At 43.1% G+C, this 121,896-nt stretch overlaps 2 protein-coding genes and 1 long non-coding RNA gene across 9 annotated transcripts; 1 reads left to right on the forward strand and 2 right to left on the reverse strand.

Annotated features, from left to right (window-relative positions):
* Positions 1-16,187: 16,187 nt before the first annotated feature.
* PRR5L (proline rich 5 like) lies at positions 16,188-85,340 on the reverse strand. 7 transcript variants are annotated; one of them, XM_081165988.1, is made up of 9 exons: positions 85,043-85,340; positions 62,779-63,050; positions 55,722-55,802; positions 52,658-52,706; positions 43,494-43,551; positions 40,114-40,205; positions 33,965-34,105; positions 31,993-32,119; positions 16,188-16,970 (listed from the first exon to the last, which is right to left on the reverse strand). In XM_081165988.1, the coding sequence occupies exons 2-9, from the start codon at positions 62,946-62,948 to the stop codon at positions 16,588-16,590; spliced, it is 1,101 nt and encodes a 366-aa protein (XP_081022114.1). In that variant the 5' UTR covers positions 62,949-63,050; positions 85,043-85,340; the 3' UTR covers positions 16,188-16,587. The 7 variants fall into 7 exon arrangements, with proteins under 7 accessions (XP_081022114.1, XP_081022113.1, XP_081022116.1 ...); XM_081165987.1 differs by having other exon boundaries at positions 84,932-85,340; XM_081165990.1 differs by lacking the exon at positions 85,043-85,340 and adding an exon at positions 84,609-84,859.
* A 13,086-nt stretch (positions 85,341-98,426) lies between these two features.
* LOC308571645 lies at positions 98,427-109,356 on the reverse strand. Its single transcript, XR_014001563.1, has 5 exons — positions 109,281-109,356; positions 108,473-108,596; positions 102,848-103,112; positions 99,382-99,484; positions 98,427-98,561 (listed from the first exon to the last, which is right to left on the reverse strand). It is a non-coding gene; the product is annotated as an uncharacterized lncRNA (long non-coding RNA).
* A 79-nt stretch (positions 109,357-109,435) lies between these two features.
* COMMD9 (COMM domain containing 9) lies at positions 109,436-120,633 on the forward strand. The gene is made up of 6 exons (XM_081166739.1): positions 109,436-109,540; positions 111,129-111,254; positions 111,750-111,889; positions 112,636-112,670; positions 117,955-118,058; positions 119,695-120,633. The coding sequence occupies exons 1-6, from the start codon at positions 109,475-109,477 to the stop codon at positions 119,833-119,835; spliced, it is 612 nt and encodes a 203-aa protein (XP_081022865.1). The 5' UTR covers positions 109,436-109,474; the 3' UTR covers positions 119,836-120,633.
* The last annotated feature ends 1,263 nt before the right edge of the window (positions 120,634-121,896 follow it).

Consider the following 121,896-nt stretch of genomic DNA (forward strand, 5'->3'; position numbering starts at 1 on the left):
AGCTGTCAGCATACGACAGCAGCCACACCCCAGCAACAGCTTTGACTGACCAGCTAAACCAGGTGAGGATAGCCAATGGGTCTCAAACCCTTAGTGAGATAGGAACTTTCCCTGCATGCATAAGCAGGCTCCAATGAATTGAGCAAACAAAATCAAAAAAGGCTAAGGAATAAACCCTATATAAATCCTGAGTGGAGCCCTTAAGATGGTTGGAAGGCACCTTGTATGCTTCCTTCCACAACTGCTGCAGCCAAGCTGCTGCCAAGCATATTGGAACAGGTGGTTGCAGACCAGATCCAGGCGCTCTTGGAGGAAAGTGATTTTCTAGATCTATTTCAATTGGGGTTTAATTGTTGTTGTTGTTGTTGTTGTTGTTGTTGTTGTTGTTGTTGTTGTTGTTGTTATTTATTTGTACCCCGCCCATCTGGCTGGGTTTCCCCAGCCACTCTAGGTGGCTTCCAACAAAGATTAAAAATACATTAATATGTCACACATTAAAAACTTTCCTAAACAGGGCTGCCTTCAGATGTCTTCTAAAAGTCTGGTAGTTGTTCTTCTCTTTGACATCTGGTGGGAGGGCATTCCACAGGGTGGGCGCCACTACCGAGAAGGCCCTCTGCCTAGTTCCCTGTAGCTTTGCTTCTCACAGTGAGGAAACTGCCAGAAGACCCTTGGCGCTCCTTCAGGTATACTGGGCCGAGGCCTTTCAGGGTTTTAAAGGTCAACACCAACACTTTGAATTGTGCTCGGAAACGTACTGGGAGCCAATGTAGGTCTTTCAAGACCAGTGTTATGTGGTCTTGGCGACCGCCCCCAGTCACCAGTCTAGCTGCCGCATTCTGGATTAGTTGTAGTTTTTGGGTCACCTTCAAAGGTAGCCCCACGTAGAGCGCATTGCAGTAGTCCAAGTGGGAGATTGTTAGAGCATGCACTACTCTGGCGAGACTGTCCACAGGCAGGTAGGGTCTCAGCCTGCGTACCATTTGGAGCTGGTAGGCAGAATTGACCTGCGCCTCCATGGACAGCTGTGAGTCCAAAATGACTCCCAGGCTGCGCACCTGGTCCTTCAGGGGCACAATTACCCCATTCAGGAACAGGGAGTCCTCAACACCTGCCCACCCCCTGTCCCCCAAGAACAGTATTTCTGTCTTGTCATGATTCAACCTCAATCCATTAGCTGCCATCCATCCTCCAACCGCCTCCAGGCACTCGCATAGGACCTTCACCGCCTTCAATGGTTCTGATTTGAAAGAGAGGTAGAGCTGGGTATCATCTGCATATTGATGGACACCCAGTCCAAACCCCCTGATTATCTCTCCCAGCGGCTTCATGTAGATGTTAAAAAGTTTAAGCCCAGTTTTGGCACTGAAACTGCTTTGGTTACCCTGTATAATGACCTTTGTTGGGAGAGAGGGGAAATGTGTCCCTGCTAATTCTCCTCAACCTCACAGTGGCTTTTGATGGACCATGGTATCCTTCAGGAGTGACTGTCCAAGTTAGGGATGGGTGGCACCATTTTGCGGTGGTTCCAGTCCTACTCATATGGTTGTTTCCAGAAGGTGTTGCTTGGGGGATGTTTTTCAGCCCCAGTGTGGGGTTCCACAGGGCCTCTGTGCTGGTCAACATCTACACGGAACCACTGAGTGAGGTTATCTGGAGATTTGGAGTATGTTGTTAGCAATATGCTGATGACACTCAGCTCAACTTCTCATTTACATCTGCAGGTAAGGCAGTGGAAGTGCTGAACCGGTGTTTTGCCTCGATAATAGACCGGGTGAGAGCAAATAAACTGAATCTCAATCCAGATAAGACTGAGTGGCTGGTTCCCTAGACCAGATGGCTGGGTGGTTGCCCGCTCTTGATGGGGTTACACTTTCTCTGAAGAAGTAGGTCCATAGCTTGGGGGTACTCCTGGATCCTTTGCTGTCACTTGAGGTTCAGATGGTCTCAGTGGCACAGAATGCCTTCCATTAGCTTCGGCTGGTGGCCCAGCTGCACCCTTATCTGAACAGGGATAGATTAATAATTACTGTTGTCTATGCTCTGCTAACCTCAGGGTTAGATTACAGCAATGCGTTACCTACCTCTGAAGACTCTTCAGAAGTTTCAGCTAGTGCAGAATTCAGTGGCCAGGTTGTTCACCAGGGCAAAATGGTTTGAGCATATTACATCAATAGTGGTCTGACTGCACTGGCTACCAATTAGTTTCTGGTCCCAATTCAAAGTGCTGGTTTTGACATATAAAACCTTAAACAGCTCAGGACCTCAATACCTCAAGGACCACCTGGCTCCATATGAAGCTACCCGGACCCTGAGGTCATCAAATGAGGCCCTTCTTTGTGTGCCTCCTCCACGAGAGGTCTAGATGGGAGCAACATGGGGACGGGACTTTTCTGTAGTGGCTCCTTATTTGTGGAATGCTCTCCCCAGGGAGGTTCACCTGCCATCTTCATTATACACTTTTAGGCCCTAGACAAAGACATTCCTCTTGATCCAAGCCTATGGCTGAATGACATCCGATGCCCTTTTAAAATGTGTTGGGGAGAATGGAAGGATTATTGGGTTGTTCTTGTTTTTATTTCTTTATATTGTGATTTTATGCCATGAAGTGCCTGAGACCTGCAGGCATAGGGTGGTGTACAAATTTAATTGATGATGATGATAAAATCAGAATAGGAGGGGAAAGTGGCTTCATAATTGGATGGAAGGTGGCAAGGGTGCTTAGTAGTTGCAATGCAGGGGAGGAGGAAGATGCAGAAGTTTACCATGGGGGTAGTTTGTGCGCAATGGTAGTTTTACAAAAGGAGGAGGAGACATGGACGTGAAAGTGAAAATGAGTGCAAAGCAGTGGTGCAAAATACAACAGGGAAGGGGCTTCAGAAGTGGGGCTGGGAAGGTTAAAAGTGAACTTAGTTGTTGCTTGAGATAGGAAGGAGAAGCTCGAGGGGGTTAATGTGTAGGGAGTTGGCATGAGAAACAAGCAGGAGTGCAGCCCTATTAATAATATTATAAATGTGCAATGTCCCTTATCTTCCTCTCTAATTTATCTTCCATATCCAAGTTCTACCAGAGAGAAATTTGTATTGATTAGTAATGCTTTCCCCCTCAACTTTACAATTTATTCTTATGTTAAACTTTGCCAATTATTTACGGTGTTTTTCAAGGGAAGTGCCACAAGATGGCATTATCGGCTTATAGAATTGCTGTTTCTCTGTCTATTCCATTCTTGAGGCACCTTAAATAACAATGCGAGAGAGAGGTGTCTTCAATAAATATCCTCTGGATGGCTTACAAGCAAAATATTATTTAAAATGATATATAATAATTAAATTCAACAGTATTAGGACTAAACTATTGTTCCTGAAAGATGTCAAGGATCTGTTTCTGGGAGACCACAGAGGTACAGAGCAGACTGCAACTGCTTTTCAAAAATGACTTAATGGAGAACATACCTGCTAAGTCTTTCAGATCTGAAAAAGGCATAGATGGTACCTATGATTTGTGTCTAGAATTTACTTTGTCATCAGCATTCTCAGATTGCCCCTAGGGCTTTCAAGAAAGCAGTTTGGATGCTGGAGCCCAGTATAACTTGTTCCTGAAATGTCAGAAAGTAACAGTATACTACATTACTCACAAAAGTACAGGCTACAGCTTCTAAGCAAACTCCAAGGTCAATATCAGAGTGGTTATCAGAAGCACTATAATGTATTTCAGTGGCTAAGCCTCAAGGTTATGAAGGCATAGGTGACAATTGTATGTGGAAAGGATAAATGCACTCTTACTTGTATTCAACTAATTTTTACTCAGGGTGGACCCATTGAAATGAATGCATATGACCAAGTTAGGTCCATTAATTTCAATGCACCTACTCTTGAGTAAAACATGGTTGACTGCCACATATAGAAAACATAGAGGGCCTCATATAATTTTTCTGAACTAAAGACAGTATCTTAAAAATAACCCTTTTAAATCTGTTTGTGGGAGGGGGTGGTTATTGGTTTGTTTTTGTTCCTGCTTTTATTATATATTTAGTGTTTTTTATCTTGTATTTTTATGTTGTGAACTGTCCTGAGATCTGTGGATGAAGGGCGGCATACAAATTTAATAAATGAAAATAAATACAAAAGCAGTAGAAAGTTCTTGTGCTAAGTTTCAGATTACAGAACTTGATTTATCTGATAAAATGAAAGGTGCGGCTCTGAGATAATCAGGGCATTATCAACAGGAAAACTGTGTCTGTGCAGCCATGGGACTTTCCAACTTCTTCGAAATACTGAATAGAGTTAATCATGGAGACAAAATTGCCACCATTTAAAATAAAACAGGAACTCCTTGTTCATGAAACTCCTATGTAGCACCGTAACTGAAGCTACAATTATGGTTTTACAAAGTGATTATTGCTGTCTGAACATTTTTCTGTCTGAACATTAACCTTCTCTTCCCCCTTCGGAATCTCAAGCTAGCAAGTAATTGCTGCTATTGACTGGAGTTACTTGGGTTCAGAAATATCAATACTGTTGTCTCAAGGAAGCGCTTGGAAAGAATAACTCTTCCTCTTTGCTTTTTTCTTAACAAGAGACACCTGAGTTTTCCATCTTTTCTGTACTTTATGTCCTCCAGTTCACTCCTAAAGTTTGTTCCTGATTTATTGCCTTCGGTTGAAGCATCGCACTCTCTCATTCTCGCAGGTTTTATTGCAGACAATCTCCAGTAAAAGCAGAACAGGAACAGTGCTGCGGATAGGGGAGAGGGGATTCTACAATATTACTACACAGAGCATGCAGAAAAAATTCTGTGGTTTCCTAGACTGTCCAAAAACACAGTGATGGCTGGTAGACATTGCACCTGATGGGGTGATTAATTAGTGGTGTTATGAAGGGGGAGTTCTTGGAACAGGGCAAGGTGGGGGGGTCACATTGCTATCCACTGAGGTGACACTAAGAAGGAAAGAGCAACAGCAACGAATAAAAGGAATAATGACTAACATGGATATAGCAACATACTTTTAGAAGGGCTTGAACAGGTTTATGACGACTCCTCCAACTTCAGCTTTTAAAATGCTCATTTGTTGATCCTCCTCAAGAGCAACATTAGCTGTTATGGTAGAATAATGCATTACATCAGCAAGGAGAAGTTATTATTATTATTAATTGAATTTATATACTACCCTATACCCGGTGGTCTGAAGGTGGTTTACAGAATAAAATCAAGATATAAAATCACAAAATGCCTAATAGAAATAACACCAACAACCCAATAGCCCCCTCCAAAAAAAAATTTTTTTTAAGGGGCATAGTATGTGAATCAGATCAACCAAAGGTCTAGTTGAAAAGCAGTGTTTTTGCCTGGCGCCTAAAGGTGTATAATGAAGGTGCCAGGCAAACTTTCCTGAGGAGAGCATTCCACAGATAAGGAGCCACTACAGAGAAGGCCCGTTCTCGTGTTGCCACCCTTCAAGGAGGAGGCACGTAAGGAAGGGCCTCAGAATATGAACTCAGGGTCCAGGTAGGTTCATATGGAAAGAGGCGGTCCTTGGAGTATTGCGGTTCTAAGGCTTTATAGGTCAAAACCAGCACTTTGAATTGGGCCTGGAAACTACCATATTTTTCCGTGTATAAGACTAGGTTTTCTTACCAAAAAAATAGGTTTAAAATTGGGGCTTGTCTTATACACAGGTAGTGCTGTGGGGTGTTTTCTTAATTTGGAGTCCCTAAAAATAGGGGGCGCCTTATACACGGAAAAATATGGTAATTGGTAGCCAGTGCAGTTGGACAGGAACGGTGTAATATGCTCAAACCGTCTTGCTCCGGTGAGCAACCTGGCCGCTGAATTCTGCACCTGCTGAAGTTTCTGAACCGTCTTCAGAGGCAGCCCTATGTATAACGCATTGCAGTAATCTAACCTAAAGTTCCCAACCACTGGGTTTTATTAAGAAACGGCAGGACAGCAAGAGTGAGAGATGAAAATTAATTTTGCTTTGGTGAGCTACTGGTTGTAATCCAAAAGGGATCAGAATCAGACCAAGAATATAATACATTTAAATCAAAACACAGAAATGATGGAAATATACAAACTCTGCAATAACTGAAATATAAGAGTCAAAATAATATATGAATAAAATATGAGAGAGTGGATTGCTAAGTCCTAAATCACATCCTTCTAAAAATTGGAATGGTGAAGTTTGAGCCTCTCAAACAAATAAGCAGAAGATAATATCAAAATTAAATTAATTTTGGGGGGAAATAAAACCCTATAAAACCTGCATCTATTCAAAACTATTCATGAACCAAGCATCCAGATCCAAAACAGAAGCTCAGAGTAAAGGGCAAACAGAAGCTACAAACACAGACCAACATGCTGGCACTGAGCAAAGTAACTGTGTTTGAATCCCATCTCCCAAGTGTAAGCTGATCTCTCTTTTTTTCCTCATAGCCACTACAGATACAACTTTGCACATTGACTTCAGTTGCAGCTTCCAATACCCCTAGGATTTGAGGAGGAAAACTTTTACCATGTAATGTAAGGTCTGGGCAGATACAGATCAAGGTTGTGCAGCTGTTAGGATGGGAACATTCATTTCACCGGTGTCTCTGCCACATATTTCCTGCGTAAACATATAAAAGTTAAAGCTGAAGTTCCTGTCTTTTAAATAAAGCTACAAGTATCAGGGGAATAGTAACTGTAAATCTTAGGCAGGAAAACTCCAAGCTGCCTGTTTGGAAAGCCTTGTTTCCCTAGCTACTTTGCAAGAATTTATAGTCAACGGATCATAAGAGAAGTCAAAGTTGGCTTCTTCCAGTTAATTTCCTTGGGTGTCTAACATTACACCGTTCTCTCCATGTGGGCTGCTGTTGTTTTCTCTCTTAAAATTGATTCTTACATGCTGACAGTATGCTAGCTCCTGGTTTCCATTAGAAACTATCCGTGCAAAAGATTAATTGATCGGTTTTTAAATAATGGATATGAGATCCTGGAGACATGAGAAGTTTTCTCTTCCTTCAAATTGCGATATGTTTGCTTTGCCCAAAATGGTACCTGTACTGCTGCCACTGAAAGGACCCTCCCTTTGGTCCATCTAAGCATATATTGGGGAATGTTGGAGCATGCAGAAGGACAATAATCATAATAGGAGGACAGGTTTGTACAGGACTAAGTGGTCCTTCAGATACCCTAGTCCTAAACCCTGGAAGTCAGGGCTGTATAGAGAATCAGGTGCTTCCTATACCTAACCTTCGTTGTAGTATAGGTTGTAGCATTATAAACCAGTTTAGTTTACTAGTACTCTTAAAATAATAATAAATGCAATAAAGCTTGCCTATACCAGTTAAAGCAGCCTTTCTCAACTTTGGGTCCCTAGATCTCATTGGACTACAATTCCCATCATCTCTGCTAGCTAGGAATGATGGGAGTTGTAGTCCAACAACAACTGAGACCGGAGGTTGAGAAAGGCTGAGTTAAAGAATAATAAACCAATCTCTGCTAGTTATACTTGGCACTTGATTGTCTCCATATACATTATGAATGAAGCATAAGTTACAGTGTGGCTTTTGCAACTGGAACTTGGGTTTCTGTTAGAGCAAATGTGGTCCAACAGCTACTTGAGCTGCATTATAAGCCAGATATTTGTAACAGAATTTGTAAAGTCAGAAATAGTTCTCAACTGCTTTGTTTTTCTGCTTCTTCAATAGCAAGCTCCTGAGTCATAGTCCCTATTCCATTGAAAAAAAAGTAAACACATTCAGCAAGTTCCTCTTGAGGTTCAAAATGAAGTCTGCTTCCTTCTAGATGCAGTGCTGTGGACTTGTGCTGACTAATGTAATCTCAAATGTAAGCTTCCTATTTTCCCTTAACTGAAAAGCAATACTCCAATATTTCATCCTGCCTGAATGCTGCTGGGAATTTAGCAGACTAAAGCCTAAAAGTAGAGGCTCTTTTTGGTTATTTGGTAATAACCGGTTACTTTCCAATTCAAAGTCATTGTTTGGCAATATATACTGTCTATATTGTGTACCAAGTTTACCTTTACCTTACCAAATATAGAGTGGTGCATGAGGTTTTGTCCACTCCACTCCATCCATCCAAATGCACTAAAAGATAGCATGTGCAGAAGAATTATTCGAATAGCTCAAATCTGTGGGTATAAGATCAGATCAAGGAACATAGCCTGCTATACAGCCCCAAATTACTGTTTCTCTTGCCAAAGCTGTCCTTAAATGTTGTTGACTCCTTTCACTTCAGTTGTAGAAGAGGAGGAAGAAAAGTTATTTGATGTTAAAGAGGAACTTTGTTCATAAAATATTTGGTACTTCCCCTGACTCATATGCCAAACACAGAGTTTCCCACGTACAAAGGGAAACAGTTTGCAAATGACATGCCCTCAGCGGGTTGGATCCACCGCCTGCAGAATAAGGTCTTTCCCAGAGTGGTTTACTGTCTCTCTCTCTCTTCACAAGTAGAGAATTTTACCTCTCAGAGAGAAACAGGGATTGCCTAACAAATCGGATCCTCCTAATTGAGGGTCCGCGTTGCACACGGGCCCAAGGTGCCCCCCCACTATCCGGGGGGGGATTGAGCCTGGCCCACGCGATGGCCCCACGATCACACCATGGCCTATTGGCCAATCAGAGATCGATGGTGTGATCATGGGGGCATATAAAAGGCAGCGACATATTTCCGGGGATTCACCTGGCTTCGCGACGCCGAAGACCCACCCGCCCTGTATGTTAGGTGTCTGCTTTGGCCTTGCTCTGGACTTCGTTTGGCTGCCTGTTTTGGAACAGGGGCTGGGTAGGAATTTTTTTCCATTTGGCAAATTGGCGCTGGCCATTTGGTTTTCGCCTACCCCCTTAGCAATCGTCACAACTTTTGTAAGGTTTGGCGGTTAGGCATTGGCTTATTGTGATATGGGGGAGGGTGGTGCAGCCATCACCTGCCCCTCCAAGCACAAGGGTATTCCGTTAGAGGAATCCATGGGTCTGGATCTTGTCTGAAGTCTGCTTGAGGGGCTAGGGCCATGCCAGGACCCAGTGGGAACCCCAGGGTGAGCTTCAGTTGATTGCCATCGACGGAGCTCCCTCATTTGGTTGTTTACCCTTCCAGACTTCCTGCAAGGTGGGTAGGAGTCAGATATAGTTATTGCCAATGCCTAAGCCAATACCACTCACACTGATGTAATCAATAAAGTTATGGCCTAAACGTTTGCCCATTAACCTTAAACTAAAGTTCTGTGTCAGTGTGTATTAATTTATCCTTGGGGGTGCACCGAGGTCTTGACGCGCAACTCTCAGTGCCCTTAACTACATCTCCCAGAATTCTTCCGAGGGAATAATGGCTGTTTAAAATGGTATCCTAGTGCTTTCAACATATGGTGTGAATGTGGCTTCAGATTGCAACCACTGCCCACGCCCCAGTCTCCAAAAATTGAACCTATATGCATACTACATAGAAGTGGTGTGTGTGCGTGTGTGTGTGTGTGTGTGTGTGTGTGTGAGAGAGAGAGAGAGAGAGAGAGAGAGAGAGAGAGAGAGAGCTTTCACCCCTCAGCTTCCATTTGTTCAATTCTAGACGGATGAACATATAAACAGGGCTAAAAGTTAAAATGTTAGGGAAACAACGGAGACGGCATATTATTAGACCTTCTGTTAAATCAGCTGTGGGGAACTGTTGGTCCTCCAGATGTTTCTGAGCCACCACTCACGTTACCCTTGGCCATTGCTCATGCTTGTTGGGTCCGATGGGAATTGTAGTTCAGTAACATCTGGAGGACCAAATGTTCCGCACACCTATGTTAAATATTCCAAGACAAACAGCTTGAAGAACACATCCGATCCCTTGCTGTTGCGAGAGTAGAGCAAATCTTCATCAGTGCCTCAGCTCAAACTTCACTCTTATTTGCTCTGATAAAGGGTAATTGCCTGTTTTAAGAGCAGGCATCTAGTGCTATTTTTCTAGAAAAAGAGGTGCCAGAACTCACCATGTAAAGCCTCAGTCGTTCTCTTAGAATGGCAATGGCACCCACCTGAGAGCTGCCAGAACTGAGTTCCGGTGAGTTCCAGCTGAGGATTAAAGCCCTGGGCATGACAATATTTTAGTAGTAGTCAGCATATTACTAGACACTTTGTTTAAACTGAGTTTATCAATAGACATGAAGCTGGGTCCTTACTGTGACGCTAGGGGGCAGTGTTACTCTATTAAATCTGGAGCAGCTGTGCCTGCAAATTTGCAGCAGTTTTGGGTGATGCTGATCTGGCAGCTTGAAAGAAAGGTTTTTTAAATGTTCAGTAAGTTAACTGCAACCCTGTTTAACTAAACGTGCTCTCGCTGAAAACCATGAAATTCCCCCCTGCAGCACTTGGCAAAGAGGTGGTAAGTAGTTAGAATTTTAATGTTTTCCTTTCGCATTAAGACTGTATGTTTTAACTTAATGGTAGATAGGAAATAGAAAGCTAGCTAGTGAGGAGATATGTAAGCATTACAGCCCGAGATCTTTAAACACACTCTGTGAACGCTGCAGGAAACCCTTCAGTAACACCACCTCTTCACCTTGTTAACGGGCACTTAAACTAGAGCAGATGGTGGTTTGTTTGTACATCTACATATATATGAAAAGAAGTGGTTAAAACCTAGCAGCATGGGAACAGAAATGCCACAGAAGTTGTGAATGCAGCAGCTGCCTGATGCAACCCAGATTCTGCTCCTGGCACATCTGAGGCAAGGACTTGGCAGCAAGCCTCAGTCCCCTTCAGCGTAAGCAAGCCCCTCTCGTCTTCCAATGTATGTATCTCAATTTGAGATGCAAAGCGGGTTCTGAACTTTGCTACTGGAGAAAATCTAGTGCGGCGAAGTCCTCTGTTTCTCAAGTATTTCGTTCCCTTTTACCACCACCACTCCCCCAGCTGGCTTTAAAGCAAGGGCTGGAAACTTACAGCCTGGGCGCTAGGTCCAGCCCAGGGTCTTGACCCCTTTGCTGAATTCTATCCTTTCCCCTTGAAAAGAGTTGTGAAGACGGAGATCAAGCCATACTGGGGACTGCCAGGCAGCTGAAAAGTGTATATGGGGAACAAGGGGGCTGGAGTCTGACTCTGGAGAGGGTAGCAGTGGTTTGTGGGAAGCTGTACCAGCCAGGAGGCAAGAATGAGAGGCAGGGGAAACTTCAGAGTGGAGCACAGGATGGGTAAGGAGAAGAGGAGAAAGAGGCAGGTCAGACAAGTGAAGGACTGTGTCCCTCTCCTCCACCACTGTCTCCCAGAACCAGGAGGGAATTGAAAAGGGATGCACGGAGAAAGTTTCCACACAGGCACAGGAGCTTCAGCAGGAGTTTGCCTGGACCTATGTCAACTATTTCGGTGATCACAGCTCATTTGACATATAACTTTTGGTTCCTTGCAATGGGCTTGGTCTTCTGAGTCTCTGTTCAGAGGATCAAACAGTGTGATCATCTGCTAAGAAGCTTGCATTGGCCCAGTTTTAGAGATGCCTTGAAGCAGTTGGACAGGAAAATTGGCTTCCAGGTGGAAAAAACAAAATTAGAAACAGAATTGTTAGAATCCAATACTAAGAACTTGTCAAAAATGTATAACTTGCTGTTGAAATGGAATACACAGGATGAAACAGTTAAATCAGCCATGATTAAGTGGGCACAAGATATTGGTCATAACATTATGTTTGCTGACTGGGAACAATTGTGGACCACCGGTATGAAATTTACGGCATGTAATGCCTTAAAGGAAAATATCATGAAAATGATTTATAGGTGGCACATGACCCCAGTCAAGCTTGCAAAAATTTACCACTTGTCTGATAATAAATGTTGGAAATGTAAAGAGACTGAAGGTACATTCTTTCACCTTTGGTGGACATGCCCAAAGATTAAGGCTTTCTGGGAAATGATATATAATGAATTGAAAAAGGTATTTAAATATACCTTCCCGAAGAAACCAGAGGCTTTTCTCTTGGGTATGGCCGGCCAATTGGTGCCAAAGAAGGACAGAACTTTTTTTATGTATGCTACAACAGCAGCAAGAATACTCATTGCAAAGTATTGGAAGTTACAAGAACTACCCACCTTGGAAGAATGGCAGATGAAGGTGATAGACTATATGGGACTGGCAGAGATGACCGGCAGAATCCGAGACCAGGGAAGAGAGACAGCGGAAGAAGACTGGAAGAAATTTAAGGACTATCTTAGGAAACATTGTAAAAATATTGAATGTTAGAATGACCTGGGTTTAGAAATTATGTGGTTTCTAGCTGTAATGATTAAGTAAAAAGAAAAGAAAGTCTAAAAATTTAAATGGATAATAAGGGAGAGGATTTGCTGAATTAATAATTGGAAATTGGAATACAGAAAGGGGAGGTATGAGGAAGTCGGGGAAGTAAGTTACAAGAAAATAAGGGATTGAAATTATACTTGTTTTTGTTTCTTTGTTTGTTTGTATTATTGTCTTGTTTGTTATTATATAATTTGTGAAACTTCAATAAAAATCTTTTTTTTAAAAAAAAGAAGAAAGAAAAAGAGATGCCTTGAAGCAAATCTAGGGATGTTCTGGCCCAGCACACAGTGAAGATATCCCATTGGTAGTGTCTCTCTATTGTTAGCCAATTATGCAAGTGGTTTGCTGTTCTGGAAATTTCAACACCACCATCCCAAAGTGCCAAAAAGCAGGTTGGGGGTGATTGGCATGGCATACCACCCAACATTTCTCCAATGAAAATAGGGACATCCTAAGGATAAATGAGACATTCTAGGATCAAATCAGAAACTGGGACAGCTTCTATAAATCCAGGACTGTCCCTGGAAAATAGGGACACTGAGAGGGTCTGGCATGAACAGGCGTAAGATATTTTAATGCTGAACTGAGATGAGCAAGCTAATGAAATCTTCTATAACAATGTACCAGATGTCTCTGTGTTACAAAAACACCGACTAACAGTACCTTATATAAATTTAGAATTTGGATGCAAGCAACAAGTATAAAACAATGTGATTCTTTTCTTTTTCTATTTTTGTCCCCAAATAAAACTCCATAAAATTTTCACAAGCCCTCTGTCTGTAAGATCAAGGTGATTCATTCATTAGGGGTGTCCAAATCTGATTTCTCTTTCTTTATTCAGACCAGGGTGAATAAAAACCCAAAGGAGGGAGGCAGCAGCTCCTTTTCAAATGATGACTCCACATGCTTCCCCCTGCTGCGAGGCACCTGCTGCTAGCAATGACAGAGCATTATTAGGGAGGGATTTATGAGCTGTGCCCAGATTAAAAATTAATATAGAAACTGGCCTCATTCAATTTTGGGAGGCGGCATTTGTTTTCAAGAAAATAATTCATACTGCTCAGGAGGGAGAGAGGGGAATTTTCACTAAAAAGAACGGCATGCAGTGGGAGGCCCCCTTTAAAGAAATCTCTTGGAGCTCCATGGCAGTGTCTTGAGAAAATACTGACCATGGATTAAGCTGAAGCCATAGGGGCTGCCACAAGTGGACAGGCAAGTGGGTGTCCTGGTTATTGCTACATGGGTCTAAAGGACAGTTGCAAATATGGTTGACAGTATTCCAGGTGTGATTCCAATGCGCCTTCTGTTTGCTGTGTTGTTGCTGGGCATCTGTCTTGCTGGGAATGTCTCTAGGGGTGAAGTCAAACTGCTGTGTTAGCAGCACCAAAGTGACCTCCCCGGGGTTCAAGCCTGGGCAGTGCATATGGAGGTCCTGGGCTGCCCAGATGACAAGACCCCCCTCTTGGCCTCACTGATGTGATGCTTTATAGCAGGCCAGTCTGTTTGTCTGGTCAGCCCAATATTGTCTACTGGTTGCAGCTCTCCAGAGGGAGTCTTTCCCATCGTCAACTACATACCTGATCTTTTAACTAGAGATGCTAGGGATTGAAGCTCAGTGTTCTCAGCATGCAAAACATGTGCCCTGCTACTGATCTGTGCCACATTTTCCTGGAAGGCAGCAAAGATTTCCGTTCTGGAAGAAGGTAGATGCAAGGTTTTAGCAGAGGAAAAACTGTGGCTATGTGTGGTCCCACAACAGATCCACTAATATGTTTGTAATTATACATTAGGCCTGCTCTTGGTAACACAAAACTTGCTGAGAAGATGGTGCGTGAAGTTTGGCTCTGCTAGACTATTGCTTAGTCAGCCTTTCAGCTGACTTCCTTCACTGCCATGTTTACTGTACTTTGAGGCTTAATAGACCCACAAGCACACACCCTTGATTGGGAGAATTGGTGGTTGGATGGAAGAAGAAAGAAATGAATGTCTGTGGGAACTATACCTATGAGCAACAGAGAAAGAATGTACACTTGTGTGCACACATGGGGATGAGAAGGCCAAGTGGATGTAATATAACGGGGATTTCAGCAAATTAAGGCAAGCAGAAGACAATGCAGTGGATAGGCATGAGAAAACACAGACATCTCTGCAGTAGGCGTCATCAAAGCTGTTTCTTGTGAATATGTAAAATGAAGGCAGGCAACAAAGATTCCATTTAAATAAAAGGATTTCTAATTGAGGACTCAACACCAGTTCCTACCACATTTCCAAACATTAACTTTTTCCTTCTTTGTGAGCTTCCATTAGATATTCAGAGTAAAGCTCTCTTACCAAGTTAATCCTTGCCATGGACTTGAGTGGTAACCATCACTGTGGCTTGGCACAATTCCACGGGGGCAAGCATACTTGGGAAATTATACATGCGTTTTAACATATACATTCAAATCAAAACCAGAAATGGACACGTAGCGGAAGAATAAAGGAGAAATGTTATCCTTCATTCCAAATTAGTTACTTGGAACATTTTATAGAGTGAAGGCTATAAGCCTATACACTTGCAGTTGAGAATCAGACTTTAAGACTAGGATTTACCTAGCTTTTGTTTATATCTCATTGGGAGCCCTTATTAGGGCCTGGCCACCCACAACCCCATTCATTTTATTAAGCTGACCCTTTTACAGCTTAAAAGTTCATTCATCATTGTGGACCTCTGAAGCCAAATAATCCAAGAGGCATTGTCTCTTGTCTGCACCTATTGGTCTAATGTGACCATCCCTGGCCCTGCTCCTTAATTTTATCAAGACTGAATTTAATTCCTTGGGTTGCATTCTACTTCCATAAAGAGGTAACTGTTGCAGAACAACTTTCACACACGATTATGATGCTTGATTTATATATTTTTTTAAAGTAAAAATCTGGCTATTTCAGTTGCTAACAGGTTCTTGGAATCACCCTCATTGGGAAAAGAAGAACCTGAGGAACATCACCCCTACCCACCCCCATGATAACTTGGATTACCAAAGGTATTTGGTAACAGAACTGTGTTGTGACTGAAGCATCACATTTCTAGAAACTGGAACCCTGGACTCCAGAAAGACACCACTACACAGCTTCCAGAAAGCAAGTCTGTCCTAGTGCTGAGCTTTGTGTCAGATGTATGAACATAAGTATAGAAGGCATTACACATTCTCTATACCAGTCAACAAATGACCCTGTTTTACAAGAGGAGGAGTGTTGCCCCCAAATGAGGTTAGATCCCCATCAGCCTAAAGTTTCCCATATGTAATGGAATCCCATTGATTAGTAAGAAAGCTGGGTTTCTTTCATTCTTGGTGTTCATGGAAACAATGGGAAGGGTAGACAGTTCTCAGTTCTACATGTTAATACATGCATAGCACCACTGCCACTCCATAGTGATCCCACTTAAAGTAACCAACATAACTAAATTACCGTAGATTCATTAATTTCAGTGGGTCTCCTCTGAGTAAAACTTAGTTAAATACCACCCACAAGTTCCTTAGCATGAGATCCTTTAAAACGGCTTCTTCTCCAATTGTGTCTCCTGGAATATAAAAGTTTAGAGAGTCTTTCCCAGCTTAGTTCCTTCCAAATGTCACTGGACTCCAACTCCCATCACCAGACCACTGACTATGCTGGCTGGAGCTGATGGGAATTGGAGTCCAACAACTGGAAGGAATTAGACTGTGGAAGTTGAGCTTAGATTTTTCTTTGGAATATACTTAAGGGATCCCTGAGAAGAGCAATGCTGAAAAGAAAACCTCAAAATCCCCAACATTCAGAAATGGCTTGTGCAACCTGGTCACCAGCTTTTGCTGCAGAATGAGGCAATGTTTGTTCAGTATATTATAGAGTTCTAACTCTGGAAATTGGGTGCAGTTTCACCCATCCTGATGGCCTCCTGCATGCGCCATAGTGTGTCACTAGGGGAAAGTGTGTGCCTAATATTATTGATCATTCTCCCCTGATTTCATAGGACACCACACATAAGATGCGACAAAAGAGTGAAAGACCGACTCAGGAGGAGAAAAGGTCTGAAAAATCCAGAGAAAAGGGAAGGGAAGGGATGTTGGAATGCTTGAATGTAGCAGCTTTGTACCTTGAAAACAATATATATAAGCCACATAAAATTAGAACCTGGCCTGGAAACTATTATTTCCAAAAAGTCTTCCAATATTAAGATAGGACATGGCATGTTGATCTCATTTCTGGAGTTTGACTCCTCCACTGTTCTCAGCAAATGACAATACAATGGTTTGCCTAACACACTTGGTCCTTCGTCCCTCCACATGGCATTTCAGCAGACAGATGTGCAGTTCAGTTCTGTGGGTTCCTTCATGGATGCTGTCCCCAGCCCTTCCGGTCCATCTACTATCGTGGGCTCACTGGAACATTGCCTGTGGTTTAAGCTGGGCTGCAGGAGGAGGCATGTGTCACCACTGTCTGGTTCCTCCACCACCATCCCAGAGTGCATAATGGAAGCCATGGCCAACAGCTGGATATCAGAGTGAGCGTTGGCAACAGTGTGGCGACGGATGTTCCCACACTTCTCCAGATATGCCTCACCCTCCTGCTCAGTCAGAGGCGTCAAGGCAGTCTCGCTGACTTGTCGGTCTGCCACAGCGTGAGAAGAGAAGCTCAGCCCATTGGGTTTGGCACGAGGTCTATGATACCTTCTCTCTGGAAAATAAGAAGGAAGGCATGCAGATTAATTGTGGACTGCATACAAATCCAAGAGCAACCGACAGTGCAATTTTTCAGAAAACTTCCCTAGGCTGGGTACCATCCCTACCCAGCTGTTTTCTTCCAATGTGGGCCATGACATATCTTTGACAAAGGAATGTAAGAAAGTGCATCATTCTGCCTAGGCAGGAATAGTCATGTATGTACATGTGAATGTATATATACACCAAGAGAGAGAATAAAAAAAACTATTTAATCCTTCCTTCAATATTGTTATCCAGCAGAGGAATGGGGAAGGGATTATGATTCTTGTTGTTTTATGTACATATATAATTATTTCTCCAGCATTGGTAATTTGTTTACAAACATTTGCATCAAGTGACTCCAGAGGTTGTACTTATTTGCATAACATTAGTTTCTAATCTTTCACCAAATTAATTGGGTTGAATTTCGCAACAGGGAAGCAGGGGTTTTTTTTTAATTCCTGTATTTTCTAACCATGCAATCCTATCTTTGAGTTTACAAGAATCTGAAAAATGACAGCCTTATCTGCTGTTTGTGCCTTGGGTTCAGGATCACATCCGCCCACCCATCCATATGCAGCATCCCTGTTTTCAGACATTCATACCAAATGTGCAAATGTCAGGAATAGAGATAGAAAGCATGGTCCCAGTTCCCCCTACATGTGGAGAATAAGGACCATGATCTGTGAATAAGGAGCCCAGCAGTAAAAGTAGCTTATTTCATTGGGACTCCAATTCTCTTCTAGTTGTAGGCCTGCCTTTCCTGTCAACAACAAAACTGCTATTCCAAGAGCCCCAGTGTTGCATTCAACTTTGAGTCAAAGTAGACCTACTGAAATTAATAGATCTAAGTTATCTGTGACCACTAATTTCAATGGATTAACATTAGTTGACTGCAACCCTATAAGGACTGCTTCTTTACCCACCTGCTATGAAATGCTGCCATGAAATGGAGGGGAAGGGAGATTAATAACAAGGTACAGATAATGGTGATCAGCCAAATGATTCATGAAAGCATGGTAAGATGCTTGTGAGATGGGCTAGAAGGATGAAAGTGTCCTCTTGGAAGGAATCCAGTCTGAGACATTATGTGCAAGATGTCTTTTTTGTTTATCCACTGGCCTACTAGGGGATGACTGATAGTTGGCTGGTCATACTACACAGGTGAGCACTGCCAACAATCACAACCGAAAGGTGTCAGCTAGGGAGAAACTGAGGGCTGCAGCCAACACTCCTCCCTTTACTCCCCAAAACTGTTCCGTAGAGTTAGGGAAACCCTCATAACAGATTAGGGGGCACACAAGGAGAGGAAGTCCATTACAACACACACACACACACACACACACACACACACACACACACACACTTACACACACACTTAGAGAAGAGGTCTCTGGCTAAGGCTTTGTTTGTATATCTCTTGAAATGTTACGCCAACCCTTGGGTGTATTAGAGTGATATATTGCACAATGTTTTTAAAGCCACATAATCCACCTTCGCTTTGAATGTTAACACCGCAAAATAAGCAAACAGCCTCTAAGCTTAAAACGACCAGCATTAGTAGCCCTAGGGATTTACATAAAGCTAGTATAAATTTACTCAATTCAGTAATCTTCATTGCATCAACTTCATGGGTATGGCTAAGTTATCTAATGAAGCCTCGAGGGACTAAGTCCTCTCAGGACCAGGTCAAGCATTTACTCTCTCCTCCGCTCCCTTGCCAGATTCAATCTGCAGAAGATGGTAAAAGTTGCCATAAAGCTAAGATGGAAAACACTGTTTTTTTGTCTGCCAGTATTTTTAAAGCTGGACTTTGCAATGCTTAGAAAAGAAAAGCATTATTATTATTATTATTATTATTATTATTATTATTATTATTATTATTATTATTGCTGATTATAATGGCAAGAGGTTGAATCCGGGGTGCCATACTACAAAGAGAGGAGCCTTTTCTTTTTGCTGATTTCCCCTTCATCTCCCCACAACTGTTCCAGAGCAGATCTTCAGGGGGTACAGGGAGAAGAGGGGAATCAGCAAAGAAAAAAAGAGGGAAAAGTCACCTCTTCCCTTCTTCCTTCAGTGTTCTGTAAGCAGAGTAACACTGACAGGAACTCTGGCTCCAAGCCAAAATAATTATTGCAAAATTTTATTACTGCAATAAGTTGCAATAAATAGTTGAGGAATATAAAGCTCTTTATATTAAAGTCTTCTGGCACATTCCCAGCAAGCATGAATGGGAGGCAATCAGCACACAGAGAGAAAATCACAGCCAACTATTCTTCATGCTGTGCCACAGACACTTCAGAAATTGTTCCCTGGAGAAAAACAAAAGTGAACTTGATTTGTACAAGACACTACATTTTAAGGACAGGCAGACCTGGAGTTTGGGGACTTCAGATAGTATCCTTAAATGATAAAATTATCCTGGATCTTTAATATTTTTGTTCAATGTTATTTGTACCAAAATTAAGCTTTCTGAAGCTCAGTTCAATTCCAATATGCCATTATTCTCTCAACTATCACCCTAATTTCAAATATAAAAGGTTGTTAAAGAGTATTGAATAAACTAGCCTGCATTCCCCTTCCACCACCACCCCCCCAAAAAAACCTTCCAATTACCATCTCTAAATTTTGATAGCAAGTATTTGGTTGACAACAATAAACATGGTTTATGAAGCTAAAAACAAGGATTGGGACCAAGTACTCTTCCCTCATCTGTCCCCTTGCATGCTGCCTTCAGTTGTCTGTTGCACCCAAACTGGAAAACTCTACCTTAATGACAGTTAAACCAATAAGCCAGGATCAGAGCCTGACTTATTTTCTTTTATCAGCAGCAATTGAACCACAATATATGCCTTGGTGCTACTTCCTAGCTTCATAAACCATAGCTGAAAAAAATGGGAAAGTTTGTCCCAGCCAGACCAGTATCTGCATGATAAAGTGCACCTACGCATTTAGTAATATCCATACTAACTTAATGCACCTCGGAAACATTTCCTTCAATCCATTTCCTGGTGGTTATTTGAAAAATTGAAATTAAAGTTTAGTTTCTGAAATTTGAACATGAAAACATGTCAAATTAGGACTTCAAAGTCTGAATTGTACGGTTTAAAGAGAGGTCAGATTTCCTAAAAATACCATTTCAACTTGTAGCGCTAAGAACACAAATAAGAAGAGTCTTGCTGCATCCAACCAAAACACCTTTCTAGTCCAGCATCCTTTCTGCCAACCTAGTTGCTCAGATGCCTATGGGAAGACCACAAGCAGGGCATGAGCATAATAGCACTCTCCCACTAGTATCCCCAAGAACTGGTATTCAGAGGCATACTACTCACCTGGCAGCAGTTATTACACCAGCCTGCAGGACAGGGGGAAAAGAAAGGTGTGCAGGGCCACTCAGTCAACACAGCTGAGAGAGAAGCAAGTTTTGACACCTGCTCTATTGCAGCCCTTCCACTGCAGCTGGTCATTAGAGAAATTTGTAACTAAGATCTTCACCTCCCTCCCTCCCTCCCTCCCAATCCGTTTTCCTTTTGTGTTGTGTCTTTTTCATAGATTATAAGACTGAGAATATGGGCTGGCCTTTTGAGCGATCTGAGACTTTGTTGGCTGACGATGGGAGAGACTTCATCAGGCAAGGCCTCCTTCCACCTGCCTTGCTCCACCCTCTAGTCTCTGCTTCTCAATTTGTATTGTATTATTTTATGTACTGTGGCTTGCCATTGTTTTATTGATTATAGTTTAGAAATTATTTATTGTAACTGTTGAGTGGATTTCTGTTTAACTTTTATATGTTGATATTATTATTTTATACAATTCTAATGATTGTTGAATGTTCCTTTTTTGATGTAGGTTGCTTATTTTATAGTTTTATTATCACATTTTTGTATTGCATTAGATTGTTATAAGATGTACATTTTTTGTTTCTTCAGCTTGTAAACCGCCTTGAGTATTGTAAGATAGAAATACGGTATACAAATTAAAAATGATGATGATGATGAATTAAAAATATTTAAATAAAGTATTGTCTCCCGTATTGGAGGTAATATAGCCACGAAGGGTGTATTCTTCAAGCAGTCATTACCTTTTATTCCCCATGAATTTGTCTAAATTATCTTAAGTAAGTGCTCTCATGGTTGTGCAATGTTTTCTTTCCCTGTAACCAATGACTACCTGTGCAAAACATTACATCAGCTGGGTTTTGCACTAAAATAGACTCCCAGCCACAGTTCTTTCCAGCAAAATTCTTATTGATTCTTTTCATTGTTAACGTAATGTGTTTCACATACACAGTTTGATGAAGTAATAAGCTGCACGAAGATCAACACAGATTACATGGCACGGTATCTAACAGTAATGTGGCAGAAGAATACATAGCTTTTGAATATGACTACTCACATGCTGAGGTAGGGCAAAACCCAGCATGCCTTGCTCAGACTTTCACCCATGTCGTAGGCCTCATTCTCCTTCCTCTCAACTGCAGCACCCCTAAATCTGCTGAGGATGGTCCCCCAACCACCAAAAGTAGATACTGGAGTTACATGGGAGGAGAGGAAGGGGAAGTCCTGCTGTGCAAGCAGAAGTCCTTTCCACTCATGCATGGACACCATTGGATTGAAGCCTAAGTCATTCAGGGAAATCATGAACAAGTTGTTCCCCTATCATCTCTTAACTTTATTACATACAACTATTAATATACATCCATACAGGCGGCCAAGCTTGTTACTTTTAACCCGCCCTGGCTCCTTCCCTGTGGAACGCCCTCCCTTCAGATGTCAAGGAGATCAAGAACTACATATCTTTTGGAATACATCTGAAGGCAGCCCTGTATTGGGAAGTTTTTAATGTTTGATGTTTTCCTATGTTTTATATATGCTGTTAGCTGCCCAGAGTGGCTAGGGAAACGCAGCCAGATGGGCGGGGTATAAATAATAAAGTTGTTGTTGTTAACCCTTAAAAGCTCCATCAAAGCTCCTGAGTGTCTCATGGGAGGGTCATTTGAAATGCAGTACCTCATCTTTGAAATTCTCTACCTACACACTGATGAAGTCTCTTCATTAAATGGACTCTCCTTCCTTGGCGGTTTTTAAGCAGAGGCTGGGTGGCCATCTGCCACGGATGTTTTAGTTGAGATTCCTGCATTGCAGGGAGTTAAACTAGATGACCCTCTGGGCCCTTTCCAACTCTACCATTCTATGATTTTATGGAATGATATTTAGCAGCTGGAATAAAGCTTTGAAGGCTATGAAGTTACTGTTCAGTCCTTTTTACCGTTTTACAGTGCAATCCTAACTAAAACTATTCAGAAGCAAGTCCTACTGAATTCAATGGGGCTTACTCCCTGATAAGTGCGGCTAGGATCGCAGCCTTAGTACAGAATTCAACATCCCACTGTGGTGAATGTCCCATCCGTGCAACTTGAAATGCAGCAAGGGGGGGGGTGAACTTGCTGAGTTTTAAGCTGCTACTGTGTACACAGCCTTCATTTTCTCAGTGCTTCCAACTGTATTTCCCACTGGGCAGAGGACAGAAAGGAGAGAGATTCCAGCCCCCCTCCCTATTCTGGGCTGGCAGGAGAAAAGGCAGGTGTGCAGTACTGGCCAGAGCTGTGACTACTGGATAAGGGGATTCGGGAGCTCAAGGCAGAGCATGGGGGTGGTAACAACTACTGTATTTTTCTGTCTATAAGATGCCCCCATGTATAAGACGCTCCCTATTTTGGGGGACTCAGATTTAAGAAAATGGGGGGAGATGCAACCATGTATAAGACACCCCCTAATTTTTGACATTATTTTTAAGGGAAAAGACCTAGTCTTATACACTGAAAAATACAGTGCTTTGAGTTTTTCCCTGCTGTCATTTGTAATTGCTGGTCCCAATTCAAACTGAACCTGGCAGAACTTGCCCTTTTCTCCATGAAGGGTTATGAAGTGAGACACTAGCCATACTTTGCTTTCCAGCATCAATAACTGATGCTGTGGAATCATAAGAAGTCTACTGCACTTTGGCTTTGCACACACACACAAAAAGGTTAGAGCATTCACTCCCACGCAGAGGCTTTCCCGCTGGTATGGTAAAAGCTGCGCACAGCAAGGCTGATAGCCGCATTGTCTGGAATGCAGTCTATCTTTCTGAGCAGCAAAGGGAAGATATTCCTCCAGTTGTCACTGTGTCATGCATCTCTTTCCCCTCCCAGCCTTTCAGCTGGAAATGAATATCTGCTTCATTGTCCGCACTAAGAAATCATTCTAGGGTGCCGCTGGAGCAGCGGATTTCTGCATTCCATCATGGCAAAGGCTGCATTTCAGCAATTACTTATCACCGGCTGAAATAATGGGGCAGAGGGCAGGGGTGGAAACATGACGGCAAAAAGCAACTGCCTGGAGATATGAGCAAAGTACGCCTCCGCCATGCTAAACTAGCAACCTGCCCTGCTGATGCCAAAGCATGAATGTATTCCTAGCAAGTGGATTGGAGCCAAGAGAGCTGCCAGAATTACACACACACACACACACACACACACACACACACACACACACACACACACACACAATGGGATATAACTAGTCCAGGGAATGCCCTACTGATGGTCAAAAAATTCAAAAGTCAGTGAGGCACAGATGGGGAACCTGTAGCCTTCCAGATGTTGCTGTACAGGAAAAAAGGAAGCTGCCTGGTACTGAATCAGACCATTGGGACCATCCAACGCAGTACTGTCTACACATACTGGCAGTGCCCCTCCAGGATTCCCCTCATGGAATCAAGCAATTTGTTGCTGTGGAACTTGTTGCAGTTGCTATTTATTAATTGCCTTCCACATAGATACCTCAAGGTAATGTAAAAAGAAAAAAGAAAACAAAATGAAATGAAATGAATTGAAAACAGTTAAAAACACAAAATACCAACAGAATTTGTCATGGATGATTTAGCTGAGATTCCTGCACTGCAGGAATTCTATGACTGTGCATTTTAAGAAACAAAAAACAGTATGTACACCCATGGCAGAAACCTATTTATCCAGCTCGAGAAGCTTGTCTGAACAAAAATGTATTCAGTTGCTTCTAGAAATTGCAGATAGTTTCTTGACAGGAATGGCTGCTTCAAAGAACACGGGCGGCCACACTGATAGCCCAGCTCAGTTACTATGAGGCAGACTTCCAATATCTTGCAGGAGAAGCTTTCTTGCAGACCACAGTGACCTAGGACTCAGCTACATTAAGAAACAGTGATTTGAACATGCTATAAACACACATGTTTCCTGCACCAGAGAGCAGGAAATTTTAAAACACGATTTTCCATACAGATTTTTTTCTTTTGTTATAATGATCTAATTTCTGACTTATTTACAGCATTCTTCCCCTCCTGTGTCTAGATCCACACTTAATCTCTCTAGTATGCTGGTCCTGATCTATATAAGGCCTTATATGTTAATACTAAAACGTTGAACTTGGCCTAGCAAGGTACTATATGCGGGTGGCAGTTTGGCCTCACAAACATCCTAGCCTTCACATTATGCACAAGTTGCAGCCTCCAGACAAGCCTCAAGGTTAGCATCACATAGAATGTGTTGCAGTAATAGATCCTTAAAGTTACCCATGCATGGACCACTGTGGTAAAGCCAAAATACAGGAAGCTTATGAAAAACATGGTTGGAGAAACTCTATGGACTTTGATAGAGAAGCTTCCGGCTTACAAAACTCAGGTCTCTCCATGCTGTTCAAGTTTTCTAGGCCAAAGCTCATTTAAATTTCTGGATTCGTCTTTTTCAAAGCAGATGAGATGACGAGGCATCCGAATAGATGCTTTCTGCTAGCCAGCATATGATTCCACTTTTCAAAATTAGATTTTGCAATGGTTTCCTCCTGTATCTCATTTTTTGGCGGTCTCAACTCATTGCCTCCAACAGTGCCTTCCAACTTAGAGCAACAGTGATAAAAAGCAGCTGAAAGTGTATCTTGAAGGTGATGCATTCCAAAATCCAATAATGGCGAAATGGAAGCAACTGAGCGAGCAAAAAGCAAAACACTGCAGGCTTTGTTCCACAGCCCTGTACTAGTACGACAAGCCACTCATAATCTTCTTCTGCTACGGCCAGACAACTCAGCAAATTGCTGCAGGCTGACTAAAGCAACAAGGAGAGAGAGATCAACAGGTTCAGCTAAGCAGATAAGGGATGCGACTAAAAATAGAAAGCAGGGTGGAACTTGGAACCAGAGTTTTGGCAGATGGGAGAATTAGCATGGAATCATGCTAAGACCAGTAACTTCCTGTTTGGCTAGTGCCAGAATTAGTACACTCACTTTATCTGAGTTAGTTGCTTATGCTATTGCATAGGACTAATGTCACCTGAGGAACATCCAGTTCCCAGGGCCAGCTCAGGATATTTTGCAGCCTGAGGCAAATGGTAAGATGGTGTCTTCACACAGCTTTCACAACCAGAAACCAACTGGAATGCCAGTCGCACCTTCCTTACAACACCAATGGTGGAATAGCATTCTTCCCTGTACCTCAGGCCAGATTTGAGAGGGGGGACAGGACAGGCCCCTCTTAGATGAGGAACTCAGAAGGAACAGGGAGGAACTGTTGCTGCACCCTAGCCATCTGCCTCTTGAGGTGGTTGCCTCATTTTGCCTAATGCCAGGCTAAGGGACCCCTGGTCCCTCAGATGGTGTTGGGACTCCAACTCCCATGGCCAACAACATTTGGAGGGCCACAGGTTTCTTCTTAGGCCACTTAGATACAAGTATGAAGGAAACTACACGTCCACATCAGACACTATGAGAAACAGACAACAGACAACCAGTATGTAGTACAATGCTGTGGTGCTTCTACACAGTAGGCTAAGATTCAAATGAGTTTCTGAGAGAATTAAGTTAAAGCCGAGGTTAGTAAGATGGTGCTGCAAGCAAAAGGCCTACAAACTAGAAGAATGAAGCAGAGGTGGAAAACAATATGAGAGGAGGAAGCTGATTCAGCTTTTTTGTTTCCACTTTCAGCTGCCACCTCATTTCCACAAATCACTTCTCACTGAAGTAATCATCTCACACACAAGCCCACGAATCCAGGCAAGATCACAGGAAGAGCGGTGGAAGCATCAAACATTATATAACCAAGATAAAAAAGCAAAAAGAGGCTGTAAAAGTGAGAAAATGAAAATGCTTTGTGCAAAGAAGAGATCATGAATAACTCAGTCATAAAACAGTTGAAAAACCATAAAAGGGAATGGGAGACAGAAAAGCTTTTGAGTGGAAGGAAGGGGAAATTAAGAAAATATCCACTCATCGTAAAAGTTGGAAGCCAGCAATCATGCGGGGAAAGGAAAGGGGGTGGGGAGCAAAATGAACTTGGTGTTGGAGCTGGGGAACAGACTAAGAAATGCTACCCTTACTCAGAGTCGACCCACTGAAGTTAATGGGCCTGGCTAACATGGGTTCATAAATATCCCTGGGTCTCCTCTGGATAGGACTTGAATACCATCCTCTCTTGCCAAAAGCTTAACAAAAAGTCAGCTCCCAATATGCTCAACCAAAAAGGAACAAGAAGAGATTTCCAGAGTCCAGACATAGAACACTACCCAAGATTTCCACAATGTGACCCTTTAAGAGGGGTTGGCAAAAATTTAGTGAAAAAACCTTGGTCTTCAGCACCAGTTTCCTTTGTTCCTCCAAGCATTTAGGCTCATGCAAATGCAGTTCATTTGACAGCCGCTGTCTCAGTCAGAACAGCCTGAGTGTCGGGGATTGAAGTGTTCAGAAATTTATACAACACCACCAGTTTTCTGAGCCTTTCATTCAAAATGCAATGAGTTATTCTGAGCTCATGAAAAAGTGGAGTGGGATTTCCCCCCCTTCATAACTGCCAATAGGTGGAGATATTGCTTAACTCTGCTGTCTGGGATGCTGAAGTCAATGGCTTTGAGGGCCTAATGATGTCTCTCAGGAGTCCCTCCAGCATCCCCTGGGAAAAGAAACACGGGGGGAGGTGTCATCCTCATACTCAATTGTTAGCTGCTTGCAGGGAGTTAAGGAAATACTGGAAACAATGAAGTCACATCACACATTGCTTTGAGGAAACTGTTACCAGGGAGATGGGGGAGGAAGGAAGATGCTGGTCAGCGGAAATCATTTAAGTGTCTAATTAGTCTCTTAAAATGCCAGTGAAATTGGGAGTTGAGGCCTTTGTCTAGCTCTGTTGTCACTTTGTCTCTAGATTAAGCTCTTGCGGTCCCTTTTATTGCAGCATGGCAACATAAGGAAAGCAGTCCTCAACCCATCAGATCTTTTCCACCCACATACTTTAATTGCAATAGAAAAGTACAAAACTCATGCTGGCTCATTTAGCCTTATCATCATTATTATTAATTTTTAGTCACTTTTTTTCGCAAGAAGTGTCTCAAAGCAACGTACAGATTGATCGTTGTGGGGGAGGGGAAGGAAGTATAATGCATTCACTGTGATCTAATGTTTGATTAGTTTCTTAGTGAACGAAGGCTTTTAGCATCATGGATTTGAAATGCTGTTCCTGTTGAAATCTGACAGGTGCTTATGATTCTGAAATGCCATTGCCTGCTGAAATTGTTCATTTCACCAAGTGTTGTTGAATTAATGTGATTCCATGTTAGACAGTTGCTCTGCATTTTATGTTAAAATTTTAAGATGTTTTAAAAGTTTTATTGTACACCACCATGATGTTTATATGAATTGGTGGTTTATACATATTCTTATAAATAAATACTGTGGCCAATAGTGTTTGTTTTACAGCCCATTAAAATAAAAATTAGTAAGTCTTATATCCATTTATTATAGTATTCCTCAATCCTGGTTGAAACCTGATCCCAATCCCACAAACCTGACATGGGAAACAGGTGCTATGCATATTTACCCACATGCACAGTGAGTAGCACACACGTAACTTCTAAACAGAAAGCAAATGTGATGGGTTTGAATCTACAGTCCTTTCAAGGCCACTGAGTTCATAAAACTGCTTTATGACACCAATCCCTTGTTTTATTGGCAGACAAAAAGATAGCAGAGAAGTTTCCCAAGAGTCACATGGCTAACTTTCAGGCAAAACAATTTCAGCACCGTGCAAGTCTGCATGCACTTTGTATCATTTTCCTTCTGGAGAAGGGTCATGATTTTATTACTTGTGAATAGCAAACTGTGCTGTGATTATGTTTGCACTGGGAGAAGTACATCTCGTTTCCTCAAGGCATGTATTTGTTGTGTAAAACCCAAGCAGCTGTAATCAGATATGGTCTTACTGCCCTCTTTCTTTTTTATAGAGTCAGGCAGCAAACTCCAGTAGGTGTGCGTTTCCTACAAAGAGACACTCTAGACCACAGCTTTCTGAACTTTTCATGTTGGTTACACACTTTTTAGACACAATCATTTTGTGACACAGTAATTCAGTTTTGCTAGCAAACCAGAGATTAAACTAGCCCCTTATAAGAGCATTTGCACAAGACACCAAGACATTGCAGCTCACACACCTACGTGTCACGACATACGGTTTGGAAAGCTCTCCTCTAGAGCAGTGTTTCCCAACCGGTGTTCCGCGGCACACTACTGTGCCGTGAGACATCGGCTGGTGTGCCGTGGGAGGGAGGCGGGCGAGTCGGGCGGCGAGAGGCGGCGGCGGCGAGGATCCGCGTCGAGCCGGGGGCGGCTCCGCGGTGGTGGTGCCGAGCGGCGGGGCAGCGCGCGCAAAAGGGAGGAGCGCGAGACAGCGGAGGAGGAGGAGGCCGGCATGTCCGGGCAGCAGCAGCAGCAACTCCCGCCGCCGCCCCCTCCTCCGCCCGCTATCGCCGCCACCACCACAACAGCCGCCGCCGCCTCAGCTGCCGCCGTCCCTCAGTCCCTCGCTCTGCTGCCTCCTCCCACCCCGGCAAGGGGGAGGGAAAAAACTTTCACTTTTAGTGCGTCCCTCCCGGCGTGACGCTGCGTGCTGACGTCACGGGGCGGGGCTTTAATGGTGGTGTGCCGCGAGATTTTTTTTCGGTAAACAGGTGTGCCGTTGCCCAAAAACGTTTGGGAAACACTGCTCTAGAGGGATCAGCCTATGTCTCTCAGGCCTGTTGTTCTTAACAAATATTCATTAAGGAAGAACCAAATGGTAACAATGATGAATCAAAGACTGTTTATTCAGAAGTAAGTCAATTTAAACCAAAGGCAGCCAACATGATGCCTTCCTGATATTGTTGGACTATAGCTCTCATCAGTTCCCAAACAGTATAATCAATGATAAAGAATGATGGGAATTGTAGTTCAGCAAGTTCTGGAGAGCACCATGTTGGCTTTAAACTAAGTGGGCTTTCCTTTCAGATAAAAGACTGGACCATGCAGCTATATCCAGAGTGGAACTTCCACCCTAACCGATTTTGGCAAAACCCAGAAGTGGGAGAAGGTGGCTCAAGGAAGGAATATCAGTTGGCATGGGCAAAGGAGGATGCAACATAGCTCTAATTTGAACTAATAGGAATCAACATAGGAATCACACTCATGAGTCCTATACAAAAGTTGGATGCATTAGACTAATGACTGAATACTCAGGCGAATGCTATGTTCAAAAAAGAGCCTCAGCTTCAGAATCTGTCCTTCCAGTGAGCACTATGGGCTGATTTCCTTAAGAATTGATAGGTTTCTTGCAGTCCAGGGGACTCTCAAGAGTCTTCTCCAGCACCATAATTCAAAAGCATCAATTCTTCGGCGATTAGCCTTCTTTATGGTCCAGCTCCCACCTCCATACATCACTGCTGGGAAAACCATAGCTTTAACTATACGGACCTTTGTCGGCAAGGTGATGTCTCTGCTTTTTAAGATACTGTCTAAGTTTGTTATTGCTTTTCTCCCAAGAAGCAGGGATCTTTTAATTTTGTGACTGCTGTCCCCATCTGCAGTGATCATGGAACCCAAGAAAGTTTAGTCAAAACTCTCCACTATGACCTGTCTGTCTTGGGTGGCCCCGCATGGCATAGCTCATAGCTTCTCTGAGTTATTCAAGCCCCTTTGCCATGACAAGGCAGTGTTCCATGAAGGAGAACCCCAAGAGTGGACAACTTTAAACGGTGATTAGATGAATTCATAGACGATAAGGTTACCAATGTCTACTGGTCATGATGGACTATATCATTACCTTCAGGATCAGATGCAGCATGCCTCTATATGCCAGGTTGCTGGGAAACAACAGCAGGAGAGTACTGTTATGTTTATGTTGCCCTTGTGGGCTTCCTGGTGTCATCAGGTTGGCCAAGATGCTCGACTAGATAAGCATTTGGTCCAGTCTACAAGCTCTTGTTCTCAGCATGCATAGGATGTCAAAGAAGCTTTGCCATGTGGGTTATATACAATCGCCCATTCCAAGCTGCTCACACTTTGAGACCAACAGAGGCTCTGACTACGTGCCCACCACTACCAATCGAAGTTGGTGGCTATTTTTGGATAGGCAACTGCATTGCATTATGCATATATAGAAGCCACCTTTAGAGGGTTTTGACTTTTAAAAGGGCAGCATTTATTTAAACAAATAAAATGCCAGCTATTTATATACAGTGTGCTTAAGTTGCCTAAGTACTCTCCAAATCAATGATTCTTTTACATAGCAATCCTGATTTGCAACAGAGATGGGAAACCTGTGGCTTTCCAAGATGTTGCTGGACTACAACTCCCATCAGTCCCAGTCAGCATGGTCAATGGCCAGGGATGACAGGATCTGTAGGCCAGAAAAATCTGAAGGACTACCCAGATATGAAGAGTTGCAAGCTCCCAACCCCTGGTTTAAATGTAAGGCTGAAAAGGCAAGCGAGGAAACAATGATTGTCAGAAGGAAGGGGAAATATGGATTAGAACTGGAGGAGTTGAGAGGCAAAGGGTCGTGTCCACTGAACTACACAACACACACTAGATTACATCCAAAGACAAGGATGTGGCCCCACAGCTGCAGGAATCACAACATAAAAGGAACACATGTTTTTTGACAAGATGCCAGTTTCAAACATTCCTTGTCCAGTGGTGGCCAGAACTGGGAAAGCCAGAAATTATAGAGATCAGGGGCAGCCCTCCAGATGCTATGGACTGCAACTCAGCCCCAGCCAGCTGGCCAATGGTCAGGGATGATGGCAACTATTGGGGGGGGACACTGGCTAGCGGTGGTATTAGACAGTATTGTACTAGGGGGAGTGCTGATCTGACTTTATTGCCATTTCCTTGCCTACAACATAGCCCTGGGAGCTGGGAAGAGCAGCACAAAGTAGTTGTGATTGAATAACACAATTCCAATAGAGTTGACGTTGTCACACTAACAACCTGGTGATCAGGCAGAACATTGGCAACAGGTGTCTGATGATGCTGTGGAACAAAGGGCATGTGGATCCGCAAAGAACTATAACAATGGGTGTTTGGCAAGTTCCCTTGCAGGATAGAGGAAGGGAAAGAAACTAAACTAGAAACCTGTATTATGAGGCGAGAAGCTTTTCAGCTACCATTTTTAAAAAATCAGATTTTAAGCACCTGCAGAACCAGGTTGTGAATACTGAACTCTCATTATCACTTGGTAAGACTCAGGAAGGGAAAAAAAATGAAGGCTGTTTCCATACAAACTAATTATGTTTAAGGCTTCATTGATTGGTATCTACTCAGGGATGATTTAAGCTTTTATTCTCCCATCTCTGTCTTGCACAAAGCTGCATATTAATTAGACCATGCTGGCTGCTGACAGACAATAGTTGTTGTTTTCTTAAAGAGAGTTGCAAGTGGTATGTGAGAGGCAGCACTCTTGATGTACAGTTCTTTTGTCGCACTGTGTTGTCTCTGGTCAAACGTGTTCTGCAACAATGCAGAGGCAGTACTAACACGAGAACACATATTTTGGGTACCAATTTTCTTTTTGCACAGCCCTCAAGTAAACTATTGACCAACACAGATGCAGGTTACATTGGTTTAAGAAGGGATCTTGGGGGGAAAGAAACTCGAATGGCGTTGCAATACAATGCATCTTACCCAGAGCACACGTACTACCAGGGAAGCAGTGTTCTTCGCACAAACCGAGGTATGGGGAGACCACGAGTTTAACAAGCTCCTCCAACTGCATGAAGGCCTTACTGGGACCTGTAGGTTCATGTACTCCCTGTAACAAAAAAAGCATCCAACAGATATGCATATGGACATATATATTTCTTTCACAATACTTTCAGAAGAAATATAATTGTGCGCACAGGAAGAAGTTGTGGAAATGAAGAAAAAAGAGCCTGTTACATAATTATTTCTCCTACATGGAGCTTCCAACAAAATGCAGGTTGCTTTCAGCATTCCAGCCAACCCTCTTCGGGATACTATAAAGTTTCCATAAGTGGCTCAAAGAAGCCATTCGATTCCCCTCATATTCTGGTTTTTTGTTTCTCTATTCCAATGGACAGTCGGCTTTCTGCAGCTCCTGAATATGCTCAGTCATCATTTGGCTTGGGTATCTTTGTGAAGGAGGGTTAGGGTTAGAATATTTGTAATTCTGCAAACCTCAGGGTTCCTCCAACATTGCAGTCACACCCCACTTGTTTCTCAGTGACCCCATTTTGGCTCCCATACTGTTAGCGCTCAGTTCACTGTTGGTGATGTCTGGCCAGTACAATGCAGTACTGTTGAGGATTTGAAAAACTTAAGACAACCATTCAAAGCAATTCAAAAATACTTAATGCTTTGCAGATGTACACCTCTTTCTATAACTCTGCAGATTCAGGCTATGGTAAGCTATCTGAGGTAAAAAGACCCACTGCTGAGAATGCCCAGGTCAACCGAACCTGGTATGCAAATGTAACTTAACAGAACACCCTAGTAGATGGATAGGATCCAGTGGGTCAATGGGGTTGAATAGGACTTGCCCCAAGGGAAGACCTGTTCTGCTAAAATAAATAAATAAAAGCCCTCTAAGGCTGAACAAGTAGAGTGGTGCAAGCTTTTCAAGCAGCTGCACCAAAATGGATTTAAGTGCTTGCTACAGAGGCAACAAAATGCATGGTGTAAGCCTGGGAAATAAGAGAGTGAATAAATGTTGAACAATCCTCCTATGAAGTTAGAACAGGGAACATGATTAAGCTATCCAGAGTAAAGAAAGTGAGAAAATGCAAAAAAACAAACAAACAAAAATCCTATGGTACTTAATGAAAACAACTGTAAGGTTTGAGAGTAAAATACTTCATCATCAGATGCATAAAAAGTACCAGAGATTGATCCCCCCCCCCCCATGAGACAGGGAAATGAGGAGGAAGATAGTTGATAAAACAGATGGTATAGTCTTGTTTGGTTCAGATGAAAGACAAAATCTGCTTATTGGTATCCCTTTACCAAATGGTTTTGTAGCTAGTAACTTACAGCACAATCTTAATTGTGTCTGCTTAAAGGTAGGTCCTAGGGATGTGGGTGGCGATGTGGGTTAAACCACAGAGCCTAGGACTTGCCAATCAGAAGGTCAGCGGTTTGAATCCCCGCGACGGGGTGAGCTGCCGTTGCTCGGTTCCTGCTCCTGCCAACCTAGCAGTTCGAAAGCATGTCAAAGTGCAAGTAGATAAATAGGTACCACTCTGGCGGGAAGGTAAACGGCGTTTCCATGCACTGCTCTGGTTCGCCAGAAGCGGCTTAGTCATGCTGGCCACATGACCCGGAAGCTGTATGCCGGCTCCCTTGGCCAGTAAAGCGAGATGAGTGCTGCAACCCCAGAGTCGGCCATGACTGGACCTAATGGTCAGGGGTCCCTTTACCTTTACCTAAAGATAGGTCCTATTTAATTGAATGGGGCTTACTGTCAGGTAAGTGGGGTTAGGACAGCAGCCTTAGTCTATGCCATTCATAGCAATTGCTCAATTGCACTTTTCTGCTCTGCACAGGTTCTCCTCTTTCTTCATAGTATACAGAAACCTCTCCAGGCCAGCTACTCACTAGTCAAGGCACATATAATAAGAAGAAACACATTGCTCCCCACCTGTAAAATCAGCAGCATCTGGACAATGGAAGGTGGAAGCTTGGTTTGGACCCGAGGAAGAATCTCATCCAAATTCACTCTTAGTAAGACCAAATCTCGGAAGCCGAGCAACGCAATCTGGCGAATAGTCAATTCTTGGCCCTGTACACACATTCAGAAAACAGTGGGGGAATTAGTGGCTGTTGGTGCTGGGGTACATTTAACTCCATCCGACACCAATTTCAGAGCAGCTGTAAATAATGCCGGGGGTTAATTTTATGCTTTCACGTAAGAACTGGGGAATGAAGGGGGACAGAGAACATAATGCACCATATGACTGGTGACATGAAGTTATAAACCTAGCCACTACAGGCATGTGGATGGAGAGGTATTTACAGTGGCTGGTTAAAGAATCTGGGGAAATGAAGACTTCCTACACAAGCAGGTAAATTATTCTACAAGTGGTAGCTTTCTTAGTGTTTGATTGTTTACTGGCATTTATGAATTGCTGAATATTTTAAAAATATCTAAATTTTGTACAGTATAAAAACAAACAATAACATTAAAACAATGTTTAGTAGTGAAATAAAACAGTATAAAAACAATAAAATAGAAAATAAGGAGGTTCAAAGCAACTGCCAATGCTTCATTGCAGCGATGAATCTATCTCCCCCCCCCCCCGGCCCCGCCACAACCGAGTTAAACTGTGCCCTATATTCTCCATGGGAATAGTTATATAGGTAACTGCTCCGCAACCACTGAAGCAAATCTCTGGCTGGAGGGAATCCATGTTTGTTAATCATCAATTCATAATGTGGTTAATGATGCAGCTAACATCTTCATCAAAATGCAAAATAGGAACAAAAGCCAATGGCTCCAAAGAAATGCTTTGCCCCCTTTGGGTATCAGAGCAGGTATTTATGGGCATACAAGATAAAGCTGTAGAAAGTATGAGATTTCTGCAGGGTTGCAGCATTAGCTTTGTAAGTGTAAACAAGCTAAATCAAGCACATAGTTTATCTTGCAAATTTAACCTGCTGTGAAAATGTACTTATTCACATATTAAATCAATGACAGGGCTTACCAAGGATGGAAGTTTAAGTGTTACCTCTGCAAATGGGTGTCTTCAATCCATTGATGAGATAACAGGAATGAAGGGATATGTGACCATTTGTAGAACAGAATGGGGAAGTCATAAGTGGTTCGCACAAACATGCACACACATCAGTTATTACCTGCAATGCACCAATTGTCCAAGACCATTTCTACTGCTTCTGTGTTGGAAGTCTAGCTGGAAGTGGGACCTGGGGGATAATGTGTCTGAACAAAGGGGAACTTTCTAGGAAGGATCAGTGTTTGGAAAAGGATTAAGCCATCTCCCTAGAGCCTCTTTCCCTCATAGAGTCTATTTCCTCATATCATTCAGTGTTACAAACACTTGGCATTCTCTCTAGTCCATTTTCAGGAACCAACTTGGCGAAACAATTATTTCCAAGTAAACATTGTGAAGTTAGACTTGTGAAGAGCTTTGTAAGGCTTTCAAGTTGTGCCATGGACTAGGTTTGCTTTAAAAGCACATATAACTCAGAATGGCCTTTAACACACATACACAATAATGGGGGGAAAGTCCAGAGACTTCAATTGTATTCCTTCCACCCCCCAAAAAAGTTCAGAGTTCAAAAAGCTTAACTCTGGACTTTACATGAATTTACAGAAACCAAGTTTAAAATTAATAATGAATTCTATTTTATAGATTACATAAATATTCTAATCTTGAACCAAATTTAATGTTTGGCTGGCCATGTTGTTTTAAGGAAATCAAAACCTTTATTGAATGATTTGTGGGAAAGGAGATTCTGATGAAATATCTCATTTATAGCAAAGTGTTGGTGCAAAGGTTTTACAGGATTCTACACTATCATTCCTTTACGAAGGAAAGATGGGAGAGAGGGGAAGTGGTATGACATAACTTGAGAAAAATCACTATGAAGCTTTCACATATTTAAACTTTATATAAGTCAAGTAATTGACAAGTTGCCCCATAACTACATAGGTAAATGGTATTACTAAGTGATAACAAAAAGGTAAAAAAGGTAAAGGACCCCTGGACAGTTATGTCCAGTCAAAGGCGACTCTGGGGTTGCAGCACTCATCTTGCTTTCAGGCCAAGGGAGCCGGCATTTGTCCACAGACAGCTTTCTGGGTCAAGTGGCCAGCATTACTAAACTGATTCTGGCACAACAGAACACCATGATGGAAGCCAGAGAGCATGGAAACACCATTTACCTTCCCGTCGCAGCCATGCCTATTTATCTACTTTTACTGGCGTGCTTTCGAACTGCTAGGTTGGCAGGAGCTGGGACAGAGCAATGGGAGCTCACACCATCAAGGGATTCAAACCGCCAACCTTCTGATTGGCAAGCCCAAGAGGCTCAATGGTTTTAGACCACAGCACCACCTGTGTCCCTTTACCTAAGTGGTAATATTGTCAGGTGGATTCAGAGCTGGTTGGAAAACTATTTTCAGACGTGTTCTCATAAATGAATCCTCTTCAGACTGGAGGGATGTTTCAAGGGGGCTGATAGTATCTAGCTCCCACTTAAGGTGGTACCCCCCCCCCAACACTGGGGTTTCTGAAGAACCATATTGCCATGAATAGGAAGTAAGAACTGCCTTGTTAGGTGACACCATTCAGCTCTCAGACTTTCAAAAAGTTTGGCTTGGCAGACTCTGTAATAAAACATTTTTATCGTAGAACAGTGTTCTTCAACTTTGGGGTCCCCAGATGGTGCTGGAGTACAACTGCCAGCATCACCAGCCAGTGTAGCCAATGTTGAGGGATGGTGGGAACTGATCAAGGGTCTGGAAACCAAGCCTTATAAGGAATGGTTGAGGGAGTTGGATATGTTTAGCCTGCTAAAGAGAAGATGGAGAGGAGATGTGATAGCCACCTTCAAATATCTAAAGGGCCATCCCATGGAAGATGGAGCAAGCCTGCGTCCTCCTGCTCTGGAGAGTAAGACTTGAACCAATGGCTTCACATTACAAGAAAGGGGATTCCAACTAAACATCAGGAAGAACTTTCTGACAATAAGAGCTGTTCAACAGTGGAACAGACTCCCTTGGAAGGTGATGGACTCCCCCTCCTAGGAGGTTTTTAAGCAGAGGCTGGATGGCCATCTGTCATGGATGCTTTAGTTGAGATTCCTGCATTACAGGGGGTTGGAGTAAATGACCCTTGGGGTCCCTTCCAACTCTACAGTTCTCTGATACTATGATTCTATGACATTCGGGGATCCAACTTTGAAATAAACTGTCGTAGAATTTTTAAATTGATGCTTATTGTTTAAAACCACATTGTGACGTCTACCTTAAAAGCAGTATACCATTGGGTGAAATTGACTTCTCAGCTAATTTACACTCCAGTTCTGAATAAACTACAAGGAAAGACATTTCACTTAAAAAAAAAAGTCTTATTTCCATTTAATATATTAAGGATTGGGGCATAAATCACTTTAAAAAGCACCAAGAGAGAGACCATAGCCTTCTAAAACGGGCATTCTCACACATACCGTCTATCATCTGCTGCAAGTATGGGAAATAAAGAGGGATAGGAAAGGAGGAAGAGAAAGAATTAATACAGATATCATGGGAAGTTAGTATATACATAGCAAAAAGCAAGTATTTCCACTCTTCTAGACCTTTTGGAAATTGCCAGGTTGGGGGCTAAGTAGGAGGCTTGTATCATGCCTCTAGTAGATATTTTGGAGCTGGAAGTAGGGGGGGGGAATAAGCCAGCCAATACCAGAATGCCAAGGGCAGACATAGAAGCATGTGACCTTCATAAGAATTTCATTCTGTGGGAAATTTATGCTGCCAGAAGCTTCTCATGCCCAGACAAGATTTCTTCTTTGGTTCACAAGGTAGTTGTCTCTCATTTAGGTGACTCAACTCCTTGGGGGTACCATAGGGTGTGTGTGTGGATATTATCTGTTAGGTCCCTCAAGTTCAAGAATAATGAATATAGCAGGGAATGACTGGGTATTCTCTGCCCTCTTATCTCAAAGTAGCTATTTTAAAATACCCATTTAAAAGTTACTCAGTAGTTAGGATTGTTAGGGTCTGTCAAACAAAGAATACATAGAATGGTTGGTCCTTTGCTGAAGCCAACTGAGTAAGAGGCCAACAAAAATTATGTTGTTCCCCTGCTCAAGGGGGAGGAGAATCCACAAACAGCAGAAAAATTGAACTGCTAACTGTTGCAAAATGCACACCCTTTTAACTGTCTGGATGTGCCTTTTGGCAAATCAACCCATGGTTTGAAAATGAAGAGCTAGCCTTGGAAATGGGCACTCCCTTCTCTCCACAGCTACCCTTCTTACAAAATATATTTTGTGTGTGCAATTTGCAATGTCTTGATAGGAACTACAATGACAGGAAATGATATACAGTGGTGCCTCGCAAGACGAAATTAATTCGTTCCGCAAGTTTTTTCTTCTTGCGAGTTTCTCGTCTTGCGATGCACGGTTTCCCATAGGAATGCATTGAAAATCAATTAATGCGTTCCTATGGAAACCGCCTTCAGATCAGGTCCGGGGACAGTCTGTCCCCCGACCTCTTCTGAAGGCTGGGGGGGGGACAAGGGCTTTTCTTCCCACCCCCAGCATTTTAAAAAACCCCGGGACAGCGGAGGACTTCTCCGCTGTCCGGGGCGATCTTAAAATGCTGGCGGGCGGCATTTTAAAATCGCCCGGGACAGCGGAGGACTTCTCCGCTGTCCGGGGCGATGTAAAAGCCCCTGGGAAGGCAGGCAGGGGGGACAAAGACTTTTGCCCCCCGCCCGCCTTCAGAAGAGGTCCTGGACCTCTTCTGAAGGCGGGCGGGGGGCGAAAGTCTTCCCCCCCTGCCTGCCTTCAAAAGCCGTCCGTGATAGCGGGAAGCGCTTCCCTGCTTTCCCGGACTGCTTTTAAAATGCTGGCGGTGGGGAGCAAAGCCTTTCGGCCCCCGCCGGCCTTCCTGGACCTCTTCTGAAGGCCGGAGGGGGGGAAAGGCTTTGCTCCCCACCACCAGCATTTAAAAGAGGTCGCCGGAGATTTCCCTATGGGCTTTCTTCTTGCGAAGCAAGCCCATAGGGAAATTCGTCTTGCGAAGCGCCTCCAAAACAGAAAACCCTTTCGTCTTGCGGGTTTTCCGTCTTGCGAGGCATTTGTCTTGCGAGGTACCACTGTACAATGTATACTATAAATTGGGGGGTGGGATCTACTATGTTTTTGTAATGGAGCCACTTGATCCACCAACAGGAGCCAGGTGGGAAAGTGTGACCAGGGGGGTACCCTCAAAATTCAAGAAGAGAGAATGTGTAAGTACATGCTCACCCTCAGAATTTGTTTTCAGTACCAGAACCTTCCCACAAAAATCCATTCCTGGTTATACACACACACCCTCTTTTCCACTTTCAGCAATCTGGTTTTTTATGGGGAAGGTGAGAGGCCTTTCTATCTGTTTACCAATTGGGAGTCAGAAACACTTGTGAATAGAATAAAACTCACCGAAAGATCTACCAGTAGATTCAATCTACTTTCTTCGCATCTGCTATAAAGGGATTGAAAGGGAAGCCAGAAAGGAAATTTACAAAGTGCAGAAATCTTGTCCTTTAAGGAAGCTCCAGAGAGGTTCATTCTTTTTGACCTCTTGGGTGTTTAGATGTCAATGGACCATTTGCCCCACAAGACAGCTCCACTCCATTAGCATATCAAGGTATATAAAGATGTCAAAGGATCTTCACAACTCATCTGCCCTCCTTTGCTTTTTGGAAGTTTCTTCTGCCTATGTTTTAGCAAGTATGCCCATGTAAGTGTGGTCAAAATACTCAGCAACGCACAGCTGAACTGACTAGAACTGGTGGAAACCAGTTCAAAACATGGGTTGAAGAAGTCTGTTTTAAGGCACATTTGAAGTCACACAGAATTTGTATCCTATTAGAATACTAAGACCTCCCCTATATATTTTTAAGTTCGGAAGGACATCTGAAGAAATCCGTGGTTTATACCTGAAATCTATTTCTTTACAGTTTAAGTGTTGGGTGTCTCAACAGCTTTCAGAGAGGTAGTTTGTGCTAAGTTTGAACTGTATTCTCCTCCCTGCCAAGCTTATATTTTAACTAGACTTACCTGAACAGGGTAAAATATAGCCTGGAGTGTGGGAAGAGTCTCTGTGAAGAAGTGATCCCAGAGTTCAGATAGTATGTCAATGCGATTCTCTTCTAAGCAAACAGAGGGTGGGGTGGAGAAAAAGAACCTTGTTTTAGAACTTGGTCTCTGATATTCAGCTATACTCTACCCAAAGCAAGCCATCCAACTATTGACTAATTCTCTGTAAAGGCAGACAATTGTTGGCAACTGTAGCTCAGTTTATGTTTCCACCTCTTCCAAGATATTGTGTCCTCCATCATGAAGGGCACGTGTTGCGGTGAGATCAGGGCATGAATATTCGGGTGCTCCCCTAAATCCTACCAAGCCCTATGTTCTGTAACTGCAGAACTACTCAGTACCCATGGAATATAGTAAGCTATATCACCATTATAGTGGGTTGTATCTACTCAGGGTAGACGCGGGTGGCGCTGTGGGTTAAACCACAGAGCCTAGGACTTGCCGATCGGAAGGTTGGCGGTTCGAATCCCCACCACAGGGTGAGCTCCCGTTGCTTGGTCCCTGCTCCTGCCAACCTAGCAGTTCGAAAGCACGTCAAAGTGCAAGTAGATAAATAGGTACCGCTCCTAATAAAAATTTTATAAAAAAATAATAAATAGGTACCGCTCCAGCGGGAAGGTAAATGGTGTTTCCGTGCGCTGCTCTGGTTCGCCAGAGGCGGCTTAGTCATGCTGGCCACATGACCCGGAAGCTGTATGCCGGCTCCCTCGGCCAGTAAAGCAAGATGAGCGCCGCAACCCAGAGTCGACTACGACTGGACCTAATGGTCAGGGGTCCCTTTACCTTTACCTTTACCTACTCAGGGTAAAAACTATTGGTGTAAATCCAAATTTGCATTGAATGTTGATACTGAATGTTGATACTGGTACCCATCTGGACCTGATTTTGTTTTCCGTGGGATGTAAACATGAATGTGCATCTCCAACTATTTTCTGATGTTGGCGCAGCAGCTTTCACAAAAATACTACTTTCAGCCACAACTCAAGTTGGCGCACAGCACAGATGCATATGTATGGAGATTCCCCTGCAGAAATGTGTCCTTCCCACTATTGTTATCCTATCAGCATGGTGTATTTCAAAGGGGCAGGGAAGGCATCTTCATGTCACACAGAGCAAGCAAGATCAAATGCCCCACCATCTGATTAACCAAGTAGCCCTCATCTTCACCACCGATGTCATAACTCCTGTGGTCACCAGGTTTTCAAACATTTTTCAGTTCACATGCCCAAGCCAAAGCGAAGGAGCATCTACGTGATCTTTGGTATAACCATGGAAAATAAGCATCGCTCATTTCCCCCTGCCAAAAAATAAGTTTCAGCAGCCACAAACTGGCACTATTTGCATTCCACATAAATGTGAGTGATTCAGAAACTCACCACCCAGAAGCTGCCAAAATGAGCTTTTCTTTCCAATCTGGAACTATTAGTTTTAAGATGCTGGATGTTCTCAGAGGCCAGAGGGCAGTACAAGCCGATAGATGTATGTCCTGGCTTAACCTACATATGGACATGGTTTCCAAAGGGACTGTGTGACTTACACTGCAGACCTCAAATTGAGTGCTGTAGATCTGAATATTGCAATGTTACAGCCAAATTCCCACCTAATATAGCTCAGGCTCGCTTCCCAATAAGTGCGCTTAGAATTGCAGCCTGAGCAACCTATGGCCCACTGTTTTTCAACATAAAGTTTTACTACTTTCAAAATTAATCTTCAGGTTGTGAAATTTTTCCCATGGAGGAAGCCAGCATTCTACAGGACTAGACCAGATGGAATTAAGTTTACAAGCTGAATTTTAGCAGCAAACAGCATATCAAACTCTGGAGCTGCTGTATCACACCCAATCTGCCTGCTGATTACTTGCTAGGAGAAGGTTCGGTCCACTAAAAAATAAAAATCAACAGAAGGAATCTCAGCATAAGAGCCGCAAAAGGTTATTTGAGGAGCTCCTTTCTTCCTTTACTTTTGCAGGTTTGGGAACAGTCAGATCCAAGTGATAAGAAACTAGATGAGAGAGCCATACATGATAAAGCAGGCCCATAATTGAATCTCGCTTGTTTACCTATGACAAGTCACAATTGCCTCCTGGTAACCAAAACTAGAAGGGAATAGTTCCTTATTTTTCTCTTGGGACACCAGTGAGTGACATACATGTGTACAGGCAAGCTAATAAACATTTTTGTGGGCTAGTAAAAAATTCTGAGCTTATTGCATGTCTGTGAAAAAGCCATATCCCATGACCACTGGAAGCCTTCCCAGATCTTCCTGGTTTTGACAGTCACACACTGCCCATCTGAATCATAGGATATGAACAGAGAAATCCAGAATCCACAGCCTCCTGCTAGCAGCCCTTTGCAGAGCAGCAGGACCGCCATCACTTCCACAGTCCAGAAACTCACAGTAGTCACAGTGCAAAGGGGGAGAGAGCAGAATGATCTGGAATGATCACTGGCCCAATGACCAGGCACCAATAACATCATGTGAGCAGATGGTGGGCAGGCTCAGCCCCTCCCCACCCTCAGGATGCCCTTTTTAAGGATCTCTTCCTCAGCTTGCTCAGCTGCCTGCACATTCAGTGGATGGAAGGAGGAGGCTGGTGCCAATGGAGAGATGCTTGCTTTACTGTGACAGAGGGAAGTCAGCTCAGCCGGAAAGCCTCCGCTTAACCCAAACGCTCCCTGACAGCCTAGCACAAGGGATTGTTCTGTTAATTGTTCTGCTAAGATGTGAGAAATATCTTGCCACGGTACTGCCAGCTAGAAATCCAGAAGTCACAAGATTCACCTTACCACTACTTATCTATTTTATAGAATTTCTGTACTGCCCTTCATCCAAGGATCACAGGGTGGTTTACCATATAAAAACAGAAAATTACTCAACATAGTAACGAACAAAAACAATAACACACAAAGTTGAAAAGGTCCTTTTCTGTAGCAGCTAGAGTTCCTAAGCGACTTTCAGAGGCAGCCCCATGTACACCACATTGCAGTGATCTAACCTAGATGTTAGCAAGACAATAAGGACAAAGAGAAGTGGGCCCATGAACAAGTGCTATATGTAATAATTCCCACTTTATAAGTGATTATTTGTATTAGCTTTTTTTCTTTTAGGAAAAGAAAAAGTTACTTCCTTTGTGCTCCAGTTAAATTTCTACTCTGTGCTATCATCAGGGCTCAGTTTCTTGCTTGTACAGAACAGGACCTTATAATATTTAGTCATGTGACTCACAGGTGTTGGTTTTTCCACAAAACCACCTAAGTGACCCAAGCCTGAGAAGATAACTCACAGGGCTTTTAGGGAACATAGAGCCCTTTCCTGAAGGGCAGCAGCCCCTCTATACTTGCCTTCACAAAGTTTAACCTTCTCCTCCATGAACAGCAAGCCCTTCGAAAGGAGTTGGTTCTACCAAAAAAAGAAGAGAAACAGATTGAACATACATGTGATGATTTCAATTTTTAAGAAAGCTATTTATAGTGGATTCACCTAACCAGGCGGCAATATGCTTTCAACCCAGTACGCTCTTGGTCATCCAGTTCTGTATTAATGGCAAAGCACACACTTGCAGTAATACCTATTTCATATAACTAAGCTGCCAAATGGTGTAGTAATTATCACTCAAAAACCACAGCCAGGAAATCTGCCCTTAGCCTATTCTTTCACACGATTATTCAGAAGCAGGGTCTGCATTACAGTTCAATTCAGTCATGCTTTATTTTTCAACTTGCCAACAAACCCATAAGTAGTACCATGATAGTTAAATTCAGTTAAACTGGGTTAGAATGTGCATGCAATGCTAATAGCCACAACTCCGCAACTGAGAAATCCATTCTGTGCATTTATCAAGTTCCTGAGAATAATGAATGAAAGGGCATGCTCTGCCTTCGATGTTAGCTTACTTGCAATTTAATCAACACACCACCACCAGTAATATGGAGTAGAGAATATCTCTTACATCAGTAGCACACCTTGCATACCTTGAAGGTCCCATACTATAACCGCATCTCTTGCTAAAGTGAACAGCCTCCACCAAATTCTGCAATTAGAAAACTAATACAATAGGCCAATCTCTTTGGAGCGGCAAGAGACAGTCTCAGGAAATTAACTGTTTGTTTAAAATTAAAAATAAAGCACATTGTTATGACTACCCAGCTAGTCTTCCACTATGTCAGGAATTGGGAGTACAATACAATTTTTACTCTGCATATGACATCTTCAGTGTATATGTAGTACTTTATGGAATAAGCTGCTGCATAAAACGAGCAACCTCAAGCTGGGTAGTGAAGAGAGGAAAGAAAAGCAAACATTAAAGGAGAACAAATGTTTTTATCTCATGAATGTGGCAGAAATCCATTGCCTATCCTTTTGCCTTTCCTGATCATCCGACAATCAACTTAACTTGGTGGCCCCCCATCATCTACTGTTATGAGCTGGTAATAAAAACTTCCTTTTATCTACTTTCTAACTGAGTAAGTTAGCCAGTTGTTTAATTATCTATATTTAACCCTTTGTTAAAGTTGGGAATGAAGACTAAAGCTTCAATGGACTGGTTTCCTCAAGTTTGGAAAAAAATAAAACAGACTCAAACAGGAGCAGAGCACATGCAAACCTGGCATGGTTTGCACATAACGCTAATCTAAACCATGGCTTAGGTCAGCACAACAATTGATGCTTTTGAATTATGGTGCTGGAGGAGACTCTTGAGAGTCTCATGGACTGCAAGAAGATCAAACCTCTCCATTCTTAAGGAAATCAGCCCTGAGTGCTCACTGGAAGGACAGATCCTGATGCTGAGGCTTCAATACTTTGGCCACCTCATGAGAAGAGAAGACTTCCTGGAAAAGACCCTGATGTTGGGAAAGATGGAGGGCACAAGGAGAAGGGGACGACAGAGGGCAAGATGGTTGGACAGTGTTCTCAAAGATACAAACATGAGTCTGACCAAACTGCAGGAGGCAGTGGAAGGCAGGAGTGCCTGGCGTGCTCTGGTCCATGGGGTCGCGAAGAGTTGGACACGACTAAATGACTAAACAACAACAACAGCACAACACAGAACGACTGGGGAGGAGCAAAACAGACATATACTCTTGTCTAGAAGCCTGTCCATTTCCTCATTCACCCTAAGCAATTACTTTGCTTAGCACTGCATATAAACAAGGACACAGTGAGTAATGGATGTGACACCCTGCTTCTAAATTTACTGGCAGGCTTTTCTTTCTAACTTTCAGGTTCATACATAGTCTGTTGACATCCATCTGTCTCAGAAGACAATGGAGGACTGTACCTTTGGGGATGAAGTCAAACTCAAACCGCCTGGGCGTGCAGGTTCTGCAGTAGTGCAATGATCCCTCAAACAGGAATGGCCTCACTCCTTTGCTCTGAGTGTACATGCATCCATTCATTGTGGTTTCATGACTAGTCATATATTCCAGTTATTAATGGGTAATCTATATGCAAGCAGGGACGTGGGTGGTGCTGTGGGTTAAACTACAGAGCCTAGGACTTGCCAATCAGAAGGCCAGCGGTTCGAATCACCGCGCTGGGGTGAGCTCCCGTTGCCCGGTCCCTGCTCCTGCCAAACTAGCAGTTCGAAAGCACGTCAAAGTGGAAGTAGATAAGTAGGTATCCGGCGGGAAGGTAAACGGCATTTCCATGTGCTGCTCTGGTTCGCCAGAAGCGGCTTAGTCATGCTGGCCACATGACCCCGAAGCTGTACGCCAGCTCCCTTGGCCAATAAAGGGAGATGGGTGACGAAACCCCAGAGTCGGTCACGACTGGACCTAATGGTCAGGGGTCCCTTTACCTTTATATGCAAGCCAACATATTGGGGGAGGGGCAGTGAACAATACAGATTTGTCAGTTAATATTCCAAAGTTGTTGGGTTGTACTTTTTTTAAAATCAAGGAGGAACAGTCACATCTGACTACATAAACAACCACTTCCCTGTATTTTTACAAAAAGCCAAAGGAGAGGAATGGAGCCAGGAAAGCGGAAAAAAATCATACAGACATTCTGAATGTTTAGCATTGGTGGGGAAGCAGATATTCTCATTTTGACAAATCATAAATTTGCTTGCAATGCCTTATTTTCAAAAGTGCTATATTTATTTTGTGGAACTAGAAAGATTATGCCACCCTAATTAAAGGATTTAGGATTAAAGTAAGACATTCCCAGAGACACTATACACTTAAAATAAATCAGGGTCTGTTTGTTTTTCTTGCTACATGGAGGTCTCTGTCTCCTTTTAATGGCAGGGCATTCCTTAGAGCTAGGTACTTAGAATTAGTTAAGAAATTGCCAGCAACAAACAATGCTGTAATAGTTTTGTTATTTTTTAAAAAAAAATATTCAGTTTTTTTTACCTGCCGTTCCCCTCAAAGAAGCCCAGGGCAGCAAGAAAGAAGATATTGTTGTGTTTTCCAGAATAGGAAGACAAATACCCATTATTCATGCCATTTCACATGTCCCGTGGAAAAATGATTTGGCACCCCCAAAAGGTCTCAGGTACTCAATGTAATGGAAAGTTTCTTGAATGAAAATGCAAGGTTGAGGTGAAGCATCAGGAAAAGGCTCAGCTGGCAGAGACCCACTGACACTTTAAGCTAGGCCAAGGTGGATGATGGCAAAATTAGGCAAAACTCTCTCCAAATCTTTTCTTTAGAAATCAAGTTTCTGAGGGAACCTTGCCCACCACTTAGGTCACATCAGGAATGCTAATTTATTATGCTTTCCATTTCCTCGGGACTTCTTTCTCCATACACAGTGGCCATATATACACAACAGTCAGTGGTCTAGCTGAATAACATGTCCTGCTCTGAACTCAGAATGGTGGAAAATATGCTTTCATTCTACCACCTACATCTCCAAGGAGAATCCAGGACAGATTTAACTCAATATAGGAACATCTAATTTGCATGCATATGCAGTTATAGAAGGTCAGTAACACAGGTCCAATTAAGGCACAGGAAAAGCATATTGCACAATCTGTCAATCCTGCAGCCAATAAGAGTCCTCAACAATTAAGTAAAGATGTGTTGAAGTGGCACGTTTCAGCCTGCTGACCTAGAAGAAAGGATGGAAGGAAAAAGAGATATGCCTCCTACAGCTGACAAGGGTCAACTAGCTCATTTGCCTTGCATTAGGAGGAAAATGATGAGGGGGTTGATCTTCTGTCATCTCAGCTACAATAGCCCATGAGTTTTGGGCTATCCTGCTTCTGAAGTAGTCTACTCCTGTAATGCTGCATACAAGCAACATTATATGCTACAGTCAATACCTACTGAATCTTGTCGGTGTTGTTTTTCTACCTAGTCCACACACTGCAACAACTGCAAGCTCTATGCTCCTGGAAATTGCTTTGGCATTCCAAAAATAAAAGCTCAATGCAGATTGATTTTATATTACCCCCTAGCCCACCGAACAGTGCACCCATTTGAAAACTGATGAAGGCAGCTCCAGCAATGTGGCATATCCTCACCTGACCAATGACATTGCAGGTGGACATATACCAAGATTGTGGTTACCACTTACTTCTTCCTTCATCCGGGGCAGGTATGGGGAGGAAAAGGTGTGAAAATTGGCTAATCTAATTAAGGAATGGGTTTTCAAACATATCAACTAACCACACTCATCCTTGTGGAGAGCAGGATCTGGAACCAAACCTTGATCAAAAGCAGCACACTGAGGAAAAGCATGAACAATTGTGTCTTGATAAAAAAAACTACCTTTTCTCACCACAAATGCACAAATGTGTACATAGCCATAATCACCACTTGAAATTTCTGATCTTCCCCACAGCTCTGCAAACTTCCCTCCTGCAGGTTTGTGAAAGCACAGAAAATATCAGAGGCTCCATGTGGCAAGTGGGTGCACTCAAACATATCTCCCACGTGAAACGGTTCCCATTCAATCTACATTTGTAATCTACATTTGTAATTTTAACTGACCCAGACTCAAAAGCATTCTAACTTTGATAGTGGAATGAAGTGTGCATATGGAACAAACCTCCGGCAAAAAAAGTGAATGGCAAAGTCTCACATTTGTCCCGCATGTACATCTTCTCTATGCACCTCGTTTCACCGCTGAAGTGAATGAGGAAGCAGATGTGGCTGTGTTGTGCACATGTGGGCACAGTTTATGCTTGCAGTTAAATACAAGGTCAGGAGAGAGATGTTTATTTATTTGGCAATTCACATCCTGCTTGTTAGGAGGAGAACAATTTACTGTTGGTATGATGACTCTAAAGATGCGCTAACTGAAGTAGATTTACATGATTTTCTATTCAATGTATGTTATCTTTACATTGTACATTGTCTTTGCGATTAACTGTATACATAGATTAATAAAAGTCTAACTGGTGATAAGAATGGCAAATAATATGCATGCTTGTGCTATGATCTATTAGATTGGGGTTGAAGAATGTCAGACTCAAGGCAGAATGCAACCCTCCACACCTCTCTAGTTAATCCCTGGCACTCTGCCCCAACCACCCCCAGTCTTCCTAGGCCACACCCCTCAGCAGCCTAGCTCACACCATCTGAGTGCTTTTCCTGCTGACTGGAATGTGCCCTTTCTTCTAGAAAAATGGGGCTGGTACTCACCATGAAGCTCTTAAAGTAAGCGTCACATTTTTAACCAGTTCTTTTGTTCTAGAAAACAAAAGGTGCCCTTGGGGGTACCCTTGGGGGTAAGCACTGCCTTTAACTTTGATAATGGCTTTTATGTGAGTGGATGGAGGTTAAAAAGGAGCATATGGAAAAACCAGTGTGCTGTACAAAAGGTAAAATTCACATTCATTGCTTCACTCACTTTTGCCAATGTCAAGTTTTAGATTTGTTGATTGGTCTCCTTTCAGTTAATTCTCAAGAAACGACATTGCAAAAGAATTCAAGAGTATCTTCCTGGAGCTTTTCTACAAAGGAATTTTATTCTTGAGCAATTAACCGAACTTTCAAAAGTACCAGAGATGACACATTTTTTCTACCCTCTTCTGCTGTCGATGTTCCTCAATCCCCATTCCTAAATGCTTAGACATTTAAAACACACACACACATTTCCCATAGTACAATAGCTCTTTCTGTTGTTATTTTTAAGAGTTACATCTGTTGCAGATCACGTGTTCCTGTAGAACAGTGTTTATGCTTTGTGTCAGTCTTGGTCAGGTGTGAGGAACCCTCCCATCAGCCCTAGCAGGCATGGTCAATAGCCAGGGATGATGGTAGTCCTATTTCAGCTTCCCCCTGACTTGATTCCCCCAAATATACATGTATTATTTGAGCAGAAATCCATTCTCCAGCTTCTCCACTACCTCTAGAAGTCTGGTCTGAATAAGAGTTCAGTGCATATATGCAGCCTCCTACAGCATGCAATAATCTATTCTCCTGGACACTGATCCATCACTAGAAGAATACATCTAGAAGCACAGACAATTTTTATTAAGCACTCCCTCCTTCTAAGATCAGAGCAGGGATGATAGAGCACTCACACAATGCAGATAGGAATAGTGTTTCAATCCGTCTGGCTCTCCATAGCTCATGCCTCAAGTGCTTTCTCCTGTCATCAAACATTGCATCCTGTAGACTTTCAGACCAACTCAATTCAGACACAATAGCAGTCCATGGCTTGCTGTTATGCGCACAAGCCAGGATTCTTCAACTATAGTAACCTGACTTGTGAGCCAACTGCGGTTTGACGCTAATGAAACAGAAAGCTTGCATTCTGATCCCCAGGAGTATGGAAGGAAGAGAGTGACGAATGCACACCCCAAGGTTTGTGTTGGTTTATACTTGTAACCACAAACCAGATATTGCCTGGGGTTCAGAGATAAACTATGGCAGAAAAGGGAATGTCAGGGTCCAGGTGCCTGATGTGGCCCTTCAGATCTATATGGCCCTAACCAAGCCATCCACTGACCCTGCTCTGCCTCAGGTGCTTTTGCCTGACTGAAACTAGACCTTGAACTGTGATGCCTTTTGTTTGCCTAGAGGGATGTTTCAGTCCATCTGGCTCTCCATAAATGGACAGTGGAGAGGAGTGGCCCATTGAAAACCTATTGACTTTTACATGGCTAGGATGTAGCCTACTGTACAAAGGTAAGGGTCACATCTATTACTGCATCATTTTTTGACTCTGGTCCTACCTACCATGGTCATGCAGCCCCCAAATGCTGCTAAAAATATAAATTAGGCCCTTGTGTTGAAAATAGTTCCCAACTTTAAACTTTGGTTATTCCGAGAGCTAAATGGGTTGAAATCCCACACAGTTAGAGATTATTATTATACTTTTACATTGGATCAATGTCCCATCTCCAATCCTGAACTGACCGGGGGGGGGGAGCTTTTCAAAAGAGGCCAAGAGAAAATCCATGCTTTTAGGTGTTTTTTGAGATGCTGAGGGAAGTATTGAGATCACTACTCACTTAACAAAAGCTACTAGTTGCCGTTGGAAGAAAAACATACGTATCTTCCCTCAGTTCCCATTTTCATTTCTAACACAGAAGCATGCCAGAACGAAACAGTCAACAGAAGTGCTTTTAAACTCAAATCCTTTTCAATTAATCCACTAAAGCTTTCATTGATTAATCTACCATGATGAAGCTCGCTTGCTTTGAGGATTGCCATTGCAAATTTGTACTACAAAATGGCATGCAATAAAATATCTACAGGAAACGATCACATCCAGTTATTTTTATAGTGCTGGCACACATACAGGCAGTTTTGGCAAGTTCGGATTTTTTTAATAGTTTTTCTTTCCTCTCTTTTTGACCAGGAGAGAAATACGGCACAATGAAATCATGTTGCTATGAGAAGCCCTGTCTCAACGGAGCTACTGGTGACATTATGATGGCTGCAGGAAACATGTGTGTTACCACTATGCAGCAAACATTTCAACATAGAATAGGCATGCTCAAGCATCTTTAGACATCCATATTGGGTTTCTGAGAAATCCACTTGGCCCAGATCTTCCTGATGCATGTACACGGCTGTTTAAAAAATGCATATATTGCTCCCATGCATCACATTTTTACTGAAGATCGCATTGGTGAAATCTCATTTCCTTCAACAATCGTAATAATGTGCAGCACAGTGTGCGACTGTGAAACCAGGAGCAACAAGCATCTCTTCAATTACTTTACACTTGCATAAAGGGCAACAGAACTCGGTGAAATTCTTTGCATGCTTATTGTGTTCAGTGCGGCTTATTCCCTAGTGTGTTTAAGACTGCATCGTAAAGTTTGTTACTCACATGATAAACCCATGGTTTGGAGAATCGGGGATGGGCACCAGGGAGACTAAGGTCTATGCACTCGCTTCTTTCCTTGCCACAAACCAGGATGGCACACCAGGATCAAACCATAGTTTGGGAAATTTGTTGCATAAAGACATTAACGGCTAACTATGATTTGCTGGTAACCAGAAGCAGAAGCTTCTAATCTCCTCCTCTCCTACACACAAAAAGGGCCCATAAGCCTGTGGCTAGGAGCTGTTCATCCCTGAATCCCTGGACTGAACCAATGTGAACTGCAGGTGAAAGCCCCCAACTTGTGATTAAAGGTGATCCACCTGCTATAGTATCTCACTTCGACTAATGCATCATTTCCCCTCCAGTTTGTGAATGATTGCTGCCTGGCAAGTTTCAGAATTTCTGGAAAGCCATTCCATTTCATTCCATTCACCATTTCAAAGCAAGACACAGAATGTGTGCACACACAACGGAATACCAGGGATGTGTGGGTTGACCACTTATCTCATTTCCATCCCACACATAAATGCTACCAATTTCTACTTGAATAGCATCTCATCTCACCACTGCATAGCTCTTGCATAGGGGTAAGTGTTGTCATCATAGCACAGACCCACAACGAGCACCTCTAGTTTTAGAGCAGCACCTAGAGCCACTTGACAAGAAGCACCAGGAATGGGGAATTAGGAACATCCCAAAATAATTTCTTTTGTGGAATGGGCCATTTCCTTTGAGCTACCATTGTTGCTTTGATGCAACTGGTCTTTCTAAGTGTACTACACCCAGTGTGGATTAGCAGTGACTGGGATGGGTCACCAGCCAATTTAAACAAAGTTTTACTCCAGACACTGATTTTTAGTGCCAGGACTTCGCCCTGAAATACATAAAGAAAAGGGGGGAAATTGCTTGTGGATATTAAAATACTACAACCAGCCCTTCGTGAGGCCTCCTTGTTAGCTAATTAAATAAAAACTGTGACTCTGCCATTGTGTATCTCCTGGCAAACTGAAATAGAGTTGTCCACCCTTATTTCAGTGATTATTACCATGAAAGCAATGTTGTTCATACAAACTATGCAACCCTTTGTCCAAGATCCAAGATTTTGCTTGGAAGAGGCAACAGTATGCAAAACCTACTCATGGAAATGAATCCATCCCATTTTCTTTACAGGACAGGAAAAGCCAAAGCAAGCATCATAAGAACAAGCCAAAAGATAAGACAAAAACAACTTTGGAAAGCTTTAACTGTCCACTTAAGGAACAGATGTTACCTGGAAATAGTCTGTGATGAAGGATCCAAGTTCACTCTTCAACAATCGCCTGAAAAGGAATGGATCACATGTCATAAAAAATGTTTTACAGGCAGATTTCCCAGAGCCCATTCAATAAAAATCAAGTCTATAAAACAATAAGGATTGCAAACCATCTTGAAGCATTCTTTTTGTTTTAAATTCTTTCCTGTTTCCCATGATGCTTCTGATATGGCCACTGACCAGAGAAACAGCACTGGGTTTGGGGGTTTGTTGCCTAAACCCAGAACAGTTTGTTGGGATATGAGTACTACGCAGCTGCAAACTAGCTCGATGTACACACCCACACACAGAGGGAGGGAGGGAGGGAAGGCCTGCTGTCCTAAATCACTTTTCTCTTTATGGGTCACAGTATTTTCTTTTGATGTAGTTGATCCACAAAAGAGATCCAAGGGTGTTTTGGTGCGATCTGTCAATCCTTTTCTCACTGGTCACTGGTCCTTGCTTTTTTTTAATCATCCTAATCACTGGGCAAACTAGTTTGCCAACAGAGTTCTTATCTGGGCATGTGAGATGAAGATGAAAAAAGGCCATTCTCTCCATCATATTATTGACTGACATCTTCCAGCCTTCTCTCCAACCCCACCACTCCAGTACACTTACTATTTGTGTTCTTGCTACAAGCCAATCTGCTTAATAAAATTCATGACCACCATTCCTAACTTCCAAAATATGAATATAATTTACCGTTTGCAGACCACAAATAAATTTAAAAGTCACAGAATGTTATGAGAGGGGGGAAAGCAGAAAGCAACCACATATTGTCCAAAGGAAACTGCAGTATCTACCAATTTTCCAATTTACTTTGTTATTCCTCTGCATCCAACCCGTCCATGACATTGGGGAGCCTTTTCAATATAGTGTCTCTGCTGTTGAATAGGCTACCCAGAAAGGGTCTTTCAGCATCATCCAGATGGCCTTTTCAGTGCCAGGTAAATATATCTTTTTTCACCCAGGTTTTTCAAGTGCATTTTAAATCCTGGCTATAAATTATTTAATGCCATTTCTTCCCTTATGATTACTGTCATTTCTATATATTACTGTGATTTTATTTTTTGTAAGCCACCCAGAGAATATTTATTGAGGGGTGGCTATATAATTGTAATAAATGATGAAGATAAGGATAATAGTAATACTGTCAATCCATAAAGCAAGATCAATTGTACTACCTTTTCCCCCACAATTTAAAGAACAACCTATCTTTCTAAGGTTAAATTTGGAGAATGCATTAAGAAAACAGTTTGATGGGTGACAAGGGAGGGAGGAATCAGATTCCAGAGGCATCTTATAAAGTAATTTGTCAAAGCATGCAGAAGCAATCGTCTTACTCCGATGATATAAAAATCAGTGAACAGAATTTTAAGGAGCCTTCATTTTTAAATCAAACCTTGTGGGAGGAATTTCATGCCTTATAGATTTGTTTTCAAGTAGAATATTGAAAAAAAGAAGACGAGTACAAAAAGGCTTTTATACTGCCATGGAGAATGTTAAAACTGTTCCTAACTTAATACATAACTTTGCGTAACCTCAGCAGTTTCATCCCCAAAACAGTAGCACTCAAAACACTAATAACCTTTTGTCAAAACAGCTTGGCTTCCTCTGTGTTGACGACGTTCAAACTAAGTTCATAAAGGCAGTTGGGGAGAGGACATTGAAGGATGAGAAAAGACAAGGAGGTCATTCTTTATGGTTGCTCAAGGTTAAGAGTAGTATTTTAAAAGCCATGATCACTGGCACTGCAAAGAGAAAAACCCAAGTCTGGGAAATGGAAATAAACTCTACCCAGTGCTCACTTTGTAGAGTCTTACTCTAGGAAATTAAACTTTTAGCATAATTGTCTGATGAGGGCTTTTGTTTAAATGAACTTAGCACGCAAGTAAGTAGTCTGTCTTTCAAACTGCAAGTATCCCAGCTTTCACCAGTGGACTGAGATACTCATGAATTAATGAACATTGAAATATATGTCAAGATGTTAGAGGTTGGAGCCCCCATCCAGCTGTTGCCCAGGGGCCATGCCCATAACATACATACACACACACACACACATTCAGTGCCAAACCATTAATTTCACCTAAGTTAGAACCCAAACAGCAAGCATCCAGTGCCGCTAGAAGCCAACCATCAAAGCAGAAATCTGATTTCACCTTTTGAAATATACCTCCACGAATCACCGTGACTGAAGAATGGGCAGCAACCCAAGGTTCAAGCTTATTTAATCAAACCACACAAAAAACACGCATTCACTCATTCCTGAAGCAGCAAGAGGAAGAGAAAAGAGCTCAATAACAACCATACCTTAAAAAATCATAGGTATGTGGAAATTCCCTAATTTTGGGGATCTCTGCTCTGGATCCTGCAAATATAACTATGCATAACAATATCTCTGACCGTGTACAGAGTAGTTGCTATTAGTAAACTAAAACATCTGCAATACTATCAGCTTCCTAGCTCCACAGAGAGTTCAATAATTTGGTGAGTGTGTGATTGGGGTACAGTGGAAATCAAAGCAGCCTATTAAGAGCCTGATGTCATCTATTGGCATATGGGTCTGATCCAGCACTCACTTTCCCCATGTAGAATCATTTTGTACATGATGAGCCTTATGCTTAGTGCCAGTAGAAGATGGCGTGTTGGGGTGGGCAGTGCTCACCTAACCCCCAACAGCTGAGTCACTGGTGGTCATCAATAAGGAGAGGGAGACAGCCAATCCTGTGCTTCCAACACTATGTTTGCACCATGTCAACCTCCCCAGTGCTTCGCCTCTCTCGTTCCTGGTAAGCAGTAACTCAGCTGTCAGGAGAGAGCACCACCACTCCACCCGCTACTGCTTAGTGCATTTCTGTGTTGATATATAAGAAAAGCTTCAAGCAACAGTTACTGCATCACTGCCAATAAAAATAAAAAAGGCAGGCTGTGAATCTCGTAAACCAACCAACTGCCATGGTCGTATACACACAGGTCTCAGTTGCGCCACCTGTTCTGCATCAGGCAGGCAATTCTATACAACAGAGTCAGAGCAACATACCTTACATTTTCATTGAGGATGTAGAGTTCATTGTTTTGCAAGCCTCCCCCTTTGAACACATTGATCACTGCTGTTTGAACACTGCCAAATAGAAGCAAGACAGTTAGGGCAGCCATAAATAACTTGCATCAGTATGATTTACACGGAGCAATGAAACAGCAGTCAGGAGCCATGTAAATATATCAGTAAGCAGAGAAGTAGATTAATTGTCCTTAAATTGCTTCTGCTTTTTTTTCCCCTCTCCCTGGAATCATCAGAGTTGTTTGCCAATGGCTGCCAATAAGTAAGAGAGCAGAAAACACAGTTTATACACACCAAGGGACTAATACCCACTCACTCACCAACAAGCAGAAGTTATTAGACCCACACTAAGCTACTGCTACTAAACTACTGCCACCTAACAAGAGCTCTGCTGGGCAAAGAACCTTTTAGTCCAGCATCCTCATGGTGACCAAAAAGATGCCTTTTGGAAGCCCACAAGCAGGACCAGAGTGCAAAAACACTCTTTCCACTTGTGTTTCCCTGCCTCTGACAGTGGAGGTAGAGCATAGCGATCATGGCAAGTAGCCAGTGGCACAGGTCATTTTCAGTGCCATTTTTCATGACCGCTGCATCATCTTGTTCAGCAACAAAAAACACACTAAAAAAATTGAGTTTGCAGGGCAGCAGTTGAAGAAGGAGCAAAAAGGGTTTTCTTGTGTGTGTGTGTTTCTTGTGGCTGATTAGCTCTTTTCCCTGTGTAAAGGTCAGAGGGGGCAGGGTTTCTGTTGAGGCAGGGGATTAGCTGTGGGAGGAGCTTATCAGAGTTTGTAGGGCAGCGGCGCGCGCCTAGCGGCGCGCGCAGTTATATCCATCTTTTAGATTTAGGGGAGCTAGTCTCAAACGTTTGTTGGGGGAGACCTAGGGGTTTTTTTGTGGGCGAAATTATTTGTCCTGTCTTCAAGCTTTTTATGATGGAGGACCTCTGTAGCCACCCCCAACAACACGATCTCAAGATGGAAGGGGAGGGAACAGCTGCAGTCGCCTGCGATTCCTGCACAATGTTTGCCATCTTGCCAAAGGTTGCAGGCAGCTTCACCTGCAGCAATTGCATGTTGATTGCCCTTTTAAAAGACAAAGTCCAGCAACTGGAGGAACGTGTAGCTACGCTCCAAAGAATTAGAGAGCTGGAGCTCTTCTTGGAAGCAACAGAGCACACCGTCCCCACCAAGGAGGAGACAGGGGACTCCCCTGAGAAGGAGGCTAGTTCATCAACACAGGAGCCAGATATATGGAGAAACGTGACTCAAAGAAGTAGGAGGCCCAGGGTTCACTCTGATTGTTTAGAAATACACAATCGCTTTGAGGTCCTCTCCCCTAGCATGGAAGACGAAGAGCAGACTCCATTTGAGGATCTCTCCCTCATTACAGTCGATCAGGTATATGAAGACGAGCAGCAAAGTCAGTCCTCAGGGAATGTGCAGGCGACCTTGGAACGGACAGCTCACGGAAGAACCCCGACCAAACCCAAGAGGAGGCGTGTAGTGGTGATAGGGGATTCCCTACTGAGGGGAACAGAAGCAGTGATCTGTGGGCCTGACAAGATGTCTCGGGAAGTGTGCTGTCTCCCCGGGGCTAAGATCCAAGATGTAACTGAACGACTGCAAGGAATCATAAAACCCACTGACAAATACCCCTTCCTCTTGGTTCATGTGGGAACCAATGACACTGCAAGCAATAGCCTCCAGAAGATCAAAAGAGACTACGAGGCTCTTGGCAGGAAATTGAAGCAACTAAATGCACAAATTGTCATCTCGTCTGTCCTCCCAGTTGAACGACGTGGCCCAGGGAGAGAGGGGAAAATAGTGGAAGTGAACAGCTGGCTTCGCAAATGGTGTAAACAGGAACGGTTTGGATTCTTAGATCACGGACTGCAGTTTCTTGAAGATGGACTTCTGGCAAGTGATGGGCTGCACCTCACAACAGTTGGGAGGAATGTTTTTGCCAAAAATCTCAGAAACCTCATCAGGAGGGCTTTAAACTGACTAATGTGGGGGAGGGAGACAGTGCTCCTGAAGGTAGGAGTCTATCAATTAATGAAGATGATCATCCAAATGTCATAGACCAAATGGAGCAAACAGCACGCGGACCTAGTGGTGGGAGGAAAAAATCCTTAAATAAGAGACACGGGGGAATGATTAATGGACTTCAATGTCTGTACACTAATGCGCAAAGCATGGGAAATAAACAAGATGAGCTTGAGCTCTTGGTACAGCAAACTAAATATGACATAATAGGCATCACTGAAACCTGGTGGGATAAGTCCCACGATTGGAATGTAATAATGGGGGGATACAATCTATTTCAAAGAAACAGACCAGACAAGAAAGGAGGAGGAGTGGCGTTATATGTCAGGGATGTGTATACCTGTGAAGAGATCCAAGATTTAGAACCTCAAAGCCAATGTGAGAGCATTTGGGTCAAAATTAAGGGAGAGAAGAATAACAGAGACCTCATTGTGGGAGTTTACTATAGATCCCCAAGCCAAACGGAGGACATAGATGATGCCTTCCTGGAACAGATGGCCAAGCATGCAAAAGGAAGGGAGATAGTAGTAATGGGGGACTTCAATTACCCGGATATTTGTTGGACGTCAAACTCAGCCAAGAGCATAAGGTCAAACAGATTCCTCACTGGCCTTGCAGACAACTTCATTGTCCAGAAAGTGGGAGAAGCAACAAGAGGAACAGCCATTTTAGATCTGGTCCTAACCAATGTTGATGACCTGGTTAGTGGGGTAGAAGTGGAAGGATCATTAGGCGCGAGTGATCATGCTCTTCTGAAGTTTACTATACAGCGGAAAGGAGCAGCCAAGCATACTAGGACTCAATTTCTTGACTTTAAGAAAGCCGACTTCATAAAACTTAGGGAAGTGCTGGGTGAGATCCCATGGACAGCAATACTAAAAGGAAAGGGAGTTCATGATGGCTGGGAGTTTGTTAAGAGGGAGATAGTAAAAGCACAACGTCAGGCAATACCAATGAGACAGAAACATGGAAGGTGCCTAAAGAAGCCAGGGTGGCTATCTAAAGAACTTTTAACTGAATTAAGATTAAAAAAGGATGTGTACAAAAAATGGAAAAGGGGGGAAACCACCAAAGAGGAATTCAAACAAATAGCCAGAACGTGTAGACACAAAGTCAGAAAAGCTAAAGCACAGAATGAACTCAGGCTTGCTAGAGAGGTTAAAAGCAACAAAAAAGGCTTTTATGGGTATGTTCGTAGCAAAAGGAAGAACAAAGAAACAGTGGGGTCACTCAGAGGAGAAGATGGTGAAATGCAAACAGGGGACACAGAAAGGGCTGAACTCCTCAATGCCTTCTTTGCCTCAGTCTTCTCCGATAAAGAAAACAATGCCCGACCTGAAGAATTTGGAGCAAATGATTCAGCAAAGGAAACACAGCCCAGAATAACTAAGGAGACAGTACAAGAATATTTGGCTAGTTTAGATGTATTCAAGTCTCCAGGGCCAGATGAACTGCATCCAAGAGTATTAAAAGAACTGGCAGGTGTGATCTCAGAACCACTGGCAGTCATCTTCGAGAAATCCTGGAGAACAGGCGAAGTCCCGGCAGACTGGAGGAGGGCAAATGTTGTCCCTATTTTCAAAAAGGGGAAAAGAGAGGACCCAAATAATTACCGCCCAGTCAGTCTGACATCAATAGCAGGGAAGATTCTGGAGCAGATCATTAAGCAAACAGTCTGTGAGCACCTAGAAAGGAATGCTGTGATCACCAATAGTCAGCATGGATTTCTGAAAAATAAGTCATGTCAGACTAACCTGATCTCATTTTTTGACAGAATTACAAGCCTGGTAGATGAAGGGAACTCAGTGGATATAGCCTATCTTGATTTCAGCAAGGCATTTGACAAGGTGCCCCATGATATTCTTGTAAAGAAGCTGGTAAAATGCGGTCTTGACTCTGCTACCACTCAGTGGATTTGTAACTGGCTGACTGACCGAACCCAAAGGGTGCTCATCAATGGTTCCTCTTCATCCTGGAGAAGAGTGACTAGTGGGGTGCCACAGGGTTCTGTCTTGGGCCCGGTCTTATTTAACATCTTTATCAACGACTTGGATGATGGACTCAAGGGCATCCTGATCAAATTTGCAGATGACACCAAACTGGGAGGGGTGGCTAACACCCCAGAGGACAGGATCACACTTCAAAACGACCTTGACAGATTAGAGAACTGGGCAAAAACAAACAAAATGAATTTTAACAGGGAGAAATGTAAAGTATTGCACTTGGGCAAAAAAAATGAGAGGCACAAATACAAGATGGGTGACACCTGGCTTGAGAGCAGTACATGTGAAAAGGATCTAGGAGTCTTGGTTGACCACAAACTTGACATGAGCCAACAGTGTGACGCGGCAGCTAAAAAAGCCAATGCAATCCTGGGCTGCATCAATAGGAGTATAGCATCTAGATCAAGGGAAGTAATAGTGCCACTGTATTCTGCTCTGGTCAGACCACACCTGGAGTACTGTGTCCAGTTCTGGGCACCACAATTCAAGAAGGACACTGACAAACTGGAACGTGTCCAGAGGAGGGCAACCAAAATGGTCAAAGGCCTGGAAACGATGCCTTATGAGGAACGGCTAAGGGAGCTGGGCATGTTTAGCCTGGAGAAGAGGAGGTTAAGGGGTGATATGATAGCCATGTTCAAATATATAAAAGGATGTCACATAGAGGAGGGAGAAAGGTTGTTTTCTGCTGCTCCAGAGAAGCGGACACGGAGCAATGGATCCAAACTACAAGAAAGAAGATTCCACCTAAACATTAGGAAGAACTTCTTGACAGTAAGAGCTGTTCGACAGTGGAATTTGCTGCCAAGGAGTGTGGTGGAGTCTCCTACTTTGGAGGTCTTTAAGCAGAGGCTTGACAACCATATGTCAGGAGTGCTCTGATGGTGTTTCCTGCTTGGCAGGGGGTTGGACTCGATGGCCCTTGTGGTCTCTTCCAACTCTATGATTCTATGATTCTATGATTCTATGATTCTAATTGCCATCTTGTATTCCCATTTACTCTTGGAAATATGGGAGTAGAGATATAATGGATGGCTAGACATTTAAGAAAATTGACTGTGTTTCACAGACTTGTACTAACTATAATAATAATATAATAATAATTTATTATTTATACCCTGCCCATCTGGCTGAGTTTCCCCAGCAACTCTGGGCGGCTCCCAATCAGTGTTAAAAACAGTACAGCGTTAAATATTAAAAACTTCCCTGAACAGGGCTGCCTTCAGATGGCTTCTGAATGTCAGGTAGCTGTTTATCTCTTTGACATCTGATGGGAGGGCGTTCCACAGGGCAGGCGCCACTACCGAGAAGGCCTTCTGTCTGGTTCCCTAGAACCTCACTTCTCACAATGAGGGAACCGCCAGAAGGCCCTCGGCGCTGGATCTCATGATGGGGGTGGAGACGCTCCTTCAGGTATACAGGACCGAGGCCGTTTAGGGCTTTAAAGGTCAGCACCAACACTTTGAATTGTGCTCGGAAACGTACTGGGAGCCAATGCAGATCTCTCAGAACCAGTGTTATGTGGTCCCGGTGGCCACTCCCAGTCACCAGATGGGACTCCCCCAACAAGGGGGGGGAAGGGATCAAGTACTGTAGATTTCCTACCTGCGTTACTATGTGGTCCATCACAGCAAAGAACCAAGGACCCCTATTCCATCAAGGGTATTACCCAGGAAAGGTAGGGGAAAACAGACCACCATAGTCAAGGGAACAAGAGTCTTCACTGAATTTGGAAATAGACTCAATTCAGCTGTGTGGGCATCTGCTTGTACAAAGTTACCCCTCTATCATGCGGAACAATGCTGTTAGCAAAGAAATTCCACAGCACAGTTTTGAGAGTAAAATGTGACTGGAGTCAGTCACTGCAGTTGGTGTATTCTACAGAAAACAGCAAGCATCAGGTTAGGGATGGGCTTTTGGCTCCTGATCTAATGTCAGAAGCTGCAACATCAAACCTTGTCTGACATTATACAACCGAGCCTAGGGCTCTTGCATTCCTGCCAAGCTAGCGCTCAGATTCTTTTTCTAACTTCCAGTTTAAAACATACCACCGTCTTAACATTTGAATCAGCAAGCTATGGTTTGCACTCGCCCTGCAAACCAGAATTGAAAGCTATGGTTTGAGATTACGTTTCCGAGCACAATTCAAAGTGTTGGTGCTGACCTTTAAAGCCCTAAACAGCCTCAGCCCAGCATACCTGAAGGAGCGTCTCCACCCCCATCATTCTGCCTGGACACTGAGGTCCAGTGCCGAGGGCCTTCTGGTGGTTCCTTCGCTGCAAGAAGCCAAGTTACAGGGAACCAGGTAGAGGGCCTTCTCGGTAGTGGCACCCACCTGTGGAACGCCCTTCCACTAGATGTCAAAGAGAAAAACAAGCAGACTTTTAGAAGACATCTGAAGGTAGCCCTATTTAAGGAAGCTTTTAATGTTTAATAGGCTATTGTATTTTGATATTCTGTTGGAAGCCGCCCAGAGTGGCTGGGGAAACCCAGACAGATGGGCGGGGTATAAATAATAAAATGTTGTTGTTGTTGTTGTTGTTGTTGTTGTTGTTGTTGTTGTTGTTGTTGTTGTTGTTACAGATGCACTAAGAGGCAGGATAGCTACATATGGTTTGAATGCTTTTTACAATTTCTGTAAAAAACAAATATAAAATTATACACTCTGAAAATATGTACCATACCTACCGGTGAAGACTCCCTAGTATGGATAGTTTCTACTGCTTACCATTGCTTAAAAGGTTGATTGGGGAAACAGAACTAGATGCCATCAAACACACAAAAATAGAGGCATTACACAAATTCATTCATCTAGTTTTAATGCACTTGCTACTTTGAGGTGGGGGGGGGAATGCCTGTGTAGGCAAGTTGCCGATGCATGATGGAATATAATGGAGCCTCTCCCACATACTGTACACACATTTACTCAATTAAATTCAATTAAGCTATGCAAAGGCAGCTTTTCTGAGTGAAAAGAGTGCTGCTCACCTGTTCCAGGCAGAGTTGGAGCTAAGCTGCAGAGACTGCCGAGCTGCCAGGAACCGTGGCAAATCGGTCAGTACCGGGGAGCTCATGAAACGTGGCCGGGGCCTCCGGAATGAGCCCATCTTCTGGAACTGGAAAGCAAGAGCTGGGGCTATGGTGGAATCCTTGGTCATAAGTTCAGGTAGAAAGGATCCAGGAAGCGGCTTGTGGTGGGGGGCAATAGAAAATGCCAGAGATAATGCCTTTCCCCCCACCTTTCAAAAGCAAAATTCAACCTGTAGCAAGAAAAAAAAAAGGAATGGCTGGAATGTTACAGAATGACACTCACTCCCAAAGCATCTCTTGGTAGCACAACGGGGGCGGGGGGGGGGGACCAGAGAATCTGTATCAGCACTGCTGTGCTAGCTGCAGAGTTCATGAAGGGTCATGCTAAAAGAAATAATAAAAGCCCCTTCCATGGGGAAATTTCAGTTTTATTGAGAGGTTTTGGTTTTAGACACTAATACTGAAGGATTCAGAGTACTCTGAAAAACAGAACCCCCCTCAGAAACTAAAGTTTGTAATGTACCATCAAAAAAATATTATATAAAGAAAACAAATAGAAAAGGGATGGAGGTTGGGAAATTCCAGACACAGAACTATATAATCTTTGGAGAAAGGCTGTAGCTGAGCTGCAGAGCATCTACTTTGCATTCAGAAGGTCCCAGGTTCAATCCCAGGCATCTCCACACAGGGCTAGGAGAGACGCCTGTTTGAAACCCTGGAGAACAGCTGCCAGTCCATGCAGACAATATTAAAGGAGATGGACAATGGTCTGATTCAGCATAAGGCAGTTTTCATCTTTAAAAAAAGAAAAAAGGATTCCTCGTACATTGCTATCTGTTATGTACTGAGTTGAATAGGATCCAAAATGCAGCAGTCTGATTGGTCCTAGAACAACAGGATTCAGAACGCAGAAGTCTGATTGGTCCTAGAACAATAGGATCCAGGATGCAGCAGTCTGATTGGTCCACAGGAGCCACCCAATCCAGCTCCAGGTGGAAGTGAATCCGCAACCTGATTGGCCTAAATAATGTATATAAAGCAGACATTCTGGGGGAACTTCCATTCCTCCTCACCACTATGAGCTGAATAAAGAGCATGAAATCCACTCTCAACTCCCAGTATATTTCAGTTTCACAAGAGATGTCTGCCCAGTTTGGAGAGATCTCTCTCCTCCTGACGCTGCAGTCCCTGCAATGTAACCAAAGCTGTTTTGAGGGTCACACGATCCCCCAAAGATCCTTTGGGAGAGTAAAGAAGTCGAGAAGGAATTGAGAGAGATTGGCTGCATGAACAGCCTCTCTCGTGCACGAGCAACCTTTGGCTCCCACCCAGGCATGCTAAAAATTGTCTGCTTCTGATCAGCTTCTCTAGGCTGAACACGTGAAATAAGATGGGTCATCATTTCACATTTAAGTTACGTTTACAACAAGACTCTTAATCTCAAGATCACGGGTTCGAGACCCATGTTGGGCAAAAGATTCCTGCATTGCAGGGGGCTGGACTAGATGACTCTTGCGGGCTCTTCCAATTCTGTTTGCATGCAGAAGGTCCCAGGTTTCATTCCCAGTGACATCTCCAGGCAGGACTTGGAATGCCCTCTGAAACCCTGGAGAGGCTGCCAGTCACAGATGGACCACTGCTCTGACTCAGTATACAGCAATTTCCTACATTCCTAATTTTAGGAACATAATGCTGCCTTCTTCACTCCAGCTAGTGGTACTAAAGATGCACACCCTTGTACCATTTGTGGGTGCATGTGTAAAAATGCCACTGGATTGAAGCTTGCACCAGATAGAAGCTAGCTGACAGGTGCTTGCTTATGGGCACTCACAAAGTTCAATAATGATAGCAATAAAAGAAAAAGAAAAACCCTTTTTCAGACCACAGAGATGACACACCAGCCACTGGAGAGCCAGTGCGGTGTAGTGGTTAAGAGCGGTAGACTCCTAATCTGGGGAACCGGGTTCGCGTCTCCACTCCTCCACATGCAGCTGCTGGGTGACCTTGGGCCAGTCACACTTCCTTGAAGTCTCTCAGCCCCACTCACCTCACAGAGTGTTTGTTGTGGGGGAGGAAGGGAAAGGAGAATGTTAGCCGCTTTGAGACTCCTTAAAGGGAGTGAAAGGCGGGATATCAAATCCAAACTCTTCTTCTTCTTCACTGAAATCCACTGGGTTTAGTTTATGCTTAGCTTGGATGCATTTGCAGAATACTTCGGATCCACTCTCAAGCACCTACCACAGACCAAGTCCCACAAAGCTGTGTTTCCCACACGCAGATGACTGTGCAAACCCTCTGTGCAAACCAGCATTTCCCCTTCACAATATGGGGTTTCTCTCATCCCAAGTTCCCAGGTTTCCTTCTGAATGCTGCTCTGTCTACCAAGGCAGCTCTTAGTCATTTGCTGGCCATGCCATTTCCACATGCCCTGCAATATATTATTATACTAGGGGTTGGAAATCCTGAATAGGGTTTTCGGGAATCTGCTGGGGATTCCAGCTATCAGAAATTTACAGTATAGAAACAAAACACAGAGCAGTATGCATGTAACTGTTTGCTGCAAAAAAAGGAGAGGAGGGGACAAAAGAAAAATAAATCAGCATTCTTTAAAATACACACACATTTTAGGATTTCCATCACTGCTCTTTTCAAATGTTCCCTCACTCCGGCTTCCTGCAACCACAACAGCACTAATGAAAGCAGTGGAGCCTAAAGGCTGTTAGTCACAGAGGCAGCCACAGCAGCAACCTTGACCATCACAGCAAGAGGAGGAAAAGGAGGAGGACACAGCTAAAGCAAAAGAACCAGAAGTAATTAAATTGTAACAGACCAGCTTTCCAATCCATTCGCTCATGTTGTCCAACCAGACACCAGAGATGATACAAAAACCATGGGATGAGGGTTTGCACAGTATTCTCTGTACAATTTAGTACATTCAAACCGCACAAGCTTTTGCACTGCCCACAAGGATTCAGTGGGCTGTGCAGCCAGTGCATGGAGGGCATGTGAACCCATGCATGAGTTTTTGCATGAGTACCCAGAGCAGAAGGGGAGAAAGAAAAGATGCTTCTCACAGGACTGCTTATGCCTTATGCAACTTTAAAAGGTACCAGTATTGTGCAGGAATAAATATCTGTGGTAGGTGTTGCCTAGCTTTCTTTGTTTGAATTCCTTCTTCTCCTTTCACCAGCACCCGATTTTGTGCTGACTCCAGTCTGATAAAAGGGGCTGGCCTGTGAGCAAATTAGGATCATGCTGCAGTACAGAAGCCTGTAAGAAAGCCTCCAGACCTGTTGCAACCGTACAGTGCAAGGATGATCCTGACTGCAAGGAAAGCCATTTCTTGAGAATTCATCTAAGTCCTGAGGAACTAGGTGAGAGAGTGAAAGTTCTTCCTCACTACCACCCAACTATAAATAGCTCCACTTCCTGGGTTGGGTGTTTTGAAAAACATGTACAAAATTTCAGGTCCTGTTAGTGGTTTGACTACCTTTTTCATTATTATGCAAAAAGCATCATCATATATTATACGTTACTGGTTTATTTCTGGTTATCTTTCCACAAGGGCAGACATTGATGCCGAAATCCAGTATTGCCTGAGCTCAGCGAGTGCAGCTTTCTCCCAACTGAAGTGCAGACTGTTTGAGGATGGGGACATTCACAGGGAAACCAAAATGCTTGTTTACAAAGCTGTTGTACTACCAACCTTACTGTACACTTGTGAAACATGGACTACTTATAAATGCGAACTCCTCAAAAGATTCCATCAACAGTGTCTCTGAAAAAAATTACATATCACACGAGAAGACAGGCAAACAAATGCCAGTGTAAAGGAAGAAGCAAAGATCACCGGTGTCGAAGCAATGATTCTTCAACATCAACTTCATCGGACTGGTCTGGTTGTTCAAATGCCTGATTATCGTCTTCCAAAGCAACTACTCTATTCCAAACTCCAAAAGAGGTTCAAAGACTCTCTCAAGGCAAACCTTTAAAAATGTAGTATAAACATCAACAATTGGAGAACAGCCTTTACCAAAGGTGTCATGGACTTTGAAGACACTTGAACTCAGGACGAATGGGGAAAACGTGCTAAGAGGAAGGCATGTTTGGCAAACCCTCACCATGATCAACTCACACCCAGAAACCTAAGTCCCTACTGTGGAAGGACAGTGACTCTGTAAGTGACTGTGGAGGCCAATTCTGGATCCACATGTTCATGGAAGACAATCTTACTTGGCTACAAGTGATCGCCAAAGAAGAATGGGTTGATAGGTCTCTGTCGCTAAGGAGCTGACATACTATAATACTATTATGAGTTTGGGATGTTAAGCTGTATGCCAGACCCCTCTAATCGCTGGATCCAGCAAGTGTTAAAAGCTACCCAAGCTTTCTAATTCCTGATATAGCCAAGCTAGCTTCCTGGTGAGGGGTTGGGGGATTACGGTGCTTGGTATGACATGACAAATGGGAACCTCCCCTCCCTGAACAGACAAAGCTAGAATTGAGGGAGACAGTTGCTGTGATATGGGCCAGATGTAAAACAGCAAGCTGTGAGTAGACAGGGAGACAGAGCAATAGTATCTGTTTGAATCCAAGGCTGAGACTATGGGGGAAACAAGACTTTTGGGGGGTTGTTGATGCTGTGAACCCCTCCATCGTAGGCTCAGGTTGTATACTGTATATGTGGAAATAAACTATATATCTTAAAGACACCACAGTCTCCCACTGTGCCTCAATTCCAAAAGCAAACATGAACCTTGGTCAAAGGCACCTGGAATCTCACACCACTCAGAGGTTGGAGCAATGTGAAACAATACCTACTCATGAGCAAATGCAACAAGCTACCAAGCGCGCACGCACACACACACACACAAGCTCCTTTTAGCCATTTCTCCCAGATAGTGGTAAACAGTCTTCTGTTTAGGTTACAAATATGAATAAAGCCAAACAGAAAATTTTATCTGCACTATTTCAAACAAGGAGCTTTGGGGAAAGGCAAGTTTTAGCATTATCTTTCCAAATTATGCTTCCCTTTCTCTTCCCCAGCAAAAAGCAGAGATGATAACTTTTTCATATTTTAGCTGTCCTTGCTTATTCCCTTTGCCATGTTAGGACAAGTAACAACAGTTTATTCAGAAAGCAGTATAGGCAGGGACTGAGGCTTACTATAAAGATAGAAGACTTCTTGCCGTCCTTGGTAAGGTCCAAATAAACGAACATAAACATTGCCCATTCCTATATATGTTAACTTAGAAGAAAATCCTATCAGGTTTAATGCAGCTAGCTCGAAGGCAGGAATGCACAGGGGTGCTAATAAGATGAAAAAGACCTTTAAGATCCGTTGAGGTACCAAATCAAATTTCACAGAGCCTCACGAATTTTGCCACAGAGACTAGGAATTTCCCCGAGGCTGCTGCAGCAGGAAAATAAGAAATGCTACACATTTTTCTGTATCACATGAACAATTACTTTTAATCTTGATGTTGAACCTCTTTCTCCCTCCTCTCGTTAACAATTTACTGTACTCTTTTTGGTTCCTATGCTTCAGCACGCAGGCAGACGGTGCTAACTAATATTCAATATCACCTGCATTCATAGCAAAGAAACTGACTGCGTTTGATCTTTTGTGTTTGCTTGGAAGCCCAGAGGCAGCCAATTGCGAGAACATATGTAGCTCTAAAGCCACCATCTAAAGAGTCACTGGCTTCACCCATGAAGTATGTTTTGAAGTGTAGCCTCAAATGGCAAACCATTTTCCGAAATTGGAAAAGTTTCAAAAAACTTGTTGAAACATAGGAACAGGCAATGCTATTAAAAGCAGGGAGCAAGGAAGAGGTCAAAAGTCCCATCAGGAATGCAGAAGCCCTTTGGGCATTCTCATAGATGGGCTCTGGGTTATACTTCTAATGGCTGCCCAAGGATATAAAATACCTGAACTTCCAAAGCATCCAATTCTCGTTCAGCTCTAACACACACAGGTTTCCTGAAACTGCTGACATTGAAGCCAGCAAACCATCCTGAAACACAGATGATGAATAACACTGTAGGAATGGTAAATCTATAACAGCCTTACAAATAATGGTTCAAATATGGCTGGCCAAGGAACAGTTCCAGAAGCATTTTTCCTCCATACCTAGCTTTAGTGGCTTCTGGACTTTGTCAGCTGGATATGTATTGAAACTTCATTAATTTTGTTATTTCTAACATTAAATAGATTCTGCTTCCTAGCCACCTGCAGGTGATTCTTACTTGCCCTGGGCAAGTGCCCGTTTACAAACCTGGTATAAATTAAAGTGTTTAGATTTCTATTTGTGGATTGCCATTCCACACAAAAAGGCAAGTGCCTGAAATATTTTAGATATTTTGGAGGAGGTTTTCAAAAGTATCAATCCAAGAAAGATCAATCAAACTCTCTGGGTTTTAAAAATATCATGAAGTTCCTTCCCACCCATTTATAACAGGCAACAGAGAAAGAATCGGCATGGAATCTATGCTGCTGCTCCTTCCTGCCCTTTCAAATAAAGTAAATCTTTAACTAGGTTTGTGATTAGTGAAATCTTTGATATGGGTTCCACTGATAAGGTCCCGACTCAAGACAACATGTTCATTTCCTAAACATATGAGTGTGTGTTTTGACTTTATTGTATCCAGCAGAAAGAAGCAACTTTAATATTTTCATTATTAGCATGTTCTATACAAAAGCATTTATGTGCACCCAAGTATACTTGGAACTTGTATATTTATAAAGCACATATATGCTCACTGATTTTCAGACACTGAAGACCTACTACCTATTTTGGAAGCTGTTTGGTTGACTGTTCTCTAAGTATTTGGACACCTCACATCTTTAGACCCAGCCAATATAGCCAACTATCGCCCAGTCTCAAATCTTCCATTCTGGGGCAAGGTGATTGAGCGGGTGGTTGCTGAACGACTCCAAGCACGCGCGGAGGATGCTGACCATTTGGATCCCTTCCAATCGGGATTCAGGCCTCACCATGGGACTGAAACTGCCTTGGTCACGCTGGTCGATGATCTCCAGCAGGCTAGGGACAAAGGTGAGAGCTGTTTCCTAGTTCTGCTGGATCTCTCAGTGGCCTTTGACACCATCGACCATAACATCCTTCTGGACCATCTAGAGGGGCTGGGAGCTGGGGTCACTGTTATACGGTGGTTCCGCTCCTTTCTCCTGGGCCATGTCCAGAAAGTGGTGTTACGGGATGAGTGTTCAGACCCCTGGGCTCTCACTTGTGGGGTGCCTCAGGGTTCCGTCCTCTCCCCCATACTTTTTAATATCTATATGAAGCCGCTGGGAGAGATCATCAGGGGGTTTGGGCTGGGTGTTCATCAGTATGCAGATGATACCCAGCTCTACCTCTCCTTTAAATCAGAACCAGTGAAGGCGGTGAATGTCCTGTGTGAGTGCCTGGAGGTGGTTGGAGGATGGATGGCAGCTAACAGATTGAGGTTGAATCCTGACAAGACAGAAGTACTGTTTTGGGGGGACAAGGTGTGGGTGGGTGTGGGAGACTCCCTGGTCCTGAATGGGGTAACTATGCCCCTGACAGACCAGGTGCACAGCCTGGGAGTCATTTTGGACTCACAGCTGTCCATGGAGGCACAGGTTAATCCTGTTGACTGTCTGGCCAGAGTGGTGCATGTTCTGGTTATCTCCTGCTTGGACTACTGCAATGCGCTCTACGTGGGGCTACCTTTGAAGGTGACCCGGAAACTGCAATTAATCCAGAATGCGGCAGCTAGACTGATGACTGGGAGTGGCACCGGGGCACATAACATAGGTCCTGAGAGATCTGCATTGGCTCCCAGTATGTTTCCGAGCACAATTCAAAGTGTTGGTGATGACCTTTAAAGCCCTAAATGGCCTCGGTCCTGTATACCTGAAGGAGTCTCTCCACCCCCATCATTCAGCCCAGACACTGAGATCCAGCGCCGAGGGCCTTCTGGCGGTTCCCTCTATCCAAGAAGAGAGGTTACAGGGAACCAGACAGAGAGCCTTCTTGGTAGTGGCGCCCGTCCTGTGGAATGCCCTCCCATCAGATGTCAAGGAAATAAGCAGCTATCTTATTTTTAAAAGACATCCGAAGGCAGCCCTGTTTAGGGAAGTTTTTAATATTTAACGCTGTATTGTTTTTAACACTCAATTGGGAGCCGCCCAGAGTGGCTGGGGAAACTCAGCCAGATGGGCGGGGTATAATAAATAATAATAATAATAATAATAATAATAATAATAATAATAATAATAATTATTATTATTATTATTATTATTATTATTATTATTATTATTATTATTATTATTATTATTATTTCTGGTGAGTGCATTTTGAAACTGTTGCTAAACGATCTTTAAAAGTACAACCCACAGAGAATTTTGGCTATCCAGCCTGGATATTACCAGTGCACAAGTCACTAAGAGCAGATCTACTTTTCAAGACAAGCTTGCAGTTGCTGGTGCACTGGATTAAGCTGGAAAAGGGTACTCCTAACCGTAGGCATCACTTGGACAGACAATGGTTTTCAAACTATGCAATTGGCTCTTCAAGCGGCATAAAACCAAAGTAAGTTGGCCACTTCCACCTGAATCAGCAGCTAATAGCACCTCCCCTTTCTCTGAATTGACTGTGCTTATCCTCATCCAGACCAGAGTTACAAAACATTCCTGGTTAGAGATTGCACTGGGATGCAAACAAACGGTGCTACGTGGGTCAATCTGAGTGGCAAACTGGGACACAAAGGACAGCTTGCCGCAAGGAGGTTCATGATGAAAAGTAGCCCTGAACTAGTAACCAGCACCAGAAACTGTGGCACCGAATCTCCTAAGGAAATTGCTACATGAAGAAATTTATTTTGCTTTGTCCCAAACCTGTCACTAAGTTTCACTAGATGTTCTAGCATGTTGCCATAGCCCAAAATAAGTCAACGTCTGTTGCTGCACGATATTTTGAAATGGCATGTAAAATAAGAAACATGCAGCAACTCTAGGCAATCCACAAACGTGTCCACAAATTGCAACTTTTGAAGGACTATACACAGCTCTTTCTACTTCATATATGCACGCTATAAATAGGAAGGGTGATCTATATGTAGCAGGGACACTGGAAATCTAAAAGTTATTTTAAATTTTAAGCTGGCTTGTTACATCCTTTGCTTAGTTTATATTCCAGACATGTCTTGGTAAGGCTGAAAAGCATTTCAGATATGTTTAAAATCTGGTTGTAGGGAGAAAAAGAAATGCTATTCTATTCTCACACGCAATCTGATTGAATCCTATTTTCTAGTGCTTTTGTATTACCACAGCTATGATATTCAAATAAACATTTGCCATTTGATTAGTAAGAATGCATCAGCCAGTGAATTTAAACATTGCTTCTATCTGAACACATTAACGTATTTCCTAATGAAAATATGATGGAATCTCATAAGGTGCATGGTATGTAAACATGAGCCTTATTAAAAACATGACTGGAAAATACATTTGGAGAAGCAACTGCATATGCAAGTCTAGAGAAATCTATTCTTCTAATTTTCTGCCAAGATGTCCTGATCTGCTTGTTCTGAATTTGCTTTTATAATTTTACATTTTATTTTTCCAATCTCTTCCAAAACTTGTTAGCCCAAGTGAGCTGAGTGGAGCAGCAGTAGTACAAACTACAAGAATTAACAGTCCAGAGTTAAAGCATACATACCCTTAAGTAAATCCCCTTTTTTCAGTGGAGTTTGCTCTCTAGAAAGCGCACTTAAGACAGCCAAAATAGTTATTGGATATTAAATTTACGATTATTATGAGATGATAATTAAAAACTCTGTGGTATTATTAGAACACTATCACTGTCTTCTCTAAAGCTGCACTGGTTCTCTTTGAAAAGTGTGTACTCTTCCATAAACTTCAAAAGACTGGTTTAGTACCAAAAGTCATATGCAAAAACTGAATTCTTTTCTTAAAATGTAACACATTTACAATGGTTACAGCTGAATTGCTAACCCCACTTACCTGGGAGTAAGCCTCATTTAATTAAATGAGACTTATTTCTGAGAATGTGGTTATGACGGCAGCCTAAACTACTGCTTTATTTTTATTTTATTCTTAAAAGGAAAAGAAAAGTCAGGTGCAAGAAAGTTCTTGGTAATTTATCATTCCTGATAATGCTGCATATTAGCTAAAGGGTTGAGCCATTCAAAAGAGATTCAGATTAAAAGCACACACAAAAATCCCATAAACCAAAACACCTTTTGTTCCTAACACACTCTGATAAAACCTGCTAATGCTGGTCCCTTACCTTTGGGTCCTGCCAAAGAGCAAAACTTCTGCCTCTCAAGGAATCAGAACAAGAACTGTGGCAGCACACAAGAACTGCAAGCAAGACAGGACAGAAGTAGGACACCCCTGTCCACAGCTCCTCCCCTCACTTGTCACTATAGGCAGAGTGCCAGCTGGCAGCCAAGAGGAGAAGAAGGTTAAGACTGGCTGGACTTCAAGACAAGAAGAATGCTGGCACAGCCAGCCAAGATAAGCTCTGCATTCTGTGACCTGGATGAGACACAGTCAAACAACCAACAATAAGAATGTGAAAAGGCTCAGGTTAGAAGCGACAAGGGCCAGGAAAGGTTGCAGACCAAAGTGTCATTGTTGGAAAAACAACAACAGGATTTATTAACAGTTGGAAAAATTCAACAGGTGAAGCATTCCCATGCTACAAATGGCTTCACCTGTTGAATGTCCTCTTGGGTACCTGTTAAAAGATGTGTGAGCTCTATTACTAAAACAAGACATGCCAGTCATAGGCAGAGCTCACTACTGCTGCTCTATCATGTACTTACTTGGGAGGAACTGTGTAGAAAATCCTTGACACTCTTTCTTTCTTTCTTTCTTTCTTTCTTTCTTTCTTTCTTTCTGACCAATACTGGGGAGCAAGTATTATCTGAGATCTTGGGCTTCTGATACAGCTTCATTCATTATTACTACTGCTAATATAGTGGTTTGTTTTGCTGCAGGTGGTTTATGTTTGTTTCATTGTGCTATGGGCAAGTGTGTTTTATTAATAGCAGTATGGGCTACAGTATTTTATTTGTTGTTTCATTATTTAATTATACGGATGTCATCTTGGCTGCTCATTTAGATCAGAAAAGCAGCACAAAAGTGCAAATGAATAGCCTCATAAAACCAATAGGAGCCACACCTCTGCGTCATCAGCAGTTATACAAAAGGCAATGATTAAAACATTATGCAACAATGCTTCGTTTGATACGGAAGAGGACCAGCATGACACAAAACAACAGCACTGAATCAAGCGAGCGTACATCAGTCCGTGGCAATAGCTAAATCTATTGCCTTATCCATCTTAAAGCATTCTCCATCAGACTGAACTAATTCTCACTGATCTCAACGGAATGATAAACTCAGCAAAACACACTGTCAGCCGTACACATAATTGGGCACTAGCATACAAAGGGCCCATCACATTTCATTGACATCCACCAAGTTTTACTTTAAGTAGCTCGGCCCAAACTAAGCCAAGATACAAATAGGAAGTTGATACAAAATGAAACCAGAAGGAAAGATTCTGCCACCTTCAGATAGTCTGATTTCAGTCCTGAGCACATTTACTGGAAAGTCAGTCCCATTTATTGCTGTGGAATCCCCTTCCAAGTAAACATCCTTAGGGTTCATACTCTTCCGTGTATTTTAAACATTCCCTAAAGACAATATTCATCAAAGTGAGAGGCAAGTGTCCATAGGGAGACACACAGAAAATTCCTGGAGGAGGCAGGAACTCTTGGCCAATGCCTCACTGTAACAGGCATCAAATGGACCATGATGTGAGTTAGTCATGATGCAAGATTAGAGCCCTGTGGCAGCAGCTTCCTGACACCTTCCTTTTCCTTCCACATCCTCATTAGGCGAAATTCGGGATTCTTGATCACAAACCACATTTGTAATAGTAACACCTTCAGCTGTTTTGCCATTTGATCATTAACATTTATCCATTGCTTTTTACAAAACATCTCACCAAATATTAAAGCATAGAACCAAAATGGGGAAGAGCCACAGCTCAGTGGCAGAGAATCTGCTTTGCATGCAGCAAGTCCCAGGTTCAATCCTTGCCCAAAATTTTGGGACAGCCACTACCAGCCAGTATGGGCAATCCTGGGCTAAATGGGCCTGACTCCATGTAAGGCAGTTTCCTATATTTCTGTGTTCTTCAGCCTTCAGATGTTGCTGTAATATTATTATTATTATTATTATTTTAATCCAACACTTTTTAATAAATGTCTCGAAGTGACATATTGAATACAGAATTTAGCATTTAAAAGCCAAAATAAAAGTGGTTTTAAACTGTTCATTTAAAAGATAAATGCTAAAACATCAACAGAAACACCTTTCTAATGGTTATTTAGATCACATCTAGATAAGGTAAAGGTAAAGGGACCCCTGACCATTAGGTCCAGTCGTGACTGACTCTGGGGTTGCGCGCTCATCTCGCTCTATAGGCCAAGGGAGCCAGCGTTTGTCCGCAGACAGCTTCCGGGTCATGTGGCCAGCCTGACCAAGCTGCTTCTGGCAAACCAGAGGGGCACACGGAAACGCCGTTTACCTTCCCACCGGAGCAGTACCTATTTATCTACTTACACTTTGACATGCTTTCAAACTGCTAGGTTGGCAGGAGCAGGGACTGAACAACAGGAGCTCACCCCGTCGCGGGGAATCAAACCGCCAACCTTCAGATCAGCAAGCCCTAGGCTCTGTGGTTTAACCCACAGCACCACCCGCATCCCCCCATCTAGATGCACCACCACAATAAGCAGTATCAAGCACAAGGAGTCCTCAGGATCCTTCCCACAGGGCAGGGCAGATGGCAGTAGATAACCCTCTAAGACAGTGTTCCTCAAACTTGGGTCTCCAGCTGTTGTTGGATGACAAATCCATAGCTAGTAGGTCCAGGGGTGAGGGGTAATGGGAGTTGTAGTCGCAACAGTTGTAGTCTCAACCCAAGTTTGAGAAACACTACTCTAAGAAGAAGTCATATTATTCACTCACCTGCCCTTCTTGCTGTCCTAGGGTCCTTTCCACAAGACACTTGGTGGTAGCTGGCCCTGTCGGGGTTGGGGAGGGAGGGCGATTCAGCCTAAACAAGCTGTTGTGACTTGATCTTTTCTTCTTGCTCTCAGCTGGCTCATCCCACTTAGTAAATGTAACTTCAAAAGGCACTGGGAGAGGGTAGCACTATATGCCATAAAACCACTCATGCCGGCAGCATTTGTCAGAAGCATAGGAGCACAGCACACTGGAAGAGGAGTGAGCCATCTGGTAGAAGGATTCTGCTGTCACAGTTGGATGTAGATATGAACTCCTCTGCATCTATATCCCTGCAGATCTGCATCTGTTAGTTAGCCTACCTATACGCAGCAGCCTCCAGTATCAACTTGCACACATGGAAAGCAGATCTTCATGAGCACTGCATCAGAATCAGTGTGGGTTTGATGTGTACAAATGCTCTTTTATGGGATTCTGTGGGAAGCAAGCCCCTAATGCCTGGCCATGCTAATTCTAGAATACTTCATCTTGGAGACTAGAAGTCTAAGATGTTGGGTGTTTCTTTGATGCTATCACCTCTTTGCTGAAGGTGGCTGATCTGACCTCAATCTGGAAATTCCTGTCAGATATCTACTTTTTATTTTTATGTTATTTATTAAATTTCTATACTGCCCTTCATCCGAGGATCACGGGGCAGTTTACAATATAAAAACACAAAAATACATAATATAGTAACAAACAACAACAATACTGCCCCCCCAGTTGAAAAGGCCATGGGTTGTTTAATTAGCCAAGGAGATGTTTTTAACTGGTGTCTAAAGATATGTAACGAACATAACTTCATTGAGCTAGAGGAAAAGCGAAACATTTTTATTTAAAGTCACCTGCAGATTCATATCAAGTGCCAAGATTAACAAACTGCAAATCTCTGGTCATTCATTTGCTGCAATTCTGGGAGCCATGGGACTTTGTCAAATGGAGTAGGAGAGAGAGAGAGAGAGAGAGAGAGAGAGAGAGAGAGAGAGAGAGAGAGAAGATATCAAGAAATGTTTTGGATGGATGTTACCTCCTGGAGATGTCCCTGCAATATGGATGGCTTATATTAGAAATAGCCTTGTGAATTTAGGGGGAAATGCAATATTCCAAGCACTTAGAAGCCTGTATTAAAGAATGGTTTTAACAAAACCTTGACAGCTAGGAAACTCTGATATAGCCTTATCACTAAATTTTTCACTCAAAATTATTTAATATTAGATACGGAGTTTAAACCTAGTCTAAAAGAAATGCAGATAAGAGAACGTATTTTCTATTTGGAGAGAGAGAAACACACACTATAGGGTCAGCAAAAGAAATTATAGTCTAAGAAAGCAGCAGCAAAATTGTCCCCACAGCTAAAAATACAGAAACCTAACATGAATTTCTGTTTTATCATCCTGGTTTCACTTTGACTCTTTCAGCACTGAAACTAGTTTCAGGAGGCATGTAGAAAAACCAAAATGTTCATAAATTTACATGTTAACATATCTGATGCATGTCTACTTAGAAGCAAGCCCCACAAAATTCAACTGGACTTACTCCCAAGTAAGTCTACCTAGGATTGCAGCTGAATTATGAAATGAGCTGATTTGATACTGAGAGTGGATTGTGATGGATAAATAAATTTCTGGCCACTTAGGGGAAATCTAGTAAAAAGTTTTAAGAAGATACGGGGTGGCTGCTCAACTCATCACCACCTGGAAAGGTTTAGTAACAGAAGCCATTTATTGCAAAAACAACCACCTCTGGTAGAAGGTGGTTGTTTTTTAACAGTTCATCTGTTTTTCCTATTAGAACATATAACATTGTGAATAGCACAACTTCTACTTAGGAGGGTTTTTTTAAACAAACAGTGAAATTAACAGCTCAGTTGGTTAGAGTGTGATGCTGATAATGTCAAGGTTGCAGGTTCGATCCCTGTATGGGACAAATTGCATATTCCTGCATTGCAGAGGGTTGAACTAAATGATCCTCGTGGTCCCTTCCAACTCTACAATATGACTTCTATGATATCACTACCAACAGCAATAAGGAATTTATTCCTCTCAGCACTATTATCACACAAAGCCATTCCAAACAAATATACCCCATTTAGAGGGACAGTTGGATACTATGATAAGCTTTTAAGTGTTAAGGTATCTTTATGGGCTGTACATGGCATCATGGTCAGAGCAGTAAGTTTGACCATCCAATTTCAAATGGCTCACAAAACGCATATCTTCTCAATTTTCAAGCAGGCCAGTCATCGGATCTGCCAATGATGAATGGGGCACAGGGTGAGGGGTGGAGACAGCGTAATCTGTTCTTGTGCCTTTAACAGAACTTCCATCTGTCAAAATCAGCAGATAGCGCTTTTCACTGCATGGAATCTAGTGGCACACACACAAACACACCCTAATGTCTGCAGATCAAAACCCTCATTTAAAAGGCAGGGGAACAAGGATAGGATGAAAACCTGGCATGGAGCTGAGGAATACAGAAGTCTCGGCACACGAGCTCATTAGGCTGCTAGCTTACCGTTCCTGTTCCATTAACTGGGGTTCATCAAGTAAACAAGCAAAGCACTGGGCTGTACAGGTCACAGCCCTGTTCTCATCACTAAGTGCTACACTTACCACCTAGAAATTTTCAGAGAAAACAGATCTTGATAGGTGTTGGGTGCAGCAATATTTCTCCTCCTGTTACAGCCATTTTGGGGTTTGATTTTTTAAAAAGAAAAACCTGGTAAATAAGATTTCATTATGATCTGAAATGATATGGTGGCGTTCATCAAAGCAATACAGGAAACAGATTAGAAGACGTGTTCTCAGATGCTGGAGCACTGTTAAGATGAAAGAACAACGGCAAGAACTTCTAATTAAACTCTAGAAAACAGACATATCTGCCTCCTGAGGCGCAAGGGCTGTGTATCACAGGCATGGCATCAAGCTTCCCAACCTCTTCAGAACAGGAGTGGTTGAAAAACTCATTCTTTACAAATGCCAATACCAACTGACTTATCCTCACCACCTGATCTAATGTACAGCTCTGAATGCACTTAGAATCAAGGAATTGTAGCACCAGGGACATTAGTCCAACACCCTGCAGTGCAGGAATCTTTTGACCAACGTGGGACTCAAACCCACAACCCTAAAGTTAAGAGTCTCGTGGCCTACAGAGAGACAGAGAGTCGCTGGTACTTCCCAAAATGTTGTGACGCAGGTCTTAATCAGAAACGTTTCCAAATGCCTATTTTATGAAAGATGCATATTCAAATACAAATGTTCGTGCTGATGTTTTAAAAATGCAGATTAATACAGAGACTAGACAGAACAGACTTGTGAACACATGAAGAAACTGTCAGACTAAAAGAAGATTGATCCAATGATCCCTGCTTAAGGACCAATCTCAAAATAGTTGGGAGCACATATTCCCTTTGCTAGTAAATTCAACACTTTTCTAGCAGGTGACAGCAGGGGGGATGCATACCTTTTAGCCGCAGCTGTTGGTACTAGGGAAAAAGTTTACACAAGCTCAAAGACTCACTGCAGTGTAGCAAGAGCACATATCTTGCATCTGAACTGTATTCTGCGTACTGTATCCTGAAACCTAAGATTGTTTGACTGGTTTACTGGTCAGTTGGAAGTTTTGTAAACTGACTGCTACCTGCAAATAAGCCCAACTGAGCTTACTGTGGTTTACTCACAAGTTTACATGCATATGACTACACTGTTAGGCATGCCCAAGATCATTGTTTTCAGTGGCTAAGTCTGCATGAGATCAGGCTACTGATGCCAGTAACAGTCCCCTAGAGCCCTCCTGCGTATTAGTCAGCATAGGAAAGTGGATAAATACTTTCCCCAGCCCCATAATACTAAATTTAATTAGGTCACATTTCCTCTGTCTTGAAATGGCAGAAGCTATGTACAGCAGACTGCACAGAGCTAATGAGAAAATTATGCACAAAACATCTTGCACTACAGCGGCATCCTAGGCTCAGCTGACCAGCTTGTTAGTCACAATTCTGTCACTGTCAGAACCATTCTGAGGTAACTTTTAACTTCTTCTTGAACAAAATGCCTATCCGGTCTCGATGTAGAATAGGCTCAGTCTTTCCAAACTCTTTGGAGAATCCTCAAAAGGATCTGGCAAGTTCAACGGAAGCTAGAAAAGGCGTTTTCTGTCAACCTCTACCATCTTCAAATATCTGAAGGGTTGTCAGATGGAGAAAGTGTGTTTCCTGCTGCTCCAGGATGAATGGTATCAATGGAATAAGATCACAGGAAAGGAGATTCGGACTAAACATAAGGAAGAACTTTCTGACACACCTTCGTCGGAGGTTTTTAAACAGAAATTGAATGGTAATCTGTCAAAGATTACTTAGCTGTGATTCCTACAATGCATGCAGTTGGGCCAGATACTGCAACTCTTGGGGGTCGCTTCCCACTCTACAGTTCTACCACCCCCTGTCTTCACTTAGGCCTTCCCCCCCTTTTCCTAATTTTACCTGGATAGAAAGGAATATGGGAACAAATAATGGCAGTGCTGGAACAGCCAGACCCAGTCACATACAAAATTTTGATCAGCTCATAATTGGCTCAGCTTTTCCGGGCTAGGGTTAGTTTACTTCCGCACCAGCTTTTTATGAAGTTTGCCACAATCCCTACATTTTTACCTTCCCAAGCAAGACTAGGTCAGCCTAACTTCAGTATTTGAAACCATCCAATCACATTGTTTACACATCTCTTTAAACTAGTTTTTATAGGTGACTGCAAGTCTTTAAAATGCAGTCAAATGTTCACAAATCAACAATACATTTGATAATTAAATACTACATTTCCAAGCAAAGATGCATGTTCTGGAACCTCAACAAATTTTGGTGACACAGTTGGGGGAAGTAGAAATAGGGTTGCCGTATTCCCAAAAGTAAAAATCCAGACAAAGTTGTTGAGCTTTTGGGAGGGGGATTTTTAAAGCATTAAAAATTAGTAATAATCGCCCTACTATGGCAGCCCTAGTAGAAAGTAGATATGCCCACTGCCATTCCTCACAGTTAATTTTAAGATGACAATCTTTAAACAATGTGATTAAAACTCTGATTACTAAGAAATTGTGTGTTAAATTGTTGATTGACAACATTTTTACATTCCCAAGCAGGACTAGGTCAGCCTGTGACATCAGAATCTTGAAGGAGCTGCCAAAATGTAGGCAACACAGATCTCGCTTCGTTGCCCCTGAAACGTTAAGCAACTAGTGTGCTGGAAATGTTTGTTGCAAAGTGCTAGCTAAGTAACAAAATAGAAAAATGGGTCATCTCATGTGCAGTTCAACCAGATACGGTGCTTCATTCTACACAACTATTACTGAAAAAGTTAACGGTTTGGTAATATGCTGATTTGCAACGTCATAATCAATTGATTTAGTCACTCAATCATTTTTTAAAAAAAATCTTCAATAAGGTGGTGAATGTTTTAGTTGATTCATAGGACAATTTCATTCAACAGTTATATGGTAGGTTGACCTTTTCTGATTTGATAACCTAGTTTGTCCAAATTACAGATCTCTCATCTGCTTGTTCAGTCCTCATTCTGACACCCATCAAGGGCACATTAGTAAGAGGGCTTAATCTACCAAGAACATCCCAAAATATATTGCCAAGGTCCTTCATCACCACACTGCTGGTGGATGTGGAACATGGATAAGAAACTGGATCCAGCCAGTGGGCCACATGTTGACCATGACATCAGTTGAAGCATTTCCCTTTGCCTGTGTGGTATGAAAGCAAACCACAAAGGCAAAGCATTGGCAGGTGCTGATTATCAGTTGACAGCAGAGATGGTATCTTTATCTGCCCTCACATCTGACATCTTACACAACATCAGGTATAGGGCACAGGAAAATGGCTTGGGGAAAATGGCTTTGTGGGTCAAAACAGGCTTTCTCAGCCTGATTATGCACTTTCCCAATACAGTGGTACCTCAGGTTACATACGCTTCAGGTTACATACGCTTCAGGTTACATACGCTTCAGGTTACATACGCTTCAGGTTACAGACTCCACTAACCCAGATATAGTACCTCGGGTTAAGAACTTTGCTTCAGGATGAGAACAGAAATCATGCTCCGGTGGTGTAGCAGCAGCAGGAGGCCCCATTAGCTAAAGTGGTGCTTCAGGTTAAGAACAGTTTCAGGTTAAGAACGCACCTCCGGAACGAATTAAGTACTTAACCTGAGGTACATCAGATTCTCACAATACACTGTACATCAGATTCTCACAATACACATCCACCAACAAACAACCACTGGACATGGAGGTGGGTGGTTTACACACCTTCCACCCAAAATGCAGTGCAACAGTTATACCAGAGAACCAAAAGGTGTGTCAAGTTTTCAGCTGGCCACTGTTGTTGTGCCTTTGAAATGCAACACCTTAGAAGGCAATTACGCCCAACTCTGCTCAGAAACCAAAGCCAATTTTTCTCCCTCCCACTCTTATTTTTGTCTTTGTATCAGAAAGGCACCCAGCCAATTTGGTTGCCAACAAATATTGCCACAGACATTTCTGACATCACGGTCTTTCCAACGAGTGGCTCCTGTCCACATTTGTTAATTGTCTTACTTTAAATGTTGTGAGGATCCTATGCCCTTTTGAAATGTGTTTTTTGGGGAGTGGGGGTTATTAGGTTGTTGTTTTTATTTTGATTATTTATTTTGTGGTTTTATATTTTGATTTTATTCTGTGAACTGCCCTGAGATCTCCAGGTATAGGGTGGTATATAAATTCAATAAATACCGGTAACAACAACAACAGCCACCAACAACTCCATGCAGCAAAAACCTCTGTTTTCTCATTCCTACACATCAAGCTGCTGTTAAAAGACAGATCAGGCTACTTCCACACACACACATACACACCGCTTGGTTGGCAGTCCTATTGTCTACTTACACACACACACACGCGCACACACACACACACACACACACACACACACACCACTTGTATATGGTTGGCAGTCATATTGTCTAATGATGCCATCTGACAACTCTAGCCACTTCGGGGTTCTTTAAAGGTAAAGGGTAAAGGGACCCCTGACTATTAGGTCCAGTCGTGACCAACTCTGGAGTTGCGGCGCTCATCTCACTTTATTGGCCAAGGGAGCCGGCATACAGCTTCTGGGTCATGTGGCCAGCATGACTAAGCCGCTTCTGGCAAACCAGAGCAGCGCACGGAAACGCCGTTTACCTTCCCGCCGGAGCAGTACCTATTTATCTACTTGCACTTCGTGCTTTCGAACTGCTAGGTGGGCAGGAGCAGGGACCGAACAACGAGAGCTCACCCCGCCGCAGGAATTCGAACTGCCGACCTTCTGATCGGCAAGTCCTAGGCTCTGTGGTTTAACCCACAGCGCCACCTGCATCCCTTCGGGGTTCTTTCCTTGCACCTAATTTGGTGTACCCATCTTTGATAGTCATTCCACCTGTTCCAACTTGCAAAAGCATATCAGGAGTTTTGAACCCATGTGTCCCCTTCTCCCAACTGACATGGCTATAAGTGATAACCGATAAAGAAATCTGGGTTTGCAGGCTGCACAGTTGGCTTTGATCAAGGTGCACAGAAGGTGACCCCCCAAAAAAGACAGCACACACAAACACTTCACAGAAGGCCAAGATGTGTCTCAGTTTTGCACAGAAACCTATAGCAAAGAGCACAAAGGGTTTCTACTTGGATTTATGCCAAAATGGTACAGCTCAACTCTCCACTGCCTTCCCCATTACATAACCTGTTGCTATTCATGTACACACAATGTAAGCCCTAGAGAGGTGCCGTGCCGGGGAATGTGACTCGCTACCGGCTGAACAAAATTGAAACCTTCCACACCACAAAATAGCAGAGCTGTCTATAAATACGACCCACAGTTGTTGCTAACAAACAAAAAGCCATGGGAGAGAAGCTGAAACTTCAGCACAAGTTTAGTCATTTAGAGAGTTGCGCCGGGGCGCGGTGGGTAACCACTCAGTGTTGTGATACTCTTCCCCTTCTAAGCCTGTTGAAACTGTAACAGCCACAGAATCTGCATAAAAAAAAGATTTGTATGTCTTTCAGCCCCAAGCAAAGATGCAACTCTTGCAAACGATGGGGAGTTCTCAACAAGCAAAGGAAGAAATTAAAAGGACCAGGAGAAGATCCATCATGGATCGTACTTACTGCAAAAGGAGAAGAGGGTTCATTAAAAAAATAAATAAATAAATATAGATGTATATGGTTCTGCTAGGGGATAAAACCCTCCAATTATCATCCTCTCCCGAGCAGTGAGATCCCCCTCTAGGCGATTCATTAGTTAACAATAAAACGTTCCACTTTTCATTCACCAAATCACCAGCCAGCCCAGCGAATTCTCAGGCGATTGAGAGAAGAATTTATTTCTTTTTTAATAAATAAAAGTGAAGGAGGGAGGGAGCCCGCCAGGCGCCTTTACTCACTGAAAAGTCTGCAGTCTGGGCGCAGCCGGTTATGCTTTCTAATTAAAGTCATTTAGCAAAAAAAAGGGGGGAGAGAAAAAAAGGGGGAGAAAATCATCTCCCCGCGGTCCCCACCCACTCTGGGGTTTCGGGATTCAGTAGCTCCCGAGGGAAGAAGAAAAATAGAGACTGAGAACCGGAGGCGTGCTTGTCGGAGGCGAAGGCGGACACTTCTCGAAGACGCTTTGAATAAATAAACCCACCTACAAATTCCGCGTTGCCGCGTTTAAGGCTGGAATCTTAAACCCACTTCGAAAGGGAGGAGGCGGGATTCCTTCCCAGCAAAGAGGGCATAACTTCCGTGTAAGGGACAGTGGGATCGGGATCTGGCGCACATTTACTCCAGAGTAATTCCCTCTTCCTTCCGAGGAAACCTGCCTTGGCTCGGAGCGCACAAAGGAGAAGCTGCCCCTGCGTTTTGTTTTGACGGCGAAGCCAACGTGCGCGTCGCTCCCGCCTCCCGCCACAAGAAGCTTCTACCTACAAAGGGATGGGTGGGGGAAGGGAGTCGCTCGCTCTCTCCTACCAGATCAGGCATTGCGGAACACATCGATCTCCTCTCCTTTTATTTTGGGGGCAAATAGCTGCCCGCGATCAGTGTACCCCAGCCGAAAGAGCGCGCGTGGAAAGCGGCTACCTTGCAATTATCTCCTCGCCAACAAGACGCGCGCTGACAACTTGATGGAGAATCAATCCGTTGCTGTGGAGACGCGGCGGCTCCGGTCTCGCTCAACGCCCCCCCCCTCCCCCCAAAAAAACTCCTCCCAACTCCCTTTCAACTTCAGGGGAAGTTGCTGCCATCCCGTTTCTGTCCCATCCCCTTTACATTTCGGAACCCGCGGCGGGAGAGAGGGAACTTCCCACTCGCCCCCCTTTAAATGGAACTCGAGCGCCACTTTTGGCGAACTGGGAAATAAGAAATGACTAATGGAGCTGTAATAGCTGGATGGTGGAAGGAAAAAACTTCCTTCTCCCCCACTCATTTTTCTTGCCAGGGCAAGGGTTGTGTTTTTTTCTTGCTCGCTGTGTTTGCTTTAACTCATCGGCCGGGAGCGATTCCCCTTGTTTCCAAAGCTTTAAAACAGCCATAACCCGGTTGGTGTTCGTGAGAGGTTAGCAGTGCTAGCCTATGCAGCGGTCTACTCAGAAGTAAGCCCCCGTGAATTTGATGGGGCTGCCTTATACTCCCAGGTCAGTGGATGCAAGTGGACCAGCAGCGTTATTCCTGCTGCTGATTTCAGTGAGACTGTCAGAGCAAAGATGTGCGTGTTTACCTGGAAGGAAGAATGTGTTCCTTGAATTCCGCCCACGCTTAGGCTCCTTCCCACAGGTGTAGAGAAATGCAGTCTCAGGTAAAGAGTCAGGTATTCTAGGACATCCCGATGGTGCAACTATAGATCGCTTCCAAGTATTGCTTATTATGTCTTAAATTTCCACACCACCCTTCATCACAGGGCGGTTTGCAATATAAAAACACAAAAAACATAGCATAACCAACATAACAGTAACACACACACACACACAGTTTAAGAGGCCATGGATTTTTCAATCAGCCAAAGGCCCAGGAGAAGAGGAATGATTTTGCCTGGTACTTAAATATATGTAGTGAAGGTGCCAGGCAAACCTCCCTGGGGAGAGCATTCCACAAACAGGAAGCCACCACAGAAAAGGCATATTCTAGTGGCGGGTGGCGCTGTGGGTTAAACCACAGAGCCTAGGACTTGCTGATCAGAAGGTCAGCGATTTGAATCACCACCACAGAGTGAGCTCCCGTTGCTCGATCCCTGTTCCTGCCAAGCTAGCAGTTCGAAAGCACCTCAAAGTGCAAGGGAAGGTAAACAGCGTATCCATGCGCTGCTCTGGTTCACCAGAAGCGGCTTAGTCATGCTGGCCACATGGCCCGGAAGCTGTACGCCGGCTCCCTCACCAATAAAGCGAGATGAGCACCACAACCCCAGAGTCTGTCACGACTGGACCTAATGGTCAGGGGTCCCTTTACCTTTACCTAGTGGCATCCTCGCATTCAGGCTGCTACTCCCAAGTCAAACTGCAACCTTTAGAGATGAACCAAGCTTTTTTTTCTGCCCTAGCAAATGAAAATTTCTGCCTCCTTTGTGTTGTCCATTCACAGAGAAGCATATCAGTAGCAGATTAAACATTATTTTCTCATTTTCTTTTGCAGTGTCTGCCTCAATTTTACAGCAGCTGCTCGTCCTTTTACATGCTTGCTTCTGATGCTTGCCATTCTTGAAGAGGGCAAAAACTCAAAAGCAAACTTAAAAGCAACAAACACATGTGCTTCCAGCTGTGTGTGTGTTGTTTTTTAAACTTGGTTTCACATCAACAAGGCTCCAACAGAGATGGCTCCAGTGAAATGGAATTGAGCACATTTAAGGTTCCAGGATTCTGCACTGCCTTTGCAGGTTGCAGAAAGGCACCTGCTCTGTCAGAAACTGATTGGTGGCACCTGCTTTCCTTGGGTGCCCTTTCTTTGGGTTGGCCTGCAGTAGCTGGGCAGGAAAGCAAAAGCAAAGACAGAGATCTATTTGCTTTCTTTTGGGGCTAGACTGGGCAGGTGAAAATCTGCACTGTGGGGGGTTAATTGAAGAAACATCATTTGATGAGATCTGGGTAATGGATGTAGAACAATATATTAAATGAGAGGCAGGTGAGTCAAGACCTGAATACATTTTAAAGGCCAGTTCTGTGATTCAAAGGGTTTTTGGTGAAATGGGTAATTTGCAAGAGTAAATATATGGGTTGAAGAATTGGTTTGGTGTTTTGAGGCTCATTACGCACCTCTGCCCAAAACTGTATTTTTGGTCTTAAGTAAGCAAGTTCCTCCCATCCCATTTCTAACAGTGACATAGCTGTCAACGTTTCCCTTTTTTAAAGGGAAATTCCCTTATTTCGAATAGGATTCCTCGCAAGAAAAGAGAAAAGTTGACCACTATGAACAGTGATCAGCCAAATGTTTCTCAGAAAACAACAGTATAGTATTCTCCAGTGATTTGTTCCCAGTACAGTGGTACCTCAGGTTACATACGCTTCAGGTTACATACACTTCAGGTTACAGACTCCGCTAACCCAGAAATAGTACCTCAGGTTAAGAACTTTGCTTCAGGATGAGAACAGAAATCATGCAGAAGCGGCGCAGCAGCAGCAGCGGCAGCGGGAGGCCCCATTAGCTGAAGTGGTGCTTCAGGTTAAGAATAGTTTCAGGTTAAGAACGGACCTCCGGAATGAATTAAGTACATAACCAGAGGTACCACTGTATCTGGTATTAAGAGAAAGAGATTAATACAGGTGTATGCACTCTAATCTTTGAGTGATATGATATTCCAGGGGTTCCTGGCACTTGATCAGGGATAGTGTTTCCTTTTGGAAATGAGGCACAGCAGAGACTGTGGTTTATTTATGATATATGGTATGATATATCACACACACACACACACACACACAACCTGAGCCTGCAATGGAAGAGTTCGCAGGAGAACAACCCCAAAAGGGTCTTTGTTCCCCCATGGCCACAGCCTTTGATTCAAACAGAAATCAACCACTGTTCTGCCTTTCCAGCCTGAAGCTTTCCTTCCAACTTTTAGAAACCCTAATCTGTCCTGATTGCCCAACGCCAGGAACACATACTCTAGATTCTCTCCCACAACTGGACAGAGAGCCTGGAGATAGAGAGAATCTCTATAGACCACAGCAACGCCCCCTCCCCAACCTTTGAGTCTGGCCTGATGCTGCACTGAGTACCCAGGTGGGCACAACTCCACCCCACTGTTCACCCACCCAGGTTTCAGTAATACATGCCAGATCAGCCAGATGAGGGAGATTTTATTCTGGACCAACCTGGCATTCAACAGCAGCAGTCGCAAACCCAAGGGCTGGCTGATATGGAACAATCATAGAGTTGGAAGGGACCACAAGGATCATCTAGTCCAACCCCCAATATGACAACCACAGTTCCCCAGGTTGGATGAGGGGCTGGCACACTGCACAGTCACTAACTGCCTATGCCGTGTGCCACTTATCTGGCCTGCCCCTCCTCCCATGCCCTATGTCCCCCTATCCAGAACCATTGTACAGTAACTGGGTTTCCCCCACTCCTCTCCTCCCAGGCACATCCCACAAAATGCCATTACAACTCAGTTAAAGACAGTTAAAACACACACCCCAAAAAATGTTTTTAAGGATATAAAAAACAATTTAAAAGCAATTTAAAAGAAGAAGCCCTCTCTGCTGGGCAGCAGCAGCAGTCCTTAGAAAACCTGTCAGGCCCCTCCCTGGGCCAGGTGGGTAGAGGCAGGAGCAGGGCCCTCTGGCTCTCAGCAGATCTGTGCAGGGATGCCCAGTTCTTTCATTCTGCTTCTTGCATTTGCTTCATGTTACATAACATAAGAAAATGGATCTAAAGAGGATGAATTGGAAAGGAGTTTAAAAGCGTAAAACATATCTGAAGCCGGAGCAGCACAGACTATTGTATATGTGCGTGCACTTCTTTAGGTTGCAATCCTATCCACATTTATTTGGGTACAAACTCTCTGTGGGATTTACTTGCATAAGACTGAGCTGTGGGTTTATAAATGAAGATTGCTCAGATTATCAGTTTGCACCCTCTCACTCAGTCACATCTCTTGTTGCCCTTAGTTAGCAAAATATGCTGATAGCTATGATTATTTCACTATGGAAATATCAGCAACTGAGACAGACACATAAAAAAAGGATATGGATTTCTGAGTATTAAGAGAGGGTATTCTTTTGCATAATGTAATCCTGCAGGTCTTTGTTACAAACTGCAATAGGCATCTAACCAAAATTCTCTTACCAGAGTACTAGGACTCAGCTATACAGCTGCAAATAAAATGTTTTAAGTGCAATATACAATGTGACACTAGATAGAGATGGTGAGACTTATGGAAAATTCAATGTATTTTTAAAAACGCCTTTTCTTTTTTTAAAAAAAAAATTCAGAAGGGATTTATATGTGTGTAGATTGCACCCTAGTCACCCAAGTTATTGAAAACTTTCCAAGAGCTCAAGAACTAGGTACAACTGTCTGGACTCTGGAATCTTGCTCTCTTCCTCAGAACTAGTTCAAGAGCAGTTGCCACATATGAACTACCGTATTTTTCGCTCTATAAGATGCACCAGACCATAAGACGCACCTAGTTTTTGGAGGAGGGAAACAAGAAAAAAAATATTCTGAATGTCAGAAGCCAGAACAACAAGAGGGATCGCTGCGCAGCGAAAGCAGCGATCCCTCTTGCTGTTCTGGCTTCTGGGATAGCTGCGCAGCCTGCATTCGCTCCAGAAGATGCACATACATTTCCCCTTACAGTTTAGGAGGGAAAAAGTGAGTCTTATAGAGCAAAAGATACAGTAACTGAGAAGTGGGTCATCACCCAACGTAGCTTGCCAAAAACTGCTGATGTAACCACATGCCCTCATGAAGTCATCATCAAAAGAAATTTTAAGCTGAACATTTGAAATACTTTTAGAATACAGTGGATGCTCGGGTTGCGAACATGATCTGTGCAGGAGGCACGTTCACAACCCACAGCGTTCGCAACCTGAAGCGCCACGTCTGCGCACATGTGGGTTGCGATTCGGCACTTCTGCGCATGCGCAAAGCACGATTTCGTGTTTCTGCGCATGTGCGAGTGCTGAAACCCGGAAGTAACCAGTTCCTGTACTTCCAGGTTCGGCACGGTGTGCAACCCAAAAACGCATGACCTGAAGCGTCTGTAACCCGAGGTATGACTGTAGTTCTAGAATTTTCCAGAGGATGAGATGAATGGGACACCCAGGGATGGCCTGTCTATTGGGCAAGTTTGAAGCCATTTGCTTTAAGCAGCAGAGCTTACTGCTTTTCCACCCACCCCCTCCGTTGTGCCACTGCCATCCCCCCAGGGCTTTGCCTGCCCTGCCAACACAGCCCTGTATCCCAGCATTCACACTTCGCATCAACATTTACTGGGGGAAATGCTTGAAAGCAACTTCAGGGGTGGGTTTAATTCTAACACTTATGAAGATGAAATCATACAGTTACTATGTAAAGATCATACAGTCACAAAGAGAAACACATACACCCTTAACTGCTCTTTATCCAGTGGTACACATCTTGGCATTCAGCAAGTCTAAGCAGCTGGCCAGCAAGCCTTGACTCATTTTATAAGAAATAAAGTGTATCTTGGACACAATAGTACTTTTCTTTGTGGATGAGTGTCACCAGTGAATCACCAGAAATGAAACTCTTCTGATTAATACATAAATATCAACCAGGAGAATTTGAATCACAGACTCCTTTATTAAGTCTTGTTCCTGACACAGCTTCCCTTACTCCTCTTTATGATTTACCTTGTATCATTTATTCTTCTCATTTGTACACAGGTCTGAACAGGATAGTTTGACAGTCATCAGATGCTGTGGTATATTTGAGTGTAAAGTGTCTCAACTCGTTGATAATACAGAATTATTTGGAAACCATTAAAATGGTTACATTGAAAACCTACAACTCCTCTGCCTCTTTTTTATTCCTTTTATGAAAGGTTAAATGGAAGACAATGGCATTTGCTTTTCTTGTGCATAGAAGCTTGAGCTGTGATGCCCCATGGAGCCACAATTCTAAGCGCTCTTAAAAACGACAGTTACCATGATCCGTTGGTATGTACGCAGCCTAAGAGCATTGCAGTAGCTTTTCAGGACATTGTTAACCAGAGTATTTAAAGGAGGTAACCCCTATAGGATGTCTTCTTTCCCCACTTGCTTTACCTTTGCTGAAAGATGGCTCATTCTTCCTGATGTTGACACTGTAGCTGCTCTTTCACATGTTGGCTTCCCCGTTTTTGTTTGTTTGTCCTCCTTTCCAAGAGTCCAAGTGCTGGTATAGGTTTCAGCCATCCATGTTGAATTCTAGGAACATCTGAACTGCTGCCTTTCCTGTTAATTGTCAAAACACCCACACCTTCCTTACGATAATATTGTTTGTTTTTCTCCTTCTTCCTCGAGTGTTGAAAAGTTCAGGGCAGCCTATGCAGGGTCAAAGGGAACAAAGCGCCAATGTCTTCAAAAACACTTTTGTAAGAATCTGTTGAATCTCTATTTGCAGGAGTGTCAATCTTACAGACTCAAAGCACAATCAGTGCAAGGCCCAGATCCAACAATCTCTGATCTCCCAACACTCTGTAACATGATAGTTGGTGGTTACTGGACTTGGCAGGGCTGCTAGAGAGTATGGCTGGTGGGGTCACAAAAGTGTGGCCAAGTTGTTCTGATTTCCTCTCCCTTGTGAAGACAACATAGACACTGAAGCATTGCAACTGAGCAAAGACTTGGTACCTAACTAAACTGATATTCTGCATGTATACACTAGGAAAGGTAGGCAAGTTTGGAGACTGTGTCCCTTTCAAAATTTATCTGCTTCAGTAGCTTGATTGTTCCCATTCCCTTAACAGCCTATAACACTTGCTTTTGCAAGCTTCATATAAAATTTAGCAGATTGGAGCCTCAATTTTGAATTTTCTGCCACTCTTGCATAACATAATTTTGGTGGCTGCTCTCTGGTTTTCTTTTTTTACAAGGTGCTCCCCAGAAGTGCTTCGCTCTGAACTTAGCTTCCTGGAGTAAGTCACTGTTACTCCACAACTCTGAGTTCCCATGAGAAAATGATGCCCTTTCACTATTCATGACAGGACTATCCTACCCTTTACAACACAAAGAACACTCACCTACAGCAATTATGCACATAACAAGTGAATAGTTCCTTTGAACTCCCAGGTTTTATTCACTCCATAAAGAGACTTGGCCTGCCAGTCCCAAGCCTACCTAAGTCGCTTGGCCTTTCATAATGGTCTTGCATTCGCCAGATGAACTTTATTTCAAGATTGCCCTGTTTAAGGGAGTGCCTCTCACAATGCCAGCTCTGTGTGAAATTCTGGGTTTGTTTGCTTTATAACAGAATATTATAGACTATCAAAATCCAATGCAGGATGAGTACCATAGGTTCAAAGGCATCCCTAGGGGTTAGTGAAGTTGGCCCCCACTAAGGGTGCAGACCCACCTCTACATGACTTAAAGTTATTATAGTTTTATATAATTACTCTGCAGTATCAGAAGCTGACTCTATAGATCAGGGGTCAGCAAACTTTTTCAGTCCACTGTCCCTCAGACCTTGTTGGGGGCCGGACTATATTTTGGGTGGGAAAAAATAATGATCAAATTCCTATGCCCCACAAATAACCCAGAGATGCATTTTAAATAAAAGGACACATTCTACTCATGTAAAAACACGCTGATTCCTGAACCGTCCACAGCCCAGATTTAGAAGGCGATTGGGCTGTATACGGCCCCCGGGCCTTAGTTTGCCTACCCATGCTGTAGATCCTTCTGCGCTACTGATATCTGGGTCTTTATTTGTGTTGTATATTTTGTAAAACTTCTAAAAAAGGGATTTATGTAGACATTGCTTTGCTGAAGAACTACACTGCAAAATTTGGAGATGTGCAAAATTCAAAGGGTGGTGATGTTTCAGTTCATGTATTATTTCAGAAAGTGTGAATGAGGTAAGTTCCCCTTTTAAGGCAAACCAAACTGAATCTCTCACGCATCCCTAATGCAGACCCAGCACCAGCACCTGGCATGGCCAGGAGCCTAGGAGCCTCACAGGGGCTGACAACTGTTCCCACAGCAAACTCTCCTGGACCGTTTTAACATTTACTAGGGTGGAAAAAAGTGAAGTGCTGGCTGACGAGGCCCACCACCTTGACTTTCCTAGAATGCCTGCAATGTCCTCCAGCCCCTGGGGCAACTGAGATTTGCAGACCATCTTGAATGGGGCAGGCCCTGGCACAGGGGGCCACAAGTTCCATGAGCAGCTTTATGGTTGAGCTGTGTGCCTGAATATCTTAGGTCCAAATTCAACATGTTGGGTCCATGCGTAATCCAAATGCTTTCCTTGTGGGTGAATGTTCTTTATTTATTGTTGCACAAAGAAATCAAATGTCGTAATATTTCACATTCTGCTAGCAATGGCACAGAAAGCCAATGTGCCAGATAAACTTAGGGAGATAAGGAAGTGCATAGCTAGAGTGCATATATTATCATCACAATGAGATGCCATTGTTTATGGAACAAACAAAATCTAATATGCAAGCAGATGGTCGGTCCGGATAGGTAAATAAGAAAGGCTAGGGCTTAAAGCTGAGAATGAACAATAGCCCCGGAAGAAAGCATGCCACCCCCTTTGACCAGACTTCCATCCAGGAAGTGCAGGCCGTACTATAGTCATCCTGTATCCTGTTCTCCATCTAAGGGCATAGATTCAGTTCCAGTTAATCATACTAGCCCTGCTTTCCTGCATAGAGACGCTGCATAGAGACGCTGCAGATTCTAAGCAGAATTACAATGGGAAATGTTTCTCTGTGATTCGTCTGCACAGTCTGAAAAATGAAGGGGAACTCAGAAATGAACGTTTGGGGTTCAGAGCAGAATGAGCATGCAAAGCTGCCTTAAACTGAATCAGACCATTGATTCAACTAGCCCCCTTCTGTCTAAACTGGCAACAACTCTCTAGGGTCTCAAACAGATAGTCTTCCCTGCGAGATGCTGAGGACTGAAGCTGGTATCTTCAGGATGCAAAACACGTCCTCTGCCCACTGAGCTAAATCCCTTCCCTGTATGTGGCTCTTTTCCCCCCTTTTTGCTTCCTACTTCACTTGTCTCATGCATCAGGAAAATGGAGCAGACTAGAGCCTTTTGTGGAGAACAGAGTTGCCAGAATTAATGTGGATCACCAGAGCTCCTGTGCCTTTGACAATTTGTGTGCGGAAAGGAATTTGACGGACTGAGACTTCTTTTAACAATGTAGTACCGTGATGGGAGAAGCGACATGACTGCAAATGAGGAATTATGTGACATTTTGCATTGATTTTACTAGGCAAACAAAGGTAGAAAATGCCCATTATTATTAAAGCATTCATTGATTTAGAAACACCTTGCTTGAAATACCATTATCCACTTGGTCCATTATTCTAGATCGATTAGGTCAGTTACTTATTTATTTATCTGCTTCAGATAATAGAAGTCTCTAAGTGGTTTACATAAAAACAATAAAAATGCAACAACATTCAATAAAATTTCCTAATAATAAGATAAACATGATATAAAAACTGAGTGGTGCACAAAACAAAAATAAAATTGAATTAAGAGTAAATTTCTGGGACTTTACAAAGGTGTTGGAATCTTGGCAGAACTACAGTTCCCAAGGTTAATTTGAGAGTGCCGTATCTCCAGCGTGAGGAAACACTTTCCAGTGCTTTCCAACATGGGCAACCCATTGGCATTTCAGTGGTTACATGCCAATGGTGGTTGGGGAGTCTTCCCTGTGCACAGCAAGCCACAGTCTCCAGCCACAGAAACACTGGAGGTTTCAACACTTATATCTCTCCACCCAGGCAAATGGCAATACTACAGTCCATAGACATATTCCAGGCAGGTCAAAGGAGGGCCAGGGAGGGATGTGGCTAAAGATTGTGTGACACATTTTTATAGCCATTTCCTGTAAGTTTATAGATGAGTTTACAGGCATTTGTGAAATCTGGCACTACTGTAGGTATGTGATGTGGGCAGCTAATTTCATGTTTAGCTTCATGCGTGCCGTGTGGGTGGGAGGACACCCCCTGGCCCCATGTGTCACATAGGCCTAACTTGCACACATACCCGTTTAAAGTTATTCTGCATTACACTAATGAGTTTACATTCTTTCCTTCACAGCAACATTGGCACCATGCAGTAGAAATAATATATAATCAGAGGGTTCTGAGAGGAAGGAAAAGGACCGGCTATATATGGTCACCTTCATTTGTAGGAAGTTGAGAAACACCATAACTGTTTTCACATTTCCTAGCGGGAAGAAAGAGAGGGGAAATGACTGTGGGTCGTGCTTTCCTGAGCTAAACTAAGCAGCATAGGATGCAGGTCTGTTAAGAGCTGTGCTCCCTGAAATGCCCACATCAGCAAAAAAGGTGAGTGTGTTTGTGTGCAAATATTCCTCCATGAAAAGGTGGCGTGTTTTTCCAACACAGCGCTTCCTCTGCGTGCACCGTTAACCTCCTGCTTTTCTCGACGAACACCATCCAATCGGTAGACCAAAAAGGATAGCGCTTAAATGGCTTGCTCACAAAGCTGCAGGTTCACTTAACAACACAGAGGGAACTTCAGGCCTGCCTGTGGCCCTCCAAGCTTCTTTGTCTGGCCCTCGGGGCTCTCTCTAGGCCACACCCCTTTCTGCCCCTGCTCTGTGCCCTCAAGTGATTTTGCCTGGCTTGAATGTGTCCTTCAACTGTGCTAATTTCTCTTGTTTGCTTGCTTGGATGGAGAGATATAGGGGGGCATGTAGGAACCTCTGGCTTTGGTGGGGCTGGAATGTAGCCTACTGCACAAAAGCAAGAGCCTCATCCATTGCCTCTGGCCCTGTCTAGCCCCTGAAAGGATATCCATAATGAATGTGGCCATCAGGCTGATAAAAGACTGTGGCCACCTTGACACCATGCCATCTTCCACTTTAAACAGTCATGACCCCCCCCCCCAATAATGATGGGAGCCATTGTTTGTTAAGGGTGCAGAGAGTTGCTAGGAAATGCCAATTCCCTTCCCACAGCTGTTTAACAATCAATCCCTTTTCACAGGGAACTCTGGGAATCATAGCTCAGTGAGATTAAGAGGGGTTTCCTAACAACTCTCAGCACCCTTGACAAACTACATATCCCAGAATTCTTTGGGGAGAAGCCATGACCACCTGAAGTGGTATCATAGTGCTTTTAATGTATGGTGTGGATGTAGCCTATGAGCACCGTCCCATTTACTACGCATCCAGTGCACTACCATCGCTGGCTTGGGAAACAGTGTACAGACGACATTAGTCACAATCTATACCTATTTTGTATTGATCCTGTCACTTCTTATGAAATACTGCATTTTGCCAAAAACCAGCTGAATTGAGAAAAAGAATGGCCAGCCTGCATTGCAAACCAGTAATGTGCACACAGTCAGATATTCCCCAGCCCTGACTTAACACACGAAAACGATGCATCTATATTGTCCTTCAGCTTGTCGGAGGGAAGTACTTCTTGCAATGGCCCAGAGGATATGTAAAATAAACAGGAAACCTTCACTATAATGTAGATGGCATGCCAGAAATACGTTCTCTTATCAAAGCAATGGGACCCTAAGTGGGAAGCGGTACTTAACCAGACAGCAAGGAAACCATTTATGCACCTGATTGTGCCTTAAGATCTCCCTCAGTCCAGGCCCTGGCACTGCGTGACAAGATTCTCTTTGTTGAATGGTGTTTTGAATTAAAGTTCAGAGTATAATACCCTCATTGTGACGAGGGATGAAATCAGCTTCTTTGCTCAGTGTACCAGCCAGAGAAAAACAAGAGCGCAACATCCCAGGGAGAGTCCTTGGCGCAGCTCAAACTGAGGAACATTCCCAAAGTTCTAGTCTTACATGTGGATTTCCAAGCAGAAAAAAAGGATGGTAAGGTGAGAGTTGAGGTCTCTGTACAAAAGAACTGCACCTCCGCACTGCTTAACCAGGGCAGTTAGTTCTTCTGACACCGACTTGCTTTATGCGCTTGGGCAAGTCATTGAAAATAATGTGTTCTTGACTATCTCAGATAACAATGGTTATCTGTTCATTCCACTGATCTTAACTGGCTAGGTTTTACATGTTTTAATATATGGTACTCGTAGATCTGCTCAGGCCCCTTGAGATCTGGCCAGCTAAAAATTTAAATAAATGACTTCATAAATAAGGGGGTGGTTAGGCATCTTAGCCTCCCCCAGATCCAAGTGGAACCTTACACAAAAATGATGGGGAGGGAATTCTTGTTCTGATCACCCCTCTGTGTCTTCTCAACTTTATTTATTTATCATTAAATTTGGATACTGCCCTTCATTGGGAGATCTCAGGGCAGTTTGCAGCACAAAAACACAAGATAACAATGCAAAATACATAATAAAAACAAGAACAGAACAAACCAATAACCCCCCTCCCACTTCTTTTCCCCATCTTCCTTCCACCACAATTTGCAAGTTCTCTTTACCTCGTCTGCCAGAAGATGATGCAGAATTCAGAACCGGCAGGCCCAGTGCTTCACAGCACATTAAAGAATCACTGCAGCAGGATTTATGGTGCTATTTCAGGGAATATATGGAATGGGCCAAGATTTGGCAACTGTACTGGATCCCATGATGCTTCCCCAACTGGGCAAGCAATGAGAGGGAGTACATAGAGGCAGCTGTGATGACACTCCGCAGTTTCTGAGTTGGTGCAGCATAGTGGCATTTGCTGGTCTCAGTCAAGAGTGGCACAGCTACAAAATCTGCCAGAGGGGTAATGGTCAAGCATTTGCCATTCAGACACTTGCTTGAAGACAGCTCTGACTCATCCCCCAAAGAGCAGAGGAGTGACAGATTGACAGATGGCTCTGCCACGCAAACATCTCCTCCTGATGTCTCTAGCACATCTCTTCCGTTCTATGCCTCTCTGTGAGTTTCAGGCCCCAGACAGCTGCTGCTGTTAATTATGATAACATTCCTGATCCAGGGATGGGAATTAGAATAATGAATTGGTACATAGTGGTAACTGTTTTGCTTTCTGGAGAAAATGCCTGTATTAATTTTTGCTAAGCAAGCTTCATTCACCACGTAATAGACTGTGGTTCAGATGGAATTTTTACCCAAATATATGGCCTTTTAAAAGAGAGGGAATTGTTTCATCTGGTGTTATATTTTGTACGTTCTGTTTGGTCGGAGGCCAGAAGAGCTTTGGAACATTGATTTCATCTGTTTGCTTCTTAATTTTTAGACCAAGCCTTATAGCAGATCAGCACAGTCAGGAGCTGGAGTCAGGTGAAGGTCTGCAATAAAAAAAACCACTGGTCTCTGTGAAGTTAACTCTTTATTCACACAAATCAAAACAATGCAAACCTAGTAATCCCAGAACTCTTCCCAGTAGTTCTTGCCCCATTGAGGCAGCTGCAAGGACTTCCTAGGTCCCTTCTCCTCCAGGGTTTTTTTCCAAGTAGATGTAGATTGTGCCTGCATTCAACCAATCTCTCCTCTGCCCTTTTCATTTTTCTGTGTATTCTAGGAGACCAAGGGAGAGGGGAGCTGGTCTCAGCAGGAGGAGGAGTCTGCATCTTTGGCCCTCTCCTCTCCAGCCTCCTTTTCTGCATCTGAACCTGGCCTGCTCTCTGCCCCAGCCTCTTCCTGCTCACTAAACCCTGTTACCCCTCTTTTGCTTCTGACACATCTTCCTTCCAGTCTGCTCTCTTCTCTTCCTCTGCCCATTCATTGTTGTCCCACCACCACCAGTCCCCTGGCTCTGACCTTCTTCCCCTGGGGGTTCCCTTAGGGGTTCCCCAGCTGGTGCCTCTACATCCAGCCAATCCATGGCATTGACCCATGCCAGGGGCTGCTAACTTTCAGGGGGCATTTGAAAACTTGGCATGCCCTGCAACTCACACCATGGCCTGTTCTCTTGGCAGAAGAAGAAGAAGAAGAAGAAGAAGAAGAAGAAGAAGAAGAAGAAGAAGAAGAAGAAGAGTTTGGATTTGATATCCCGCCTTTCACTCCCTTTAAGGAGTCTCAAAGCGGCTAACATTCTCTTTTCCCTTCCTCCCCCACAACAAACACTCTGTGAGGTGAGTGGGGCTGAAAGACTTCAAAGAAGTGTGACTAGCCCAAGGTGACCCATCAGCTGCATGTGGAGGAGCGGAGACACGAACCCGGTTCCCCAGATTATGAGACTACTGCTCTTAACCACTACACCACACTGGATCCCAGTAACAGAATGCTTCTTTCAAGCTTAATTTCAGGGCGGGAGGTGGTTCTGTGGGCACATGTGTGCTTGTGGGCAGCATGTTGATGGCTCCTGATATATGCAGTGCAGGCTGTGAGCTCTCACCTTTGGAGAATTCTTCTTTATGCCTCTTGTGCCTATTCACTGTCCGGAGCCGTAAGCCAATTCTGAGATGCTTGGTGCTTGAGGTAGAAAATCCAAATGGCACCTACCAGAAGTAAAAATATCATAGTCAATTAAATAACTAACAGTGTGCTGCTCTTTAATGGTTCACAATATCTGCCATCTGGAGCAGCTGCCTAATGGTGTGGCAGAGCCTCAAGCACAGGCTAAATTCATTATTTTCAAAACTGAAAAAGAATTAAGCAGCTGATGTTTACGGGATACCGTTCCCTCCAGCTCCATATCAACATTTTCACAAGTCGCATTCATTTCCACATCTAACTGTTTGTTTCCAACTTTGATCAGAATGAGCAATGGCATTCAATTCTCTTTAACAGGAAGGGAACAAGATGACAGCAGTGGGTAAGTCCCATGGGTGGGCAAACTAGTGACACCTCGTGGCAAAGACTGGAAGCGATGAAGTTAACAAATCAAGAGGTTTGGTAAGTCACAAGGAGAGGAATGCTTTCAAAAGACAAACGTAATGAGAATGGAATTTTAAATGCTGTGTTTCATTCACATAGCCTAATTCCCGACTCTAGTACAGCTTTGTTTCTGTTTCCATGTACTGATTATTATATTTGTTTCTGATTTGTGCATGTAGCCAGAAGCCTAAAACATGCAAATTATGGTAGAAGAATTATTATTAAATAAATGTAATTATACCTTTCCCCCACCCTCTTAATTTACATAATATATATTGGTTAGAGAAAACAGACCCTCTGATTATGTTTAAATTGCCTGGATGCAAAACCTTGTTCTTGTTGTTTTTACTGTTTTTTAAAAAGTTTATACAAGCACACAGTGAGTAATGTGGTGGAATAACTTTTGAAATTATATTACCTCCGAAAAAATATTTTACATTTCCGCCTGCCCTTTCTCAAGGGGCTCAGAGCAACACACACATTTCTCAGCTCAATTGCATTTTATATTCACAGCGAGAAAGGGTAAACAGAGAGATTATAAAGGACCCAAGAGCGCCAAGCAAACTTCATGGCTATATGAAGCTCTGAAACACAGATTAGGATCAGGACACCTAAATGGCTGTCTTTGGTTGCCTGCCTGCCCTTTAAGATCCACAAAAACGGGATTGGGGAACCTTTGGCCCTCCAAATGTTGCTAAACTACAATTCCCATCAGCCCTAGCAAGCATCGTCAGGGTGATGGGTGTTGTCATTCATTAGCATCTGGAGGGCCAAAGGTTCCCTACACCTGTACTAAAGAGACTCTACTCACAATCCTGCTGGTATCCAAGGTAATTTTGGCAGGGATACAGCAGTGAGCCTTCTCTGTGGCAACACCTAGGGGGTTGGACCATCTTACTCAGTGGTTGCTTCAAGACAACCTGTGTATTGAGCATTGCTCCTGATTTCTTTGCACACAAGTTACAGGAAGGTTAGGCTATTTATTGAGCGTGCGTTCCAATTTATGGGGATGTTGGACAATGCTGTGTCTTACCATTGTCCTCCCACACTTTCCAGTGTGTTTCCCCATCACTTTCCCAATCACAAAGTGTCTGGCTTTGCAGGGAAATGGCTATATTGCACAAAAATCACTCAACTGTAATTGTGCAACCTGAGTTTGCTGGTATGTGGTTGATTCCCACCCCTAAATAGCCAGCCTGGCGTGGTTGTCTTGCTTCCTCTCTGATGGGTTTCTGTCGCCCGATGAGGACCTTCCTCTTTTAGCAGGCCAAACTGAAACTATTTCTGATTTTTTTTATATATAGAACTAGCCCAGGTTGTGCTCATCTGCTGTGCCATCTTTCAGTATTTAAATTCTTGTTGAGATGTTTGTGATTGTTTTCAAAATTGGTTTCAAGTCACCCTAAGTGATGGTGGCAGTGTTTCTCTTGCTTAAATGGAAGGGCGGGATGGAAATACATTAAATCAATAAATAATTAAAATAAAGGATACGGATTTGAACCCAAGTATCTCCAATTCTCCTTATCCCCTGCACTGTTTCCTAATTCCAACCATGTGTTTGGAATGACGGTGAGTCACAATATAAGAAATATAAATGAACAGGTCTTGTGGCACCTTAAAGATGTACAAATTCTGTTATGGGCTTTTTTTGAACTAGAGCTCACTTCATTGAATGCTAATCTGGATGGGCTCAAGGTAATCTATAGCCATGTCACTTTCTGAGGTTTTATTCCTTTCCCTAGCGCTGTCTTCCTCTGAAATCTGTTCTGAAGAGATTTGTAGTACTGACAGCTGAAGTTTTGGAGTGCTCTTCCTCCATTGCTAGGATCGTAAGTGATTTTGAGGAAAGTGAGCTACTGTCACAGATACCATGGCCGTGACACTGACATTAGTTAAGTAAAGGGGGGGCATGTTGGGAAAAGTTCAGGAACTTGGCTCAGGGACTGGTTTACATCTCCCCTTCTTCTTTCCATTCTATTGTTTCCACCAGGAGTAATTAAAAAAAAAAAAAGCAACTGCAAAATGTACTGAGGGTCAGAAGAATGCACCTCCAACGTCACTTCTGTTGCAGCAGCCAGACAGCCTAGCAGGGCATTAGATGAGCGGTTAAAACACCTTCAGCTGTGCCCCACCACCCTTAACCTTCAAACTGCACTCTTAAACCTTTTTTCAAAGCAAGCATCCATCACATTCTTTTCCTTCACGTTGTTCACTTTTGTTGTTTCTGTTTTCCACGGGAGGAAGTTTAAAAATTGCCTCAGTTTCAAGTCAATTTTTGCCTTCCTCCTTCTCAGAGCTTGGCTCAGTTCCCTAATTTGCCAATTGTAAAGGGCTGCAATAACAACAACAACAAATGTTCCAAGGCAAACAGAAACCTGCTTTCATTCACCTTTTATTAAACTGAAGTGTTTCCATTGATCAGAGACCGCTACACCAATTTTCCCCAACTCAGGCTCAATTGGGTGCTTAATCGACCTGACGGTGTCTTGCCCTTCTATAAAGAATCATGATATTACAAGGGTTCTGGGTATTAATTAAAGTTTCTAAAGGAGTTGGCCAGTTGGATTAAACAAGAGTAGAGAAGATATGTATCAAAAAGCAAGTAAAACGGTTAATTTCATTAAAGCAACAACAGGGATCCAGTGTTAGGTAGCGGTAGAGAAATCGGATGTGAACTGGGGAGACCTGGTTTGTGTTGGCACCCACCACACTTTTATGTATATGAGTATCAGCACCTTATTTTCACCCCCAGGCCCCCCAAAAGGAGTGCACACATGCAATGAACACATAAACATGTAGTAGGAATGCCATCACTGCTCACAACTTGGGCACTAGAGATAAGGAGGCTGTCAGATTCTTCCACCCAACTGGGACCCCTGATTGGCCAGGCACATGTTTATTTATGTATATTCCGCTTTTAAGGTGGCGTACAAATAAAATTGAATACATGAATAAAATCACAATAAAAGGATATCAAAATTAACCAAGTCATCAGGATTCTGAAGCCATTTTCTGCCATCTCTCTCTCTCTCTCCTGGGATCTTTCCCTCGATGGTGATAAGATGACCCTTTTCCTCAGACCACTGAATGCATGCAGGCTGCAACAGGGTGCAAGGAAGAGCACAATCAACGGGAGCATCAGTGTCAATGTGTGGTTGGCAGGGGCTTTCCGCATCACACTTTCGTTGAACGTGTGGGAGGCTTTGTTTGAATGCTCTGTGTCTCAGCCTAGTCTGCTTCACAGGGTTTCTGAGAGCATAAAAAGAGGAGAAAGTGCTATTAAACATGTAAAATGACCTTTGGAAGGTTACTGTTTTCAGTTTCCTCAAATGAGTGGGGCATTCCTAGGATCAGCTCTGGCTTTGAATTATGTTATCAGTGGTGATGTTTTACAACCATAATTAGACACTTTATAAACCAGCACCAATATGGTGCTCCCAATCAGCTTAAATCCTTACAGGAATAGTTTGTGCTGCATGTTGGTACCAGAGAGGTTGGACGGTTGTCTCAAGTCCTTTAGGGGACAAAATAATATCAAGAGTTGTCTTGACTTTCCTTTAGGTGATCTGGTAGCTTAGATGTAGCACAGTCAAGCAAAGGAAATTCCTTCCAGCTGCTTCTACATGATATTTGTCTTTGTCTGAAACCAAGAGGTGCATGTCCATATTGAGAGCACTTTTCTCTTTTCTTTCACTTGTCTGACACAAACTATTATCATATTTAAAGTGAAAGTGAGCTACAAAAACTTTCATCAAGGCTTTTCATCTGGAAGCCACTGGAAATGACCATCATTGCCATCTCTCTTCTAAATTTTCCAAATGTTAATCAGTTGAAGGACAGAGAAACCTTACATTTCATGGACAGTACAAATAAAATTTCAGTATCATCCTCACCTACAAAGTTCAGATGGGTTTATCTTTCCTTTCAATGATGCCTAGTTATATGGAGCCTGTTAGAATGATCAGTTCAGTTGAAACTTCCTCACATGAGGTAATAAACTCATAATCAACCATTAGCTTCTTTCACTAAATTTATCATGCACAAAAACAGGCCAATAAGGTGAAAATGGGTGAGTGGACCATGCTCAGATATGGGGATTTGCCCACTGCAAGTTCACTGCAATTGCTACCCAACCCATGGACATGTTTAGTTGGAAATAAACCCACTGAGAACGATAATGCTTTGTAAAATGATAATGCTGCCTTTTCATCTTTGCTTTGTGAAATTGCCCCCCAAGGACCCATACTTAGATTTGGGACTGATATCGTGCCATGGGCAGGTTCACTGGATACTGGATTGCTGAAAACAAATGTAAATTGCCTTTTCATCTCTGGACATCTTGTGTTTTGGAAAGCCACAAGAACATGGCTGGTCCTAAACTGAAAGGTACTATTGCAGAGAATTTAACACAGTTGAGGAAAGCCAGTCCTTGTACTAGATGAGAGCCATTAACTTTTAGAGTATCTCTTCTTCATGATGACGTTAAGTGGATCAGATCCCTATTGCACAAAAATAAAGGTCTTGAAGTCCTGCCAAATTTTGGCATCTGGTAGCTCTTATGGAATGTTACATCTGCTCACAGTAACAGTGTACGGGAATTGAGTGCTCCTAGAACCACAGGTTCCATTGTCACCATTTGAAACAGCAAAGGCCACTCTTTTTTCAGCCTCCTCTGAGGAAAGCAATTTTTTAAAATGGTTGGCCTTAATTTGGGATGACCAAAGAACCACCTTGGTTCTGATATTATTATATGCCAGATATTACATCTACTCTCAATTTTCATCATCTAGCTGGGGATCTGTGAAAGTAGCATTGGAACCACTTATGAGAACACAAACATTCCTCCCCAAACCAATCATGATCCAGAAATGTGTTGTCCTGCCTTTGGCAATCCTGACTCACCAGTGCGTGCCTTGTTGAGATAAGCAAAGCTAAGATTGAACATAAAAGTGACTGTACTGCTGTAAGGTGGTCACCAATTAAAAGCTGCCCTTTGTAGGGGCCAACAAAAACACCAACCCATTGACACCCTAGACAGCTGTGTGGAGGCAGGATAGTTGCTCTTCCTGTGTTGCTGTGCCGCAAATAGTAGTCCTCATTCAATAGCCCCAAAGCAACCAAAATGCAGTCCCATGAACCTTTCAAATAGATGTTGACTTACACCACCCTTTTCGCCAGTGTAAGTTCAGCTGGGTTGCCGGATTGCGTGACTGAGCTGAACAAAGTTAAGACCCAGCATATGTCTCCCATGCCCAGTCCTACCGCTGCCACTTTCCCATAATGCCCATTTCCGGGGTTTATGCAGCCTAAAATCCATTTTAACTATCTACCCAAATCTTTAGCTACAAATTTCCAGTAATAATTATTTTTAAAGGATGGTGCATGAGAGGTTGGTTTATACAGTCCATTAGGAAGTTCTCCTATGCAAACAACATTGGAATGCATGGAGACTATGCAAAACCACAAGTGCTCTTCACTTTGGTGGGGACTTCCCTGTAGGCTGTGCCCCATAGGGCAAAACCATCAGCTATCTTTCATGATATCCAAAATCTGCCATCTCAGGAAGCTGCTGCCTTGCTGTCCCTTATAGGAGGGTCGAGCTGCCTCTAAATCCCACCCACAAAGGAAGGGAGATAATATCCGAAAGATGGGTGAGAGCCTTCAGAGTGAGAGCATGCAATTAGATAATAGCCCAAGGACTGAGTGATCCGATCAAGATAAAAGGTAATGCATTTCCTATGAATGGACATCGGGCAATGAGCTGCAGTAATCACTGCAAAGAGAATACAGTTCAAAGAGATGAATGGAGTGAGAGTGGGGAGCCGGAGGGAGCCCAAGACCTTGAAAAAGACGTCAGCCAGCTTTTGCAATCAATAAGCAAGCATCCCTGGGAATGACACAACCAATGAGTCCAAATGATGCACATCATACTATGATACTAAATGCAAAAATATTATTCTCTGCAACAGGCATTCTAGCCATGCTGCTAACTAGTCCTATTTGTATGACCCTTCAGTTTGGAAATATTTGTGGTGGCTAGTTTAGTACTAATAAGCAACACCGATGCCTTAGGGGAAACACTGAAAATAGCAATATAAGAGAACAAGGAATGTGTTCATGGTGAATTCCGGCACCTCTTTTTCTAGAAAAATAGCAGGGTGGCGTGGGGTATGATGCAGCTGAGACAAGATCAACCACATAATAAAAGTGTCCAGCACTGCCACCAGAATTTTCGCTTTTTAAACCAAAGTACCTGTTTAAGCAGAGTTGAGAAAAGCATTTGCTAGATGTGCAGATAATTACAGACACAATGAGATGTATTCAACATTAGTCCTTCTTTGAGTAAACCTATTGAAATTAATGGACATGGCTAACTTAAGTGCTTTAATTTCAACGGCTCTGCTCTGAGTAGGATTTAGGTTGATTGAATGCAGCCCAATATTACACAACACACTTTTATGCTGTTTGGTTAACTCTAAATCTATTTAAAAGAAATAGATTGCTATATATAAAGCCAGTTCTCCTGGCATCCACCAAGCCCACAGCTGCCAAAACTATGGTTAGCTCTTGTCTGTGTGCAAATTCACTTCAAAGCTGCTTAATCCTTTTAACAGGAGAAGTGTCAGGGTTGCTATCATATACCCCCACCCCCCACAAACAAAATAATTTTGAACTCTGATAACAGAGCAACTATTAGAAGGACACCACACAGGCCAATCAAGGAATTTAACCAGAACAATTCAGAGTCAGGAAATAACCCACAACTTCAGACTGTGCAAATCAATATTACATATGCCCAAGGTATAGAAAGATGCACTCTGCACATGCACTTTTGATTGAGAAATCAAGGAGCCTGCACATCCAGAAATCTGTTAACCAACTACATAGCAATTCTATGTGAGAAAAGCTGCATAGAAAATGTTTGAGCTTTTTCTTTCACATTGCAGATAATGCTTTCTACTACACAGTCTCCTTAAAGTCTCTTTAATGTTTCAAAGGAATCCATATAAGTGGTCCCTCCTCACAGCTGATCAATCTTAATTAATTTCAAGAGGCCGCAGATGGTAAAATGATACTCTCAAACAGCTCCCTCAGGAATCTCTCTTCCTACTGCTCATTAAAAAAAAAAAACCAGAAGAGAAATTATACTTTCTCTGGCATTTCTTCTACTCTTGTAACTGATCTAGAGAAAGTTGAAATTGAACCCAGGACTTTTGCAAACAGGAGCCCATCCCTTAGGAAAGTCTTGCATTTCCAATGCAGTGCAAACAACTTTTGTGTGTTTGATTAGATGCAATCTTTGATTTATTTCAGGAGAAAAATGCAAATGAAACCTGTGTTGCCAGCAGTTTGAAAGATACACAGAAATAAAGAAGCCTTTGGAATATGTAATATATAAGGCACTGTGGGTGGGAGAGAGATGAATTAAATAGGGCAGAAGAAGAAGATCTTGCTCACAGAAATGGGATCTGAACTTTTCTTGCAGCTATCCCACTCTAGGGTACCTTTTGCAGGATACATCTGGCACATGGCAGAGGTTTCTGGGGATTGTTTTAAGGCACATGCCTAGTTCACATGGGGCACAGCTGGATTCCATTGTTGCTCTGTTTGAACAGCACTAGCCTATAAAAGTCTAATCTGAGCCAACAGGGGCTTGATCACATAGGAAGATGAACATACGGTGCTGCCTTATACTGGCAGTCCATTGGTTCATTTAGCTTGGTACTGTCAACACTGGCAGAAGATCTCCAGGGTTTCTGCACAGGGCATTTCCCAGTCCCAGCTGGAGGTGCCTGCCTAAGCGTGGGCTCCTCCCTGATCTTCAATATGGGTGGAGGGCAGGCGGTAATTTAAGGTATACAGAGAATGTGCTCAAGAAGCATTTATTATGAATCTTTGTTCTAACTTCCATTGGAACGTCTGAAGACAGCACAATGCCCAATGTAGCTAAGGGAGGGCAAGCAGGTTCTGCTTCTGATGTCACATGTCAATAAGGACTCAGACATCCAGCTACTGGAACAGGCATACTAGAAACTGCCTTATACGATGTCAGATCATCCTTGGTCTATCATCTAGGTCCGTATTGTCCACATTAACCAGCTCCTGTTCTAGTTTCCCAGCACTACCTTGAGATGCCAGGGGTTGAACTTGGGACCTTCTGCATGCAAAGCAGGTGTTCTACCACTGAGCTAAGGCCCCTTCCCTTGTTCAGAAAGCCCTTTGCAATCAAAACAGAATTCACAGCTCAAATGGCACCCCTCTCCCACTCATGTGAAGCCATTCTAGGAAAACTGTCCTAAACCCATGAGCACTTACTTGGGAGTGAGAGCTGCAGATTGAAAAAGTAGGCTGTGACAGCAGAATTATGGACTAAAACACTGGAGGTGGGGGTTAAATGTCCCCCTATTTATACCATATGCTGTATTGTATAAGTGTTGATTTATTGACTATATTGCAGCCATGAGGGCACAGGCAAAATATTACTGGCATGCTACTTGTTTTTTAAACCCACAACAAATTAGAAAACAAATTATTGGGTTGCCTCCAGACAACCTGTTTACTGAGGGTTCATCCCAATTTGTTTCCGCTGAAGTTATACGATTTCTAACCTGGATAGTTCAGTTGGTTAAAGCATGATGCTGATAATGCCAAGGTTGCAGGTTTGATTCCCCGTATGGGACAGCTGCATATTCCTGCCTTGCAGGGGGTTGGACTAGATGATCCTCAGGGTGCCTTCCAACTCTAGGATTCTATTATCTATGGTTGCTACCTCATCTTTTCTAGTGCATTTCTACTACAAAAAGTCGCTTTGTTCTTTATGTGCCTTTGCTGAACAAGAGCACAGAATCTGACTTCAATTGTGCAAGCCCGTTCTGTCAGGATGCCGCTGAAACCCTCCCACAAAATAATGGCAGCCTGGAGCTCAAATGAGGGCCCACCTAAAAGAAAGTTAGTAGCTATGGGCATGTTATCATTTTCTAGTGCCTGAGAAGGATTGCAACATTGAAGAAGAGTGCATATTTTGCATGCAAAAGATTCAATCCTTAGCATCTCCAGATGTGGTTTCCTTGCTTTGGAATCTGGAAAAGAAATCATGCCAAGCCAATACTGAACTTGATGAATCGGTGATATGACATCGCAGAAGCATCCTCCTTTGTTTCTATGAGAGAAATTAACTCCACATTTTTTCCTTCTTTAATAGTCCCTTTGTTTTCTGGAGATACGCGGTCTCCACATAAATGCGCGCGCGCGCTCGCGTCTTTCGTTTTCTCCTCGGTCAAGGTTTCAAATCAAACTGGCATCTATTGGTGCAACCCGAATTTTAACAATCAGACTAAATATCTCGCCATTTATCAGCCCTGTAAAACTGACGCAGGGTCACACAGCTTCTCTTGCGCAGGTTAAGGAAAAACGAACCAGCTGCGCCAGGGAAATGGGCCTCACGACTTCCGTTGCCAAACAGATACTTTCCCCATAGCAGCCTAACAAGCTTCCTCCTCCGTCAGGCTTACCTAGGGACTACAGCTCCCACAATGCAAAGCAGCCTAAACAAGCTGCCACGTGACTACAATCACCCTCTCTTCTTCCGATGTTGGGTGGCTTCAGGTCACATGAGAGAAGGAAGTATGGCTGCAGTGGGCGAGGAGGATTTCGCGGCGCTTCAGATCTTGCTGAAAGTAGGTGCATATTTCTTTATTTGCGGGCAGTTGTTGTTTACTGCAAGATCTCTCAGCTCTGATAATTTTTAATGATGTATAAAGCACGTTGTGGGGGTGAAAGGGTGATATTGAAAATCAGTTCTTTATATCATTCGACCGCGATGGCACTGCTAACGTCCAAAGTGCTGCACATTTTTTAATGTATCTTTACTATAACCCTGGCAGTAAGGTCGGACAGGGACGGTGGCTAAAAAGGGATTTGTCGAAAGCCCTTCAAATGATTGAAGAAGACCCAGCGAAAGAAGAATGGATACAAAAATGAGAAATCAAGATAACAAACTTTTTATAGAAGAATTTATTGAATATTTACAAATAAACTGTGAACAGATAAGAACATTGGCAGGATTACTATAATAATCTGTAGTTTTATAAGAGTATAGATGAATAAAGGAGTAAGTTAATTTGGAATATGCAGAACATGTAAAAATAAATTTAAGGAACTGCAGAAAGAGGGGGAAGGAAGTCAAGTTTCAAAACGTTAAAATGATTACAAAATTCTTGAAATGTATAAAATTGAAAATTATAAATAAAAAAGAAAAGAAAAGAAAGCTCTTCAAATGAGGTCATGGTGGAGCCAGAATTGGAGCTCTGATCAAATTGAAGTTTACTGAAGTCACTGTTATTTCCTCCCCTCCTTCAAAGAACCTGTTTGTTAGCAGAATCGTTTTTTCAATGGGTTCATTCTTCCATTTGAAAATCAACCAGGATGCATGCCTAGAAACATTGTGTCACATTTTATAGACTACATGTGTGGGATTTTTCATTGATGCTGACATGTAAGGTTAAATACCCTTTCTCCCTCCCCCCTTCAAAAAATGGCGATATCCTTTGGATTGTTTAGGGCTATCCAATGATACTGAATGTTGGAAATTTAACATTTTCCTTCAGGCTCCCGCAAAATGCAGTAACAGCCATCAACTTTGACGGCTTTAAAAGAAGATTACAGAAATTCATGGAAGAGAGCCATCATGGCTAGTAGCTGTTGATAGTCCTACATTCTGCCACCCTTGTCAGAGCCAGTATGCCAATGTATGCCAGTTGCTTGGAGTAACAAGTGAGGACAGTGCTTCTGCACTCTGGTCCTGCTTGAAGGTTGGCCGCTGTGGGAACAGCATGCGGAACTAAATAGGCCTTTGACCTGATCCAGCAGGGCTCTTTTTATATTCACAATCCTGTGTTCACAATTGTGTTCATTAAGTCCCATTGCATTGCACCTCCAGAATATATGAAAGCGCAGTTTATAAATACTTATAAAATAAGGTTGCACAGCTAAATTGCTAGTTATCAGTGAGCCATGCCTGGAAAAGAAATGAGAATAGATAACCGTAACTGGACATGACATTGATGGCCTTTCCTATTTCTCCACCCCCACCCTCAGTTTATGATATTAAGAGGTATTATTACCTCTGTAGATGGGATCCAGTTCTGCTTACATGGTTAATGGCAGCTGATGAGATCTAGTTTTCTTTAGTTTGTGCAAAGATAAAATTGAGCTGCACCATATCCTATGTTTTGAAAAAGCTCACTGTCCATTTCTCTTTGCCAGGCTTCATCAAAGGATGTAGTTCGACAATTATGCCAGGAGTGCTTTTCTAGCTCTGCAGGTGGTTCTGACAAACTGATCGAGAGCACATGTTCCAGTCTCTCGGTTACGCCAAATGAAGCAAGTCAGGTAAGATTTAGGCTGTAACCCTGTGCATGATTATCTGGGAGTAAGTCCCACTGAATAGACATGTGTTGCACTATTAAGTCAAGTTGGCTTTTTTAACAGATCCTGATGTTTTATCGCTTTTTTATTAATAATAAAATTCTGTTGGTAGCCGCCCAGAGTGGCTGGGGAAACCCAGCCAGATCGGCGGGGTATAAAGCTATTATTATTATTATCATGATCATCATCATCCTGAGGAGGGAGGGGCTGGTTAGGTGTAAAGACTGAGCAGCAAGAGCTCAGAACAGGAAGAAGAGAGCCTCTAGCTCAGGGGACAAGGAGAGATCAGGGTTCAGGATTAAAGGGCAGAGGCTAAATGGTGAACTGGACTGATTGGAATCAGGCAGCAGAGTGCATATATATGATATAGTGTGTTGGTGCTGGGTTGAAAGCGAGAGAGAGAGATTGCCACGTTTTGTTGACACTGTAGCTGAAAGATCTGTCTGGTTCCTCTTGCAGCTGATCCGATCTTTGCACAATCTTACAAGACACACAGTCTATCATGGCCTGACGTCACCAGAAGAAATTCTCACCCTCTTTCCAGAAGGATTTCACCAGAATCTTAAAAACCTCTTGACCAAGATAATCCTGGAAAATGCGTAAGTGTCATTGAAGCTGTTTTCCATAGAATTAGACCACTGGTCCATATAGCTCAGCATTGTCTCCACTGGCAAACAGGGTTTCAGGGAGGAGTCTTTCTCAGCCATGCCTGGATATACCTGGGATCACACCTGGGACTTTTGGCATGCAAAAGATGTGCTGTGACACTGAGCTGCAGCCCTTTCCATCAGGTTTGTGGTGTTGGACAAAAAAAACCCCCAAAGGCAGTGGGTTGGTAGGTTAGTCAGGCTTCACACTATTATCCAGTTGTCCCTGCTTTCTAGATGGTCATTGGGTGTGTGGTAACACCAGATTCCCAATTAGATGGTCACCATGTGTTAGGATTAAAGGCAGGCAGTGATGACCTGTCCCTCTCAATGGGAAGTGACTTTTGCACTCCCTGAATGGTGGAATAAGGCTAGAGCTGGAGCCCCACTTACCTGGGAGTTCACCCCATTGGAATTCTATAGGACTTACTTCTGAGAAGACATGGATCTGATTGCACTCTAAATCAGATCATTTGCCCTCCATAGAGTACATTGCATATTGGAATTTGTCAAAATTTTGGTTTATTAAAACTGGTGGAGCTGAAACCTCTTGTGCTTTGGACTCCTTCAGACTTGATGGCTGCAAAATGGTACTTCATATGGCGAAAATAGCTTTCCTGAAACCACCTTCAGTCCTTGCTGCTACTCTGTGTTTCAAAGACAAATGGTGCATATTTGTGTTTTCTCTGCTCTTTCAGCTCTGCCTGGAGAAATGAAGCACAAGCCAGTCAAAGTAAGTAATAGGCTTTGTGGAGGAGCAGTTTTCATTTCTGAAATGGTTATCCTTACATTTATTGGGGGTATTTATTAGGTTGTCTTGCGTTGGGAATGGACTGGATGAGAGGCACCAAACTGAAGCTCAATCCAGATAAGATGGAGGCAATGTTAGTGGGCAGCTCCCTAGACTGGATGGATGGGAGGTTGCCTGCTCTTAATAGGGTTACACTCCCTATGAAGGAGTGGGTATGTAGCTTGGGGGTACTTCTGGATCCCTTGCTGTGGCTTGAGGCTCAGGTGGTCTCAGTCGTGTGGAGTGCCTTCCATTAGCTTCCATTAGCCAGTGTGATGTAGTGGTTAAGAGTGGTAGTCTCGCAGTCTGGTGAACCGGGTTCGTGTCTCCGCTCCTCCACATGCAGCTGCTGGGTGACCTTGGGCTAGTCTCAGCCCAACTCACCTCACAGAGTCTCAGCCCAACTCACCTCACAGAGTGTTTGTCGTGGGGGAGGAAGGGAAAGGAGGATGTTAGCCGCTTTGAGACTCCTTCGGGTAGTGTTAAAGTGGGATATCAAATCCAAACTCTCCTCCTCCTCCTCCTCCTCCTCCTCCTCCTCCTCCTCCTCCTCCTCCTCCTTCTTCTGGTGGCCCAGCTGCGCCCCTATCTGGGATAGCCTAACTTCTCTTGTCTATGCTCTGGTAACCTCTAGGTTAGATTACTTCAACACTGTATGCTGAGGGTTGCCTCTGAAGATGGGTCAGAAACTTCAGCTGGTTCAGAACTCGGCAGCCGGGTTGCTCACTGGGGCAATACTCTTTGAGCATATTATACAGACCCTGGCCCAACTTCACTGGCTGCCAATTAGCTTCCAGGCCAAAAGTGCTAGTTTTGACCTCTAAAGCCTTAAGCAGCTTGGGACTGCAGTACCTCAAGGACCATCTCCCCCACCCTCAAATGAACCAACCCAGACCCTGGAGTCATAATCTGAGGCCCTTCTTCATATGCCTTTTCTGCGAGAAATCCGGAGGGTGGCAACACGAGAATGAATCTTTTCTTTGGTGGCTCCCCATTTGTGTAATGCTCTCCCTAGGGAGACTCACCTGGCACCCTCATTACGTATCTTTAGGTGCTGGGCAAAAATGTTTTTCTATAACCAGGCCTTTGGCTGATTAAGCATTCTGTGGACATTTAAATGTGTTTGCCATAGGGGGATTATTGGTTTGTTTTGTTTTTGTTTTGTTTTGTATTATATGTTTTCATGTTGTGAACTGCCCTGTGATCTTTGGATGAAGGGTAATAATAATAATAATATAACCATCATCACCACACTTACATAGTGTCAGTAGTGGCAGCTCCTTTCCTCGTATGTTCTTTGTATGAAACCATCTTTTTTAGCTCTGCTACTTATCTAACTTTTGACCAGCAACATTCTATATGGAAAGTTTGTGCTGTATGAACGAGTTACAAGGATCTACATGCTATTCATTAGTAAAAGGTGTGGAATGAAACCTCAGCAACTAAACTGTGCCATCAGTGTGCATGTTATGAGAGGATTGGCCCCTGTCCCATGAAGCTTACAATTTAAAAATCAATAGAGGAAACAGAGGAAGTGGAAGAAAGAGTAAACAGGAAAGCAAAATGTGATTGTTTATTTGTTTGTTCAGTTAAGTGCTTACTTACCAGCAGAGTTATTAGTAGGGCTTGGGAATCTTGGTCTTGGTTCACCATATAATGTAGCAGCCTTGTTAGCAATTATCCAGTACAAAGTTTATCCTTTGGCTGTGGAAGGAATTAATTTTTGAGCATCCTCTCTATGTTGCCTCTGGCTCTTCCAGCTCGCACATATGGTGTCTTTGTAATATTGGACGAGAGGACTGGTATCTAATTCTGGCAGGGGAAAAGCAAATGGTAGCTTATGCCAATACAAGGTTGACTTCTTTTCAAACACAGTTTTAGATAAATTCCTCTCCCACCTTGTCCTAGAGCTGTGTTGGCTTTTTTCTTTCTTTCTTTTTTTTTTTGCACAAGACAGAGAGTGAGAGAGAGAAGTGGACTATTGTACGTGATGCTTTTTTGTGCAAGGAATCTATTATTATTGTTTATATATTGCCTTCAAGGTTCATGGTAGTCTAAAGAGTTTTTTAAAAGATAGGATGGGGAAATATTTGGACAATAGGAGTCTTATCCAAATAAAGAGAACAAAAATGAACATAAATGAACATCCGTTGTCAACTTATGTTTGTTTTGCCAGCAAGGTAAGAAAAGAAAAAGAAGAATTTGCAGAGTGTATTTTTAAAAACAAAAAGCCGACAATTAAAAAAAAAATTTCAACAGGATACCAGCTAGGTTTGCTGTCGCATCATTGGAGAAAGGAATAAAAGGTGTGCAGAGAACCTGAACAAACTTATTTTAGTCTGTTCTCACACAATAGATAAGAGAAGCATAGAAAGCTGCCTTATACCGAGTAAGACCATTGGTCAACTTAGCTCAGCACTGTGAACACTAATGGGCAGTGGCTTTTCAGGGTTTCAGACAGGAGACATTTCTAGACCTACCTGGAGATGATGGGGATTGAACGAGAGACCTTCTGTATGTACAGCAGTTGTTCCACCACTGAACTGCTTTATGCATTGTATGGAGAAAAAAGATAGAAAAGGGTTTTTTTTCCCTTCTCTGTGTATTGTGCTGCTGGAACTTTGGGTCATTCAATGAAACTGATTGGACAGGAGATTCCGAATAAACAAGAGAAAATGCTTCTTTATATCACAGATACACAATACTCCTTGTTAATGAGCCCCAGCTTGACTTTTTAAGGAGTTAAGACAGATTTATGAAGCTTAAGTCTATTAGCAGCTACCAGTTTTGCTGGCAATATGTAATCATAGCTCTTTCCAACTCTACAATTATATGGTTCTCTGGAACAGAAGCTTTCTGTTCTCTTCCCATTTTGGTTCCAACTGACATTCTCAGCAAGAGATTTCAGCAAGTGTTACTGAGCAGCAAAAGAAATGTGAATATAATAAAATAAAGATGGAAACCCTAAATGTAGTGATATTAGGATTTGGTGGTGGTTGTTTAATAAAGGCCATGTTAAAAATCCTTAGCTGGTTTTCAGCTGTGGCGTTGAATTAAAAAGCAGCTTTTCAAATGACTTGCTGGATAAATTGAGCAAGCCTCAATTCCAAGTATGTTTGTTTGGAAGCAAGTCCCATTGAATTCAATGAGAGTTGGTTCCCTAATAAGTTTGTTTAGGATTGCAATCTGCAGAATATTTGGGATTTCTTGCTTCCTAAACATTTGCACGATTGCTGTTTTCTGCAGCTCTGTTAGAAATAAGGTCAAGGTTTTGCTCCGGGAGTCATCAGTCAAGTAGAAGTGTCTCTGGGGCACCCAGGGACTGATATCCCATGCAGTATAAGGGCATCCTTTTGTTAGCAGGCACCAGAATTGCAGTCATGTTCTTTCCATTGGTTGGTTTTCAGAACCTGATTTATTTGTGGCTGCTGAGTGCCTACCCACAGTGCCTCTCAAACTGGAAGCTTGTCAGAGCGAAGGGGGATGATGGAAAGAGATGTTTAAAAAATGCACGAAGGTAACTCCTAGTCAGTTTGGCCAGATTGGATGGAGGACTGAGGCAAAATCCTGTATATACTTATTTGGGAGTAAACCCTGCTGAATGCAGTGGGACTTAGTAAATAGTTGTGAAGACTCTTTTTAAAAAAATGAGATCACTGTCATAATTGTGCTCCCTCTGTCAATTTTTCAAATGTTCGCCGACATTCTTTTAATTCTGTTCTATTCAAGTGCAGAATTAAGGTTAAGCATACAGAATTTGGCACCCTGCAAACTGATTTTTTAAAATTAAAAACAACAACAAAATTTCTGGCTTTTACAGATATGAAAATGGGCTTGAAATGTATGTCATTTAAAAAAAAAAATCATTGAGTCATCAGAATATTTTACAATACAGCAAAACAAAGGATCAAGGGGCAACTTGCCATTATGGATCCATGATGCATGGTTAACTATTACTTCAGACCATAAAAAGGTTTGATCAAGAAAATGGGAGTATTTTCATAGAATCAGAGAGGACTAATAGTAGTGAGTATGCACATGTAATCAGTGCTAAATTTACATTGCATGGATAACCTTGGGACTGGATTTCTTAATCACGTTGTGTTGGAGCTCTCAAACATGCACTTCAGTATTACCTGGAAATGAGATTTAAATAAACTTTATTTAACAATGTAAAAAAATCTGAAAACAGTCTTAGTGGTTAAGAAATCTACGTATGACTTTTAAGCGTTGCTGAAACAGAGAATGATTACCCCATTGCTCTGTGGCAGGCAACAGGGGCCTCCTTTCTGGTGCTCCTTCCCTTCCTTTTCCAGTAACAACATACAGGCAACCACATGGCAATCTTGGGGACACCTTTCCTAGTCCGAATTCTCTTCACAGCTCTGGGGGCTAAAGTGGAGAGTTCATGCTCTGTTGTTGCTGCTGCTGCTGCTGCTGTTGTCATTTTAACAGGCTGAGCCAGACCCTTCTTGTCTTCTTGAAGAGAAGCCTTTTCTGACCTTTAGCGTTCTCTTATTTATGGCTTGTCTATCTTGGCAGGATCAAGAGCCAATATATTCTTTTCAGAGCCAGAACATACACAGCAAACAATGCTGGAAACATATTTTAAATCCTCCAAATGCCGGCATGAAACGAGGTCTTGGGTGGAGGTCACCCACATCACCTGCCACCTGATTAGGAAGAGGCCAAAGCCGACTGACAGAGCACAGACTTTTTTCACCCCTGAGACCATTATTTATCATAATTATCCGACTTTCCAAAAATTTAACACTTCTTGAGATAGAGCACATGCTATGCTTGCAAAAGGTCCCCAACATCTTCAAGATTCCCCTGCCTGAAACGCTGGGGACCCACTATGAGTCCGCCTTGACAAAACTGGGCTTGACAAAACCAATGGTCTGACTTGGTCTTGTGATCCTTTGAGCCATATCCGCCTGGGGTGTTCCGACTCTGAACTCTGGTCCCCCTTGACATGCATAAGCTCTACTGATGAGCCGCACTTCTTCCCAACCTTACATGAGGATGAAGTTTTATATAAAAGCTACAGTTTTACCATTAGCATGTGAACCCTTCCAGGTTTTTGTGTGGTTTTTTTTTAATTTGCTCACAGAGATATCCCCTGAATAGCTCTGAAATGACCCCTTGGAGTGCGGTCCATGTGTTCAGTATCCTGATAATTACAATTCAAAGGTCTGTGTGTTCATTCATTCCATTTTAATTCCAGTTTCCCTGCCCCGGCTTGTGGATCTGGACTGGAGGGTAGATATCAAGACCTCCTCGGACAGTATCAGCAGAATGGCTGTCCCTACCTGCCTGCTGCAGCTGAAGGTATTGTTTCTTTTGAGCCATTCATGACCCACCATGCTCGACACAGTTCCACCTATCAGCAGTGTACCAGAGGCTGAGAAATTATCTTAGCTTTACAGCTTGTCTGGGGTTGTGAAACCACTGAAAAGCCACAGCACAATGAGAGGACAGTTGCAAATTGTGAGCATTTGTGATGACACATGATTGCCTGTGACTGTTTTTCACCCCTAGCCTCTAGACAGTTTCCCACAGCTTCTGAAGCTCTACTTGTACGATGGCTTACTCACGCTATTACCAGGTCACACTGTATCACCAAGACTTAAGTGTAAAGTCCCATTTATTTCAGTGGTGAAAATCCCATAAACTAGGTTGGATCCACACTAAGTGGGCTAGATCCATACTACCATATTTTTTGCACCATAGGACGCACCGGACAATAGGACACACTTTGTTTTAGAGGGGGGAGAACAAGAAAAAATAATTCTCCCCCTCTCTGCCCAGCGCCCCTTCAGTGAAGCGGCAGGAAGCGCTGCACAGAGAGGGGGAGAACTTTCCCCCTCTTGTTTTCCCGCTCTAAAACAAGGTGCCGTTTAAGGTGCGTTCAGGCGGCTACCTTGGAAGCCTGGAGAGCGAGAGGGGTTGGTGTGCACTGACCCCTCTCGCTCTCCAGGCTTCAGGTTCCTTTCGACCTGCTCTTTGGGGCGGGGGAAGCCCACCACCAGCCCCAAAGAGCAGGTCAGGGAGCAGCGGAAAGGCGCAGTGGAGAGGCTCCTGCCATAGTCACCTCTCCAGCAGGGAGAGGGTTGCGGGGCTATGGCTTCTTTAGCCCCGCGCGCGCTCTCCCGGCTGCAGAGGTGACGCGGGGCTGTAGAGTCTCCTGCCATAGCCGCGCGTCACCTCTCCAGCCGGGAGAGGGTCGTGGGGCTATGGCGTCTTCGCTCCATAGGACTCACACACATTTCCCCTTCATTTTTGAAGGAGAAAAAGTGCGTCCTATAGAGCGAAAAATACGGTAAGTGTAGCTTACTTAGTGTGGCTCCAACCCACTTAATTGATGGAGTGGTGATTGTTCAGTGATGGGGACTTTGCATCCACTGCAAAGCAGAAGCACCAGCTTTTTGTGCATACCTTGTTTTATGCAAGAGCAGCAAAGCTGCATTCAGACATAGCTGGAAGGTATGATGAGTCAGCTAACCCAGAAGAGGGAAAGCATCGGGTTGGTCTCTGGTTAGGACTTCTGTGACTCCTTTTTTTGAAAGGTGACTAGATAAACAGTAATTCAAGAATGTTAAGAAGACAAAGCAGATGTAGCCAAGTCCTGCAGATGCTGTAGGAATCCAACTCCCACTAGTCCTTGCCAGCAGAGCCTAGTGGTCAGGTCTGGTGGGAGTTGTAGTCCAACAATATTGGAGAGGACATCTTGTTGAATAGCCCTGCTTTAGAATTTATGGCTTGTCCACCGAACCATCCTTCCTGGCTGGGTTTGGTAGAAGCTGCACATTGGAAAAGGCATTTTGTGTTCCTTAAGGATAGGGAAATATCCCTATTCTCTGTCAGTAGAAATATTAATCTGCCAGAAGAGAAGGAGGGCTGGGATTAAACCAAGAAGGTGGTTTTGATGGTGATTTCAAACTCTGGGATCTTTTTTCTTTTTCAGATTCAGGAAGATGCTGCCTTGTGTGGGAATGACTTCACAACCTCAGCATTGACAGTAGAGTTGAATAAGCAAACACTGGACACTATGTTAGATGGCTTGGGAAGGATACGGGACCAGCTTTCTGCCGTTGCAAATAAATAAAACCTTCTGGTTAGAGGATTCCAACAGCTTTTCGCATGTGGAAGATAACTCTCCTGTCTTGCCAACCTGGCTGTGACATTTTACCAACAGCCAATCTTTGGGTTTCTCTTCCTCCTCATAACCAAACATCATTCTTATTTTTGTACTTTTCAATGAAATGGCATGATGTTTTTTCCCCTTCAGAAGCAAAGACTTCAACTCTTTCTTGCTCCGATGCCTGACATAAGCTCATAATGACAATCAGGACCTCCTCTTGTACATATTCCTAGAGAGGCTCATAACTCAGCTTGTAGCAGGAGCGAAGAGCAGCCGATGAAGCGGACTGTGTCTTCTGCCTCTGAAATGGGGGACTAAGAAGCATGAACATGGCTAATAGGCTGGCTTGCAGCCTCAGCGCACTCTTGAAAGGTGTTTGCTGAGAAGTGTGGGATGTTGGTCTTTTCCTCCTCACTGAGGCACAGCTTTTGAAACAACGTCCAGGCTGCAGTGCGTCCTCTTGCGCGGCAGAAATACCTTGTGTGTGAACTTTTCAGTTCCAAGTTTAAACTGCTGGAATGAATTCAGTAGCAAGTAGCACCAATCTGATGATGGAGGAGAGAAAGTTTTGTCGCTTCATATTGGCGTTAACAGGAGGCTCTGTGATACACTTGGATGTACTGAGAAAGGTTGCTAATGGCAACTGGTTCCTGTAGCAACAAAGTCACTGCACACATTTATGAATTATTAAGCGTTTCATTTAAAATACAACGATTGTGCTAGATGGATTTATGTTTGCTTTAAATAAAACAAACAAACAAACCAGGGCCTTTTCCTTGTTTTTCTTCTGGTGATTAAGTTTAGCGTTTTCCTTTGGTACTTTGAAGTGTGCTGTGGTGGATTTCCTATTCTTATTTCTTCTTTCCCTTTCAACCCATGGGTTACATCTTTAAAGTTCATGGTATACCTAGATCTCCTTTTCTTTCTTCTGTAAGATGTGTTTAACTGACCCTTTAACCACCCCTTTACTGCTACGTGAACAGCATTGAACTAGGTAATCATAGAGTTGTAGAACATAAAAACCTCCAAGGAAGGAGAGTCCACCACCTCCTGAGGGAGGAGTCTATTGCAGCTTTTGCTGATTGCTTTTTGCCCAACTCAAAGGTGTCCTCTCATCTTTCTTGCTTGATGTGACAGAGAATGGAAAGGGCTGTGTGCACATGCATCTGCACATGCATGTAGACAACTGGCTTTTGAATGGCTGGAATGTAGCTTACTGCCTTTATCCTGTATTTTTATCTTGTGAGCTGCCCTGAAATCTTTGGATGAAGGGCAGTATATAAATTTAATAAATAAACAATAATTTAAAAGGAAGAGCCACAACTATTGCTCCACCCACTTTTGTCTCTGGCCCCACCCACTGTTGGAGCTTGGCCCCCCAGAAAGTTCCTCATGGGGAAATGTGGCGCTTGTGCCAAAAAAAGTTTCTGCACCCTTGGCCTAAAAGCAAGCAGGTGTCTTGTCTCCACTCCTTTAAACAAAGACATGAAGTTTTGTTTCCTTCACCTGAAATACATTCATACTTTTTTTTTTTTTTTTGGCATTCAGTATGTTAATTCTACGCTATTAATTATACAGTTTTCCCTGCATCCTTCCCTCTTTGTGGACAGTTTTGTACATAAAATGGCTGGCTGATTTATTTTCTGCAAAGCCTTGTGTGGCTGGAATTGCTCGAGCGTTATTGAATAGCTGTCGCCCACTCAATGTAACTTGATTAAGGTTTAATAATTCAGCTGCCGATGGGCTCGCTGCTTTCCAGCAGCCACAGTGCAGATACCCACCGTCAGGCTGGCAGGCTCGGCTCCTTCCCAAGCAGGGCTCTCTCTCTCTCTCCGCTTCCCATGCTATCTGTATCCTACGGCAATTTTGTGTTTATATGGCATCCATTCAACAACTATTAAGCCCGCCGTACAAATGGGGGAAGCCGAACTGCAGGAGCTGCAAAGTGCTTTATCAGAGCCTCTGTTCCTGTAAATCAGCGGCAGCATCGCAGAGGCAGAATTGGGAAGCGCAGATCAGAAAAGT

The sequence above is a fragment of the Podarcis bocagei genome (genome assembly GCF_964188305.1).
Source record: "Podarcis bocagei genome assembly, chromosome: 1".
Taxonomy (NCBI): Eukaryota; Metazoa; Chordata; class Lepidosauria; order Squamata; family Lacertidae; genus Podarcis; species Podarcis bocagei.

Excerpts from the sequence above, each read along its gene's own strand:
- PRR5L (XM_081165988.1), bottom strand. The coding sequence starts at position 62,948 with ATGACCAAGGATTCCACCATAGCCCCAGCTCTTGCTTTCCAGTTCCAG. Across the intron at positions 55,803-62,778 it reads TCCAACTCTGCCTGGAACAG|TGTTCAAACAGCAGTGATCA; the intron begins GTGAGCAGCACT and ends TCTATTTGGCAG. Across the intron at positions 43,552-52,657 it reads TCATCACAGACTATTTCCAG|AACCAACTCCTTTCGAAGGG; the intron begins GTAACATCTGTT and ends TTTTTTTGGTAG.
- COMMD9 (XM_081166739.1), top strand. The coding sequence starts at position 109,475 with ATGAGAGAAGGAAGTATGGCTGCAGTGGGCGAGGAGGATTTCGCGGCG. Across the intron at positions 111,255-111,749 it reads CGCCAAATGAAGCAAGTCAG|CTGATCCGATCTTTGCACAA; the intron begins GTAAGATTTAGG and ends TTCCTCTTGCAG. Across the intron at positions 118,059-119,694 it reads CCTGCCTGCTGCAGCTGAAG|ATTCAGGAAGATGCTGCCTT; the intron begins GTATTGTTTCTT and ends TTTCTTTTTCAG.